This window comes from Engystomops pustulosus, chromosome 3 (genome assembly GCF_040894005.1).
Source record: "Engystomops pustulosus chromosome 3, aEngPut4.maternal, whole genome shotgun sequence".
Lineage (NCBI taxonomy): Eukaryota > Metazoa > Chordata > Amphibia > Anura > Leptodactylidae > Engystomops > Engystomops pustulosus.
In genome coordinates this window covers 191,173,696-191,317,874 of record NC_092413.1, presented here as the reverse complement: position 1 = coordinate 191,317,874, position 144,179 = coordinate 191,173,696, and the positions used below count along the sequence as shown (strand labels likewise).

Below are 144,179 nucleotides of genomic sequence, written 5' to 3'. Positions count from 1 at the left end.
TCTAAGGATACAACTAAATGGAGCAGCCAAGAGGTGGCCATGACACAGTTATGATTAGATGATAAGTGGATCCAAACTCTAAGTTGGGGTCCAGGGGTCACATGCAATGGCTGTTAATGGCCAGGGGGAGATCTCTGACCAATCATAGCCGTGGCAAGTTGGCCAGAGGCATCAACTTGCGGGTTGGCTGTTCAGCCATCAATCTGGCAATATGTTTGGTCATACAGGATGTACCCAGACCCGAACTTAGAGTTCACATCTGCTCATTTCTAGTTTTATTATTTAGCAACAATTTGATGTACTATTAACATAAACCTGTCACAAAATAAAAATTTTGTTTATGGTCATAACTAATGTGGCCAGTCTCATTACAATTGTATTACATTACATCCGTGTCTGGACTGTTTTGTCTATTCACGCCCTAAAAGTTGCAAGATTTTCATGCATATATTTTTTTGCTATAGACTTGTCTTTTTTTCATACAGATAACTTCAATTATTTTCTCTATTCTATTCACTGCCTCCAGCCCCTGGTCTCCAGTCATGATCTTCACAGCAGGGAAGCTGATAACCATTATAAACAAAACCTACTACCAACATCAAGTATGATTACACTTACTCAGAGATCCAGGTCCTGTGACTGTGGTAATCTTTTTATATTTGTTTTTTATGGTTTCCTACCTTTTAAACTAAACGCTACAATGTATGCTTATAAGCCTAAGGGGTTCTGGGGGTGTTTCCAGAGTCCCTTAGCACAGTCAGCGTCAAACAGATGAACAAGCTTCCTGCCCGACCCTAGACTTCTGATTTAGGTTCGGATCCTGGGGAAATCGAAATTATATACACCAGGACTGATAGAGACAGGTTGTACTTATATCTGTGAAATTCTGTATTTTTGTTAATAACAGTGAGTTAGAGAATGTGTTATTTTGTTATCCTGAGTATAACCACACATGGAGATTAGATATGAGCCCATGCAGACTCCATAGACACACTGTACAGGCTGGAATACACATCTCTATGGGATGTAGTAGCTTGATTTTTTTTTTTTACAAAAGCAGAATTTGTTAATGAAGTATATTAGAAAAATGTTCACCATATCCCCCCACAAACAATAGAAAAAAATTATCTCAAATAGCGGTTACACTTTAAAGCCAATGTCTACACTCTCCATGCTGCTGCCCAGAGCTATATAATACCTAGAACTTTCCCTACACTCAGAAACACAATCTTAATCTTTGTTTATACAGACTGCCAGCTCTGATCACACGTGTGATCTGCAGCGGACAGAGGGAGCCGGACAGTCAGTTATCAGCGGTCACTATGGGGCTTATTTACTAAGGGTCCCATGGATCGCACTTTAGTCGGATTTTGATCATTTTTGGGGACAGCTATTTAGAAGGGGATTGTGTCGCACACGTTCGGATTTTGGCGCATCGCGGCGGCTTTCATGCAACAGAAATTGAAGGTTGTGTTGTCGAACGATCTGACTGATTCAGACTGAGCGCGGGATTTACTATTCAAATTGGGGCACATTTACTTACCCGGTCCAGTCGCGATCCCGCGGCTCATTGTCCGATGAGGATTTGGGTCAGCCGGGATTCACTAAGGTTGTGCGCCTGATATCCAGCAGGTGTTGCTGCTGCGCCGAGGTCCACCGGAGTTCACCTTCTTCTTCCTGGTTCATGTAAGTGCGTGATCTTGCGACACAAATCGTTTTTTAAATTCCGCGGTTTTTCCTAATCTGTCGGGTTGTTCAACGGCCACGCCCCCGATTTCTGTTGGGTGAAAGCTGGCTCCGATGCCGATGAAGCCGGTTGTGTAATGTGATAGTTGCATCTCTATACACACTGAAAGACTTGAGGATGAGGAGATAAATAGGGATGAGCGGACCTGAAATACTGAACTTTTCTGGTTCCTGGACTTTGGGTCTGGCTCAACAATCCTGCCAGTAATGAGTGGGATTGAGGGCCTTGACTGTTCAATTGGAGTTGGCAAAGCCGCTGGCAACATTTCAATTGTGTGCGTCAGAATTTACATGCCGGCGACGCGGCACATGTTATCTTGGGGTGCTTCAGACCTCCCTATGATACAGCGTGCCAGCGCCACTTAACAGGCTGCTAGGGCATGCGCGAGCCAACTTCTCAGGACTGAAAGGGCCAGCGTTCTCTTGATTGGAGTCCGCTAAACTAGCCTCGCCCTTATAATCCGGCACCTCCCTTCCTTCCTTGCCGGATCTTCAGCATTCTAATGGAACTTCCAAGATTTCCACACCTCGCCTCCTGTTGAAGTAATTGCCCATTGGCTTTCCCAGACACTCTTGTCTTCCAGCATTTCCAGACACCTCCGTGTCATCTGTCTCCAGCGTTCCCATACGCTCCTGGTGTGTCCTGTCTTCCAGCGTTTCCAGACGCCTCCGCAGCGATACCTAACATGTTTATGAGTTTAACTGTTTATTTATAATTATATCAGTTCTAGGAAAAGGGAAGTGATTTGAATTTTTAGCTTTTTTAATTAATTTATTTTTACTATTTTTTTAGACCCCCTAGGGTACTTTAACCCAAGGTTGTTTGATTGATCCTACCATATACTGCCACACTACAGTGTAGCAGTATATAGGGATTTTTTACATCATCGATTGCAAATTGCACATTGTAATAGATAGACTAAAATCAGACAGCCTCAGGTCTTGGTATGACCTAAGGATTCATGTAACAGATTGCTGTTACATGATCTAAGCCAATATGGTGGTGCCCATGTGTAGACGGCTTTTTAATACCATTGGCAGGTTTGCTGGTGGAGATCAAAGGTTTAACACCTGCGAACGGTGCTAGCAGTTGACTTGTGACATACTAATACGTCACACATTGGTAAGTGATTAATATAAGTGTTATATACTTTACAAGGACATAAGGCATGGTAAACATCACTTTGCCACTGAATTCAAGTGTTTCCTTGTGTCTCATTGTCCCTGTTATATAAATTACAGATCTTTACCGTGAAGTCACCTTTAAAAGCATTTGTGCAGTAATGGCATATTATAAAGAGCTCATATAAGTGTAGTGCAGTGTAGTCAGCTTCTGTTCTGCTGCAATTTTACTACATAAATAACAAACAAGCTTTTTATGGTTATATTGTGTCTTTATGGAAAAATAACAGTTAACCCATGAAAATATTAAAATATTCAATGATCAACTGTGACCATATTCTGAGAAGTGAGGTGTACAGTTTGGGAAAGTTGACAATGCTCTGAAAATGGAGATCTATAACTTCATCTGATATTAGCACATATACTGTGTTTCCAAGAATATGACATGAGTTTTCATGGCTAAGCAGCTACATACCTGGCATTATGAGCACAATGCGAAGTTACAAACACCATAAAAACCTGCCTGCCTGACTGAATTGTGTAAGCTGTAATGTATAATGGGGGATAATGTTATTCGGTTGTATCGCTTAGTTTTACCTCTTGGTTCTAGTGAATTTACGTTTGTTTAAATTGCATGTTTCCAAACACTAAGGGTTAGGCTCTTTCAAAAGCATGACTACCCTACATTAAATAAAGTAACATCCAAGAAGGCAAGGTGAGGTGTAGTCCTGTGCCCAAGTGTTCTAGGGGGTCCATGGTTCTAATGTTCCTGCTCTAATGTACACAAGAGCCATTTCAGGTCCTCCAATTTGATTGCAGACAGAAGGGTTTCCACCTCCATTCCCCAAGAAGCTGATTCTAGGACCATATGTAGGAAGTGATTCCAGACTTGTAGGGACTATAATATTTATACAGCCCTGGGCAGATCACAGTCTTAATCCGCCCCTGGTCAGTTAAGATTGTTTTGGAAGATTGTAATTGGTCACGCAGAACCCTGATCAATCACATGCAATCTCTGGAACTGAGTTTGTGAAAAAGGTTCTCCCTCCTAAAATAGGTGTCTAACCTGAGAAATGCTTAAAGGGTAAAAATTAGAGATGAGCGAGCACTAAAATGCTCGGGTACTCGTTATTCGAGACGAACTTTTCCCGATGCTCGAGTGCTCGTTTCGAGTAACGAGCCCCATTGAAGTCAATGGGAGACTCGAGCATTTTTCAAGGGGACCAAGGCTCTGCACAGGGAAGCTTGGCCAAACACCTGGGAACCTCAGAAAAGGATGGAAACACCACGGAAATGGACAGGAAACAGCAGGGGCAGCATGCATGGATGCCTCTGAGGCTGCTTAATCGCACCATTATGCCAAAATTATGGGCAACAGCATGGCCATGACAGAGTGACCGAATGAGGCTAGATAGCATCTAAAACATCCAATAATTGACCCTGACACTATAGGGGATGGCATGCAGCGGCAGCGGCAGCGGCAGCAGCGGCAGGCTAGAGAGTGTCATGGCAACATACCCTAAATGGACTCAGGCTTCAAACCAATGGGTGGCAGAGAGGAACCAAAGGAGGTGAGCAAGAAGCGCTCAAATAATATCGGTACATGATAAAAGTTTGCCAGTATATTTTGTGGATTACACAGCAGGGTGGCGACAAAGTTAACATGGAAGCCATGAAAACAACCCAAAATTCTGCCTGACACAGCTCGTTTGATAAGGGGACCATGTATGGAGGCAGTGAACTAGTAGTAGATTAAAGGTGCTGCAGTTAAAACTATGTTAGTTGGACCTTGGCATGGAGCTGGCGCTCCGCTGCCAGGCAAGCTTTCGCCAATCCAAGCCCCTGTCTCTAGGCTACTCCCCAAACAGCACTTCTAAGAACCTTTTGTATAAGATCAAGTGTAGTAGCGTTCTTATAAGTTTGGGATATGGCGGGTGAGGGGAATGTAAACAGATGCGCAAGAAGCGCTGAAATAATATCGGTAAATGATAAAAGTTTGCCAGTATATTTTGTGGATTACACAGCAGGGTGGCGACAAAGTTAACAAGTTTGATGTGGAATGCCCTGTAATAGCTCTTGGGCGGTGTGCCTTTTATCGCCTAGGCTCAGCAGTTTGAGCACCGCCTGCTGTCGCTTAGCGACGGCACTGCTGCTGTGCCTAGAGCTACCGACTGATGGCGCCATGCCCACGGATGGTAATTCGGAGGAGGAGGAGGAGGTGGAGGAGGGGTGGGAGGAGGAAGAGGTATAGTAGGCCTTTTTTAGACCTGGACCGAGAAAGGCCCCGCAATCCTCTGCGTCGGCAGTATATGACCAGCCCCAGGGTCAGACTCGGTCCCAGCCTGCACCAAGTTAAGTGTAGTAGCGTTCTTATAAGTTTGGGATATGGCGGGTGAAGGGAATGTAAACAGATGCGCAAGAAGCGCATGATGCGCATGGAGCTGGTGCTCCGCTGCCAGGCGAGCTTTCGCCAATCCAAGCCCCTGTCTCTAGGCCACTCCCCAAACAGCACTTCTAAGAACCTTTTGTATAAGATCAAGTGTAGTAGCGTTCTTATAAGTTTGGGATATGGCGGGTGAGGGGAATGTAAACAGATGCGCAAGAAGCGCATGATGCGCATGGAGCTGGCGCTCCGCTGCCAGGCGAGCTTTCGCCAATCCAAGCCCCTGTCTCTAGGCCACTCCCCAAACAGCACTTCTAAGAACCTTTTGTATAAGATCAAGTGTAGTAGCGTTCTTATAAGTTTGGGATATGGCGGGTGAGGGGAATGTAAACAGATGCGCAAGAAGCGCATGATGCGCATGGAGCTGGCGCTCCGCTGCCAGGCGAGCTTTCGCCAATCCAAGCCCCTGTCTCTAGGCCACTCCCCAAACAGCACTTCTAAGAACCTTTTGTATAAGATCAAGTGTAGTAGCGTTCTTATAAGTTTGGGATATGGCGGGTGAGGGGAATGTAAACAGATGCGCAAGAAGCGCATGATGCGCATGGAGCTGGCGCTCCGCTGCCAGGCGAGCTTTCGCCAATCCAAGCCCCTGTCTCTAGGCTACTCCCCAAACAGCACTTCTAAGAACCTTTTGTATAAGATCAAGTGTAGTAGCGTTCTTATAAGTTTAGGATATGGCGGGTTAGGGGAATGTAAACAGATGCGCAAGAAGCGCATGATGCGCATGGAGCTGGCGCTCCGCTGCCAGGCGAGCTTTCGCCAATCCAAGCCCCTGTCTCTAGGCTACTCCCCAAACAGCACTTCTAAGAACCTTTTGTATAAGATCAAGTGTAGTAGCGTTCTTATAAGTTTAGGATATGGCGGGTGAGGGGAATGTAAACAGATGCGCAAGAAGCGCTGAAATAATATCCGTAAATGGTAAAAGTTTGCCAGTGTATTTTGTGGATAACACAGCAGGGTGGCGACAAGGTTAACAACTTTGATGTGGAATCCATGAAAACAACCCAAATTTCGGCCTGACACACCTCGTTTGATAAAGGGACGATGTATGGAGGCAGCTATATAAACGACTTTTGGAGGTAGCAATGGAGACAACGTGTGGAGGCTGCTATGGAGACAATTCAATTTGGATAGTGCCTGTATGTGGCAGTCCAAAAAAGTTTTCAAACCAGAGGAGCAGGTAGGTGGCCCTCCAGAAAAATGGAATAGATTGAGTGCCTGTATGTGGCAGTCCAAAAAAGTTTTCAAACCAGAGGAGCAGGTAGGTGGCCCTCCAGAAAAATGGAATAGATTGAGTGCCTGTATGTGGCAGTCCAAAAAAGTTTTCAAACCAGAGGAGCAGGTAGGTGGCCCTCCAGAAAAATGGAATAGATTGAGTGCCTGTATGTGGCAGTCCAAAAAAGTTTTCAAACCAGAGGAGCAGGTAGGTGGCCCTCCAGAAAAATGGAATAGATTGAGTGCCTGTATGTGGCAGTCCAAAAAAGTTTTCAAACCAGAGGAGCAGGTAGGTGGCCCTCCAGAAAAATGGAATAGATTGAGTGCCTGTATGTGGCAGTCCAAAAAAGTTTTCAAACCAGAGGAGCAGGTAGGTGGCCCTCCAGAAAAATGGAATAGATTGAGTGCCTGTATGTGGCAGTCCAAAAAAGTTTTCAAACCAGAGGAGCAGGTAGGTGGCCCTCCAGAAAAATGGAATAGATTGAGTGCCTGTATGTGGCAGTCCAAAAAAGTTTTCAAACCAGAGGAGCAGGTAGGTGGCCCTCCAGAAAAATGGAATAGATTGAGTGCCTGTATGTGGCAGTCCAAAAAATTGTTTAAAACAGAGGACCGGGTCGGTGGCCCTCCAGAAAAATTAAATGCATAACGTACTATAGGTAGAGCCAGTGGGCCCTGTCAAAAAATAGCCAGTTTCCTCTGCTTTACTGTACAAAGAGCAGGAGAAGGAGGAAAATGAGGAGGAGGAGGAGGAGTGGATAAATTATTCAGGTTGAGCTTCCTTCACCTGCTGGAGATTGGAAATTAGGAGAAATCCATGCTTTATTCATCTTGATAAGCGTCAGCCTGTCAGCGCTGTCAGTCGACAGGCGTGTACGCTTATCGGTGATGATGCCACCAGCTGCACTGAAAACCCGCTCGGACAAGACGCTAGCGGCAGGGCAGGCAAGAACCTCCAAGGCGTACAGCGCCAGTTCGTGCCACATGTCCAGCTTTGAAACCCAGTAGTTGTAGGGAGCTGTGTGATCATTTAGGACGATGGTATGGTCAGCTACGTACTCCCTCACCATCTTTCTGTAAAGATCAGCCCTACTCTGCCGAGACTGGGGACAGGTGACAGTGTCTTGCTGGGGTGACATAAAGCTGGCAAAAGCCTTGTAAAGCGTACCCTTGCCAGTGCTGGACAAGCTGCCTGCTCGCCTACTCTCCCTCGCTACTTGTCCCGCAGCACTACGCACTCTGCCGCTAGCGCTGTCAGAAGGGAAATACTGTTTCAGCTTGTGCACCAGGGCCTGCTGGTATTCATGCATTCTCACACTCCTTTCCTCTCCAGGGATGAGAGTGGAAAGATTTTGCTTGTACCGTGGGTCCAGGAGAGTGAACACCCAGTAATCGGTGCTGGAATAAATTCTTTGAACGCGAGGGTCACGGGATAGGCAGCCTAGCATGAAATCTGCCATATGCGCCAGAGTACCAACGCGTAAGAATTCGCTCCCCTCACTGGCCTGACTGTCCATTTCCTCCTCCTCCAACTCCTCCAATTCCTCTTCTTCTGCCCATACACGCTCAACAGTGAAGGACTCAACAATGGTCCCCTCTTGTGTCTCGCCAACATTCTCCTCCTCTTCCTCCTCCACCTCCACCTCCTCCGATATGCGCTGAGAAACAGACCTAAGGGTGCTTTGGCTATCAACAAGGGAATCTTCTTCCCCCGTCTCTTGTGAGGAGCGCAAAGCTTCCGACTTCATGCTGACCAGAGAGTTTTTCAACAGGCCAAGCAGCGGGATGGTGAGGCTGATGATGGCGGCATCGCCACTGACCATCTGTGTTGACTCCTCAAAGTTACTCAGCACCTGACAGATATCAGACATCCACGTCCACTCCTCATTGTAGACTTGAGGAAGCTGACTGACCTGACTACCAGTTCTGGTGGAAGTTGACATCTGGCAGTCTACAATCGCTCGGCGCTGCTGGTAAACTCTGGATAACATGGTCAGTGTTGAATTCCACCTTGTGGGCACGTCGCACAACAGTCGGTGAGCGGGCAGTTGGAGGCGGCGCTGCGCTGCCCTGAGAGTGGCAGCATCTGTGCTGGACTTCCTGAAATGCGCACAGATGCGGCGCACCTTCGTGAGCAAATCAGACAGATTGGGGTATGTCTTGAGGAAACGCTGAACTATCAGATTTAACACATGGGCCAGGCATGGCACATGTGTCAGTCTGCCGAGTTGCAGAGCCGCCACCAGGTTACGGCCGTTGTCACACACAACCATGCCTAGCTTCAGGTTCAGCGGTGCCAGCCACAGATCAGTCTGCGCCGTGATGCCCTGTAATAGTTCTTGGGCGGTGTGCCTTTTATCGCCTAGGCTCAGCAGTTTGAGCACCGCCTGCTGTCGCTTAGCGACGGCACTGCTGCTGTGCCTAGAGCTACCGACTGATGGCGCCATGCCCACGGATGGTCGTTCGGAGGAGGAGGTGGAGGAGGGGTGGGAGGAGGAGGAGGCATAGTAGGCCTCAAACACCTGGACCGAGGTAGGCCCCGCAATCCTCGGCGTCGGCAGTATATGACCAGCCGCAGGGTCACACTCGGTCCCAGCCTCCACCAAGTTAACCCAATGTGCCGTCAGAGATATATAGTGGCCCTGCCCGGCAGCACTCGTCCACGTGTCCGTGGTCAGGTGGACCTTGTCAGAAACGGCGTTGGTCAGGGCACGGATTATGTTGTCTGACACGTGCTGGTGCAGGGCTTAACTTTTTTTTTTTTTTTTTTTTTTGTGTTTTTTAGTTTTTAAAACCAAACGATGCTATCCTATTGCTATGGCTATTTTATAGCCAAGTATGAAAGCACACTGCTATGCCAGATGAGATGACGCTGAGTTATGAAAAAAATAAACGTAAAATAAAAAAGGAAATGGCAGACTGTGCCTAATTGAAATACAACCCCGGGCCCTAATAAATTTTCCCACTTCGGTCTTTGCGATGGATATGTGCGTCACTAAAACACAGTGGTCGCAAGTCTGACTCCAAATTGCTCACAATTTACTAGTAGATGCACTGCAACAACTACAGCCACCAGCAGATCAACCAGAAATCAAATATATATAACGCTACTGTAGGCGTAATTAAGCCGTTTGTATTCTCCTATGGCTATTTTCTAGCCAAGTATTACAGCACACTACTATGCCAGATGAGATGACGCTGAGTTATGAAAAAAATAAACGTAAAATAAAAAAGGAAATGGCAGACTGTGCCTAATTGAAATACAACCCCGGGCCCTAATAAATTTTCCCACTTCGGTCTTTGCGATGGATATGTGCGTCACTAAAACACAGTGGTCGCAAGTCTGACTCCAAATTGCTCACAATTTACTAGTAGATGCACTGCAACAACTACAGCCACCAGCAGATCAACCAGAAATCAAATATATATAACGCTACTGTAGGCGTAATTAAGCCGTTTGTATTCTCCTATGGCTATTTTCTAGCCAAGTATTACAGCACACTACTATGCCAGATGAGATGACGCTGAGTTATGAAAAAAATAAACGTAAAATAAAAAAGGAAATGGCAGACTGTGCCTAATTGAAATACAACCCCGGGCCCTAATAAATTTTCCCACTTCGGTCTTTGCGATGGATATGTGCGTCACTAAAACACAGTGGTCGCAAGTCTGACTCCAAATTGCTCACAATTTACTAGTAGATGCACTGCAACAACTACAGCCACCAGCAGATCAACCAGAAATCAAATATATATAACGCTACTGTAGGCGTAATTAAGCCGTTTGTATTCTCCTATGGCTATTTTCTAGCCAAGTATTACAGCACACTACTATGCCAGATGAGATGACGCTGAGTTATGAAAAAAATAAACGTAAAATAAAAAAGGAAATGGCAGACTGTGCCTAATTGAAATACAACCCCGGGCCCTAATAAATTTTCCCACTTCGGTCTTTGCGATGGATATGTGCGTCACTAAAACACAGTGGTCGCAAGTCTGACTCCAAATTGCTCACAATTTACTAGTAGATGCACTGCAACAACTACAGCCACCAGCAGATCAACCAGAAAACAAATATATATAACGCTACTGTAGGCGTAATTAAGCCGTTTGTATTCTCCTATGGCTATTTTCTAGCCAAGTATTACAGCACACTACTATGCCAGATGAGATGACACTGAGTTATTAAAACAATAAACGTAAAATAAAAAGAAACTGGCAGACTGTGCCTAATTCTACTCAAACCCCTAATAAATTTTCCCACTTTGGTGTTTGAGGTGGATATGTGTGTCACTAAGAGCTAAACACAACGGTAGCAAGTCCCCCTGCTAATTCCTCACAATATGGTACTAGCTGCAAATAAAAAAAAAAAAAATTATAACGTTATTGTAGCCCTAAGAAGGGCTGTTGGGTTCTTTTAGAATCACTCCTGCCTAACAGCAAGCTAATAGAACACCCTAACGCTTTCCCTGACCAGCAGCAGCTCTCTCCCTAGCGGCATCCAGACAGAGAATGATCCGAGCAGCGCGGGCAGCGGCTAGTCTATCCCAGGGTCACCTGATCTGGCCAGCCAACCACTGCTATCTACGTGTAAGGGTACCACGTCATGCTGGGTGGAGTGCAGAGTCTCCTGGCTTGTGATTGGCTCTGTTTCTGGCCGCCAAAAAGCAAAACGGCGGGAGCTGCCATTTTCTCGAGCGGGCGAAATACTCGTCCGAGCAACGAGCAGTTACGAGTACACTAATCCTCGATCGAGCATCAAGCTCGGACGAGTATGTTCGCTCATCTCTAGTAAAAATCCCAGACATGCTTCAATGTCTTGTATAGTAAGAATAATTTTGGATGCAAAGAGAGACCAATTCCATATTAATTCTTCTGAATTTAAAATGTGATGTCATGAACGCTCCTGCGTCTATACCTTGTAGGTATCCCAATACTTTTTGTACTTTTGTTCCCAATTTTTTTGTATTTTGCCAGAAATATAAAGCACAATGGTCAAACATTATAAATAGATATACTTACCTCTAGATAGTATGGATCTAAACAGAATGGTGCACAATCACAACCCTTCAAATCACAGAGGTTAAGTTTAGAAGAAGTTTAGGTGTAAATATATTATCTAGGCAATGTATACTGTGATGACCTCCCCACTCTCAGGTCACATTTCAGGGTGCACTCACACTAGAGAGCCGCACTATTTAGTACACAAAGCCCTGCCTACCTGAAATTATGTCATAGACTCTTATCTTTTGGACCTGATGAAGGGAGCAGAACGCACCCGAAATGCGTTGTCCATCCATGCACTTTACTAATAAAATGTTGTGCACCTGGAGCAGCGCTGAATTGGCCTATTTTTTTCCTACCCTCCTCTCCTTACCTGAGAAACATGGCATCTATACACTAAATTCTACTCTCTTAGCACTGGCACTTAAATCCTTCACTGCCACCACCGAAACTATTCTTATTCATGTAAATTAGGAAGGCAAATATGCACCTGTCTACATATATCCCTCAACAATTTAGAAACCCAAATTACATATTACCCAGATAGCTATAACATTTGTTAACCCCTTAAGGACGCAGGGTTTTTCCGCTCATTTCTCGCTCTCCAACTTCAAAAATCCATAACTTTTTCATTTTTACGTGTACAGACCTGTGTGAGGGCTTATTTTGTGCATTACAAATTTTACTTTCCCGTAATGTTATTTATTTTAACATGCCATGTACTGCGAAGCTGAAAAAAAATTCAAAATGTGGAAACATTTTTAAAAAACGCATGTGCGTCACGTTCTTGTGGGCTCAGTTTTTTCGACTTTGACTGTGCACTCAAAATAACACCTCAGCTTTATTCTTTGGCTTTGGTTTATACAGGTTTTATTGTGTGTTAACACATTTTCAAAAATTAAACGAATGTGTACAAAAAAGAAAAAAAAAATTGCCATCTTCTGACGCTAATAACTTTTTCATAATTTGGTGCATGGAGATGTCATTTTTTGCGAAATGAGCCAACGTTTTCATTGCTACCATTCTGAGGTCTGTGCGACATTTTGATCATTTTTTATTTCATTTTTTATGTGATGTAAAAAGGTGTAAAAGTCGCATTTCGGACATTTGGGCGCCATTTCCCGCTTTGGAGGTCACCGCCGGCCGTAACCGTTTTTATATTTTGATAGTTCGGGCATTTTGGGATGCGGCGATACCTAATATGTTTGTGATTTTTACTGTTTATTATGTTTTATATCAGTTCTAGGGAAAGGGGGGTGATTTAAATTTTTAATATTTTATATTTTTTTTTTATTTTTTAAACTTTTTTTTTTCTTTTTTTTCCCACTATTTCTTAGACCATCTAGGGTACATTAACCCGTCCTTTAAACGCCGCCGGAGACTTTGCCGGCGGCAATGAAAGGGTTAATAGTCGCGATCTGTGCAAGCACCGACCGCGGTTATTAGCGGTGGGGGTTTGCTGCAATATGCAAAAACCGCCACCCTTGTATGAAGAGGACTCAGCCCGTGAGCCCTCTTCATACACTCCTTATACCTCTGCGCCGTAGAGCTACGGCGCAGAGCGTTAAGGGGTTAAAATTGATATAGGTAATGCTATCTCTTAGGAATCTTAGGTTCTTAAAGGCAACAAGCAGAGACTTATTAAGTATTAAAAATTTAATACATAGATATGCAGTGGAAACATAAAGCGTATCCTGTTACAGCAACATATATACAAAACATAAACAGCTTTGAGACCCAGCATAACAATTTTCGGGCAGACTTCAAAATTACTGACAATTTTCATAGTCAAATCATTTATAGTTCATGGATTTTCCTCCTGACCATCCCAAGAGGGAGATGGCACTGAGAGAGGGATTTTTATATACTAATATGAGCTATAACGCCCCCTCAGTGAGACACATTTGTAAGAGAGTTGTTATAAAAACTCATATTTCTTCACACAAAGTGGTTACAATGAATTATCCATCTTTAATTTGCTGGGTACCCCATTTTCCATCACCCCATACCAAATTTTTGTTTGCTATTAGAGATGAGCGAGCACTAAAATGCTTGAGTGCTCGTTACTCGAGTCGAACTTTTCCCGATGCTCGAGTGCTCGTTTCGAATAACGAGCCCCATTGAAGTCAATGGGAGACTCAAGCATTTTTCAAGGGGACCAAGGCTCTGCACAGGGAAGCTTGGCCAAACACCTGGAAACCTCAGAAAAGGATGGAAACACCACGGAAATGGACAGGAAACAGCAGGGGCAGCATGCATGGATGCCTCTGAGGCTGCTTAATCGCATCATCATGCCAAAATTATGGGCAACAGCATGGCGATGACAGAGTGAACGAGTGAGGCGAGATAGCATCTAAAAAACCCAATAAGAAGAAATCAGACAGCAACCACAGAAGATGATTGCTATGGCTAGTTTCTAACCTACACTGACAGCACACAAAAGGATTTTGTGCTGTGACTGAATGTGTCACTTTAACTTGAAAAACGCTAATGTAGCCCTAACAAGGGCTGTTGGGTTCTTGGAGAATCTACTAGAACACCCTAACGCTATCCATGACCAGCAGCAGCTCTATCCCTAACGGCATCCAGACAGAGAATGATCCGAGCAGCGCGGGCAGGGGCTAGTCTATTCCAGGGTCACCTGATCAAGCCAGCCAACCACTGCTATCGACATGTAAGTGTACCACGTGATGCTGGGTGTACTGCAGATTCTCATGGCTTGTGATTGGCTCTGTTTCTGGGCGCCAAAAATCTAAACGCCGCGAGATGACATTTTCTCAAGCGGGTGAAATACTCGTCCGAGCATCAAGCTCGGACGAGTATGCTCGCTCATCTCTATTTGCTATATTTAAAACAAGTGATGTTATGGTGGCAATCTGACAATATTCCTGAGATTTAAAAGCATTTGAAGTATTCCCCCCTGACTTTTACCTTAGGGCCCATTACTACAGGTTATATCAGAGTTATTGAGATATATGTCATTTCCCTGTATTAGAGTAGTGGTTCTTTGTTCTGGTTTAGGTGGCAAATCCCCAGGACATCCTCCCCACATACGAATTATCATGGCTCTCATGGCAAGGGTGTCAAATGTGCACATACTCCTTGGATATTTAACCTTATCTAATTCTTCTGCTAGGACAATTTTTTGATGTAATTGAGGAGAGGAAGAATGCAGGAAGAGACACAGGCACACACAGGGTGCAACTGCCCCCACCCTCAGCGCCTTGGATTCAACACATGCTGCTAGCTGGGAGCCAGGTAAGCATTTTTAAAATCAGCATAACATAGGCTATTGGAACATAGCACCTGCTGCAAATGTGATTTCTGGTGATTGGTTCCTTTTAAAGTCAAGACCAAATAAATTTGGACCCAAATCAAATCCTAGGCAATAAATTGTCAAAGTTTATGCAAAGTAAATCTTGTAAAAGTGACCAAATAAATATTAATATATCACTACTAGTACAATTTTTTTCTTACAGCACTTTACCTTTGAGTACCATGAGTGAAGTGGTGAGGCAGTAAACAATTCCTGTAAATTCAGAGGGAAGAAGTAAATGTTACTCAGGGATGAGAGCGTTGGGAAACATCTCTTCACCAGTTCTTCGGTGTTGGTTTCATTCAATCCTTTCATGAAGAAGGCCACTGGTCGGTCTTTGTAGACTCGAGCTGCTGACTCTACAGCACATAAAACTAATGGAGGAAGTTGCAATCGATCTGTTGATTCCAGAAATATAATCCCATCACCTTGTTTTAATACTTCAGAAGGCGTCCTGAGAGCAGGGGTCACTGTTGTGCTTGAAGGAGTATTTATGGATTTAATGGACACATTTTCCTCCACTCTTGACACTTCTTTATTATTTAACCATTCTTCTATAAGGTTAGATGCTTTACTCTTTATTATAAATGAGGTAAATCCACAAAAAATTTTTTTTACTGATTTTGAAAATGTGTAAGGCACATTAAAAAATAAGCCAAGGGTTGTGATGAGAAGCAAGGAGGCCATCTTTGTTGATTTTAACATGACTGTCGCATATGTTGTCAGTAAAACAAAGAATAACAATTCTTTAAATAATATATAGTAGTTACAGATTTATCAACTAAAATAATTAATCATTATACAACCACTGACTTCAATTACCGTAGGTTTTCTAAGAACAGGATATGGATTGCCTATTCTTACTCAAGGAGAATATTAGTTGGGGGTCTATATCCTATATCAGGGTTCAGGAACCTTTTTGGCTGAGAGAGCCATGAATGCCACATATATTAAAGTGTAATTCCTTGTGAGCCATGCAATTTGAATATGCCTCCCCAGTAGATAGGTAGTCACAGCAAATAAAAATATTATACTAACCTAACTATACTCCCTGCAGCTGGCTCCTTGTCACTCCCTTGCTGTTTTCTATGATCCAGGTGCCGCCATCATTGCTTAGGCAAAGGCGTCTGGGTCATACAGAATGAACGCTCTCTCTATGACCCAGGCGCCGTCACCTGAGCAGCGGTGCTGGTAGCAACGGCACCTGGATCACTTGTATAGTGATCATAGCTGTGTGTGTCTTATACGCACACTGGGCCAATCACTATTTATTAGATTTGTCTGTGAGCCAGATGCAGCCATCAAAAGAGCCACATCTGGCTCCTGAGGAGATTGGAGGCATCATCCAGAAAATCTAATTTGGATGAGCAATAATAACTTCCTTACTTCCTTTTTTATTCATCTTCACATTTTTTAGCTATGAAACCCAAACGTAGATAATGCTCTGTCAATGCAAAATAATAATACTGCACACACAACGTAGATGGTGCTTAGTGATAGGATCCCAATAGCTGTCACCATAAACCATGGCTCAAGCTTGAGAAATACTGTTCAGTAAATATTTTGTCCTACTCAGCTCTTTGATTTGACCATTGATTTATTTTAAGTCTCTGCAGTGTTTTTTGAAATGCAGTGAGATGAAAACTTTTGTGGAAAAAATGCTGAAAAGTAGGAATGTTTTAAAAGGCTTTAAGTATTAAAAGGAACATGTCATTCCCACACAGTGCTTACTTCTTAATTCACTGTCCAGTGAGAGGGACAGGTTTCTGGTAAGAACAGGAAATTGACAGAGAGAGGACTTCCTGTCTGCTCAGGCTGAGATTTGTCTACTCATTTGCATATCATAAAAGCAGCTGTGATTAATGTACATTGCCTAAGTAGCAGATAATTTGAGATGATATGGGAGGTCTTTTAACCCTTTACCAGCAGGTGTTACTGGTGTGAAGGGTAAAATTCTGATAGCAGGTTGTCTTTAATGATTGCCTCAGCTGATGTGAAATATATTTTAGAAGTTCCAGCTTAAAAATTGAAATCTACGCCAGTTCTGAGCTTGCGTAGATTTCAGCAATGCCAGAATTTAGTGAATTTGGTTGAGCAGGATCTCCCTTCACTGCCCTGCCTTGTTCTCCACTAGAAATGAGCAGACACAAAGTTTCAGTTTCGGTGCGGGTGTTCCCCACATGACCCGGACATATTGATGTCACCAGCTACTAGCCATGCCTGTGACTAGCAAAGGAGATGCTCCCGGCCAATCATAGCCATGGCTAAGTGCTGCCACATGTCTTAGATTAATCTCTACCTCAATTTTAACTTCTCAATCATGTCTCCCGAGCTGCACCATTTCTCTGGAATGACCTTCCCAAGACTATCAAACTAACTTCCAAAGTTTCAAACATGCTTTTAAACTCATCTCTTTAGGGATGTTCCAGGCTTCTCTGCAGTCCCATTGACCTTGGAGTTTGTATATAAAAATGGTGGCTGATGGCTGATTCAAGCAGCAGCATTTTTATTTATTAAATTATTTTATTCTATTCCCTAACAAAGAATGGCTGGACCCCCTCATCCTCATAGACTGTAAGCTCTTGTGTCACCCCCTCATCCTCATAGACTGTAAGCACTTGTGTCACCTCTCATCCTCATAGACTGTAAGCTCTTGTGTCACCCCCTCATCCTCATAGACTGTAAGCTCTTGTGTCACCCCCTCATCCTCATAGACTGTAAGCTCTTGTGTCACCGCCTCATCCTCATAGACTGTAAGCTCTTGTGTCACCCCCTCATCCTCATAGACTGTAAGCTCTTGTGTCACCCCCTCATCCTCATAGACTGTAAGCTCTTGTGTCACCTCCTCATCCTCATAGACTGTAAGCTCTTGTGTCACCCCCTCATCCTCATAGACTGTAAGCTCTTATGAGCAGGGCCCTCACTCCTATTGTTCCATATGACTGTTTGTACTCTGTAATGTATTATTTTATTTTATTTGTCCCCATTTGATTTTGTAAAGGGCTATGGAATATGGTCTCAGTGGGCTCCTTTGCAGTAAGCTCACATAGCAGAATTAAAAATTCAAAAACTAAAACATTCTCCTTTACTCTTAAATATTCACCAACTTTATCACCAAACAGCCCCCTCATTCTTATTATATATACAGCCCCCTCACCACTATGGATTCCTTATGACCAGCCTTAAGTGGGCCTCCTCAGCAACTCTGGGCCCCGGCACTTGCCCAGGTGTGCCCAGTGCTGGTGCCGGTCCTGATGGCGCTATATAAATAATCATTATTATTCTTAATTTTCTGGATTGACTGTTCAACAGGCAATCCAACAATATGTCCAGGTCTGAACCTCATACCCAAACAGAAACTTCAGCTCCACACGTCTGGCTTACTCGGAATGATACATAGGACCCATTGGGGGATAAGTAATTAATTTTTTTGTATAATTGAGACATTTGAAAGGTCTTTTTTGCGCCTTATGTATGATCACGCTGATTTACTTGTGATACATATTCGTTTTTTTTCCTATCCTGGCAAGTGCAACTTTTGTCCTCCTGCATCTCCTGCATTTTTAAGCACTTCAGCTACACCCCAGTGACATGACATCATATGAGGGTGCGGTCACACGTGGTGTTTGTGATGCGTTTTTAAAAGCATCGCAGAAATGCATGTGTTTTACTTATTACCATGCATTTGGTTACTTTTAAAGTGTTTCTTTTCAATGTTGGAAGTGTAAGCACCTGTGTTATCATTTTCACAGCTGCTTATACTTCCAGGAATGAAGTAAAATGCTTTCTAAGCAGCCAAATACATGTTAAAGCGTATGTTTCTGCATTTCTCTTCAAAAACACTCAAATTCCATGTGTGACCGCATCCTTAGAAGTAACTAATACATTTCAATAAACAGTGAATGCTAAATTTTATAGCAGGTTAATGTGCAAATGTGGCTTAGTGGTTCGCATTACAGCCTTTCAGCCCCGGTGGCCTGAATTCAAGTCCCAGGGTCAACATCTGCAAAGAATTTGTATGTTCTCTCCGTATTTGCGTGGGTTTCCTCCAGGTCCTCCGGTTTCCTCCCACAATCCAAAACACACTGGTAGGTTGATTAGATTGTGAGCCTCATTGGGGACAGGGACTGATTTGGCAAACTCCGTGCAGCGCTGTATAATCTGTAGGTGCTATATAAATAAAGGAATTAAACAATAAAAGCCTGTGAATTAATTCCAATTCACATGTTAAAACAGGGTCCAAGAAAAAGAAAAACATGACATGTCCTGCCCTTGTGTGTCAAGTATCTCAGCAGTTGTACTACAATAGTGCACACAATCTTTCCTAAGCACCTGCCCTGGACATGGTGCAGATTTGAGTCTGAAGAGTCACAAAAATAGATACATAAGTTTCATGGAACATTTGTGAAATAAAGATACATAAGGCACCGCACCTTGTGATGTACTTGAAAAATGACAGCAAAAGTCTCAGTGAAAAGTCATTAAAAAAAAAAAAATGAAAATACATGTCCTCCAGTGACTCCAATTACACAGTCAATATCAATAAGAATGATGTTCAAGGTAAAATCAAACAAGGAGTCCTGGATGGGATATAATGGCCCCAAAGAGATCTGATCTCAACATCATGGAGTTTGTCATATTTACATGAAAACACAGAACTATTTCAGAAAGTCTCCATCAACAGGAGTTTCATTAAAAATTGTGTACAAGTGAACCTAGAAGAGTTCATGCTGTTTTAAAGTCACAAAACATAATGGGGCAGATTTACTTACCCGGTCCTGTCGCAATCACGTGGTGCGTTGTCCAACGAGGATTCGGGTCCGGCGTCATTCACTAACATCGTGCACCCGAGTTCCTGCATGTGTCACTGCTGCGCCGAGGTCTGCAAGAGTTCACCTGCTTCTTGTGGGGAATGTGAGTGCTTGATCTTGCGACACAAATCCTTTTTTAAATTGTGCGGTTTGTCCGAATCCGTCAGGTTGTCCGACGTCTCACCCCCCCCCCCATTTCTGTCGCATGCAAGCTGACCCCGATGCGCCAAAATCCCAGGGCAATTTGGCGCAAAACGTAAATATTCGGGAAACCTGACGAAAGTGCGGCGTTCGGACCCTTAGTAAATGAGCAGTCACAGCTCCCCTTTAAAATATTCACGAGCCCTGGTAAAATGAAAGCTGAGCTGTCATTGGTTGCCATGTGCAACTAGGAATTTTCTGACTTTCAAATAGCTTGATAAATCTGCCCCTATGTGTACATAATTACAAATCATATGATATCTCATATTTATTACCTATTCCACGAACCAGTGACTAGTTTCTTTCCCAGGTGCAATATATTTCTTATCTTCTTCTATTTCTCTTATCTTCTTCCTTTTGTACTACGGGAATTTCAACTCTGGATCTTCAGTTAATTTGTTTGTTTAAATATACATATCACTGTATGTTTATGCTTCACTAGGTGGCCTGTCCTGATTGGCTATGACATAGAAAATGTACACCATTATACAAAGTAGGGAATAACAGATCATGGTTATATCATTAAGATTTATTTCCCTACCATAACACTGAACTGAAAACTTTTTTTTCACAGCTGTCGACTTCCTGGAACTGTCTGCAGTCTTACAATTTGTTCTACAAGATTCCCATTTATATTTAAACCTTCATCTAAATATTATACATAGAACAGAATTTCTAATGAGGTCAATATTAAGTCTGATGTATACACATTGGGGAAGATTCATTATGCTTTCCCTAGTTTCCTGGTGAGGAAGGTACATGAATCTCCGCCTCCCAAACAGTTTTTGGCTTTCTCCGACCCCCACGCAACTATGGACGAAGAGCAGGCAAAGAGTGGGGCAGGCGTAGGGTCACATTTACTATACTTTTCACTGGAAAACTGGCGGAGACTATAGAAAAAAAAAAGCCAGCTCAGGTCTGGTCTACTGGTCTGCATTTACTAAAAGGCTGGTGCCTCTTAGTGGATTTGGATGCAGGATCGGCGGCAGTGTAAAATTAAGACTGGTGTTAAAAACGCGTAATAAATTCCCCCATTGTATTTGATTATTAGATTCTTATGTATTTTTTAAAATAACATAATAAAGTGCTTATGTGTACTATGTATACTGTATGCAAGGGTCGGATTCAAATCTTTAACATGAGGCTCTCCACTTTGGAAGCAAGAAGTCTGTCCCATCACGCGCCACTATGAAAAAATGCTAACTACTCTAATTAACAAATACATTATTTAATGAATCATTTTTTATCTAAGAGGGATTAAATTAACATGTTTCAACCTTGTAGTCTTCTAGCCTGGGTTTTAAAATACATATTTGGATAACTATAAGAAGAAGTGTTTGCATTCCTAAATTCCCTCACTATTTAGTTATATATATTTAGGCTCTCATATATAAAGACCAATACAGCCCCATTTACACCTGCTGAGTACAAATATGTTCTGATAAGTAGATAAATCCAGAAGGTGGAAGACATACAACACCAAAACCAAGATGATACCATAAAAAGAGCCCCAGGAGTAGGTCCTATGTATAAAAGCACCAAAACCCAACTTAGTAAATACAGCACCAAATCCAAGTTTGTACATCTTTACAGCACCAGAACTAAGCTCAATAAATAAATGTATCCCCAGAAGGTAGACTAAGTATGTCTGAGGATGTGCTCATAAATTTAATTATGTTTCGTTCTGTCCGTACTAGTCTGAACACTTACTCCTTTCCTAGCAGTCATAATTAATTTCCATCACACCATTGTGTCACCTGTGAACTTTATTCTGGTATGAAAACAGTTAATCAACTGTGATGGACATATTCCTCTTCCACTGACACGTTTGCTTTAACCGAATGTCAGAGAACTGTTACAATCATCTTCTGGACTAGGGGCGTGAAATCGCATAAAATGTTTGGATTCTTGACTGCATTGCCATTTTCTTTGTTGCCTGAATGAAAAGTTGTGACTCTGCAAGTGTTATATGATCATGGTCAAAATTTATGGACTCTAATGACTGAAAATAAAAAATAAAACTTTTCTAGCTGCTTTATCTAACTGCCTACCCCAACACAGGGCTGGCGCCAGCACCAGGCGTAACCGGGCAAGTGTCGGGGCCCTCAGCTGCTGGGGGGCACACTCAGCCACTGGAAAAAAATTGCTGGACATGAAACCTGCTGAAACCTTTAAGCCCACTGCTTAAAATGCCCTGCTTGCTGCAGCATTTTTATATATAACATGGGCCCATGGTTTTCAGCAGCCCTGTGCATAAATAACACATGACTGTTCTACCCCATAGTCCCATATTTAACATTGTCCTGCTGCAGCGTGATCCCCTTTTCTTTCCTTACACAGGGCTACTGACACTCCCTGTCTGATTTAAGGAAACAGTTCTAAATGTTTTTATTTTTTGCATTTTTAAAATTGACAAATGAGTTCACTACAAAGGGACCCTCTGAGGCTATGTTGCCCAAGGTCCTTCTAAAACCTGGGGCTGGCAATACCGAAGGAGGAAGGAAAATGAGCACCAATGGTAATAGTAAAACCACAATTTTATTCGGTATGATTAAAAGAGTAACATATAAAAAGACAAGGTGATTGCATAGCGAGCATATGTGGGTGCTGAGCAGCAGAAAGCGTTTAGTGAGCTATGAAATTATAAATATATAATAAGCAAAGTGCCAAAGTGCATAGAACTGAACATAAAATAAAGAAATATCATTGCATCACGAATACTAGTGGTACACAAACAGCCATAAAACCTAGTGGTAATACCTCAGATCCAGTGACAATAAAGTGCATAGAGGAGCCGCTGCCCAGCACCTCCCCGACACGTGTTTCGTCCTCTCAGGACTTTGTCAAGGGACTGGCCTTTCCTTAACCAGTAGAGGATAACTGATCAATGTTCCCTACCTATGCCAAAGTGCAAACATAGAAACAAATACAGGACAATGTGAACATCAAGCATCACATTTATTAATTATAATTATACATACATACATACATGCTATACAGCAGGAGCTACCTAGGCAAGCTGTAAGTTCTGAAGCAGAAGCCTCATGAGCCATCTGCATGTCCTATAGCAATTGTCACCTGGAGGACAAGAATATTCTACAGTAGTAGCTGTCTAGTCAACATGCACGTTCAATAGCAGTATCCATCTAGGCAACAAGCAAGTTCTGTAGCAGTAGCCATCTGAGCAACCTACATGTTCTGCAAGGAAAGGAATAAACCAGTGTTCGGACTAGTATGGACAGAATGAAACAAAATTACACTTATGAGCACACCTTAAACCTAAACAAGTAAAGATGTTAAAATACACACGTAAAACATGAAAACTGCAAAAATCAAAAGCCATGTATAACAAAGTATTTGGATACTTGAAGAGTAATTAGTGAAAAATGGGTGCCAAACTAATGTAAATTGACTCTGAAAACCTGACAAAATGGTAAATTTTTCACATCCAAGATTCAGCCCATTTTTATCACTGTTCTATAAAATCTGGCTAGCCTATGGTGCCTTTAATTACGAATTGAACACTTTTGGGTGGTAACAGACAAAATCTGTTAATATGAGTATCACATTACCCCCTGTTACCCCCTCCCAGCCCTACATTTTTGGAATTTTTAGTGTGGAAAGGAAGCAAGAAATAAAAAGTAAATGCCCTATGCGTGGCGCTCTTTTGTAGACAAGCATTTTTTACATCTAGAAATGAAAATCCCCATCTAAATAATCCCTCGGAAGGTGGTCATGGCAGGAACACGTAGTTGCTTTTAGAAAGGCATAACTGTAGGAAGGTACCATCAATGGGGGTTATTTATGATAGCCCCACCACTGATTCGGCGCAACTGGATACATCAAGAGGCTCTGGCGTCTTGATGTATCTGTCGGGGTCCTGCGCAGAGTTTATCACTACAACAGACAGTAAGAAGTTAGCGCACGTATGAAAATTCGCCGGCTGCAGCAACTGAGCTTATCTATCTATGTCAAGGTATAAAACATTCTTATGTGTTACAACTAGAGATGAGCGAACATACTCGTCCGAGCTTGATGCTCGATCGAGCATTAGCGTACTCGTAACTGCTCGTTGCTCGGACGAGTATTTCGCCCGCTCGAGAAAATGGCAGCTCCCGCCGTTTTGCTTTTTGGCGGCCAGAAACAGAGCCAATCACAAGCCAGGAGACTCTGCACTCCACCCAGCATGACGTGGTACCCTTACACGTAGATAGCAGTGGTTGGCTGGCCAGATCAGGTGACCCTGGGATAGACTAGCCGCTGCCCGCGCTGCTCGGATCATTCTCTGTCTGGATGCCGCTAGGGAGAGAGCTGCTGCTGCTCAGGGAAAGCGTTAGGGTGTTCTATTAGCTTACTGTTAGGCAGGAGTGATTCTTAAAGAACCCAACAGCCCTTCTTAGGGCTACAATAACGTTATAATTTTTTTTTTTTTTTATTTGCAGCTAGTACCATATTGTGAGGAATTAGCAGGGGGACTTGCTACCGTTGTGTTTAGCTCTTAGTGACACACATATCCACCTCAAACACCAAAGTGGGAAAATTTATTAGGGGTTTGAGTAGAATTAGGCACAGTCTGCCAGTTTCTTTTTATTTTACGTTTATTTTTTTCATAACTCAGCGTCATCTCATCTGGCATAGTAGTGTGCTGTAATACTTGGCTAGAAAATAGCCATAGGAGAATACAAACGTCTTAATTACGCCTGCAGTAGCGTTATATATATTTGATTTCTGGTTGATCTGCTGGTGGCTGTACTTGCTGCAGTGCATCTACTATCAAATTGGGAGCAATTTGGAGTCAGACTTGCGACCACTGTGTTTTAGTGACGCACATATCCTTCGCAAAGACCGAAGTGGGAAAATTTATTAGGGCCCAGGGTTGTATTTCAATTAGGCACAGTCTGCCAGTTTCTTTTTATTTTACGTTTATTTTTTTCATAACTCAGCATCATCTCATCTGGCATAGTAGTGTGCTGTTATACTTGGCTAGAAAATAGCCATAGGAGAATACAAACGTCTTAATTACGCCTACAGTAGCGTTATATATATTTGATTTCTGGTTGATCTGCTGGTGGCTGTACTTGCTGCAGTGCATCTACTATCAAATTGGGAGCAATTTGGAGTCAGACTTGCGACCACTGTGTTTTAGTGACGCACATATCCATCGCAAAGACCGAAGTGGGAAAATTTATTAGGGCCCGGGGTTGTATTTCAATTAGGCACAGTCTGCCAGTTTCTTTTTATTTTACGTTTATTTTTTTCATAACTCAGCGTCATCTCATCTGGCATAGTAGTGTGCTGTAATACTTGGCTAGAAAATAGCCATAGGAGAATACAAACGTCTTAATTACGCCTACAGTAGCGTTATATATATTTCATTTCTGGTTGATCTGCTGGTGGCTGTACTTGCTGCAGTGCATCTACTATCAAATTGGGAGCAATTTGGAGTCAGACTTGCGACCACTGTGTTTTAGTGACGCACATATCCATCGCAAAGACCGAAGTGGGAAAATTTATTAGGGCCCGGGGTTGTATTTCAACTAGGCACAGTCTGCCATTTCCTTTTTTATTTTACGTTTATTTTTTTCATAACTCAGCGTCATCTCATCTGGCATAGTAGTGTGCTGTAATACTTGGCTAGAAAATAGCCATAGCAATAGGATAGCATCGTTTGGTTTTAAAAACTAAAAAACACAAAAAAAAAAAAAAAAAAAAAGTAAAAAAAAAAATACAAGTTATAACTCTCATTTTCAAAATGTTTAACCCGAGGGCTAGGGGTAGAGGACGAGGGCGGGGACGTGGGCGTCCAACTACTGCAGGGGTCAGAGGCCGTGGTCCTGGGCGGGGTGAGACACCACCTGCTTATGAGGGAGCAGGGGAACGCCGCAGAGCTACACTCCCTAGGTTCATGTCTGAAGTTACTGGGACTCGTGGTAGAGCACTGTTGAGGCCAGAACAGTGCGAACAGGTGATGTCGTGGATTGCCGACAATGCTTCGAGCAATTTGTCCACCAGTCAGTCTTCCACGCAGTCCACCCATGTCACCGAAATCGGCACTCCTCCAGCTCCTGCACCTCAGCCTCCTCCCCCCCAGTCTGCCCCCTCCCAGCAAAATTTGCCATTTGAACCGGCATACTCTGAGGAACTGTTTTCTGGACCCTTCCCACAGTCACAAACCACTTGTCCGGTTGCTGATGAGCAATTTTCTGATGCCCAGGTTTTCCACCAGTCGCAGTCTGTGGGTGATGATGACCTTGTTGACGTAGTGGAAGAAGTGTGTAAAGAGGTGTCCGACGATGAGGAGACACGGTTGTCAGACAGTGGGGAAGTTGTTGTCAGGGCAGGAAGTCCGAGGGGGGAGCAGACTGAGGGATCGGAGGATGATGAGGTGACAGACCCAAGCTGGGTTGAGAGGCCGGGTGAACACAGTGCTTCTGAGACGGAGGAGAGTCCTCGACCAGAACAGGTTGGAAGAGGCAGTGGTGGGGCCAGACGGAGAGGCAGGGCCAGAGCTGGTGCATCAGCGCCAAATGTGTCAACTAGTGAAGCTCCCGTGGCGAGGGCTCCTGCGGCGAGGGCTAGATTTTCAGAAGTCTGGAGGTTCTTTAAGGAAACACCGGATGACCGACGGACTGTGGTGTGCCACATTTGCCAAACCAGGATCAGCAGGGGTTCCACCACTACTAGCTTAACTACCACCAGTATGCGCAGGCATATGAATGCTAAACACCCCACTCAGTGGCAACAAGCGCGTTCACCTCCGGCCGTGCACACCACTGCTCCTTCCCCTATTCCCCCTAGACGCTGGAGCGGAAACGCAAATATAGTGCAACCCACCCGCACGCCCAAGCCCTTAATGTGCACATTTCCAGATTGCTAAGCCTGGAGATGCTGCCCTATAGGCTAGTAGAGACCGAGGCCTTTCGCAGCCTCATGGCGGCGGCCGCCCCTCGGTATTCGGTCCCCAGCCGCCACTACTTTTCCCGATGTGCCGTCCCAGCCCTGCACCAGCACGTGTCAGACAACATAATCCGTGCCCTGACCAACGCCGTTTCTGACAAGGTCCACCTGACCACGGACACGTGGACGAGTGCTGCCGGGCAGGGCCACTATATATCTCTGACGGCACATTGGGTTAACTTGGTGGAGGCTGGGACCGAGTGTGACCCTGCGGCTGGTCATATACTGCCGACGCCGAGGATTGCGGGGCCTACCTCGGTCCAGGTGTTTGAGGCCTACTATGCCTCCTCCTCCTCCCACCCCTCCTCCACCTCCTCCTCCGAACGACCATCCGTGGGCATGGCGCCATCAGTCGGTAGCTCTAGGCACAGCAGCAGTGCCGTCGCTAAGCGACAGCAGGCGGTGCTCAAACTGCTGAGCCTAGGCGATAAAAGGCACACCGCCCAAGAACTATTACAGGGCATCACGGCGCAGACTGATCTGTGGCTGGCACCGCTGAACCTGAAGCCAGGCATGGTTGTGTGTGACAACGGCCGTAACCTGGTGGCGGCTCTGCAACTCGGCAGACTGACACATGTGCCATGCCTGGCCCATGTGTTAAATCTGATAGTTCAGCGTTTCCTCAAGACATACCCCAATCTGTCTGATTTGCTCACGAAGGTGCGCCGCATCTGTGCGCATTTCAGGAAGTCCAGCACAGATGCTGCCACTCTCAGGGCAGCGCAGCGCCGCCTCCAACTGCCCGCTCACCAACTGTTGTGCGACGTGCCCACGAGGTGGAATTCAACACTGACCATGTTATCCAGAGTTTACCAGCAGCGCCGAGCCATTGTAGACTGCCAGATGTCAACTTCCACCAGAACTGGTAGTCAGGTCAGTCAGCTTCCTCAAGTCTACAATGAGGAGTGGACGTGGATGTCTGATATCTGTCAGGTGCTGAGTAACTTTGAGGAGTCAACACAGATGGTCAGTGGCGATGCCGCCATCATCAGCCTCACCATCCCGCTGCTTGGCCTGTTGAAAAACTCTCTGGTCAGCATGAAGTCGGAAGCTTTGCGCTCCTCACAAGAGACAGGGGAAGAAGATTCCCTTGTTGATAGCCAAAGCACCCTTAGGTCTGTTTCTCAGCGCATATCGGAGGAGGTGGAGGTGGAGGAGGATGAGGAGGAAGAGGAGGAGAATGTTGGCGAGACACAAGAGGGGACCATTGTTGAGTCCTACACTGTTGAGCGTGTATGGGCAGAAGAAGAGGAGTTGGAGGAGTTGGAGGAGGAGGAAATGGACAGTCAGGCCAGTGAGGGGAGTGAATTCTTACGCGTTGGTACTCTGGCGCATATGGCAGATTTCATGCTAGGCTGCCTATCCCGTGACCCTCGCGTTCAAAGAATTTATTCCAGCACCGATTACTGGGTGTTCACTCTCCTGGACCCACGGTACAAGCAAAATCTTTCCACTCTCATCCCTGGAGAGGAAAGGAGTGTGAGAATGCATGAATACCAGCAGGCCCTGGTGCACAAGCTGAAACAGTATTTCCCTTCTGACAGCGCTAGCGGCAGAGTGCGTAGTTCTGCGGGACAAGTAGCGAGGGAGAGTAGGCGAGCAGGCAGCTTGTCCAGCACTGGCAAGGGTACGCTTTACAAGGCTTTTGCCAGCTTTATGTCGCCCCAGCAAGACACTGTCACCTGTCCCCAGTCTCGGCAGAGTAGGGCTGATCTTTACAGAAAGATGGTGAGGGAGTACGTAGCTGACCATACCATCGTCCTAAATGATCACACAGCTCCCTACAACTACTGGGTTTCAAAGCTGGACATGTGGCACGAACTGGCGCTCTACGCCTTGGAGGTTCTTGCCTGCCCTGCCGCTAGCGTCTTGTCAGAGCGGGTTTTCAGTGCAGCTGGTGGCATCATCACCGATAAGCGTACACGCCTGTCGACTGACAGCGCTGACAGGCTGACGCTTATCAAGATGAATAAAGCATGGATTTCTCCTAATTTCAAATCTCCAGCAGGTGAAGGAAGCTCAACCTGAATAATTTATCCACTCCTCCTCCTCCTCATTTTCCTCCTTCTCCTCCTCTTTCTACAGTAAAGCAGAGGAAACTGGCTGTTTTTTGACAGGGCCCACTGGCTCTAGGTATAGTACTTTATGCATTTAATTTTTCTGGAGGGCCACCGACACGGTCCTCTGTTTTAAACAATTTTTGGGAGTGCCACATACAGGCACTCAATCTATTCCATTTTTCTGGAGGGCCACCTACCTGCTCCTCTGGTTTGAAAAATTTTTTGGACTGCCACATACAGGCACTCAATCTATTCCATTTTTCTGGAGGGCCACCTACCTGCTCCTCTGGTTTGAAAAATTTTTTGGACTGCCACATACAGGCACTATCCAAATTGAATTGTCTCCATAGCAGCCTCCACACGTTGTCTCCATTGCTACCTCCAAAAGTCGTCCATATAGCTGCCTCCATACATCGTCCCTTTATCAAACGAGGTTTGTCAGGCCGAAATTTGGGTTGTTTTCATGGATTCCACATCAAAGTTGTTAACTTTGTCGCCACCCTGCTGTGTTATCCACAAAATACACTGGCAAACTTTTACCATTTACGGATATTATTTCAGCGCTTCTTGCGCATCTGTTTACATTCCCCTCACCCGCCATATCCTAAACTTATAAGAACGCTACTACACTTGATCTTATACAAAAGGTTCTTAGAAGTGCTGTTTGGGGAGTAGCCTAGAGACAGGGGCTTGGATTGGCGAAAGCTCGCCTAGCAGCGGAGCGCCAGCTCCATGCGCATCATGCGCTTCTTGCGCATCTGTTTACATTCCCCTCACCCGCCATATCCTAAACTTATAAGAACGCTACTACACTTGATCTTATACAAAAGGTTCTTAGAAGTGCTGTTTGGGGAGTAGCCTAGAGACAGGGGCTTGGATTGGCGAAAGCTCGCCTAGCAGCGGAGCGCCAGCTCCATGCGCATTATGCGCTTCTTGCGCATCTGTTTACATTCCCCTCACCCGCCATATCCCAAACTTATAAGAACGCTACTACACTTAACTTGGTGCAGGCTGGGACCGAGTCTGACCCTGGGGCTGGTCATATACTGCCGACGCAGAGGATTGCGGGGCCTACCTCGGTCCAGGTCTCAAAGGCCTACTATACCTCCAAATCCTCCCACCCCTCCTCCACCTCCTCCTCCTCCGAATTACCATCCGTGGGCATGGCGCCATCAGTCGGTAGCTCTAGGCACAGCAGCAGTGCCGTTGCTAAGCGACAGCAGGCGGTGCTCAAACTGCTGAGCCTAGGTGATAAAAGGCACACCGCCCAAGAGCTATTGCAGGGCATTCCACATCAAACTTGTTAACTTTGTCGCCACCCTGCTGTGTAAGCCACAAAATATACTGGAAAACTTTTTTCATTTACGGATATTATTTCAGCGCTTCTTGCGCAGATGTTTACATTCCCCTCACCCGCCATATCCCAAACTTATAAGAACGCTACTACACTTGATCTTATCCGAAAGGTTCTTAGAAGTGCTGTTTGGGGAGTAGCCTAGAGACAGGGGCTTGGATTGGCGAAAGCTCGCCTGGCAGCGGAGCGCCAGCTCCATGCCAAGAACCAACTAACATAGTTTTAACTGCAGTACCTTTAATCTACTACTAGTTCACTGCCTCCATACATCGTCCCCTTATCAAACGAGCTGTGTCAGGCAGAATTTTGGATTGTTTTCATGGCTTCCATGTTAACTTTGTCGCCACCCTGCTGTGTAATCCACAAAATATACTGGCAAACTTTTATCATGTACCAATATTATTTGAGCGCTTCTTGCTCACCTTCTTTGGTTCCTCTCTGCTACCCATTGGTTTGAAGCCTGAGTCCATTTAGGGTATGTCGCCATGCCACTCTCTAGCCTTCCGCTGCTGCCGCTGCCTCTGCATGCCGTCCCCTATAGTGTCAGGGTCAATTATTGGATGTTTTAGATGCTATCTAGCTTCATTCTGTCACTCTGTCATGGCCATGCTGTTGCCCATAATTTTGGCATAATGGTGCGATTAAGCAGCCTCAGAGGCATCCATGCATGCTGCCCCTGCTGTTTCCTGTCCATTTCCGTGGTGTTTCCATCCTTTTCTGAGGTTCCCAGGTGTTTGGCCAAGCTTCCCTGTGCAGAGCCTTGGTCCCCTTGAAAAATGCTCGAGTCTCCCATTGACTTCAATGGGGCTCGTTACTCGAAACGAGCACTCGAGCATCGGGAAAAGTTCGTCTCGAATAACGAGTACCCGAGCATTTTAGTGCTCGCTCATCTCTAGTTACAACCTTCACCTTTGTACCCATCGTTTAGTTACATTTTTATAACAAATATCTCTATCTCTCAAATATATATTTCTCCAATATCTCTATCTATCTAACCTTATCATTGAAAACTTCTCAGATTCTGATCTTGTGAATCTGCTGCACAAAGTCTGAATTCTTGATGACATTTCTAAGCTAATATATAACCCATTTGTACTTTTTGTATTTGTATATTATAGTATTCAACCAATTAAACCATAAAAATACTGTTAAAGCCATCCATAACTTGAAGCTGATAACACATTGTGACGATATATAACAGAAAAAAAACAAAACAAAATGAAAACATCAAACGAAGAATAGCACAAGAGTAAGTGGATTGTTATGTGGAACCATTTTCATACCGGGCACAATCTGTTATTTGTCCTTCTTGTCCGATTTTGGGTAGAGATGAGTATCTTAGTCCTTTTAGTCTACATTATTTGAATAACTGCAACCTTTATACTATAATTTTTTATATACTATATTACATATTCGATTCAGAGTAAGAAAGTATCATGTAGAGGTGCAAAACTGACATTTTGTTTGTTTTCCTTTCCTTTTTTGAATTATTATTTTCTTTCTTTTTTGAATTATTTGCTCTTTTTGAAAAACAATTAGAAAAATACATTTAAGAGTATAAATGTACAAACATATTGACACCAGTGGTTTAACAAAGTTCCAGTAGGCTCCTGTGCATGTTTTAGATGAGGGACCAATATGCATCACATATAAAGCCTGTAGAAAGAAGAAAACATACCAACAGTAATACCCATCATATGAATATATACCTGCAGTGAATAAAATGCAATCTACTGCCAATAAGTTTACTACACACATGCATATACCAGAAGCTAAAATACTGCACACATTAATAAATATTAGTATTGAATATAACGCACATAAATACAAAACATGAATAAATGTACCGGACCCAAGGGCTTCTACTAGGCAGAAACAGATAGTGTGGGTCCCGGTGAACTGTACAGTACTTAGAGGAGTGTGTATCCATGAGTATTTGTAAGGTCTTGATGTAGGCATCCTGGTGGCAGCTAGGAAGTGTGTGGAATAAGTGTGTGACTGTATCAGCGAGCAGAGTGGCTCTGTACAGTAGCATTCCATAGGCACATAAGTGGTAGGGGGCACATGATGTGGTTATTCCCAGAGTTTAAACCTGTAACGGAAAATAGCAGCCAAATGTCCAAATCACAACTTTTTTGCCTTTTTTGCAACAAATAAAAAAATTAATAATAAGTGATTGTAGAGTCATACAGTCCTAAAAATGGTAGCAATAAAAACATCAGCTTACCTTGCTAAAAATTACACACAGTCACACAGCTCTGAACACTGAAGTATGAAAAAGTTATATTGCAAAATATTTGCATCATATTGCAAAATGAATAATTTTTTTTGTACAGAATGTTTTCATTTTACTGATTGTATTAAAATATAATAAAACCTGTTGTCACAGTTCGTAGGGATCTACTGTCAGAGTCTCTTATGAAAGAGTCAGTGGACCCTCCGGGTCACCGCGGGAGGTGATGGTACTAGCCGACACTTGGGACTGGAGTCTAAGTGGCACCTGGTCTTCACCAAGCCGGCCGCAAAGCTGGATTGTCTTGCTGCGGAGGGGTGCCACTAGATCATTCCACAGGTGCGACTAGGCCCGCGGTGGTAGCCAAGGTAGTACGGAGATGCAGGACAGAGTCCGAGCCTGGGGTGACAGAAGGAGAACAGCTTGGGAGGAAACGCTGGAACACATGGCAGGAACACAGGAGCTGACACACAGTACAGGCAGGAACGGACTGGCACACGGAATTGGCAGGCAGGAACGGATGACGGGAACACAAAGGAACACTGATAACACAGGAACGCGATACTGTAATCACAGGAACACTGTAAACACAGGAAAACCTGGAGGGCTTTCACTAAGCAGGAAATGATGCTGAAAATCCGGCGAGGCAGGAAGGGAGGTGCCAGATTATAAGGCCGAACCGGATTAGCCTGCGCCAATCAGGAGGACGCTGAAACCTGTCACCATATTTTTAACATATACAGCTGCAGGCAGGTTCCCATACAGCCCTAGTATTGAACTGACACCCTTCTTTTAGCTAAAAATTGTTACCCTCAGATTCCCATACATTCAACTTTATAATTTTTCCTGGTATCTAAGGAAGTCTATAGCAAAGTCACCTTGCTTTCTCTTCACGCAGAAGTAATGTCATGTGACCAGAGTGCCAACATTGCAGGTCCTTTAGAGAACAATTCTAACATTAGCAAACTGTAGAACAAGCATATATCTCATGACATAATAGCATATCAAGTCACCTTGCTTTCTCTTCACGCAGAAGTAATGTCATGTGACCAGAGTGCCAACATTGCAGGTCCTTTAGAGAACAATTCTAACATTATCAAACTGTAGAACAAGCATATATCTCATGACATAATAGCATATCATATCACATGAATTCCGAGCAGCCTGCATGAAGAGGAGTAGAGGTCCATGGAAGCATGCTGAGAGTTAGGTAGTTTTAAGATTCTAAAGGACCTGTGATGATGTCACCCTGATCACATGACATTAGGTCAAGCCCCTCGACTCACTCTATAGATCTCAGATACCAGGCAAGTTTATAACTCTGATTTTATGTGGATATGAGGAAAACTATTTTTATCTAAAAGAAGGTGGTCAGATAGTTAATAGGGCTCTATAGGAACCTGTCACTATCTGTGTTCGTGAAAAATGTGGTGACGGATTCCCTTTAAACTGGGCCTAAAGTGAGTTATTTCCAATCTATACCCAGTTCTTCGTAGGAAGGTACTTGGTAAAGTCAAATCAAACCATTGTTTTGAGGTAGCCAAAGGTAAGAGCTAGGACAAACAGGTTTTGTTTACTGAAGTGGGGCTGATTTTTAGTTGTGGAGTTTTTCATAAAGCAAAGACAATTCCTGTCTCAGAATTTTTTCGGTTCCTGCCTGTTTGGGTTGCTGCCTGAACCTGACTTGACTATAGTACCTCTGATAATACCAATCCAACCCCATCACTTTACTAAAACCACCCAAACAAAGGCCTCAATAAACTATTCTCTGTCAAACTACACTATTCCACACCACTCAGTATGATAATTTATACGGTTGAAAAAAGACACATTTCCATCAAGTTCAATAAGGAAGGGATTGGATGAGGAAGGGATTTAGGGGAAACAATTCAATATAACATAACCGTCAATATTATTTAGGTGTTAAAAGGCATATGGACCCTTCTTGAAGCTCTCTGCTGTCCCTGCTGTGACCAGCGCCTGAGGCAGGCTATTCCACAGATTGACAGTTCTCATAGTAAAAAAAAACTGTCCTCACCATGTTCACCATTCCCTCCTGCTACAAATACAACTCTTTTCTGGACCTCCTGATCTTTCTCAACTGCCCCGCTTTCACACAAGCATTCTTCACATGGATGTTCTGTGTGAGTATGTGAAGTATGGGACTTTCATCAGATTCTGACACCCCATGCAAGGCTGTAGGGACACATCACAAAGTCATACATTGATCAACTGCTAGAGAAGACATAGGGGCACATTTACTTACCCGGCCCATTCGCGATCCAGCGGCGCGTTCTCTGCACAGGATTCGGGTCCGGCCGGGATCTATGAAGGTAGTTCCTCCGCCGTCCACCAGGTGGCGCTGCTGCGCTGAAAATCATGTCAACGGCCAGAATGCAACACCTCGGACCAGGTGAAGGTAAGCGCTTCCCAAGCGACACTTTTTCGGTTTTTAAATGCGGCGGTTTTTCCGAATACGTCGGGTTTTCGTTCAGCCACGCCCCCCGATTTCCGTCGAGCGCAAGCCGGCGCCGATGCGCCACAATCCGATCCCGTGCGCCAAAATCCCAGGGCAATTCAGGTACAATCGGCGCAAATCGGAAATATTCGGGTAACACGGCAGGGGAAACGCGAATCGGGTCCTTAGTAAATGACCCCCATAGACTCCGTTCGTCTGTTTTTTTTTCACACAGAACTAACTGTGATGTACAAGTGATTGAAATCTGATAGAAAATGGCAGCTTTTCAATGACCAAACTCTAAAAAAAATCTGATCAGCTCTGCAAAGGGACCTTAGTGTCTATGAATCACATGTCACCTCTTCAACTCTCCCACTCTTCAGGGTGTCACAAAACCTAAGTTGAAAAAAAGAACTGGCGTCATATATTTCATACAGCTGACACTTATCCTGTTCTGTACTATTAAATTGAGTAATATTCATTATGTCAAAGGTGTAAGTAATGGCCCATTCTAGTCATGCGGCTTATACTGTATATAGGTGCAGGTGTTTATTGTCTTTTCACTTCATTACATGAATAAGAACCACATGCACCCATGTGTGTTCCTAATTAAAGTGATGGATTGAAATTGCTTCATGCACCTGCATTACAGAGTTTAGAATGTGTAATAGACTCTAAAGAAGTGGATTATATTTAAAAGGAACCTACCACCACAAATCTACCTATAAAGGTAGATCGGGTGGTAGGTGGATCAATGGGGCGTGAGGATAGCCCTTTTAAGGGCTAATCCTCACGTCCCCGCACTTTTTTAGTAACTTTTATTAGCCTTGTATGCAAATTTTGTTATGCGGCTACTGGGACGTGGAGTAGCCACATCTGAGGTTACATGGCGCGACTACTCCATGCCCCGGTAGCCTCTTTTCCCCTCGTCCGACGATCCTGCCGTCTGCGCATGCGCAAAAAAGTAGGCCCGCGCCTGCGCGGTCACTGCTCTGAAGCCGGGGCTGCACAGGCGTGGGCCTGCTGTTCTGCGCATGCGCCATAGATGGTGAGTAAGAGGGGGAAAGAGGCTATCGGGGCGTGGAGTAGCCACGCCATGTAACCTCAGATGCGGCTACTCCACGTCCCAGTAGCCGCATAACAAAATTTGCATACAAGGCTAATAAAAGTTACTAAAAAAGTGCGGGGACATGAGGATTAGCCCTTAAAAGGGCTATCCTCACGTCCCATTGATCCACCTACCACCCGATCTACCTTTATAGGTAGATTTGTGGTGGTAGGTTCCCTTTAAAGCAATATTTTGCTTCAAATCAATAGCTCATGTGATGGACAACTTTGGCTATCGTCTTGATAACCTATATTCTGAACTTTCTTTGCTATCCTCTTTAGCTTAGTGTATACCTGCAATAGCTCTTTTCCCTGGCTGTGATTATCTCTATGAAGCCATAGATCTATCAGGATGGTTTCATGGATGGGAGGGGTTGCTGCTACCTGGAGGTGGAGGTCATGTGATGCTCTCTGGGAGAGCTGAGCGTCAGAAGAAATGTGGATGCAGACATCTACAACACAGAATAGTGAGGTACAAGTTCTATCCCACTTTGTATTAGTCCCTCCATCCCTTTCTGTGATTCTGCAGATCCTTCTCTGCTTCTCTCTTCACTTTAAGCGGTGTAATAGACTCCTCTACAGATTCCTCCTCCCTAGCCTCTGCTCTCCTGATACTTTCTGTACATCATGAAAGTTATTAACCCTTGATTCTCACACAGCACAGTCCATACTTAATATAACTGTTTCACTGCTGTTTCTACTACGCATTACAAGCTCCATGCTCCTCCATGTGAAGAAAGCTGCCAGGAAGTGTTCAGTAGGTGAATTTACCTGTAGATATCTCACAAAATCACTAAATTTACTATATTGAATTAGTTATTTTAAGAAAACACAAGGAATCATTGGAATTTGACTCAGCTTCTGGGTAGATAATGGTAGAGGTTAGATTTTGTCCACTTCATTGCTACTGAGAAAGATTTCTGACAAGTAGCTTCAGAACAGAAAGTGCCATTGTTCTGGATATAAAAGGGTGTTTTTAAAAGGGAAACTACTTATGACAAATTAGTAAAAATCATTATGAAATTGGAAATATGCTTTAAACCTTTTGAAAACATAATCTCTTCCTAGCCATCATCATCCTCTTGCTAAAATACCAATCCTCTTAGTACTGGAAGTTCACAGTGTCCTTCATATAAGTTTTTTTTCACTTCACAGCATACAGAAAGATTAGTACACACATTCACCACAGCATAACCCCTACAGAGAGAGTAGTGTGATGATGTGGTGTCTTCCTAGTCATCATCATCCTCTTCCTGAAATGCCCCATCCTCTTGGTCCTGGCAGTACACAGTGTCCTCATGATAATTGAAGTTCTGCTGTAGTACATGCTTTTCTAGTTTTCAAGGTTTTTTTTTTTACTTTGCAGCCTACAGAGAGGTTAGTGCACAGGTACACTATAGACAGTCAGGCTTACCTCCTGCTTATATAGCTGCTAGTAAAGGAAGGTTCACTGTGCAGAAAAACTTTAACCAATCACCACCCATGTTGTGATTGCTGCATACAGAGTTTCAGCAACCATGTGCTGCTACCTCTGCAGGCTATGTGTAGACAGTTTCAATGGTGAGCTAACATGAGGGGCAGTGAGGGGGCTGGAGCATCTCAAACCCAACTGGAACCAAAGTGAACAAATATAGCTAGACTACACTTAGATTTCTCTGGTCCAACAATTCACAATATATCTAACTGACATAGAAACTGTACAGACTTAGAGACAATCCCTAATACTTAAAGCATAACTAATCCTTTATAAGTAATTTTTTATATTTTAGAAAAAAATTGTGCAAATTACAGTAGCAATCTTTGTACTTCATCAAGCTGAATAGCTAAAGGGAATCTGTCACCATATTTTACCCCACTAGGGTGAAATTGCAGAGGCAAGGAGTGACACGGTTCAGTTACCGGGTTGGTCTGCTCAACCAGGTCTCTGCCCCAGCACTCAACATTGGCAATAGTGGTATGGGGGCACAGCACTATGAGTAAAGAAATTCCCTGTTGGTTCATCCTCTTGCTGATGGCTGATGGCAGGTAGGGGTGAGTGGACCTACTAAAAAGTGCATATTATAGTTCAAAAAATATGGTACAGTGATTTATCTAAAATTACTGCAAAAAGTAAATTGCGTATTTAACCACTTAACACATTGGGGCAGATTTATCAAGCAGTCTGAAAGTCAGAATATTTCCAATTGCCCATGGCAACCAATCACAGCTCCCCTTTAAAATATTCATGAGCACTGGTGAAATGAAAGCTGAGCTGTGATTGGTTGCCATGGGCAACTGGAAATATTCTGACTTTCAGACTGCTTGATAAATCTGCCCCAATATGACGTACATGTACGTCATAAAGCCATTAAGGATTTATGTAGAGGGCGCACCGGCTGTGCCCTTTTCATACATGATGGGTTTCGGCTGCAATATACATACTGCTCACCAAATGCGGCATTAACCAATTACCTGCTGCTGCCAAAGAGGTATACTGTTATAGATTCCAAGCAAATTCTCAACATACTGCAATACTGTATTATTTTAGTATATGGTGGGAAAGATCAGACCTCCAAAGAGTAAAGCACCCTTGGGGATCTTAAAAACAGTTAAAAAAAGGAAAACAGCCCCCAATATGGTAGCAATGAAGATATTATCACGTGCCTCAATAATGACATACGGAAGCGGCATGGAATATGAAAAAAAAGCCCTCATACAACTTTGTAACCGAAAAAGTTTAAAAAATTTAAGACAGGGAGTAAAAAATTGAAACGCAAAAAATTTTAAACTATATGGTCCTTAAAGGGTTTAAATAAGAAAGTCTATGAAAATGTAATTTATGTAGGATATGATAATTTAGTTACACCATGGGTGTCCCCATGTTTCTTTACATAATTTACACAAATTTACACAATATTAACAAAAAGACAACATACACAATGTTTAAAGTTCATTGCTTAGTTGGCCCAAGAATTTCTTCATATGTGGACGGACAGTAAGTTTTATAGAGATGTTCTGCTAACACATTGCTACCACGTACCACAGATATTTTTCCATTATTCATGTAGTTCCATAAATGCAATCCATAGGAGTTTTCAAAAGTAGGTAATTTATTCCAAACCTCGTAATACCTTCTCCATGCCGGGTAAGAGATAGGGTAAAACCGCTGAGGGTTTAAGATGTCGATTGTTCCACACATAGCATCTTCCTTATCATTAAATCTTGGTAGATCACAAAAAGTTTTTATCACACGGGTAAAAAGAATTGGACCTTGTTGTCCCCATATTTGGCTGTTATAATTTTGTACAAAGCCATCCATACATTTCTGGGTGAAAAGATGATGAGGAGAGAATCCAAAAACACCATTGCTGGAGGATTGAGAATTTTCTTCAGCGATGAAGTTCTGCTTAGGAATGGTTCTAATAGAGATGACATCTGTATCCAAATATATGCCACCATATTTCCAGATCAGAACTAATCTGCAGCCATCAGCACTGACATGAGTCCAGTAACTCTGCTGCTGCGGATTAATCTGAAAGTCAAAATGAAAACATATCACTGACCGCCAACTGAATTATATACTGAGGTGTATAGCGCAGAAACAGAAGAACTTCATAACATGAGTTTTCATGGCTAAGCAGCTACATCCCAGGTATCACATCTACAATGAGAACATACCTCACAACTTTTGCGCTAGAGAAAGAGGGACAAAAAGCCCCTGACCTTATTGGCCCCCAGATAGTATCATACCCCCTTCCTGTGGCCAACCCCCCCCCTCAACAACCCATATAATACCCCCTAATGCAACTTAGAAACATATAATACCCATCTTTAAATTGTATCCTCCCTTCACTTTGGTGGCCTCCTGTCTTCCTCCATCTTTCCTCATATAGTGGCCGCCTCTCCTCCTATATCTCCCCTCATATAGTGGCCTCCTCCATCTTCCCTTATATAGTGGCCTCCTGTCCTCCATCTCCCTTCATATTGTAGCCCACTCGCTAGAGGTGCACAGTAGGGACCAGGGGAGGCCGGTTCAGCTACTGCTACCTCCACTCATCTCTGCCGTTCCCCGGGCAGGGACTAGGAGATGGGACAAGCCAGGACATTCTCCCTACCACCCGAGATTTGCTATGTGCAAATTGTCCAATGTACTTCTTTATAAGACAGATTGATGGATGAATATGGGTTTGGAGAAAACTATTACAATCTTACCTGCCTGACAGAATTATGCAAACTGTAGAGTTTGGTGGGGAAAAGTGTTGTGAGTTTTTTTTCTCAGGGGTTGAACTCTTAGTTTTGGGAAAAATTTCAAATTTGTAGCAACCAAGCCTCTTGTAGACTTTTGGCCACATACTGTGCTGGCTATGGTCAGTGAAAATTGTGTGTGTTAGATTAGAGTTTGGTCAGAGTGTGTTCAGAGTTAATTCAGAGTTCAGTCCGAGTTCTATGAAACAATAAGTTTTTTTTTGTAGCCTTAAACAACTTTCAGCTGTGTCAGATTTTCTTTACTCTCGGCTAATTCCTGGAGATTGGTTAAGGAAAAACTGACCACACTCGTTTTTAGCCTAGTGAATTCAATTTTTTCTTGAAAACCCTGTATCCTCACCTGATCCACTAACCTAGCAACTCAGTGTGAACTGTGGCCTGTTTTTAACCTTTTGTACCCCCAAGTTGAGCCAGAGACCAGTATATCCCTGTGTACCCTTAGCCTGTCTGGAACCTTGGGTTCTAAGAAACCTACCTGGAACCTGTACCCTGAACCTGTCTGGAACTTGTGAACTCTGAACCTATTTGGATATCTGTGTACCCTGAACCTGCCTGGAACCCTGTGTACAGTGAACCTGTTCAGAATCCTGTTTATCTTGAATCTGTAGAGAACCATGTTTACCTCAAACCTTGTTTATCTGCTTTGACAGAAAAAAAATGTCTTTATTTAAAACCTTCACAGATATATAATACTATAGTAATAGTAATATCAAAGGTCACCACCTACATTAAAATTAGCTGATACATTCGTTTCCCCCTGCACATCACACACACTGCTAAGGCCATGGAAGTCTGATGTGTATATGTTCACATTTACTAAATGACTACTAGGACAAATATTGTTTTTGCTGTACTTTACCTTTGAGTACCATGACTGAAGTGGTGTGTCAGTAAATAATTCCTCAAACTTCAAGGGGAAGAAGTAAACATTACTCAGGGATGAGAGCGTTGGGAAAAGTCTCTTTAGTTCTTCAGTGTTGGTATCATTCAATCCTTTCATGAAGAAGGCCACTGGTCGGTCTTTGTAGACTCGAGCTGCTGACTCTACAGCACATAAAACTAATGGAGGAAGTTTCATTCGATCCGTTGATTCCAAAAATATGATCCCGTTACCTTCTTTTAATACTTCAGAAGGCGTCCTGAGAGGAGGAGTATTTGTGGTTTTCATTGACACATTTTCCTCTACACTTGACACTTCTGTATTATTTGACCACCCATTTATAAAGTTAAACACTTTTCCCTTTATTATAAATCCTTGTAATTGATTTCCTACTGAGGTTAAAAATGTACGTTGAGTAGAATAAAAGAAGCCGAGGGTGACCATCAGAAGCAAGAAGGCTGCTATCCTTATTGAGTTTAACATTTCTGCAGCATATGTTGTCCAACTGCAAAACAATAGGTAATATTCCTTAAAGAACTTTATAGTAGTCACAGATTGATCAACTTAAATAAACATAATACAACCAGTGACATTTTTATGTTTTAGGATCAGAATATGAATAGCCTAGTAATAGTTATGTCATCATTATAAGATTTAGTTTTGTCTGACTCCAGGGACCCCTGCTGATCATTTGTTTACAGGAGGTTCAGGCTTTGTCCAATTCACCTACCGGGGATTCAGTTGAAATGCCCCTACAAAGTAGGACCCTTAAGAAACCACACAATGGCCCCACCGACCCAGACCCAATCAGCAGGTGTTCTGAGAGCCTACAACCCAACTGATATCATTGACCTACAATATCTTAACTAGAGATGAGCGAACATACTCGTCCGAGCTTGATGCTCGTTCAAGCATTAGCGTACTCGAAACTGCTCGTTGCTCGGACGAATACTTCGCCCGCTCGAGAAAATGGCATCTCCCGCCGTTGTGATTTTTTGGGGCCAGAAACAGAGCCAATCACAAGAGAGGAGACTCTGCACTCCACCCAGCATGACGTGATACCCTTACACGTCGATAGCAGTGGTTGGCTGGCCAGATCAGGTGACCCTGGAATAGACTAGCCTCTGCCCGCGCTGCTCGGATCCTTCTCTGTCTGGATGCCGCTAGGGAGTGAGCTGCTGCTGGTCAGGGAAAGCGTTAGGGTGTTATATTAGAATAGTGTTAGGCAGGAGTGATTCTACAAGAACCCAACAGCCCTTCTTAGGGCTACAATAACGTTTTATTTTACTTTTTTTTTGTTTGCCTGTGGCTGGGCTTGCTGGCATTAGCAGTGCAGCTAGTACCATATTGTGAGTAATTTGCAGGGAGACTGTTGTGTTTAGCTCTTAGTGACACACATATCCACCTCAAACACCGAAAAAGGGACAATTTATTAGGGGTTTGATTAGAATTAGGCAGAGTCTGCTGATTTATTTTTTTTTACCTTTATTTCTTTTTATAGCTCAAATTCATCTTGCAAAGCAGTGTGCTTTCAGTGTAGGCTAGAAAATAGCCATAGGAGAGCCCCAACGGCTTACTTAGGCCTACAATAGCGTTATATTTTCCTTTTTTTTGTTTGCTTGTGGCTGGGCTTGTTGGCACTAGTAGTGCAGCTAGTACCATATTGTGAGTAATTTGCAGGGAGACTTGCTACCATTGTGTTTAGCTCTTAGTGACACACATATCCACCTCAAACACCGAAGTGGGACAATTTATTAGGGGTTTGATTAGAATTAGGCAGAGTCTGCTGATTTATTTTTTTTTACCTTTATTTCTTTTTATAGCTCAAAGTCATCTTGCAAAGCAGTGTGCTTTCAGTGTAGGCTAGAAAATAGCCATAGGAGAACCGCAACGGCTTACTTAGGCCTACAATGGCGTTATATTTTCCTTTTTTTTGTTTGCTTGTGGCTGGGCTTGCTGGCATTAGTAGTGCAGCTAGTACCATATTGTGAGTAATTTGCAGGGAGACTTGCTACCGTTGTGTTTAGCTCTTAGTGACACGCATATCCACCTTAAACACCGAAGTGGGACAATTTATTAGGGGTTTGATTAGTCTGCTGATTTAATTTTTTTACCTTTATTTCTTTTTATAACTCAAAGTCATCAGGCACAGCACAAAATCCAGTTGTGTGCTGTCAGTGTAGTTTAGAAACTAGCCATAGCAATAGGATAGCATCGTTTTGTTTAAAAAAAAAATTAAAATAAAAATAAATAAACACACAAATTTTTTTTTTAAAGTTTACACTTTAATTTGGAAAATGTTTAACCCGAGGGCTAGGGGTAGAGGACAAGGGTGTGGACGTGGGCGTCCAACTACTGCAGGGGTCGGAGGCCGTGGTCCTGGGCGGGGTGAGACACCACCTGCTGATGAAGGAGCAGGGGAACGCCGCAGAGCTACACTCCCTAGGTTCATGTCTCAAGTTACTGGGACTCGTGGTAGAGCACTGTTGAGGCCAGAACAGTGCGAAGAGGTGATGTCGTGGATTGCGGACAATGCTTCTAGCCATTTGTCCACCAGTCAGTCTTCCACGCAGTCCACCCATGTCACCGAAATCAGCACTCCTCCAGCTCCTCCACCTCAGCCTCCTTCCCCCAGTCTGCCCCCTCCCAGCAAAATTTGGCATTTGAACCGGCATACCCTGAGGAACTGTTTTCTGGACCCTTCCCACAGTCACAAACCACTTGTCCAGTTGCTGCTGAGCTATTTTCCGATGCCCAGGTTTTCCACCGGTCGCAGTCTGTGGGTGATGATGACATTATTGACGTAGTGGAAGAAGTGTGTAAAGAGGTGTCAGACGATGAGGAGACACGGTTGTCAGACAGTGGTGAAGTTGTTGTCAGGGCAGGAAGTCCGAGGGGGGAGCAGACTGAGGGATCGGAGGATGATGAGGTGACAGACCCAAGCTGGGTTGATAGGCCGGGTGAACACAGTGCTTCTGAGACGGAGGCGAGTCCTATAGCAGAACAGGTTGGAAGAGGCAGTGGTGGGGCAAGATGGAGAGGCAGGGCCAGAGCTGGTGCATCAGCGCCAAATGTTTCACGTAGTCAAGTTCCCGTGGTGAGGGCTAGATTTTCAGAAGTCTGGAGGTTCTTTAAAGAAACACCGGATGACCGACGGACTGTGGTGTGCAACCTGTGCCAAACCAGGATCAGCAGGGGTTCCACAACTACTAGCTTAACTACCACCAGTATGCGCAGGCATATGAATGCTAAACACCCCACTCAATGGCACCAAGCCCGTTCACCTCCGGCCGGGCACGCCACTGCTCCTTCCCCTGTGTCATCTGCTAGTCAGCCCCCTGCCCAGGACCCCGGCCTAAACACCTCCCGTGCGAAAACCCCATCTTAGCCTCCACGATCCTCCACAGCATCCACCAGCGTTCAGCTCTCCATACCCCAGACGCTGGAGCGCAAAAGGAAGTATAGCGCAACCCACCCACACGCCCAAGCCCTCAATGTCCACATCTCCAAGTTGCTTAGCCTGGAGATGCTGCCCTATAGGCTGGTAGAGACCGAGGCCTTTCGAAACCTCATGGCGGCGGCCGCCCCTCGGTATTCGGTCCGCAGCCGCCACTACTTTTCCCGATGTGCCGTCCCAGCCCTGCACAAGCACGTGTCAGAGAACATCATCTGTGCCCTGACCAACGCCGTTTCTGACAAGGTCCACCTGACCACGGACACGTGGACGAGTGCTGCCGGCAGGGCCACTATATATCGCCGACGGCACATTGGGTTAACTTGGTGGAGGCTGGGACCGAGTCTAACCCTGGGGCTGGTCATATATTGCCGACGCCGAGGATTGCGGGGCCTACGGCCGTAACCTGGTGGCGGCTCTGCAACTCGGCAGACTGACACGTGCCATGCCTGGCCCATGTGTTAAATCTCATAGTTCAGCGTTTCCTCAAGACATACCCCAATCCATCTGATTTGCTCAGAAAGGTGCGCCGCATCTTTGCGCATTTCAGGAAGTCCAGCACAGATGCTGCCACTCTCAGGGCAGCGCAGCGCCGCCTCCAACTGCCCGCTCACCGACTGTTGTGCGACGTGCCCACGAGGTGGAATTCAACATTAACCATGTTATCCAGAGTTTACCAGCAGCGCAGAGCGATTGTAGACTGCCAGATGTCAACTTCCACCAGAACTGGTAGTCAGGTCAGTCAGCTTCCTCAAGTCTACAATGAGGAGTGGACGTGGATGTCTGATATCTGTCAGGTGCTGAGTAACTTTGAGGAGTCAACACAGATGGTCAGTGGCGATGCCGCCATCATCAGCCTCACCATCCTGCTGCTTGGCCTGTTGAAAAACTCTCTGGTCAGCATGAAGTCGGAAGCTTTGCGCTCGTCACAAGAGACGTGGAAAGAAGATTCCCTTGTTGATAGCCAAAGCACCCTTAAGTCTGTTTCTTAGCGCATATCGGAGGAGGTGGAGGAGGATGAGGAGGAAGAGGAGTAGAATGTTATCGAGACAGAAGAGGGGACCATTGTTCAGTCCTTCACTGTTCAGCGTGTATGGGCAGAAGAAGAGGAGTTGGAGGAGTTGGAGGAGGAGGAAATGGGCAGTCTGGTCAGTGAGGGGAGTGAATTCTTGCGCGTTGGGACTCTGGCGCATATGGCAGATTTCATGCTAGGCTGCCTATCCCGTGACCCTCGCGTTCAAAGAATTTATTCCAGCACCGATTACTGGGTATTCACTCTCCTGGACCCACGGTACAAGCAAAATCTTTCCACTCTCATCCCTGGAGAGGAAAGGAGTGTGAGAATGCATGAATACCAGCAGGCCCTGGTGCACAAGCTGAAACAGTATTTCCCTTCTGACAGCGCTAGCGGCAGAGTGCGTAGTTCTGCGGGACAAGTAGCGAGGGAGAGTAGGCGAGCAGGCAGCTTGTCCAGCACTGGCAAGGGTACGCTTTACAAGGCTTTTGCCAGCTTTATGTCACCCCAGCAAGACACTGTCACCTGTCCCCAGTCTCGGCAGAGTAGGGCTGATCTTTACAGAAAGATGGTGAGGGAGTACGTAGCTGACCATACCATCGTCCTAAATGATCACACAGCTCCCTACAACTACTGGGTTTCAAAGCTGGACATGTGGCACGAACTGGCGCTGTACGCCTTGGAGGTTCTTGCCTGCCCTGCCGCTAGCATGTTGTCTGAGTGGGTTTTCAGTGCAGCTGGTGACATCATCACCGATAAGCGTACACGCCTGTCGACTGACAGCGCTGACAGGCTGACGCTTATCAAGATGAATAAAGCCTGGATTTCTCCGGATTTTTATTCTCCACCAGGTGAAAGAAGCTCAACCTGAATAATGTATGCACTCCTCCTCCTCATTGTCCTCCTTCTCCTCCTCTTTGTACACTAAAGCAGAGGAAACTGGTTGTTTTTTGCCAGGGCCAACTGGCTCTAGCTATAGTACTCTATGTATTTAATTTGTCTGGAGGGCCACCTACCCGGTCCTCTGTTTTAAGCAATTTTTGGGAGTGCCACATACAGGCACTCAATCTATTTTATTTTTCTGGAGGACCACCTACCTGCTCCTCTGGTTTGAAAACTTTTTTGGACTGCCACATACAGGCACTCAATTAATTTAATTTTTCTGGAGGACCACCTACCTGCTCCTCTGGTTTGAAAACTTTTTTGGACTGCCACATACAGGCACTATCCAAATTAAATTTTCTCCATAGCAGCCTCCACATGTCGTCTTCTTAGCTGGCTCCACACGTTGTCTCCATTGCTACCTCCACACGTCATCGCAATAGCTGTGTCAGGTTCGCTGGAGAGAATGCTGGTACTTCTGGTTCTTCTGGTGGTGCTAGCAGTGTTCTCCAACCTCCAGCGCGTGTCCGCACAAACTCCTCCTCTCGTCCCGGGCAGCGGCTGCTAAGATCTCGCGCTGTCTAGGAGTTGTGTTCTGAACTGCTGACTTGTGGTACCTCTGCATGGTGCCTGCTATTGTGCTTGGTTATTCTGCACCATGAGGGGTTACTTCTCAGTAGTTGTCCAGCTCCTATCAGGTTCTGGAAGTGGGGTTCTGGCTGCATAAATTGCAGCCTCACTAGTCACCTGTGCCAGTGTTTGAAATCCCTTCTCCACTCGCTCAGCATTAGGTTTGACTTGCTCTGTATCTGTATCTGTATCGTTGTTGACCTCGGCTCGTTTTTGACATTGACTCTTTGCCTACTGATTTTGCTATTGACGTACCCTCTCGTTGTGACTCCGGCTAGTTAACCATTCTTTTGTGTTTTATGTTTGTCAGTCTGTGTGTGTTTCCCTTCCCACACTTAGCAGTGTATTTCGAGTCTTCAAGTAGTCGCCCCACGGTTTAGCATGGGGGGGCTATAGGAAGGGACAGGGGTTGGGTCAAGCTCAGGGCACACTATCCCCTGTCTTTTGTGTTACCCAATCCTAACAGAAACACTGGCCACACATAGGTCTGCATCCTGTATCCGACCTGCTACATTCTCTCCTCCCATGGAGCCTTTGTCAGCTGTGGTCGCTCGGGTCCAGACCCTAACTCAGCTTGTTCAGGATCTAGCTTCCCGTCTCCAAATTCAGGAATCTATGCAGGTTCCACGGCAGACACCACCGCAGGATCCACTGCCACCCGAGCCTGAACCTAAGGTTCCTCTCCCTGACTTGTTTTTTGGTGACCGTAAGAAATTTTTTTCATTTCGGGAGGGCTGTAAACTTTATTTTTCTTTACGTCCTCGTTCTTCGGGCACAGAGACTCAAAGGGTGGGCGTGGTAATTTCCCTGTTGCGTGGAGATCCGCAAAATTGGGCCTTTTCTCTACCACCTGACTCTCCATCCCGTTCTTCTCTTGACGCTTTTTTTTCTGCTTTAGGCCAGATTTATGACGAACCTGACTGCCGAGCACTGGCAGTTTCCCACCTTAGATCTCTGTGTCAGGGAAAACGGACAGCAGAAGATTATTGTGCCCAGTTCAGACAGTATGTGACTGACTCGCAATGGAACGACTGTGCCCTAAAAGACCAATTTATGTCCGGACTGTCAGACCGAGTACAGGACTTAGTCTTAGCTTATGCCGAGCCTCAGACATTAGATGATGCTATGACTCTGGTCATCCGAGTTGATCGTCGCCTAAGATCCAGGCGATCACCTCGGGTGTCCTCTGACTGTCAGCCAGCGGCCAGTCTGTCTCCAGGTAATCCAGAATGGGAATCCATGGAGCTGGATAGCATCTCTCCTGCACAGCGGAAGCAACATCGAATAAGACGCCGTCTTTGTTTCTGCTGTGAAAGTCCTGATCATCAGATACACACCTGTTCCAAGAGGCAGCAGCAGGAAAACTTCCGCTCCTAAGCAGTAGTCGGGGGGACTGCTTAGGAGCTCAGGTACTCCCAATTGTGTCTAGAATGTATTTACCTTGTACGGTTAAGTTTTAGTCTGTTTCCTGCACTGGTTGCGCCTTTTTGTATTCAGGTGCTGCATCTAATTAATTGATTATAATTTTGTCTCTCAGTTTTGCATGTCATTGATTCCTTTGTCCACTCCTATCCAGATGTCGGGTGCGGATTTGACCCCTCTACAGGCAGGGTTGATTAAATTCCAAACCCCACAGATAAAACTTATGGTAGGAGCTATGCATGTAGAATGGCGTTCTTTCCTAGTTATGGAAAACTTGTCTGAAAATGTCATTCTGGGTCTACCCTGGCTCCGGATCCATAATCCGGTAATTAATTGGGAAACTCTGGAGCTGGTTCACTGGGGTCCTCACTGTAAGGATCACCTGACCAGAGTTTCATTATGTACAGTGGTGGCCGAAGATCAGAGTCTTCCAGGTTTTCTCTCTGATTACTCAGATGTGTTTTCAAAACCCTTGTCCCAAGTCCTTTCTCCTCACAGGGAGTTTGATTGTAAAATTGACCTTCTTCCTGATGCTAGATTACCTAAGGGTCGTATATATAACCTGTCGGTACCAGAACGGGAGGCACTGAAGAGTTATATTGATGAGAGTTTGACAATCGGACATATCCATCCCTCTGACTCGCCCACTGGGGCCGGGTTCTTTTTTGTTGAGAAAAAAGATGGTGGTTTACGGCCGTGAATTGATTTCCGAGAATTAAATAAGATAACGGTAAAAAACTCAGGTCCTCTCCCCTTGATCCCGGATCTCTTAAATCAGGTTTCTGGGGCCCAAGTTTTCTCTAAATTAGATCTCAGAGGGGCTTATAACCTGATTCGGATCCGAGAAGGGGATGAGTGGCAAACCGCATTTAATACACATTTGGGACACTTTGAATACCTGGTTATGCCCTTTGGTTTGAGTAATGCCCCAGCGGTTTTTCAAGGGTTTATGAACTCCATCTTTCATGATTACATCGGTGTGTTTATGGTGGTGTATCTAGACGATATCTTGATTTTCTCTCCTGATATGGTTTCTCACCAGCAACATCTCCGTCAAGTACTTACCAGGTTACGCAAAAACCATCTCTTCGCTAAACTGGAAAAGTGTGATCCTCTGTGATCCTCTGATGTACAGATGGATCCGAGTAAGGTTCAGGCGCTCACGGACTGGGTTCGGCCTACCAATCTTAAGGCCTTACAACGTTTTTTGGGTTTCGCTAACTATTATCGGAAATTTATTAAGAACTTTTCCGTGATCGCCAAACCCCTCACGGATCTAACTCGTAAGGGTGCTGATCCAAACAATTGGTCCCCTGCCGCTTGCTCTGCGTTTGAAACTTTAAAAGCGGCATTCTCGTCAGCCCCAGTTTTGGTTCAACCTGACCTCTCTCAGCCATTTGTTGTAGAGGTAGATGCCTCCGAGGTTGGAGTAGGTGCAGTGTTGTCTCAGGGGTCCTCCACTCTCACCAGACTCAGACCCTGTGCATATTTCTCTAGAAAGTTTTCTTCTTGTGAGAGGAATTATGATATTGGTAATCGAGAGCTCCTTGCCATTAAGTGGGCATTTGAAGTCTGGCGACACTTTTTGGAGGGAGCTCTTCATCCGATAACTGTGCTCACGGATCATAAGAACTTAGTATATTTGGATACTGCTAAGCGCTTGAACTCGCGTCAGGCTAGGTGGGCCTTGTTTTTCTCTCGCTTTAATTTTGTGGTCACCTACCGACCGGGGTCAAAAAATGTGAAGGCTGATGCCTTGTCCCACAGCTTCGGGACTCCTGAGCTTCCAGAGACTACGGACAGTAATATTTTGTCTCCAGGTGTTGTGTTGGCAGCTGTCTCCTCCCACCTCTCCTCTCAAATTTTAGCAGGACAAAAATCTGCACCTAAAGACCTTCCGGAAGGCAAATTATTTGTTCCTCTTTCTTGTCGTTTGAGAGTGTTGGAGGAGACGCATTGCTCAGTATTGGCAGGTCATCCGGGAATGTGGAGTACCTTGGATCTCTTAAAGAGAAGTTACTGGTGGCCTCACATGAATAATGATGTGCACGCATTTGTCCAAGCCTGTCACGTCTGTGCGCAAGGAAAGACTCCCAGGAGACGTCCTGAGGGGCCTCTTCTTCCGCTTCCAGTTCCCACCAGGCCATGGTCTAACGTGTCTATGGATTTTGTCACTGATCTGCCAGCATCTCAAGGGTATACTGTGATTTGGTTGGTAGTGGACCGTTTCTCTAAGATGGGACACTTTGTTCCATTAAAAAAGTTACCTTCAGCTGAGGAGTTGGCTGAATTGTTTATACAGAATATTGTACGCCTCCATGGTATACCAGATGATATTGTGTCAGATAGGGGCGTTCAATTTGTTTCCAAATTTTGGCGAGCATTTTGTTCTAAACTGGAAGTTAATTTGTCATTCTCGTCGGCATTTCACCCTGAGTCTAATGGTCAGTCCGAGAGAATGAATCAGGAGATGATTCAATATCTGCGACTCTTTGTCTCGGACAGTCAGGACCAGTGGGTGAAATTCCTTCCGTTGGCAGAATTTGCTATTAATAATCACTGTAGTTCTTCCACTCAGGTTTCTCCCTTTTTCTGTAATTATGGTTTTCATCCTCGTTTCTCCTTTTCATCTGTGCCTGTCTCTAATATTCCTCGGGCGGAAGCTATTACATCCAAGTTGCGCACGCTCTGGTCACAAGTTCAGCAAAATATTCAGAGGGCACAAAATTCTATGGTCCAATAGGCTCAGAGAAGGCGCACTAACTCCGATACGTTTGTGGTGGGGGATAAAGTATGGTTATCCACAAAAAATCTTAAATTTAAGGTCCCCTCTTTGAAGTTTGCGCCCAGGTTCGTTGGTCCTTTTGTTGTTACTCAAATTGTTAACCCGGTTTCCTTCAAGGTTATTCTTCCAGCAGGGTGGCGGGTTCATAACACCTTCCATAAGAGTCTCCCGAAGCGCTATGCTGAGCCTGTTTTGCCTCTTCCTGACCCTCCTCCTCCATCTAGTGTGGAGGGGAATCTGGAGTTTGAGGTGGAAAAGGTCTTGAATTCCAGATGGGTAGGTAACTCCCTGCAGTACCTGGTCCACTGGAAAGGTTTTGGTCCTGAGGATAGATCTTGGTTTCCGGTTAGAGATGTTCATGCTCCGCGGTTACTCAGGTTGTTTCATCAGGCCTATCCTCAGAAGCCATCTTTGAGATCTAGGGGTACTGTCAGGTTCGCTGGAGAGAATGCTGGTACTTCTGGTTCTTCTGGTGGTGCTAGCAGTGTTCTCCAACCTCCAGCGTGTGTCCGCACAAACTCCTCCTCTCGTCCCGGGCAGCGGCTGCTAAGATCTCGCGCTGTCTAGGAGTTGTGTTCTGAACTGCTGACTTGTGGTACCTCTGCATGGTGCCTGCTATTGTGCTTGGTTATTCTGCACCATGAGGGGTTAATTCTCAGTAGTTGTCCAGCTCCTATCAGGTTCTGGAGGTGGGGTTCTGGCTGCATAAATTGCAGCCTCATTAGTCACCTGTGCCAGTGTTTGAAATCCCTTCTCGCTCAGCATTAGGTTTGACTTGCTCTGTATCTGTATCTGCATCGTTGTTGACCTCGGCTTGTTTTTGACATTGACTCTTTGCCTACTGATTTTGCTATTGACGTACCCTCTCGTTGTGACTCCGGCTAGTTAACCATTCTTTTGTGTTTTATGTTTGTCAGTCTGTGTGTGTTTCCCTTCCCACACTTAGCAGTGTATTTCGAGTCTTCAAGTAGTCGCCCCACGGTTTAGCGTGGGGGGGCTATAGGAAGGGACAGGGGTTGGGTCAAGCTCAGGGCACACTATCCCCTGTCTTTTGTGTTACCCAATCCTAACAAGCTGCCTCCAAAAGTCGTCCATATAGCTGCCTCCATACATGCTCTCCTTATCAAACGAACTGTGTCAGGCAGAATTTTGGGTTGTTTTCATGGCTTCCACATCAAACTTGTTAACTTTGTCGCCACCCTGCTGTGTTATCCACAAAATATACTGGCAAACTTTTATAATTTACCGATATTATTTCAGCGCTTCTTGCGCATCTGTTTACATTCCCCTCACCCGCCATATCCCAAACTTATAAGAACGCTACTACACTTGATCTTATACAAAAGGTTCTTAGAAGTGTTGTTTGGGGAGTAGCCGAGAGACAGGGCTTGGATAGGCGAAAGCTCACCTGGCAGCAGAGTGCCAGCTCCATCCCAAGATCCAACTAACATAGTTTTAACTGCAGCACCTTTAATCTACTACTAGTTCACTGCCTCCATACATGGTCCCCTTATCAAACGAGCTGTGTCAGGCAGAATTATCAGGTGTTTCACCAGATACATAGTGGAACTCGGCCCATCTGTCACCGCCATGCTGCAACCTGAAGTTGCAATCATAGCAGCGCAATATGAATGCCCCATACTGTCACTCTTAATCATGGAAGTCGTCTCCATGGCTGCCTCCACATGTCGTCCCTTTATCAAAAGAGCTGTGTCAGGCTCATTTTTCGGGTGTTTCACCAGATACGTTATGAAACTTGGTCACTATGTCGCCACCATGCTGTGTTATCGACTAAATATATCGTCAACCTTTTGTTCACACAGGAAATCATTTCAGCGCTTCTTGCTCACCTCCTTTGTTGAAGCCTGAGTCCATTTAGGGTATGTCGCCATGGCACTCTCTAGCCTGCCGCTATTGCCGTTGCCTCTGCATGCCGTCCCCTATAGTGTCAGGGTCAATTATTGCATGTTTTAGATGCTATCTAGCCTCATTCGGTCACTCTGTCATGGCCATGCTGTTGCCCATAATTTTGGCATAATGGTGCGATTAAGCAGCCTCAGAGGCATCCATGCATGCTGCCCCTGCTGTTTCCTGTCCATTTCCGTGGTGTTTCCATCCTTTTCTGAGGTTCCCAGGTGTTTGGCCAAGCTTCCCTGTGCAGAGCCTTGGTCCCCTTGAAAAATGCTCGAGTCTCCCATTGACTTAAATGGGGCTCGTTATTCAAGACGAGCACTCGAGCATCGGGAAAAAGTTCGTCTCGAATAACGAGTACCCGAGCATTTTAGTGCTCGCTCATCTCTAATCTTAACCCCTTTTCTACTCACGTATTCTCCACATTAATGCCTAGGCTATTTCTTTCTTCTTTTTTTTTGCTGTAATGGTGATGTAGTGTAAAAAAAAGTATTAAAAAAGAAATAAATGTGAAATTTAAATCCACCCCTTTCCCTAGAGCTTATGTAAAAATAAATAAACAAATAAAATCAAAAGCATGTTACATATTGCCATGTCCCAAAAGTTCTTATCTATGTCCGAAATGCCACTTTTTTGCCATTTAGCAACACATAAGAAATGGAATAAAAAGTGATCAAAAGGTCATATGTCTTATTGAGTGCCTTACACCAAAATATGAAAAAGTGATTGGTGTCATAACACAATAAAAATCTTTGGACAAATGGTTTTAATTTTTTTAAATGATTTAATGTATAATAGATATACATTTGGTATCCCCTTCCCCTTTTGAGATTACAGAAATGGGCACAAATGTGTTTTTTTTTATACAATTTAATTGCATTTTACATTTTTTTCCCCTGCCTAGTAACCGAAAGGGAATATGAAATGCCATCACTGGGAAATAAAAATGTTTTGGCACACGTTTGTGTCACATTTATGATGTATTAGCATTTACGTGGCATTTGCTTGGTTTTCACTTTGCATTAGAATTTTCGTGGTATTTATGTTGCATTTCCATTTATGTCTTGCTAGTATCGCTTTTGCGTTTATGTCTGTGTGGTGTTTGCATTTGCATGGCGTTTGTCTTTACATTTACAGTACATGGTGTTTACACTGTTTCATTTACATGATGTATACAATGAGCTTATTTACTAAGGGTCTGCTGCCACACTTTCATCAGATTTTCTGATGTTTTCGGGATCACAATTCGATTTTGGCACAGCTGGGCTGGCTTTCATGCGACAGAAATCGGGGGCCGTACCATCGGACGATCCGACTGATTCGGACTGAGCGCGGGATTTAATTTTCAAATTGTGTCACAAGAGCAAGCACTTACATCCACCAGGAAGAAGAAGGTGAACTCTGTCAGACCTGAGCGGGGAAGCGACACTTGCAGGATATCAGGCCCACAATATTAGTGAATCGCGGCACAGTGCATTTCGGTCGGACAAGGCACTTTCAGGGAACGCATTGGGGGTCATTTACTAAGGGCTCGAATCGGGATTTTCCGACGTGGTTCCCGAATATTACCGTTTTTCCCTGAATTGACCCAGGTTTTTGGCGCACGCGATCAGATTGTGGCGCATCGGCGCCAACATGCACGTGACGAAAATCAGAGGCGTGGCCATCGGCTGTGTTTTTAAAAAAAAATGTGTCACTTTACACGCACTTACCTGCACCCAGCCTAGCTTGGTGAACTCCGGCGGACTTCAGCGCAGCAGCGACACCTGGTGGATATCGAGTGCACTACCTTAGTGAATCGCCGGAAGACACGAATCAGCATCGGAGAATCCGCCGCTGGATGGCGAATGGACCGGGTAAGTAAATCTGCCCCATTGTGTTTATATTGCACTTGCATCACATTTGCATTTACATTGAGTTTAAATTTACATGACATTTACTTTGCATCTGTGTTTACAGTGTATTTGTTATTAGACTGGGGGAGATTTATTAATCTTTCATTTTCACTTAAAATCTGTCTGCACCCCATTTATAAAGTGTTTTAGACAGTTGTTTGGCTTTCCTGCGACTAGGCGCATGGCCTAAGCAAAGGGGTGTGGCACACGCCAAAAAAGTCTGTGTGCCATAAATACTCCTGACCTTACAGAACTGTTTCCTAACTTTCTGGCGTATAGTCATCGAACTAATAGGAGGTGCAGAGTAGGACTAGACAGTCTTATACTAGGACAGATATATCATCCAGCATTAGACACTTTTATAAATATGGTGCTGAATAAGACTGTCTAGTCTGTCTCTGCACTGTCTAACCTTAGGCCACTGTGTTCATTCACGTTTCTATTGTGTAAACACAATGTTGACTAAATTTTAGCAGAATGTTAACACAATGTATAAACACAGCATCTACATGAGCATGGAGAGATCACACACTGTTTGCCACTGATTGGACAGTATGAGAGAAGATTAGCATAACACATGCCTCCACCTCTAGCCACAACTCTTCCTCTCTGACCAAACAATCACTGGGACTGATATCTCCGCAACCATGAGGACTAGGAAGAAAATTCAAAGTGCCTCCGAATCTGTGTAGCCACCCTACAGAATAGTATGCTAATCTCCACATGTGTGAAATGGTGAAAGCTCCTCTATAATGGCTGCCTCAAAACCTGAAAAACCGGTGATTAGATGTTAAGGCTGGTCTATCAATATCCCAATCTAATAGAACATTGAAAATAAGTAAAATAATAAATAAATACAAAACAGAGATATGACTTATAAGATATGAAAATGTAAAGCTTATAAGAGAAATCTGTTACCGTTGTCTCCAGTCCTTAGACAGTTTGTACATTTTTTGCTTGCTTTTGTTTTTTAAAGACTTTTTAACTTTAAAAAAGTTCACCTAGCTAACTTTGTGAATTTTGCCCCCTTTCTTATGAAGGGGGAATTATTTTAAGTGAAATATCCTTTGAAGTGAATGACAAAAACTGTAATTACTTCAGGACTAAATGTACTTGTTCGTGAGAAGGAATACTAGAGAAATGTCGTCAGACAAGCTGCAATATGGAATGCTGAAATGTTAATAAGGGACATAGAGGTGGAAGGAAAAGTTTTCTTCTCTACAAAAAGTACACGTAGTATTCATGTAAAATCATGAATAATTTCATAAAAACCAGAATGTTTCATCCTTTTACTGTTGGCCAATATTAATCTATAGAAATCTCATCTCCAGCTACGCAGATGTGAATAACAGTATTAAAAATCTAAAAAGGAAATCCTAAATATAATCTACTTGCTACAAATTCTAATTAGAAGAGTGTATAATATGTATTTTTATGGTAACATTGTAAAAAAAATGTGAAAGACCCCAATTTTTAACAGATGACTGCAGTATCTAATAACACCCTTGTAAGGTCGCAAACCACTGCACAGCTTTGCGTGGCCTCGGCTTCGCTTTTCATATGGTAAAGAGAGAAGGACTCTTGTATGTCATGTAAGGGGGTTAATAATTCATAATTGCAATAATTCATTAATAATTCCAACAATTTTATTTAGTGCATTTTTATAAAATATTTGCTCTCACTATAAATAATTTTAGACCTACATATAAGATGAATAATGACATATAGTTTGAAGAAAATACATATAATATTACAATACAAACTGACTAAAATATAGACAATACATAAAATACATATATTACAATACAAACTGACTAAAATATAGACAATACATAAAATATACATGCAGACAATAATAACAAATCATGTGATATCTTGTCTATCGTACCGACCAGTGACGTTCCCTGCACAGATGTGTTGCCTCTCGTCTACCCTTCGTACTATGTGTAGCTTCACATACTGGTAGTCATATTTTTCGGTGTTTGCATTCAGGTCATCAGTCACTATATAGGACCTGTCTCGATTGGCTATAACATACATACCATAGGGAAATGATGTGACCTAAAAGAATGTGCTTTGTTTACACAAATAAGGTAAAGGGAACTATTTTAAATAAAATCTTGCTGTTTTGGGTATTGGTGTGTAGACGTTGTCAGTAAAATGTCACATGAGGGTGTGTACAAGACGCTTGAACTGTGAATCTGTGAACTGTGAAACAGGTAATCTATAAACATAGAAACTAGTGGAACTAGTGAAGTGTGTAGACTCGCAGAATGTTCCCCACCCTGTGGGCGAGTATAGAAGAGCTTTTCCCATTGTCTTATTAATTATATGATTAAATTCTTTTCCTAAACTGTCTTTTTAAGATTATGACTAAATGTGACAGTGACCTCTGTCAGAGATGGGTATGGGGGAGGGGGAGGATAACAGGTATGACCAGGCGATGACTGACTGGGGTGTACACCTGAGTGTGAGTAGAAAAGCTGCCTACCACTACTAACTAAAATAAAACACCATACACAGCAGAAATCTTTGGAACGGTGATGGTCACAGTTTTATTGAAAACATCTTTAATACACTTCTGTAAAAGATAAAATAATTAATAACACATGAAATACAACAATTTTTAAGGCAAGGTCCATGGCAAACCAGATTCCCAGTGGCATCTTAAATATCAATTGTGAAATATAGTATATGACTCTCTTATACCATACACCGTTGGTCATGCCTATAGTTCCGCCAGCCGCCAACCACAGCAGGTCGTAGCATGCCCAGGGCATGCCGCACTGCATTAAAGATATCCCACTCAGTGTTGCACCGCACCTGTAGGGTAAAAAGCACAGAGGAGACTCTGTGTGCTTAATCCACCATGTCTCCCCCGATAGCAGGCCCCGGAACCTGCCCTACATTGCTAACTGGGGGCCCGAAAACAGCCTGCACCCTGCCAGCAACATCTAACCCGCCCCTCCACTGACCTGCTGATGCAGCAACCATCCTAGGGGGTAGTCCCTTTCCTGCCCCCTCCTCTGCATCATCATCCTGCTGGTCTGCCACCCGCCTGGCGCCCAGCGCCGTTCTCCTTTTCCCCTCACTCACCACAGGCCTGGTGATCGGGGCCTCTCGCTGCTCCTATTCAGATTCAGGCGCCTCTGGTGATGTCATCTGGCCCCTCTGAGGGGAAGTAGAGGGTCTGAGGCACTCAGATGGCCGCGACCTTCAAGCCCTCATCGAACTCCTAGGTGATTCCAGCTCCGCTCCCACACCCCTCATTGTGGCCATCTGAGCCTAGATCCATCCACAGCCTGCTGCCTCATCTAGCCTCCAGATCAACCATACTCTAAACACTACAACAATCTACACAGCTTACTTAACACAAAACATTACTACCGGCGTTCCCTCCTAAACCCCTTATATAACCCCCTTTAAAACTCCATCCCCACATTCAATTCCCCCTATCACCTCACACTAAGCTCCAACCACCCTCAAACTCCAACCCCCTTCCTCAACCCCTTCAGCCCCAGCCTGTCATGTCTGCACTTCTACCAGCTTCCAGCATGTTCTGTGCTCCCAGACCTTGTTATAGAAGTTATCAGAAGTTGCTGGTTTTGGAATTATGTAGGTGGAAACCAAAAGCATCTAAAAGTGACCCCATCTACTTTTTCTTAAAAGACCAGAATTGAATCGGACTCTGTAGGGATATTAATGTGTGCAGATATTAAGACCAAATATTGTAATTCATGCAATATTTATTATTCATTATGTTCATAAATATAATAAAATGTTTTACAAAAGAATCCTCCTACCTATAAAAAGGCAAACATTTTAAACAAGGTTTTGGAAATACGGACAGTCACCAAAAAGATGAAATTGGGTTAAAAAGGTTGTTCTCTTTTCTGTTATGTTCTACTGTTTAAAATCTTAATAAAATTTCATATAAAAAAAATGAGATTGTCCAACGTTTATAAAAATTTAGCAGCCAAGCTGGGTAGGTCTTTAAAAAAAAAAAAAAAAGTACTTACCAGCTCTGGGTCTCCTGGTGTCCCGTCTAATACAGCACTGGGGACGGATGGGCGTGCCAGGCTGGCCTGAAGTTGCCCCATGAGAGGTTTTATTACAATTGTACATCAGCCTAGTCCTGTGCCCTGTGACACTTAGGCTGTCAGATATATCAGGTGTGTCACGGGTGCCCCTGCGATCCATGTAGCCGATCGCGGGTACACCGGTGCTCTGCTATGTGGGGTGTTCCCCCGGCCCGTACTTACCTCTCCAGGCTCCAGGCTGTGGTCCCGTCCAGGCTGCACACCTCCTTTGACTATGTAGTGGTGGGAGGGTCATGGTTCAAATCAAGCACTGGAACACTAGGAAGTGTTTTTTGAAGGCAGAGTTACTGCATGATTGCAGAGTTGTAAAACATGCCATTTGCACCTTTTTGATCTTGTTTGAACAGTATTTTGTGACATTTTTCATGCACACTCCAGTTTTAAAGTGGATAGATGGATGAGCTTATACCCCTTTGTCTCTATTCTCTGTCTCTGCGCCGGCTATAAAGTTTAAAAAGTGTTTTAAACCGCAATACAGCGGTTTAAAACACTAACAAAAATAAGCCCCGGCACCAGCTCACCCTGAGCTGGTGCTCGGTATTTCCATCTGAAACCTGCCACTTCAAGTGGTAGGTTTCCTTTAACAAAGGGAGCGCAACACACCTCTGTCAGACTTTGCATGATAAATCTGACACACTGTCCGACTGAGCAACAGAATTTTGTGTTGCATGAAGAATAGTGCAGCAGCGACACAAATCTGGCTCAGACACTTCTTAAAGGGCACCTACCACCACAAATCTACCTATAAAGGTAGATTGGGTGGTAGGTGGATCAATAAGGGCTATCCTCACGTCCCCACACTTTTTTGATAACTTTTATTACATATATATTCAAATTTTACTTATGCGGCTACTGGGGCGTGGAGTAGCCGCATCTGAGGTTACACGAGGCGGCTACTCCATGCCCCGGTAGCCTCTTTTCCCCTCCTACTCACCCATCTTCGGCGCGCAGCTCCGCGTAGCTGCGCGCCCTCGCCCGGCGATCCTGCCGTCTGCACATGCGCAGAAGAGCAGGCCCGCGCCTGCGCGGTAACTGCTCCGAAACAGGCGCGGGCCTGCTCTTCTGCGCATGCGCAGATGACAGGATCGCCGGACGAGGGAGCGCAGCTACGCGGAGCTGCGCGCCGAAGATGGGTGAGTAGGAGGGGAAAAGAGGCTACCGGGGCATGGAGTAGCCGCCTCGTGTAACCTCAGATGCGGCTACTCCACGCCCCAGTAGCCGCATAAGTAAAATTTGAATATATATGTAATAAAAGTTATCAAAAAAGTGTGGGGACGTGAGGATTAGCCCTTAAAAGGGCTATCCTCACGTCCCATTGATCCACCTACCACCCAATCTACCTTTATAGGTAGATTTGTGGTGGTAGGTTCCCTTTAAATACCTGTGCAAGAAGTTTGCACATAAAAGAACAAGCAAAGTCTGGCAGAAAACTAGCACACGGTCCTTAGTAAATGTGTGCCCTACTATGTCAGTGTGCCATCCGCAAAAAAATCTATAGTGCAAAAACAAAAACAACTTTTTTGTGCATGTATCCATATTCTGCAAATCAATACACTGTATCATGTAAACTGCATGATGTGAGTCACTATTGATAAATGTATTTATCTTTTGGATTTTATGGTCATTTATCTCAAACTGCAATGGGTAATAGCAAAACAACAAACATTACATTACATTACATTGTATTTAGACTTGCACTTTGTGTGCCAGTTGTCAGGATTTGAAGTGGAGTCCTTTGGCCTTTCTGGTCAGCTCTCCACCACTGTGCTATGTGGCCTGATTGTTTATACCTGTCTTTTTTGTTGTTAGTGTTTTTACATTACCAGATGGTGTTTTAGGTCTCAGCTGTGCTAATTTGTGTAATCCTATCAGGAGTGGCCGGGCTCCATTTAATGCTGGTTTTGTCATTCAGTATTTGCTAGATATTGTTGTATCTCCAGCTTCTCCCTCGCTCTGTTCTGTAGAAATATCTATACTTCCTAGTATCTTGTTACTTTGTCTGTGGTGAGAGATTCTGATTCTGAGACTCTAGTATCCTTCAGTCCTTTCCCCTACTTTCTGGATAGGTCTTCGTGATCAGAGAGAGAGAGAGGTTGTCTAGTCCGGGGAAGCTGACCATCAAACGCAGGGAGGGACTATCTGAGTTATAGAGTAAGGCTACATTCACACTACAGTATGGGGGACGTATATACGGCCGACGTATATGCGGCCGATATACGTCCCCCATACACTTCTATGGGCTCACGGCGCCCTACGGGAGCGGTACGGTGCAGCACACGTGCAGCACCGTACCGCTCCGTAGCCCGGGAAAAGATAGGACACGTCCTATCTTTTCCTGTATTACGGCGCCGTGGCCATATATCGCTATGGAGAGGGGCGGGGGTGAGCTGCGCTCACCTCCTCCTCCTCTCCCCGCGCTGCCGTGTGCCCGCCGTGCTACGGTGCGGCGGGCTCACGGCAGTGTGCATGTAGCCTAAGGGATAGTTTCCCCTTCCCTGTTTCCCTAAATATTGCTGCTCTCTCTACATGGTTTCCTGCATCTGTGTAAACTATGACACCAATCTTAATAACTGGAACACTTTTCACAGGACTCGTGTACCAGAATTGAAATATGCACCAGGTCTGGACTGATGTAGACTTTAGATTTACTTATCTATCCCCTATATATAATCCATCTACTGTATCTATCTCTCATATTTATTTATCTCCCATCATCTAACTTTATATAATCTACTTTATATTTTTATATTTATCTTCTATCATCAATCTCCCTATCATTGTCATGTTCTCGCGACCCATATCTTAGGTCGCGGCCTCACCCGTACCCCTCTGTGTAAGCCGGCACGGCGGTCGCACTTCTTACTGCTCCCCGCTCCTTATTCCGGACCTCAGGTCGTGCGCGTGCGTCCTTGTTTCCTATGGCGCGCATGCGCCTGCTTCAGAAAATTCCCAAAATTCTATATAAACTTACCACTGATCCTGACAATCATCTGTCTATCCCCTATAACATTCTCCTACAGTCCCATATTACAGGTACTTACCTACTACTGTGTGTAATACAAAGTGTTATTAATGTGCAGGGCTAAAGGAGCCTCTTACTGACTTTGACTGTTCATAAAATAGTTTTATTTTGAGGCCCCACTTTTAGTTCTGCCCAGGGCTCCACTTTTTCTTAAACCAGCCCTGCATGTAGATATAGGCTATAACCTGTGCCAGTTTTTTGGTCCAGTTATAGTAACTTTGGCCACATTTCTTTAAAAGTCCTGAATGGTGCAAATTCATGGAGTGCTCCAAGAAATGAGACGTTTTCATAACTTCCATTTATTTATTTATGATCAATACTGTAAAAAGAGCAACAATTTTGTTGCATGTAAATTCATACTGGAGGGTATTTTCACATAAAGGGTAAATGTATATTTGTATATTTGTTCCTCTTGTTCTTACCTTTTTGAGCTGTTTTTGGATTTGCACTTTTTGTTGTCCCTTCTTCATGCGTTTTTCTGAAGCTACTGGTTTTCCTACTTTGAGCCTAATTCATCATTAACCCATTAACGCCACTGCCCTTTTTCATTTTTGTGTTTCCATTTTTTGCTCCCCACCCTCAAAAATCCCTAACTTTTTTATATTTCAGTATTGGAACTGTAAAGGAGCTTGTTTTCTACAAACAAACAAATTCCCATACCTATTGACAGAACGTAATATTCCATGCAGAAAAAAATTCCAAATGTGGTAAAATTGGTGAAAAAACACATTTGCATCATTTTCTTGTGGGCCTTCTTTTTACAACTTTAAGTATGCACTCCAAATGACAACACAAATTTATTCTTTCATTCTGTACGATCAGAGTGATACCCAAGTTGTGTAGTTTCAGCAAGCTTTTCATACATTTAAAAAATAACTCACAGACCGTTACAGATGCTGCCTAAAGACAGGCCGGGGAGATTGAGATAAACTCCTGGCTGTCTTGGCAATCGATTGTCGCACCCCGATGATTTCATAGGGCGCACAGATCGGATTGAAAATGGCAGCACCCAGGTGGTGCCTACATTTAAATGACCCAGGTACATTTGTCAGCGGCATTTAAATGGTTAACAACCACAAACAGTGCTAGCGGTGTTAGCGACGGGTGAGTATGAAGAGGGTTCAGCCTGTGAGCCCTCTTCATACTTCCCCTTCTGCAAGAGGACGTTCAGAAATGTCTAAAAGCAGGAAGGGGTTAACAGATGATGGTGCATGATGTGTCATTGATTTGAACCAATAAAAAATGTTCAAATACAATCCAGTCCCCACCAAGCGTAAGCAACAGTTTGGTATAGGTCGCACCAATAATTAAAACCAATTACAGAAATTGGGGCAAATTTATCAAGCTGTCTAAAAGTAATAATGTTCTTAGCTGCCCATGGCAACCAATTACAGCTCGGCTTTCATTTTAACAGTGTTCATGAATATTTTAAAGGGGAGCTGTAATTGGTTGCCATGGGCAACTAAGAACAGTCTTACTTTTAGACAGCTTGATAAATCTGCCCCATTGGGGGTCATTTACTAAGGGCCCGATTCGCGTTTTCCCAACGTGTTACACAAATATTTCCGATTTGCGCAGATTTTCCCTGTATTGCCCCGGGATTTGGAATGCATGCAACGGAAATCGGGGGGGTGTGGCCGAATGAAAACCCGACGGATTCGGAAAAACCGCCGCATTTAAAAAAAAAAAGTGTCCCGGAGCTTGCACTTACCTTCACTAGGAATCGGCCGGTGAACTTGGGTGCATTCCGATGAACTTCAGAGCAGCAACGCCACCTGGTGGACGCCGGAGGAACTGCCTTAATGAATCCCAGCCGGACCCGAATCCACCGCAGAGAACGCGCCGCTGGAATGGACCGGGTAAGTAAATCTGCCCCATTGTATCCAAAATTGTGCAAGAAAAGGATCATAATTTATCTTCTCTTCAATCAGGCTACAGATAAATCAAAGGCCATAAATGATCAGAAGAAAAAAAAAATATAAAAAACAAAGACACAAATTTCAAGACTTAAGTTACATTACTAAAACACTGAAAAACACAGCGAGGTGGCTATTTACAGTCACAGGGAAATTAAGAAAAATTAAGGATATATTGGAATAAATAGATGTGAGATTTATGTACATGTTGCCAACATTCACGCCAAAGTAAAGTAGAAAATATATACCATTTCTGACAAATATAAGACAGTTTAATGTCAGCTTATATAAATTAATTTACATGGGATCTGGCAATTTAAATAAATTCAGTGGTTCTGGAAATTTGAAGCATAAAATGTTCTCAAAATTGAAGATTCAGCCAAAATGCCAGTAACAGAGTCTGTACAGTTCAGTGATAAGTGATCTCTTTCCTAAGTATAGCTTCATATGTGGATGGGCAGTATTCTTTGAAGAGATGGTCTGCTAACACATTACTACCAGGCACCAAACTTATTTTCTCGCGGTTCATGGAGTTCCATAAATGCAATGCATAGGAGTTGTCAAACGTAGGCAATTTGTCCCATACCTGGTAATACTTTCTCCATTCCCCGCAAGGGACAGGGTAAAAACGGTCGGGATTGAAAACAGTAACATTTCCACACATGATATCTTCTTTCTCACTGAAATGTGGAACGGAGTAAAGCCTCTTAGCAACACGAGTAAGAAGAAGTGGCCCTTGCTGTCCCCATATTTTGCTGTTATAATTCTGAACAAAGTCCTCCATACATTTTTGGGTGAAATCATGCCCGCGAGTGAACCCAAAAACACCATTACTGGAGTAAGTGGCAGATTCAGCAGCAAGAAAGTCCTGTTTGGGAATGATTCTTATGGAGATGACATCTGTATCCATATACACACCACCATATTTCCAGACCAGGACTAACCGGCAACCATCAGAACTGACATGGGTCCAGAAACTCTGCTGTTGTGTATTAATCTGAAAGTAAAAAGAAGAACATGTGACAATATTATTATTTTTGTTAAATTAATGTTTTTTCTGTATAGTATTCCAACTTTACTTTACTAATTGTATTCCCTTCATTCAGGGAGCCCAGTATTCCATAAATTATGGGGGCCTTGCAGTATTATTCATTATTAGTGCTCTATAATATATTCCACCTGCGGTCCATTTTTATAATTGCATTTTTTTTAGTAAATATAATTATTATTAAAACAGAAATCTAATTTATGTTTTATATCTTTATCTTTATCTTTAGTTGTTACAAATTTATTGGATGTGATATTGTACATGGTACAGGTAGGAGGGTATAAAGCTAAAATCTTGCATCAGGACCCATGAGTCATTAGTTGCTCCCCAGAGTCAGTTAATAATTGAAAAAACCTAGAAATTATAGATATATATTATACTAATATCAGGCACTTCCAACTATGCATGCATTAAAATTGGCATGGTTTATAGTTATAGCTATGTAATGTCCCGCAGGATGGATCATCAATATATTTAGCTCTAATTAGTTTCCTTGTTGGCTGGAGAGCCATCTGGCCATCTCTCCCATGCTAGCTACAAGCGTCTAACACCGTTAAGGAGGGAGTTCCCTTGGTTTGGTTTGCATCCAGATAGCTGCCCAAGCAGCAGAGCCGACCTGGCTCCTACTGCCAGCATTCTGACCACTGTATCAAGGCTGAATTACTCCTAAAGTCATGCACTGCAACAAAATCATCATCACAGCCAACTAATCCACTGCCATGTCTGCCTGAAGGAAGAACCATTATCATCCTTTCACCTGCTACTGTGTGGACTGTGTCTGGGATTAAAGAGACTGTGAGTTATTTCAAGTTTTTCATTGTGTTCTCTGGCCTAACCCCATGGGCCTCCCTGTCACCATCTGCCCAGAGATCCATTATCAGACATACACACTAGGAGTACCCCAGGGGAATCCATTATCCACACTGTGGCCTCCCCATCTTCTTGCTTCTCCCATCTGCCCCTGACAGTCGTGGACAAGGCTTGTTTCTGTGGACTAAGTCCCCATGACACATTCTGCAAGTAGGGCGCAAATATAGCCAGCCACTCCGGTCCCTGGGAATCCAGCTGCCCTCACTGTGGTCTGGCCACAGTGAGGTAATGTTGCACCATACTAAAAGGAAGTTTCAGGATTAACTTATAAATCTACAGTTTAAGGGCTCATTCACATGGCCGTCTGCAGGGAGGTACATGTACGTCCCCTCAGACGGCAATAGTGGTACGGCGCAGATACGGTGCCACACATGTTCCGGGCCGCACACCACAAAAAGATAGAGCATGTTATTCTCTATGGAGGGAGGAGGGGTCACCTCCTCCTCCTCTCCAGCACACGGCGGTATGCCCGCATAGCGGGCGTACCGCGTGTGAATGTACCCTGAGGCTACATTCACACGGACGTATGAAAACGTCCGTATCCATACCTATTTTTTACAGGTTACATACGGCCACATTCATTTCAATGGACAATACGTCCAACCATTTATATTGACGTTTTTGACACTGTAGTGTACCGTACCGTATAATAGCCGTATAAAAATATAGAGCATGTCCTATTTTCTCCCGTATTTCAGTTCCGTATGCCCTAGAAGTCTATGGGGACGTATAAAATACGGGTTACATATGTGCTGCATGCGGATGAAAAACGTCATGTATATATGGGCGCATACGGCCTGTAAATACGGGACTGGAGAAATCATATGTCGTGTGAATGTAGCCTAAGAATGTGAATTTAAAGGGGTTTCATCATAAAATACATCACTCCACTATTTTCAAAAAAATACAGTAAGAACAATAATACATATTTATTCATAGTGGCTACAAGTCTTGGAAACCAGAGAATCTAAAGCACCAACTTCAGTAGAGTAGTACATTTGATCACGCTTACTATACCAATACAGTACCAGTACAAATTGGATTTTCCTACACTTTACCTTTGAGAACCATGAGTGAAGTGGTGTGTTATTAAACAATTCCCCAAACTTCAAGGGGAAGAAGTAAATGTTACTCTGGGGTGTGAGTGTTGGGAAATGTCTCTTCACCAGTTCTTCGGTGTTGGTATCACTTAGTCCTTTCAAGAAGAAGGCCACTGGTCGGTCTTTGTAGACTCGAGCCGCTGACTCTACAGCACATAACACTAATGCAGGAAGTTTCATTCGATCTGTTGATTCCACAAAAAAAATGCTATTGCCTCCTTTTAATACATCAAAAGGAGAATTGACGGTTGTGTTCACTGTTGGGGATGTGGACATATTCAGGGTCTTCAGTGACATAAAAGCTAAGATGTTCTCTCTTGGAATGATTCCATAAAAGAAGCCAAGGGTTGTCAACAGGAGCAAAAAAGATGCTATTTTTATTGATGTCAACATTTCTGCAGCATGTGTGGTGAGACTGCAAAACAAAAGAAAAGAATTCAGAAAGGGAAAATGATTAGACATTATGCAGCATTCGGTGTTACATGGTGTCCTAACTACAGGCAGCATATGATAGAGCAGGAGGAGCTGAGAAGAATGTAAATAGTGTCCTAATCGCTGGAAGCATGTAATAGAGCAGAAGACACTTTAGAGTTCGATCTGAAGAGCATGTTATAGAGCAGGAGGAGCTGAGCACATTGTACATCGTGTCCTATCTGCAGTCAGCATTTTATAGAGCAGGAGAAGCTTTGTAGATTGTATATAGTGTCCTATCTGCAGTCAGCATGTAACCGAGCAGGAGAAGCTTTGTAGATTGAACATAGTGTCCTATCTGCAGTCAGCATGTAACCGAGCAGGAAAAGCTTTGTAGATTGTACATCGGCAGGTTCTCCGACGCTGATTCGTGTCTTCCGTCGATTCACTAAGGTAGTGCGCCCGATGTCCACCAGGTGTCGCTGCTGCGCTGAAGTCCACCGAGGTCCGCCGGAGATCACCAAACTATGCTGGGTGCAGGTAAGTGCGTGTCAAGTGACAAATTAAAAAAATACAGCAGTTTTTCCGAATCCGTTGGGTTTTCCGACGGCCACGCCCCCCGATTTCCGACGCGTGCATGCGGGCGCATATGTGCCACAATCCGATCGCGTGCGACAAAAACCCGGGGCAATTCAGGGAAAAGCGGTAATATTCGGGAAACACGTTGGAAAATCGTGATTTGGGCCCTTAGTAAATGACCCCCAGTGTCCTATCTGAAGAGCATGTGGTACAGCAGGAGAAGCTGAGCACATTGTACATAGTGGGGCTTATTTACTAAAGGTCGCAGATTGCACTTTTGGCAGACTGTTCGCTGGTTTCGGGATTTGCACAGCTTTGACAGGTATTTAACAGGTGTCTGCGCTGGGATTGTGTCGCAGCTGCGCTGGGTGTCTTGTGACAGAAATCGGGGTTCGAGCCATCAGATGATCCGAATGATTCGGACTGAGCGCAGGATTTAAGATTCAAATTGTGTAGCAAGACAATGCACTTACATGCACCACAAAGAAGAAGGTGAACTCTGTCGCACCTGAGCAGAGAAGCGACACATGCAGGATATCGGGCGCACAATCTTAGTGAATCGCGGCACAGAGCATTATCGTCAGACAATGCACTTTCTGTGAACTCCAAGAAACGGGTAAGTAAATGTGCCCCAGTGTCTTATCTGCAGGCAGCATGTTATAGAGCATCTCTTGAATGAAAATCTACCATCAAATTCAAGTATGATAAACCAGGATATTTCCTGCCCAAGGGAAGTGCAAGTACTGAAGGAATGGCAAGACAGTGTAACAGCCTTTGAAGCCAGATCCAGATTCCAGCTATAGTGTCCGCCAGAATATACACATGGTTGTATTACTTTTTCCAACTACAGGCGGTTCCTTACTAAAGGAGACCTGACTTACAGTCATCCCCTAGTTAAAGACGGACCCCTCTGCCCACTGTGACCCCTGGTGAAGCTCTCTGGATGCTTTACTATAGTCCCAACCAGCAATGATCAGCTGTAAGGTATCTGTAATGAAGTTTTAGAGATAATCCTTGGTCGCATTACAGCAAAAAAAATTTCGAAACTCCAATTGTCACCAGGACAAAAATAAATTTTGTCTGGAACTACAATTGTAAACTATACAGTTCAATATACAAATTCAACTTAAGAACAAACCAAGAAGAAAACTGCCTGTATTCTATAAACACTACTTACTGGGGGATATTTATCATACGCTGGTGCCGCTGCAAATTCGCAGCCCGATACATGAAGAGGCTTCTGCCTCTTGATGTATCGGGCTGCCAGTTGCGCAGCGTTTTTCCGGCGTATGAAAAGTCGCCGGCCGCGCCCCCTTCACGCCCCTTCACGCCCCACTGGCGTGAAGGTGACGGATTGTGAAAAATAATCGCAAAAGCTAGCAATAAGCTAGCATTTGCGATTATTTCAGGGCCTCTGCGCCACTGGCGGTGCGCAGAGGTCCTGATAAATATCCCCACTATGTCTATCCACCTACCTACTCTGTTTTCCCAAAAATAAGATAGTGGCCCACATTTATTAAAGTGTTTTAAGAAAATTTAGGAGTCAATTAATTTAGGGACAATTTTATTTTCATAAAGGTTTTAAGATAATAGAACATCATAGCATCTTCCACCCCATTATAAAATCTTCCCCCCGCAACCACTATTCAAAACAGCGTCTAATTGACATTGTAATTGCTTTGTATATTTCTTCTATTAGGATAGGGGAATTAAATATGTATGTGAATCTGTATCAGTTTTACCCCCTTCGTGCTCTGCAATGTACATGTACGGATCAGAGGTGAGGGGGGTGTATGCAGAGGACACACGGGCTGAGCTCTCTTCATACACAAGTGGGGTTTGTTGCATACTGCAGCAAACTTCCACCGCTAATACCTGCGGTCAGTGTTTGCACCGATTGTGCATGTTAACTCTTCCGATGTCACCAGTAAAGCTGCTGGCTGCATTTAAAAAATGGCAACGTGTGGGCCCCACCATCTTGTATCAGATCGTCACTCCCCCGAACATCATAGGGGGGCGATCGGTTGCCATGACAGCATCGGGTCTTTGGCAGACCCGAGTCTATCTGGTTTCTACGGTTTCATTATACTGGCTCATTGTAATTTATACTGTGCAAAAATGGCATATACTGCAATACAGCAGTATTGCAGTGTATGGTAGGAATGAACAGACTATCTAGGTTATTCCAGAGGTTCTAAAAAAATTGTAAAAAAAAGTTTCAAAAATAATAAAAAAGTAAAAAAATCTAAAATCACCGCTTTCCCTAGAACTGATATAAAGACTAATAAACAGTAAAAATCACGAAATGCCGCGTCCCAAAATGCCTGATCTATCAAAATATAAAAACAGTTATTGCCAGCAGTGACCCCCATAACAGAAAATAGTGCCCAAATGTCCGAAAAAGCGACTTTTACACCATTTTACATCACATAAAAAATGGAATAAAGAGTGTAAAAATGTCACACAGACCTCAAAATGGAAGCAATTAAAATGTAGGCTCATTTAGCAAAAAATGACACCTAACACAGCTCTGTTGTTTAATTTTTGAAAATGTACTAAGACGCAATAAACCTATACAAATTTGGCATCACCGTGATTGTACCGAACCAAAGACTAAAGTAGACGTGTTATTTGGAGCGCAGAGGGAAAGTCGTAAAATCTGAGCCCACAAGAACATGACGCAAACATGTTTTTTTCCAATTCTTCCAGATTTGAATTTTTTTTCCAGCTTCCTAGTACACGGAATGGAATAATAAATAACACCCAGGAGAAGTAAAATTTCTTACGTACAAAATAAGAACTCACACAGCTCTGTACACAGAAAATTAAAAAAGCTATGGATTTTTGAAGGTGGAGAGTGAGAAATTAGTGTAAAAAACCCAGCGTCCTTAAGGGGTTAAAAAAACAGCGTCTAGGAAGCTTGTTAACACTTTTACAGAATATTTTACAAAAAATCATTCAAAATGGAGGTTCTACTTGTACTTTTTAATACCTAGATCATAAAGGTGCTCCTGTCAGTGAATAGTGCACATTAATACCTAGATCATAAAGGTGCTCCTGTCTGAATAGCGCACATTAATACCTAGATCATAAAGGTGCTCCTGTCAGTGAATAGCGCACATTAATACTTAGATCATAAAGGTGCTCCTGTCAGTGAATTGTGTGCAGTATAACCTAGATCAAATATTTCCATGCAATTTTTTGTGCCGTAATTTTATTCATTGGTGACCAATAATATGAATTAAGTTCTGCAGTGAGTTTATCATATGGATCGTTTTTGGTTACTATATGACAAAAAAATTGAGCTGCATTAACAATACAGAGAGGAAGTAGCATCATATACTGATTACTTTCTGGTGTGGCGGATATTCCACTATGAATATCCCATAAAAGGTTAATACGATGCTGATGAGGACAAGCAGTCCTCAACAGTTTTCAACATTTTGCAACATAGAATGGAAACTTCATCTCAACTCACAAAATGACACCACCCAAAGCTCTGTACACTGAAGTATAAAAAACTTATTATCACCAGAAGATGGCAATTGGAAGATTTATTTTGTATAGAATGTTTTAATTTTTTTTAAATGTATTAAATCACAATAAAACTAATACAAAAATTTGTTATGCCCATAATCATACGGACCCAGAGAATAAAGGAGACATGTCTTTTCGGGTGCCAAGTAAAACTTAAAAAGCTTAAAAACGAAGCCAACAAGAAAATGGTACAAATGTATTTCTTCACCAATTTCACTGCATTTGGTATTTTTTTCCCTCCTCCTTGTACATGGCATGGAACATTAAATAATGTTGCTATGAAATGCAATTTTTTTTACAGCTCTTTACATGGAAATATAAAAAAGTTATAGATCTTTGAAGTTGTGTGTGTGTGTGTGTGTGGGGGGGGGATGGAAACGTAAAAACAAAAAAGGGCCTGGTCATTAAGTGGTTAACAGGGTTGTCCAACTGTTATAAATATGGAGCAGGCGGGCTGGGTAGGGTTTTTTTAAAAAAAAACTAACTGTACTCACCTGCTTCATCAGAGCCGTCATGGAAGCTCTACTTGGCATGCCCATCCATCTCCTGTATCACTGATGGCACTATTCCGTCGGGTTTCCCGAATACTTCCATTTTGCGCCGAATTGCCCCGGGTTTTTGGCACACGCGATCGGAGGGTGTGCCGTCGGAAAACCCAACGGATTCGGACAAACCGCAGAATTTAAAAACGGAATTGTGTCGCAAGATCAAGCACTCACATGCACCAGGATGAAGAAGGTGAACTCCAGCGGATCTCAGTGCAGAAGCGACACATGCAGGAAATGCACGACCTTAGTGAATCGCGGCAGACATGAATCCTCGTCGGACAACGCACCGCGGGATCGCGACAGGACCGGGTAAGTAAATCTGCCCCAATGGGGGTCATTTACTAAGGGCCCGATTCGCGTTTTCCCGACGTGTTACCCGAATATTTCCAATTTGCGGCGATTGTACCTGAATTGCCCCGGGATTGTGGCGCACGCGATCGGATTGTGGCGCATCGGCGCCGGCATGCGCGCAACGGAAATCGGGGGGCGTGGCCGAACGAAAACCCGACGTATTCGGAAAAACCGCCGCATTTAAAAACCGAAAAAGTGTCGCTTGGGGAGCGCTTACCTTCACCTGGTCCGAGGTGGTGCATTCCGGCGCGATGAGATGACTTTCAGCGCAGCAGCGCCACCTGGTGGACGGCGGAAGAACTACATTCATAAATCCCGGCCGGACCCGAATGCAGAGCAGAGAACGCGCCGCTGGATCGCGACTGGGCCGGGTAAGTAAATGTGCCCCAATATGTCTACATAAGGAATGATGGGAAAATGGTGTCAATCTAAGGAGACTGAAGGGATATTCTATTCTACACCTGTAACAAAGTTAACAGAAATTTGACTTTATTGAGTCTTTCCACATGACAAAGCAACCAGAGTAAATGATGTGTAATTCTTCATTTGACAAAACAAGTAGATTTTGGTGGTCTTCTTTTATATAGTTTGAACTAATTTACAACTTCATAAAGGCTGTTGAACGTGTTTGTTGTTTGATATATTTCTACATGTTGGACTTTAGACTTTGAGATCAACAATCTCCAGCTTTTATATGACGCCAATAGGAATTTTATTGTTTTAGGTTGACCTCGTAGGAACTGGGTCTTTATTCAACGTAATCTTCTATAATACTATCTATCTACTTTCCCATGTCTGTCTATCTAAAAATCTCAGACTGTACAGTGAATATGTTGAAGGTTCAAGAATATTGCAGTAAAATAAGCAAGTGACTAAGCGATCTATATAGAAATGGAAAACCCAGCGCATCAATATGAACAAATGCCATGAATAGGCTGTGATATAAAATTTACAATGAGTTAGATTAGGATAGGAATAACCTTTTGAGATTTCCTGCACGTGTCACTTTCCCGCTGAGGTCCGCCGGAGTTCACGTTCTTCTTCCCGGTGTATGTGAGTGCTGATCTTGCAACACAATTTGCTTTTTAAATTCCATGGTTTGTCTGAATCAGTTGGGTTTGTTGGATGTTCACAGCCCCCCAATTTGTGTCGCATGCAAGCCAGCGCTGATGAGACACAATCCGATCGCATGCGCCAAAAACACATGCCAATTCAGGGCAAAACGGAAAAAAAGTTGCGAAACCCGACGAAAATTCTGTGTTCGGACCCTTGGTAAATGTGCCCCATGGTGTGTTGTGCTCTATCCAAAATAGTAGCCAGTACCATACTGCCATATGACTGTATACAGGCTGCTTGGAGAGGGCTCATGGGTGGAGCCCTCTCCACATGCGGCAGGTTTCAGCTGTATTAATGCCACGATCATGTATTGGCACATCACATGGGCTCATGGGTGCCATCATCTTTAAATGCTTGTTGGCGCCCTCTTTGATGTACCATAGAATAAAGCTAACATACTAATTATCCTACAGAATGAATGGCAAAAAAAATTGGGTGTTCCATGTGACAGAATTAAGAAAATTTCATCAATAAAAAAAAAATCATCTTATACTGCAAAATATAAGCCCTATATATAATTATATGAAGGGGAAATAAACAGTGAACAGCTTGTACATTGCACCAATGAAAAAAAATCCCCACATGCTTCAAGGTAGGAGAGGACTGTAAAGGTAATGTATGAGCTGGTAAAACATAAATTGTGGTAGCACCCGGACTAAGCATTAAAAAAAAAGACCCCAAAATAGGCCCCTAAAATTACACAAATACGGCAAGATCTGGTCCTCTGTGTACTTTGGGCAGCCAATATATTCTCTTCATCTGGAAATCTGGAAAGAAAATCATCTGTAGATTAAACACTCTCTTTACGCCTTGTTAAAATCCTTGAGGTTAGAAAATGGGGTTATTCAGGGGCACCTGAAATCTGTTTGAGTAAAATATATGCTAAAAAGCCATCGCTGGTACAGGAGACGGTGGATGCCAGGCTGATGTCGGAGCAGAGCTTCCATGTCCTAGTAAAGAAACAGAGGCGCGGCTCTGACGCAGAAGGAGAGTTTTTTTTTTTAATGCCTCCCCAGGACGCTGGCTTCATTTTTATTACAGTTGGACAACCCTATTAACCCCTTAATGACAAGGCCCTTTTTCATTTTTTATTTCCATTTTTTACTCACCACTTTCAAAAATCTATAACTTTTTTATTTTTCCATAGAAAGAGCTATGTGAGGACTTGTTTTTTGTGCAACAAATTGCACTTATAAGTAGCGTTATTTAATATTTAATGCTATTTACAAGGAAGCAGGAAAAAAGTTCCAAATGCAGTGAAGTTGGTGAATAAACACATTTGCACAATTTTCTTGTGGGCTTGATTTTTATGGCTCACACTTTTCACACCAACTGTCTCCTTTATTCTTTTTTTCTGTATGATTGTGACAAAACCAAATTTATATAGCTTTTATTGTGTTTTAATACATTTAAAAAAAACAAAAACATCCTGTACAAAGAAAAATTTTTCATTTCGCCATCTTCAGGTGCTAGTAACTTTTTCATTCTTCGGTGTGTGGACTTGTGTAATGTGTCATTGGGGGACATGTATCAAAGATATTTCTTTCTGTGGTGAATTTTTTAGTCTTTTTACTTGTGATACATGTTCAGTATTTCCTATCCTGGCAGGCACAAATTTTGGCTTCTTTTTGAGACTTTTTGTTGCAAATGTCTCAAATCCAAATAGACACAAGCCATGTGAGGGATTATATACAGGAGGGGATACAAGCCATGTGAAGGGGTTATATATAGGAGTGGATACAAGCCATGTGAGGGGGTTATATACAGGAGAGGACACAAGCCATGTGAGGGGTTATATACAGGAGAGGACACAAGCCATGTGAGGGGTTATATACAGGAGAGGATACAAGCCATGTAAGGGGTTATATACAGGAGAGGACACAAGCCATGTGAGGGGTTATATACAGGAGGGGATACAAGCCATGTGAAGGGGTTATATATAGGAGTGGATACAAGCCATGTGAGGGGGTTATATACAGGAGAGGACACAAGCCATGTGAGGGGTTATATACAGGAGAGGACACAAGCCATGTGAGGGGTTATATACAGGAGAGGATACAAGCCATGTGAGGGGTTATATACAGGAGAGGACACAAGCCATGTGAGGGTTATATACAGGAGAGGATACAAGCCATGTGAGGGGTTAAATACAGGAGAGGTTACAAGCCATGTGAGGGGTTATATACAGGAGAGGATACAAGCCATGTGAGGGGGTTATATACAGGAGAGGACACAAGCCATGGGAGGGGCTACATACAGGAGAGGACACAAGCCATGTGAGGGATTATATACAGGAGAGGACACAAGCCATGTGAGGGGTTATATACAGGAGAGGACACAAGCCATGGGAGGGGGTTATATACAGGTGAGGATACAAGCCATGTGAGGGGGTTATATACAGGAGAGGTTACAAGCGATGTGAGGGGTTATATACATGAGAGGACACAAGCCATGTGAGGGGTTATATACATGAGAGGACACAAGCCATGTGAGGGGCTACATACAGGAGAGGTCGCAAGCCATGTGAGGGGGTTATATACAGGAGAGGACACAAGCCATGTGAGGGGGTATATACAGGAGAGGACACAAGCCATGTGAGGGGGTTATATACAGGAGAATATACAAGCCATGTGAGGGGGTTATATACAGGAGAGGATAAAAGCCATGTGAGGGGGTTTAATATGCAGGAGTGGACACTACTGTCATTTTAGATTTGAGGCTGTGTCCTGCATTCTTAAGCTCTGTAGTCACACATGAGGCTGCAGTGCTCTGCCACGGCCCTGTTGTTAGTGGTCCGGGGACGCACTGCCGGATCGTGCCCCCAGGCTCCTCGGCCAGCACTCCATGTCTCAGCCAGCACTCTCCTAAACATGCCCACGTCTCTGCTGGGCCACCCACCTGCCACCTCTCTGTATATATACATATAGCTGGGCATATTTATCATAGGCTGTCCCTCGTGCGCCGGTGCCACCTTGTGCCCCAATGTGTATATGTGTATATATGCATATATTGTGTATATATGTATATACTGTGTATATATGTATATATGCTTATACTGTGTATACATGCATAAATGCAAATACTTTATTTATTAATGCATCTATTTATATAAGCATATGTATATATATATATATATATATATATATACACATATGCTTATATAAATAGATGCATTAATAAATAAAGTATATATATATATATATACATATATATATATATATATATATATATATATGTATGATGTATGTGTGTTTTTGTATATGCTGTGTATATAGTATGTATCTTTATGGTGTATATACTGAATGTCTGTGTATTTGCTGGGTGTGTGTATATTTTGTATGTATATGCAGCATGTGTGTATATGGTGTTTTTATACTGCTTATATGTGTATATATGTGTGTATACTGTATGTGTATATAAATATATATATATATATATATATATATGTGTGTGTGTAAACTATATGTGTGTATATTCGGTATGAGTTTGTATATACTATATACGAGTGTAGAACTTTATCTGTGTGTATATAGGTATATAAATGTGTGTAATTGTATAAACATGTCTGTATAAGGGTACATTCACAAGAACGTATGGGGGACGTATATATCTGGCCGCAAATTTGCTGCCGGATATACTTCCCTCATAAGCACCTATAGCACCTCGGCTCGTTACGGTGAGCGCAACGAGTTCTCGCTGTTTTGAGCCGTCGCCACAAATGAGAGTGTAAGAACGGCCATAAGAATGGCCATGCAGCTCTATTCTTTTTGGAGAAGTGATCACCTCTCCTCCTCTCCAGGGCGCAGACGTTTGCCTGCCAGGCAATAGCCGGGCGGCCACACGTTTAAGAGAATGCAGCCTAAATATGTATAAATTTTTTAAGGTGAAGGGGGGTCCCATGCAGAAATCTGCTATTGGGCCCAGACTCTCCTAGTTATGCCCCTGGACAGGAGCACCTTTATGATCTAGATATTAGTGTGTTCTATTCACTGAATTTGGGTTAATATACTACACATACCCCTGAAAAAATTAATTAAAAATATTATAATTTCCAAAAAGAAGACACTCTTGTTTTCTGTTTTACATTTTTGGTATCTCAGAGTCTCTGCAAATGCTACATAGGTCTTAAATCTAGAATCTGAGCGCCTAATGTGTATTTTATGTGTTTTTACTATTTATTTATATTTATATGACTTCTAGGGAAAAGGGGATGATTTGAATTTTTAGGTTTACTTTAATATAATTTGTTTTATTTTTATTTTTTTACTATTTTTCAGACCCCCTAGGGTACTTTAACCCTAGGTTGTCTGATTGATCCTACCATATACTGCTATACTACAGTGTGGCAGTATATGGGGATTTTCCTCGTCATTCATTACATAGTGCAAATCACAATGCTGTCATTGCAACTGATTGTCGATTACATCATGGGTGGGCGGGAACCTAATCCAAAATGGTGGTATTTAAAGGGTTAATATCTGCGATCATTGATAGCTCCAGTGATAGCTCTGGTGATATTGGTTTGCTCCAATATACAGGAAACGCCCACCTTGTATGGAGAGGGCTCACGGGCGCAGCCGCAATGTGGTATAGTAGTACGTCACATGTTGGTAAGGGGTTAAAGAAGACCAGTCACTGGAATTTTAACCACATCAGTATTATCTGCTAGTAAAGAGTAAAGAGTCCTCCCCGTACCCCCTAAAATTATCTGTCATTAAGGAATTGCAGCCATATTTCTGATATGCAAATGATAAGACAAAGTCAATTTCTGAGTCATGTTTCCCAGGCTGCCAGTAATCCCCACCCATTTGGTTGACAGCTCTTCATATCTTTGCCTGACCAATCAACGGTGGCCAGAGCCAACATAGACAAACGTTGAAAAAATGTTGGAAATGATTTTACAGGTGGGATTTGGCAGATTTAACCCTTTACCGACTTGGATAGAGCTGCCGCAGCAAGGAGAGGGCTCATGGACTGATACAAGGTGCATGTTTTTTCTTCATATTGTTAACCCCTCGATCGGCAGGATTAAAAGGCCAGAAGTGCATGTGCACCACCATTTTGGCTTAGATCATCGTTCCCTGTGACGTCATTGGGACCTGTTGCTATAACAGCCACGGGTCATATGAAGACCAGAGGCTGTCTCATTTAACACATTCATTACAATGTGCGATTTGCACATTGTAAACCTAAAAATTCAAATATACAGTAATAATCATAAGCATTTTAGGTATTGGTGCATCCCAAAATGTCTGATTATTACCGGCGTTTAACACTGTAACTGAAAATAGCGCCCAAATTCGAAAATGTGACTATTTGCTATTTTTCCAAATATAAAGAATTCTATAAAAAATGATCAAAAGCACGGACAGTCCTCAAAATGGTAGCATTGAAAATTTCATCTTATCTCTTAAAAAATGACACCACCCACAGCTCCGTACACTGAAGAATGAAAAAGTAATTAGCGTCCGAAGATGGCAAAGGGAAGAATTTTCTTTTTCGTACAACAGGTTTTAATTTTTGTGTATGTATGAAAACATTATAAAAACTAAATAAATTTGGTATCCCCCATGATTGCACTGACCCAAAGAATGAAGTAAACATGTCATTTGGGGCGCCCAGTGAAAGCCCTTAAATCCAAGCCCACAAGAAAATGGTGCAAATGCATTTTCACCCATGTTCACTTGGAAATTTGTACATGGAAAAATAAAAAAAGTTATCGATTTTTGAAGGTGGGGAGTGAAAAATGAAAAGCAAAAACAAAAAAGGGCCTCATTGTTAAGGGGTTAACTTTTCAACAAAGGCACAGTTTCGGGGGGGGGGGGGTATTGTGCCTGTTCTTGATGGCAGGTTCCCCTCAAAGAGAATAGTGATAGAACTACATTAATTTTTACCTGTTATGATAAGAGCATTGAGATTGCATGAGTACTAAAAAGTATAGCCCTTTATTTAGTAGGGAACTCATATGAGTCACTAAGTTTGGGAATCTGACTTTTATTTCATATAGGAAAGTTAAAAGTGTTTGGATTGTGAAATCACATGTTGGAACACTAAGAACCTGGTTCAAAACAGGTATGCAGCAATGTCGTACAGGAGTACAGGTATATTGGTGTACAGGTATACAGGGTTATAGGTATAAAGGTGTACAGGTATACAGGTATACTGGTGTACAGATAGACAAGTATACAGATGAACAGGTATACAGGTAGATTGATATACATGTATACAGATGTACAGGTGTGCATGTATACTGGTGTACAGGTGTACAGGTATGCTGGTGTATAGTTATACAGGTGTACAGGTATACTGGTGCACAGGTGTAAAGGTATACAGATGTACATGTATATTGGTACAGGTATACAGGTGTATAGGTAAACAGCTATACAGGTGTACAGGTCTACAGGTATACATGTATACAGGTGTACAGTTGTACAGGTATACAGGTGTACGGTTATACAGGTATACATGTGTACAAGTATACAGATATACAGACGTACAGGTTTACAGGAATACAGGTGTACAGGTATAAATGTGTACAGATGTACAGGTATACAGGTGTACATATTAACAGGTGTACAGGTATACTGGTGTACAGTTATACAGGTGTACAGATGTACAGGTGTACAGGTATACTGGTGTACAGGTATTCAGATGAACAGGTATATAAGTATACTGGTGTACATGTGTACAGAAATACAGGTGTGCTGGTGTAAGTTGTTCATAAAGGGACAGATGTGATCATTAACAAATGCTGATAAAGAATACAGGATTAATCATTACCTATATTACAAAAGCGATTTTTTCATTTACTTTTATTTAATTGTCCGTGTCATTTGGCATATGTCAGCGAAACAGCCCTAGACTTAAATTGTACTACATCAGGAGAAAACAGATGGATTTACCAGTCCCGAGATGTTTTGTAGAGACATACTGAGGGCAGACTGAAGATTACACCTTGCATTGGAATAGATAATTAGAATAGATCCATTAGTTAAACCCTCCTAAACCATTGAGACTGAATGCAGAATACAAACAGGAGTATCACATGGAGCCAGGGCCGCCGATAGGGCAGTACAACTGGTACTGCCCTATGGGGCCCGGACTCTAAGACACTAGGGGGGGGGGGGGCCCGGCCGGTGGGCCGCAGACTGTGCGGTCTGTGCTGCACAATATGTGTGGGGTGGAGGCGCCGGGGGCCGCTGGTTAACCCCTTCCCGACTAGTACGGCGCGCGCCGGGTCCCGGTACATGGAGAGGGCTCGCGGGCCGAGCCCTCTCCATAGCCGGTAAGTCTTTGCTGCATATTGCAGCAAAGGCTTACCGGTAACACCCGCGATCGGTGCTAGCACCGATCGTGGGTGCTTTCACGGAGATCGCCGCCGGCAATGCTGCCGGAGGCTCCAAAAAGATGGCGCCGCATGGGCCGCCGCCATCTTGCCGTGGATCGCCGCTCCCCGATGACGTCACGGGGAGCGGTGATCCGTTGCCATGACAGCTTCGGGTCTCACGAAGGCCCGAAGCAGTCTCGTTTTAACCCATTCATTACAATGTGCTATCAGCACATTGTAATGAATGAGGAGTAAAATCCCCATATACTGCCATATTGCAGTATGGCAGCATATGGTAGGATCGATCAGACAACTTAGGGTTAAAGTACCCTAGGGAGTCTGAAAAATAGTAAAAGTAAAAGTAAAAAAAAGTTTAAAAAAAAAAAATTATAATAAAAAAACCTAAAAATTCAAATCACCCCCCTTTCCCTAGAACTGATATTAATATTAATAAACAGTAAAAATCATAAACACATTAGGTATCGCCGCATCCGAAAATGTCCGATCTATCAAAATATAATTACGGTTTTTCACTGCGTTTAACCTCGTAACGGAAAATAGCGTCCAAAGTCAAAAATGACATTTTTTTGCCATTTTGGAAAATATAAAAAAATTAATACAGTCCTAAAAATGATAGCAATGAAAACGACATCAAAAGTCGCAAAAAATGACACCACCCACAGCTCCGTACACCAAAGTATGAAAAAGTTATTGCCGCCAGAAGTTGGCAAAATCAAAAAAAAAATTTTGTACAGGAGGTTTTAATTTTTTTAAATGTATGAAAACATTATAAAACCTATACAAATTTGGTATCCACGTGATCGTACCGACCCAAAGAATAAATTAGACATGTCATTTGTGGCACACAGTGAAAGCTGTAAAATCCAAGCCCACATGAAAGTGTTGCAAATGTGTTTTTTCACCATTTTCACTGCATTTGTAATTTTTTTCCCGCTTCCCAGTACGCGCCATGGAATATTGAATACCGTCACTGCAAAGTGCAATTTGTTACGCAGAAAATAAGCCATAACACAGCTCTTTATGTGGAAAAATAAAAAAGTTATAGATTTTTGAAGGTGGGGAGTGAAAAATGGAAGTGAAAAAACTAAAAAAGGCCAAGTCGTGAAGGGGATAAGTGCGCAGTGCGCTGCGTACAGTTCTTTCATGCTTACCCTGCCGCCAGCGTCGCGTCGGTCTCTGCGCGCTTCCTCCTGGGCTGGCTGTGTGATCCCGCGAGATCCAGTGCTGGGTCACAGGTCTCGCGGGATCACACACTGTCGGCAGGAGAAGAAGGCGGGCGCAAGAGAACGAGAAGAAGACCGGAGCAGCCTTTTCCTTTTTGTAAATATATTTTGTGGCTGGGGCCAGAAGAGTGTGCCTTGTCGTAGCAACAGGCCTCAAACCCTGTTTGTGAAAGGTCACTGCGGGGGGCAGGAGGCTTGTTCGGTTTTGGGGTGTGTTGGGGCCCAGACACTTTTGCTGTATGGGGCCCCGAATTTCCTGATGGCTGCCCTGCATGGAGCACAAATGTGATTTGTAAGTTAGGTAAATAGGAACAATCCTGTAACAGTTCGCATAGAAATATTAAACAGTAAGCCATATTTTAGCTACACATTACAATAATCATTGTTACTCTGAAGACATTCACCAGATAAAAAGAAACCACACAAGTCTCCATTATCTATAGTTTTATTACTATTATTGAAGATGTCTTATTTATTAAAGGAAATCTACCATCAAAATCCATCATGATAAACCAGGGACACTTAGGCTACATTCACACTGCCGTATGGGGAATATACGTCCCCCATAGACGGCAATGGACGCATGGCGCTGTACGGGAGCGGTATGGTGCAGTACACGCGTGGTACCGTACTGTTCCGCAGATGGGAGAAAAATAGGACATGTCTTATTTTCCCTGGAATATGCCGCCGGCTCCCCATTTTTCTCTATGAAGAGTGGCGGGGGTGAGCGGCGCTCATCCCCCCCTTCTCTCCCCAGTGCTGGCGTGTGCCTGCTGAACTACGGTACAGCGGGCACACGTTAGTGTGAATTTAGCCTTATTCATAGATCCAGCCACCGTGACTGTGCTAATCTTCTTATATTTGTTATCCATGGAAATCCTTCTAAAATCAACATTGTAACAACCTATAAAGACTAAACGGGGGGAGCGTTTCTGGCTTGTTAGCATAATTATTAAAGTTGATTTTAAAAGGAATAAGAGCAGAGATAACACATATAAGAAGATGACCACAGTTGGGAAACTTTTACTATTCATTCTGTATTAGACCAGGTCTTCTGCCATCTGTTGCTGTAGCGCGGTTGATGAAATGCATTGGTAGTGAAATAAATGCTTGTATCATGGCTGTAACTTGTACAGAAAATTTTACTCATTTTACCCTTTGCTCATTTATTTAAGCCTGTAACACGGACAATATCTCGACTTTGTGGCTAGGTGTACTGTCTTGATTGCTGCTTGTCTTGTGGACAGCTTTTGTAATTCTAGAATGAAGATGTCTCTTCTAATGTCCTGATTAGTGATACCGAACATTGTTGGATAAGGTCTGTAGAACCCAGACTTCAGTCAGAAGTTCAGATTCAATTCACCCCCCCTCCTACTGGTATCACCCGCGATCCATGCTGGCACCAATCGCTGGTGTTACATGCAGAAAGTAAGGTATAACACCCATGGTAAGGATAACACTGGCAATCAGGACAAGCACTGATCACGGGCATTATCGGTGGGTGACCCAACACATTAAAGAGTAGAGTCCAGCTCCTTGCCACATCTGAATACTGATGGGTTCACTCTCGGTAGTTCTGATCTATTTTTCTTAGCGTTGTTTTTGTTAATGTAAGAAATGAGATGTTATGCTGATGTGGTGTATTAGTGTCTTGGGCGTTGGTTGGTTGTAATTTTTCCCTTTCTTTAAATGGAGGTTATGCTTTTCCTTTTAGATCCATCTTCTGTTGGAGTTATTCATTTTATTACCTCTTGTATGGCCCTTGTAAAATGTGTGCTGTATTTCCTGCACAGCTGATGTACACTCACCGCCCACTTTATTAGGTACACCTGTCCAACTGCTCGTTAACAGTTAATTTCTAATCAGCCAATCACATGGCGGCAACTCAGTGCATTTAGGCATGTAGATATGGTCAAGACAATCTCCTGCAGTTCAAACCGAGCATCAGTATGGGGAAGAAAGGTGATTTGAGTGCCTTTGAACGTGGCATGGTTGTTGGTGCCAGAAGGGCTGGTCTGAGTATTTCAGAAACTGCTGATCTACTGGGATTTTTACGCACAACCATCTCTAGGGTTTACAGAGAATGGTCCAAAAAAGAAAAAACATCCAGTGAGCGGCAGTTCTGTGGGCGGAAATGCCTTGTTGATGCCAGAGGTTAGAGGAGAATGGGCAGACTGGTTTGAGCTGATAGAAAGGCAACAGTGACTCAAATCGCCACCCGTTACAACCAAGGTAGGCAGAAGAGCATCACTGAATGCACAGTACGTCGAACTTTGAGGCAGATGGGCTACAGCAGCAGAAGACCACACCGGGTGCCACTCCTTTCAGCTTAGAACAGGAAACTGAGGCTACAATTTGCACAAGCTCATCGAAATTGGACAGCAGAAGATTGGATAAACGTTGCCTGGTCTGATGAGTCTCGATTTCTGCTGCGACATTCGGATGGTAGGGTCAGAATTTGGCGTCAACAACATGAAAGCATGGATCCATCCTGCCTTGTATCAACGGTTCAGGCTGGTGGTGGTGGTGTCATGGTGTGAGGAATATTTTCTTGGCACTCTTTGGGCCCCTTGGTACCAATTGAGCATGGTTACAACGCCACAGCCTACCTGAGTATTGTTGCTGACCATGTTCATCCCTTTATGACAACAATGTACCCAACATCTGATGGCTACTTTCAGCAGGATAATGCGCCATGTCATAAAGCTGGAATCATCTCAGACTGGTTTCTTGAACATGACAATGAGGTCACTGTACTCAAATGGCCTCCACAGTCACCAGATCTCAATCCAATAGAGCATCTTTGGGATGTGGTGGAACGGGAGATTCGCATCCTGGATGTGCAGCCGACAAATTTGCGGCAACTGTGTGATGCCATCATGTCAATATGGACCAAAATCTCTGAGGAATGCTTCCAGCACCTTGTTGAATCTATGCCACGAAGAATTGAGGCAGTTCTGAAGGCAAAAGGGGGTCCAACCCGTTACTAGCATGGTGTACCTAATGGCCGGTGAGTGTATATGGACATCTCTGTATGATTATCTTTTTGCTCATTTGGCCGTTTTTTCACAAATATTTCTTTGGAGACCTTCTAAAAAAGTCTCTAATTGAGACAAACAGTCTCTGGTATTGGGTGAAGGACATACAGAAATGGTAGATGAAGTGAGATTTCAAGAAGTATTAATCTCTGAAGAGGTGAGGTCGTTACTGTTTGCTGAGGTTTATTCCTTTTTTATGTTTGGGCTTGGTCTTTATTGTTAGATGCTGATTCAGAATTTACAGTTAGCGTGTTAAAGGTTCACGGACATGACCATAACCATTAAAATTGTAAAGGGATACAACAAGGAGAACATTTCTGCACATGGCAAGGCTAGGGTTTGCAAAGTTCAATTTGAACAAAGTAAAAGCAAAAAAACGTCAGCTTTCCCGAAATGTAGGAAAAATAAGTATTAATTTCACCTCACACAGCAATATTTTAACAACGCAGCCTTTTTCAAGCTGTCATCTATTGTTACTCTTTTTAGATTGTGCTGCTTTACAGTATCTAACAAAATGAAAGTCCTGAGTAGCTCTGCCCAGTGTTAATACTCAACTAGGGTGTAAGCCTCGGCTACATTTACACGAAAGCATGAAGACCGCCATATATACAGGTAGCATACAGCCCCAATCATTTCAATGGGCAATACAGCCATCCATTTACATGGTGTATTGGCCACCGTACCGTAAGAGCCTTATAAAAATATAGAGCATGTCCTATTTTCTCCAGTATTTCTGTTCTGTATGCCCTAAAAGTCTATGGGGATGTATAAAATATGTGCTGCATACGGTTGTGCACCGTATACTGCTGTATATTCCTGCAGTATCCAGAACTAGTGGGAGGTGCATTCTGTCAGCCAGCCAATCATTTGCGAGCCCACCGTTTTTCATACGGGTACAGCTTGGATACAGACTTGCACATACAGGGGAAAATTGCTACATATTTATGGATTCATACAGCACAGAAATACAGGATTGGAGAAATCACAGTTTCGTATGAATGCAGTCCTAGAGTTCAACAAGAACATCAGCACTCCAAAATGGTAAAAAAAAAAGCAAGTGGTGTTTTCCAGTGCAACGTTTTAAATTCCAAGCAAGGATTTGCAATGGCTTCAGTAATGAAAGCTCAAACGTTGCATTGAAATAATGCAGTTATCAGAGGTGTCTGCAATTAAGCGTTAGTGTTAATCCTGCTTTTTATGACAATGCAACAGCTTTAAATTCTGGCTGGTTACAATGATAAAATATACAGTTCTGCCTTACATACAAATTCATCTTAAGAACAAACCTACAGTACGTAACCCAGGGACTGATTGTAGTGCAAATGACAGGACTCACCTTTTTCAGTTCAGGCCTAGAAGGAGTCAGGACTGAACTGCCCCATATGCATCCTCCTTAAGCATCACTTCCAAAAGTATTTTTTAGAGATAGGTCCTACCAGACAACTAACACAGGCTCAGATGCCAGATATATCGCCCTCTAAGATAAATCAAACATGTCCAAACACCATATTTTCAGGATAAATTATATCACCAGATACTTGGGGCTGCCATGGGGGCTGGGATTTTCCCAAGTTATGTAAATGTACTCATGGGCCAGTTTGAATCCCTGACAATTTACACACACAAAACCTGCCAAACCCACATAAAATACAATAGTTGTTACATAGGTGATTTATTCTTAGTATAGAAAAGTGATAATGCTAATGTTTAATCCCTGAATCAAAATAAGTGGGGTTTTAAATTTACAGCGAAACTGAATGCATGCAAAATATTATTTTAAGATCTAGAAATTTTACATGACTGCTAAAAGGTGGATAGTAATGGGTACGTTAGTTATAGGAGTAAACATCATAATAAATGTTTAAAAAACATGCAGATCAGTCACTTTTCCACGATCAGAATCGGGGCATTACCAGAACCGGCACGGCTTCTCTAGCTATTTTAAGAAGGAGCACTTCTACCCCATCTTCACTGCTCCTTCCTTATTCAAACTGTTACCCTATCACCCTCCCTCCACTTTGGAAGGCGAGGGAAAAGTCAATTTGGCCCCTAGTAGTGCTTGTTCTATATCAACTTAGGTATAGCGTTATACTAACGGGGCATCATCTACAGGTTAAGGAATATTCTCAAATGTGCAATGCTGCTATCCCGGGTACACTAGGAAATTAGAAATTATGTTAAATTAAGGCAAAAAATTGCAGTATGCACCATCTTGTTATATCCCAATAAGACTGTTCCCTCGATTTTAGATTCTATTATTGTTTTAATAAAATAATATAAAATAAAATAGTATCAAACACAATGAAATAAAGGAAGGTATCACAGGGTGGTATAACAATAATGTCACACTATAGTTACATATATAAAAATATATCAAATGGTAAAGTGCTGGGCCCAAGCACACACAAAAAAGCCTCTATAACATAGAATAATATCCCTAAAGGATGTCCCAAGAAATATCTTTAACAGGCTCTTGAAAAAAGTGTATCCATAAGAAAATCCACCAAGAAACCACAATTAACTCCACTTTCAGGAAGGTTATTTGGAGTGTCACTCTTCTGGGGTAGTGGACCCTCTAGACCACCATGTACGATGACATAAGCCGATACCGGGGGTCCGGAATCTAAGTGGCACAAAGCGGGTTGGACTTGCTGCGGTGTGGTACCACCAGGTCATTCCACAGGTCCGACTTCGTCCATGGTGGCAGCAAAAGCGAGGTACAAAGACATTGAGCAAAATCGTAGTTGGGGACAGGCAAGAGGTCAGGGCGGTCAGCACAAGCTCAGAGTCGGGGATATAGGAATAGGTCAAGGCAGGCAGCAGAGGAGCGTAGTCAGGAACGAAACCGGGGTCACAACGGGATATTACAATAACAGCAAGGGGCATGAAACATACTTTTCTCTAGGGCACAAGGCACGAAGATCCAGCAGGGGACACAGGAAGGGGCTGGAATTTAAGTAGAAAGGGCGACTGGCCAGCACCAATTATCGGTGCACTGGCCCTTTTAATCTCAGGAAGCCAGCGTGCAGACGCCCTAGAATGCGGGGAAGTGTGTGTCGGAGTTAGCGCTGGATCGAGGCAAGGTGAGTGATCCTAAGGGGCAGTGTCGCATAGGCAGCCGTGACAGTGAGTATACCAGCACGTTACCAGCACTTTAACATTTGATATATTTTAATATATGTGACTACAGTCCGACATTATTGTTTTGCTACACTGTGATACCTTGCTATATTTCATTGTATTTTATACTATTTTATTTTATATTATTTTATTAAAACAATAATAGAATTTAAAATTGGGGGAACAGTCGTATTGGGATATAACAAGATGGTGCATACTGCAATTTTTTGCCTTGTCTATCAACTTAGGACAGTATTCACCCTGCTGAGAGCTACCCAGCAGCATTAGTGGTTAACATAGCTATAATGGGATAATAGATTTCCTTTAAAATTAAGTAAAAAAAGTGAAAGAACCAGTATAATTATTCTCTCCACAAAATACGTTTCTCCATATGTGATCTCTTTTATAATACATTTTGCCGTCCACTTCTGTATCTGTAAACCCATTTGTATATAAAATAGTTTTTTCTTCTAGATGCTGTGTCATGTACAAAAGCCTCAGTAATCTGATAGAATAATACCTATTGCATGGTTGTTGCCTGATAGTATTAATTTATATTTACTTCTTCTATCACGCAAGTAGCGTTACTCCCAACCCGAGCTGATGTCCAATGTTGGCTGAAATCATACTGCCCCCTACAATGCCACATTGTTACCTGGCGACAGGCCGCTAAGATGCCTTCCAAATGCCTTCCAAATGCCTCCATTGACAAAATTTTGCCAAAAGTAACTTGTTTTTTTAAGCTTATTTTCTTCAAATAATAAATACTTGCAGTGTGACTATGTTTCTGTAGTTATTAATTGCACAGGATTATGGAATAAGTTCTTTACAGTCAATGACTAAGTTCCTTTTAGTTATAATCTTATTACAACATATTAATGTTTAACTTATAATTATCTTTGATGTGTGAGAGTAACATTTGTAATTTCTGGTTTTATGATATAATTTGGGCATTTTTAGACTATATATTGTGACTAATCCATTAAGGACCTTTGACCCCCTCACATATGTCATCATGAATAGATGAGTGGGTTGGCTGAAATATGGGGTCAACAGATTTGTCTGAATTTTGTGATAAAGCAATCTAGATGGCTGCTGCTATAGAACATAGAGGCTGTCTAGATGGCTGCTGCTATAGAACATAGAGGCTGTCTAGATGGCTGCTGCAGTAGAACATGGAGGCTTTCTAGATGGCTGCTGCTATTGAACATGGGAGCTATCTAGATGGCTGCTGCTGTAGAACATGGAGGCTTTCTAGATGGCTGCTGCTATAGAACATGGAGGCTATGTAGATGGCTGCTGCTGCTATAGAACATTGAGGCTGTCTAGATGGCTGCTGCAGTAGAACATGGAGGCTTTCTAGATGGCTGATGCTATAGAACATGAAGGATATCTAGATGGCTGCTGCTGTAGAACATTGAGGCTGTCTAGATGGCTGCTGCAGTAGAACATGGAGGCTATCTAGATGGCTGCTGCTATAGAACATGAAGGATATCTAGATGGCTGCTGCTATAGAACATGGGGGCTATGTAGATGGATGCTTCTATAGAACATGAAGGCTATCTAGATGGCTGCTGCTGTAGAACATGGAGGCTTTCTAGATGGCTGCTGCTGTAGAACATGGAGGCTGTCTAGATGGCTGCTGCTGTAGAACATGGGAGCTATCTAGATGGATGCTGCTATAGAACATGAAGGCTATCTAGATGGCTGCTGCTGTAGAACATGGAGGCTGTCTAGATGGCTGCTGCTGTAGAACATGGAGGCTATGTAGATGGCTGCTGCTGCTGTAGAACATGGAGGCTATCTAGATGGATGCTGCTATAGAACATGAAGGCTATCTAGATGGCTGCTGCTGTAGAACATGGAGGCTGTCTAGATGGCTGCTGCTGTAGAACATGAAGGCTATCTAGATGGCTGCTGCTATAGAACATGGAGGCTATCTAGATGGCTGCTTCTGTAGAACATGGAGGCTATTTAGATGGCTGCTTCTGTAGAACATGGAGGCTATCTAGATGGCTGCTGCTGTAGAACATGGAGGCTGTCTAGATGGCTGCTGCTGCTATAGAACATGGAGGCTATGTAGATGGGTGCTGCTGCTGTAGAACATGGGAGCTATCTAGATGGCTGCTGCTGTAGAACATGGAGGCTATCTAGATGGATGCTGCTATAGAACATGAAGGCTATCTAGATGGCTGCTGCTGCTGCTGAAGAACATGGGAGCTATCTAGATGGCTGCTGCTATAGAACATGAAGGCTATCTAGATGGCTGCTGCTGTAGAACATGGAGGCTGTCTAGATGGCTGCTGCTGTAGAACATGGAGGCTATGTAGATGGCTGCTGCTGCTGTAGAACATGGGAGCTATCTAGATGGCTGCTGCTATAGAACATGGGGGCTATCTAGATGGCTGCTGCTGTAGAACATGAAGGCTATGTAGATGGCTGCTGCTGCTGTAGAACATGGGAGCTATCTAGATGGATGCTGCTATAGAACATGAAGGCTATCTAGATGGCTGCTGCTGTAGAACATGGAGGCTGTCTAGATGGCTGCTGCTATAGAACATGAAGGCTATCTAGATGGCTGCTGCTATAGAACATGGAGGCTATCTAGATGGCTGCTTCTGTAGAACATGGAGGCTGTCTAGATGGCTGCTGCTGTAGAACATGGAGGCTGTCTAGATGGCTGCTGCTGTAGAACATGGAGGCTATCTAGATGGCTGCTGCTATAGAACATGGGGGCTATCTAGATGGCTGCTGCTGTAGAACATGGAGGCTATCTAGGTGGCTGCTGCTGTTGAACATGGAGGCTGTCTAGATGGCTGCTGCTGCTATAGAACATGGAGGCTATGTAGATGGGTGCTGCTGCTGTAGAACATGGGAGCTATCTAGATGGCTGCTGCTGTAGAACATGGAGGCTATCGAGATGGATGCTGCTATAGAACATGAAGGCTATCTAGATGGCTGCTGCTGCTGCTGAAGAACATGGGAGCTATCTAGATGGCTGCTGCTATAGAACATGAAGGCTATCTAGATGGCTGCTGCTGTAGAACATGGAGGCTGTCTAGATGGCTGCTGCTGTAGAACATGGAGGCTATGTAGATGGCTGCTGCTGCTGTAGAACATGGGAGCTATCTAGATGGCTGCTGCTATAGAACATGGGGGCTATCTAGATGGCTGCTGCTGTAGAACATGAAGGCTATGTAGATGGCTGCTGCTGCTGTAGAACATGGGAGCTATCTAGATGGCTGCTGCTGTAGAACATGGGAGCTATCTAGATGGATGCTGCTATAGAACATGGAGGCTATCTAGATGGCTGCTGCTATAGAACATGGAGGCTATATAGATGGCTGCTGCTGCTGTAGAACATGGGGGCTATCTAGATGGCTGCTGCTGTAGAATATGGAGGCTATCTAGATGGTTGCTGCTATAGAACATGTGAGTTATCTAGATGGCTGCTGCTATAGAACATGAAGGCTATCTAGATGGCTGCTGCTATAGAACATGGGAGCTATCTAGATGGCAGCTGCTGTAGAACATGGAGGCTGTTTAGATGGCTGCTGCAGTAGAACATGGAGGCTTTCTAGATGGCTGCTGCTATTGAACATGGGAGCTATCTAGATGGCTGCTGCTATAGAACATGGGAGCTATCTAGATGGCTGCTGCTGTAGAACATGGAGGCTTTCTAGATGGCTGCTGCTATAGAACATGGGAGCTATCTAGATGGCTGCTGCTATAGAACATGGGAGCTATCTAGATGGCTGCTGCTGTAGAACATGGAGGATGTCTAGATGGCTTCTGCTGTAGTACATGGAGGCTGTCTAGATGGTTGCTGCAGTAGAATTTGGAGGCTGTCTAGGTGGCTGCTGCTGTAGATCAAAAAAGTCTTCCTAAAAGTGCCCCATCTTAGATAGTCGTGGAGATCAGATGAAGCATTAACGAAGCTCTTCACCTAATCGCCTAAAGAGAAGAGCCTCTACCCTGCTCTCACAATCTCCCTGCCAGTCCTCAGAAAAGTTGTCAGAAAAATGTTACTGATCACATGCTTAATCGCTGTAAGATTATTGCGTCTTTTCATGCTGCAGGTCGGGACAGAGCAAGGGAATGAAAAAGTTACTGCCCTATGTATGTATAAGAGATGTGTGTGTATGATTGTATGTAGCAGAGCTGTGTGTGTGAATCAATGGATGGATGTAGCAGGTGTATGTGTGGATCGTTGAATCACAGTCGTCTGTGTGCATGGATAGATGTAGCAGAGATGTGTCAGTGAATGAATGGAGGTAGCAGAGCTGTCAGTGAATGGATGGATGTTGCAGAGATCTGTGTGTAAGAAAATGATTATACCAGAACTGTGTGATTGAATTAAATGGATTTAGCACAGCTGTGTGCATGAGTGAATGTTTGAAGAGCTGTGTGTGTGAATCGACTTGTGAAATTAAATTGATGGATGTGGCAGACCCGTGTGTATGTGTTTCAGTGACTGGATGGCTGTAGTAGATATGGGTCTATTGGAATGGATGGATGTAGCAGGGCTGTTTGTGTGAGTGAAACTAGTGTCAAATATATTTCCTAGACTAAATCTGGAGTGCACCTTAATAGTAAGAATCACCTTATACAGTACTTTCTTGCTGGTTTTAAACATACACATTTCAGGCAGATATTCTAAGGATTTTCCATTACATAAATATGGGATAGATCCAAGATGGTAGGTTTCCTTTAAAAAGCTAGTACCTGTGATAACCACTGGCGGGTCACTCCCCTAGAAGAAGCTAATCTGCAAAACACATGTCAGGGCTTAGTGTGCTACCTTTGGTCAGAAGTTTCAGTCCTCGTAGCTGTATTCAATTGCTCTATTTATACCTGTTTATCTCCAAGGACTTTCACTTCCTGTTATTTCCCTAACTAGCTGTTTTTTTTATTTATAGCATTTATTATGAGCACTGAGACATCTTCCACCAAGAACAAGGATTGTAAACCAAGCACATTGACATGCTGGTGTGTGGCCTGTCTGGCAGTTACTGTTCTCCTTTTAGTTTCTTATACCCTGATTTTTACCAGAAAAGGTTTTAAAAAATATGCAAATAAGACTGAGGGGCTCCGGGCACCATAGGTGTTTATCATTTGCAGCAGTTTTACACTGCTAGTGTTATCTGAACCCTCCAATAACGCTAGCATACACTGCTGCGGAGTACAATAGAAGCGCAAGAGCGTTCTCAAAGAGGTCCAGCATATTCATGAAGGGGCGGGGCCAGTGATGGTGACTGCCTCACAAAGCTCGCCAGTCATCGCCGGCCTATGGAGTGGGGTCTTTCAGACCCGTTGGACCCCTTGTCACTCCGTCAGATTAATGGAGCAGACGGCCGCGCATGACTGCTCTGCTCCATTAATCTCTATGGAGCTGACGGAAATTGTCGAGACCCCCACTGATCAGCAAGTCAGGCCCTATCCTGTGGATAGGGGCTAACTTTAGCTTGTGGGAAAGCCCATGTATGTTTTTTTGTATGTCTCAAGGGGCATAGTGATCATTTTGATCTCATAGGTGCTTTTGAATATTTTATGCACAAAAATGCTCCTGCAAGATTGTATTTAGTGTTGAGGCTGCCCTCAAGATGCTGAAGCAGGTGTAGGTCATCTGACTGCCCACAGCACTTCCTGTGATGACCAGTGTCCGGGAAATTTTTCCGGGAGATGATGAAGGCCTGGCTCTTGTTACTGTATCCCTACTGTGAACAGTACTCCCATGTCAGTGGTTGCATATATGTGGATGTCATTGGCACACCCCTCCTTCATCCACCATTAGTATGCAGCACAGTCCTGCTTCTGGCTGTCATGTGACCCGCCGCTTCTATGGACAAATATATTGTTGTCCCCCTTCTCCAGGACTCTGGTTCAGTATTGCCTGTCACCTCAGTTTTCTCTTCATACAAACAGAGAGCAGCATTGGTGGGCAGCACAGAGCTGAACTGGAGCCTGAGGTTTCAGTTTTTACCCCCTAGAACCTATATTTGGCACATATGGGCCTATTATATATACATATAATATTGATAAATAGGCAGCACATTTTAAATTTGCAAAAAAAGTGTATTGTTTTCCAGAGCTCCGCAAGTTTTTACCAATTGTCTGGAGTGCTGCCTATTCTTTAGTTTTTGTGGATTCATAGGATGGATTAGGTAGTGCTGTATTAGGTAGTCCTTCTTCCTCATCACATAGCCTGGATCCCAATATTCCCTCCTCCTCATCACAAAGACTGCCACATTTTTTCTTCCTTCTAAACCTTCTCTCTTCAGCAGCAGATGGCACCACTCAGTCTACACATTCCTCTCTCTTTTTTGTAAGTTTTGCAAAATGAGGGCTTAGTTTTTGCAGGATTAGAGGAGTTTTATAGTTACAATTTTTGGGCAGCTTTTATTAAATCTTTTTGAGAAGAGGATGCTAAAAGTATCAATTCTGTCCTTGAATTGTAATATTTTATTTATATACTTTTACTGTAAACAGTACAGCATAGGTAACATGTTACCTGTATTTTATGGGTCAGCAAGTGTACGATGTTATGTTACATTTTATATCATTTATAATTTTTTACTATTTTTGCAGAATAGAAACTAATTTAGGGATGTTCTTGCTGTTATGATACGAATTATGTTATGCTTGCGTGCTGATCTTAAGTTTTATTGGATGTATGTGCATGTGTGTCATTTACACTGTTTCTATAAAAAACATTTTTTACATTTTTATTACATTTTTTGTTTGTCCTCGTAACTTAAACAACCAATCTTTCATACTTTAGATACATTTTATGACACCCATATACAGTTGACAGCATTACAACCATGTGGGAGGATATATATATGTAAAAGAAATGCATGAGTCGATAGAAAAATTAACAGATGAAAAACCAGGAAACAAAGGAATCTGATAAAATCTGATTTATGGCTTAACCCAGTAGGATATCTTGTTAACATTTTGTAGATTTCTTAGGGTGTGTTCACATATTTAGCTTTTCAGATGAAGTTTTTGAAGCCAAAAGCATGTGTGGAACAAAATGTGTTCTCACATATCATTGAGAAAAGCTGTTTCTCCTATTTTTTCATTCCACTCCTGGTTTGGACATCAAAAACTGCATCTGAAAAACTGAACGTGTGAACGCACCCTTAACCAAAACTCATTAGGAGATATTGGCAGATTTACTTACCTGGTCCATTCGCGATCCAGCGGTGGATTCGGGTCCAGCCGGGATTCACTAAGGTAGTTCGTCCGACGTCCACCAGGTGGCGCTGCTGCGCTGAAGTTCCCCGAGGCCCGCCGAATGCATTGAAGTACACCGGCCTATCCCTGATGAAGGTAAGCACGAGTCCCGCGACACTTTTTTAAAAAAAATGCGGCGGTTTCTCCGAATCCGTCAGGTTTTCGTTCGGCCACGCGCCCGATTTCCGTCGCGTGCATGCCAGCGCCGATTCGCCACAATCCGATCGCGTGCGCCAAAATCCCGGGGCAATCCCGGCGCAAATCGAAAATATTCGGGTAACACGTCGGGAAAACGCGAATCGGGTACTTAGTAAATGACCCCCATTATGTTTTCCCTCTTTTATTAAGACTCAACATTTGGGCTGGGAGGGGTGGACTTACTTAAAAAAAAGGTTGAGTTTCTGGCTAAATAGTTTCCGTAGTGGTGTAGTCACATATTGCAGTTAAAACTGCATTGCAATTAGTTTTGAGGTGGTTTTAGGTGCAATTTTTTTCAATTTCACAGGTGAAAGACATAAACTGAATGGGTGAATTTGATTTTGTAGGAGAAAGCTGTTCCACAAATGTCATTCACCTGTTGATTTGATGTCTTTCACTTGTTAAAATAAGTAATACCACCTAAAACCAACCCAAAACTAATTGCGTTGCAGTTTTAGCTGCAATGTGTGACCGCACCCTCAGGGTGTGGTCACACGTTGCAGTTAAAACTGCATAGTAATCAGTTGTAAGGTGGTTTTTGGTGCTGTTTATTATTTTAACAGGTGAATGACATGAATTGAGCAAATGAATCCTTTTTATTGAACAGATTCCCCCTTTAAAATTAAAATTGAGTTCATGTCTTTCAGCTGTTACATTAACAAAACTGCACCTAAAACCACTGATAGGGGGTCATTTATTAAGGGCCCGATTCGCGTTTTCCCGACGTGTTACCCGAATATTTCCGATTTGCGCCGATTTCCCCTGAATTGCCCCGGGATTTTGGCGCACCCGATCGGATTGTGGCGCATTGGCGCAATGGAAATCAGGGGGGCGTGGCCGAACAAAAACCCGACGGATTCCGAAAAACCGCCGCATTTAAAAAAAAAAATGTGTCGCGGAGCTTGCACTTACTTTAACTCAGCCCGGCTCGGTGTATTCCAGTGCGTTTCAGGGAACTTCAGCGCAGCATCGCCACCTGGTGGACGTCGGAGGAACTGCCTTAATAAATCCCGGCCGGACCCGAATCCAGCGCAGAGAACGCGCCGCTGGATCACGAATGGACCGGGCAAGTAAATCTGCCCCATGCAGATTTAACTGCAACATGTGACTGCTCCCATAATCAGTATTCAATCCGGACTAATACTTGGATTTATTAAAGACACTGAGGTAGTTAGCATTTGGGTTATCGGAGGGTAATGTGTGATATTACGTCCTTACACTGATTACTGGACATTCTGGCTTTTTGCTTATCTTTTATGTGTTTTATAGCATTTATTCTAATGGACTTTGCTTCCTTGATTTATACCCTATATTTTTTTCTTTCAGAAGACTCATTGTGTTACATGTGCCCTCCTTCATCATTGGAGGGAAAATCAAATAAAATTTCGGGTTTCAGGTATTTCAGGTTTTCTTTCCTAAGTCTTCAGGTTTGCGTTCTCAGTCTTTATTTGCTTGCACAACCATAAATATATTTATCTGTCTACTCTCCAATCTGTGTTTGCCAAGGACAAGTTGTTTTCCAAAATTTCTCAGCTGCGCTTTTATTTCGTATATGTGGAGCAATATGATTGAAGTTTAACGTTTTTATTCTGTCTTTGTTGCTGGAATATTTCCTACTAAATTTCTGGATTGCTTTCGTGTGTTGGCCCACACCTGTTCTTTGTTTGCGTGCATGAATCTATTTTCAGACTGTGTTATGGAAAGCAGTGGATTTATTAACCCTTCTTTCTTTGTGTAAAAATGCTGCAGGGTAAGAATAATTTAATTTCAAAATAGAAGTGTACAACATCCAGCCAAAGTCATGAAGAACTATGGTTATGGTAAGAACAAGGATACTGGAAGTGGTAAGATTGCACTGAATCCTGATCTTCACATCTAGTCTGTCTGGGATTGTTTTAAGGGTGTGTTCACACTTTATGTTTTTTAGATGCAGTTTTTGTAGCCAAAACAGGGGTGGATCATAATGGTTAAGAATGTACTATTGAGGAAAGGTGTTCCTCCTCTTTTTTTCACTCCACTCCAGATTTGGGCTTCAAAAACTGAGTATTAAAAATGGTGAACGAAGAGGGTAGTGGCACACGTGGGGTTTTGAACCAATTGAGGCCGTTTTTTAAGCAGTATGTAAAAAAATGGATAATTAGGATAATTGGAAAACGACAAAAAATTGCCCAAAAACCAGATGTGTTTTCAAAAAAGCATACGCTTTTAAACTGCTTAAAAACGGCCTAAAAACGGGTTAAAAACGCCACGTGTGCCACCACCCTAAGAGTCAGAAGGTTCTGAACTGACTACATCCACAGAATATCTACAAATACCTCTTTCAAGTTGTTTGGACTAACTTGTGTGTCTTCAAAAACTATATGAGTGTATGCCTAGAAAAATGTATTCTGTTTTTTAGAGAAAAGGGGAATCGCATCGAATGTCAATATGATTTAGGTTTCTCTTTTGTTCTTTCACTATGTATTTTGCCAATTGATAAAAATGAAACTAGTATCTCACGCTTGTAAAATATTCTTATTTTTATGCAGTTTTCACATTTTTTTACAGCTCATTTTCCAAATGTTACTATAAGCACTTTCACTATTGGTTCATGAAATGAAAGAAATTTTCAGGCACGCAGTCACAGATGTCGTCCTTTACGATATAACAGGTTAATTATAGAAGCATGCCGGCTATACAAATAACAACACAAAATTGTACTAGGATCACCCAAAATATATGTTTTTAAGATACGTAGTCGGTGCCAACTATTTCAATGTGCTGTTGGTGTAATATTTTATCCGGTCAATAAAAAATAAAAGGCAAATAGAAGCATATGTCTTTATCATCTGCAGGTCTTTTGCCTTGTTTATTGTAACAGGCGGTCCCCTTCTTAAGAACACCCGACTTACAGGCGACCCCTAGTTACAAACGGACCTCTGGATGTTGGTAATTTACTGTACTTTAGCCCTAGACTACAATAATCAGCTATAACAGTGATCACAGGTGTCTGTAATGAAGCTTTGATGTTAATCCTGATTCTTATGACAACCCAACATTTTTAAAATCCAATTGTCACAGAGACCAAAAATAATTTGTCTGGAGTTACAATGATAAAATTTACAGTTCCGACTTACATACAACTTCAACTTAAGAACTAACCTATAGAACCTATTTTGTACGTAACCTGGGGACTGCCTGTACATATTGTCGGGGATAGTCTAGAATAAGCATCCATCACATGCTATGCTAAATGTAAAAGAAATAGTCCAGCACGTACTGTACAAGTCTGTGGTAACCACAAGTTTCATATAATGAATATCCATAGCAGTAAGTCCTAGTACGCTGTGGGTGTAATACATATAGTAACCCTTTACATGCTGGAAATTTAGCATTATGTCATCCGGGTGCTCTACATATTATATAATAACCCTCAATGTAAATTAAACTGATGAAAAAATATTTGCCAACCATAAAATAAAGTGCACATAATAATTACGAATCATACAATATCATATCTAGAGTACCAACCAGTGGGCTTGATGTATTTCTTATCTTCTAGCTTTTGTACTACGTATGGCTCCACTCCGAATCATCTTTTTGTTTTAATGTCTTGAGTCTATCACTGTATTCAAGCCGTGGTGGATGACCTGTCCTGATTGGCTAACCCATAAAAAGCATGCGTCATAATGGAGCTTAGATCCAAATCAGTAACATCAAATGAAGGTTAATAATTATCTCTAGTATTTCAGGTTTATTTCCTTGCAATGTCACTAGCTGGAACGTTTTATATCAGCTCTCCAGGACTACTACCAGGAACTGTCTGCAATGTTTGTTACAATTACTATTGAGCCTGAATCAAACACTGGGGGGACATTTATCATCCTGATGTATACGGCTGGCGGCTTGACCTGTCCCACAATTGAACCGTAACCTGCAAACTTTCACTCATGAATATTTGCAAGGCTTAGCCAGTAAGCAGGCATGGAGCAAGCACTCCACCTAAGTGTGGGCATGGTGGCCACTGCCTCTCCTGGTTACGCCCTTTGGGCTGTGTCCTGAAGGGATTAAATTGACCCCTTTTTCCTACAATCAATAAATAAATAAACAAACAAATATAATCCTAAACATCCTATAATCCCCCAACCCCAAAATTGGTATTAAGAAATAATATAACTTTATAAATTTGCTTTCTCTGACTGCACCGACCTCAAGAATAAATGTGCCATTTGGATCACATAGTATAACAAATCCTGCTGTATAAAACCATTTTTGAAACTGTTAAAAAAGAGCATAATAACAATCAATAATAACTCTTTATTTATAAAGCACCTACAGAGTATGCAGCGCTGCACAGAGCTTGCCTTATCAGTCCCTGTCCCCAATGGGACTCACAATCTAATCAATCTGCCAGTATTTTTTGGAGTGTGGGAGGAAATCAGAGGAAACCCATGCAAACATGGAGAGAACATACGAACTCTTTGCAAATGTTGACCTAGAAGTATAAGGGTTAACGTCTGAACGTTTAAAGGGGGGTCCCCTCAGTAATGGGACCCTCCACAGGGACCCCCACATATCAGGAGAGGATATTTTTTTTATTGTACTGCATTTTGAATTTTATTCTGTATTCACAGTAGATTGCACAGAATAGTGCCGCTTGGAAGTCCAATTGGTCCCAAAAATAACAAGTCATCATACACCCGTGTAAATGGGAACTGTAAAACAGAAATGCAAAAACTGAAAGGGCTCTGGTCCTGAAGGGGTTAATCAGAAGTCATATATAACCGAACAATGGTATAATTTATGCCAGCTGTACAATGCGAATTCTGCACACATCTCAAGAGAACAATAAAGCACAGTGCTGTAATGTGTAGAACTCTTTTTGGCCATATTACGAGTGTTAATAAATTGCAGTCTAATGGACCATAAAAGTCCCCAAGTTGTTTGTAAAGTGAAGTTCAAAGGAGATGAGTTACCTTTAGAGGCTGGGAGGGGGGGGGGACATGATTCTGCCGGGTATGAAACCAAAGATACAGGCAGTTTAAGGCATAGTTGGAAATGTAAGTTGCTTATAAAGGGCTGCAGGTTTAGTGGTGTAAAAGTTTTTGTAAAGGGAACCTGTCATCAGAAATTGGCCTAATAAACCACTGTCGAGCAGTTGAACAGCTTATAGATGATGTTTCTTTCAAGGCCCAGCTTGGTGTCATCATACAGAAAATCTATTTTGAAGTTAGATGTATAAATTCAGGAAGGCAGAGAGTTCAATACTGAAGTCAAGCTCTCCCTGCCTCTGAACACCTCCTCCCAAGTGATTGAAATAAAAGCTTCTGGAGATTTGATCAATGATCATCAATTACAGTGAAGGGGGCATTTTAAGGCAGGGAAAGCTTGACTTCAGAGTTAAACTCTCCACCTCCTTGACTTCATAAAACCAATTTTAAGTTGATTTTCTGGATGATGCCACCGCACCAGGTCATGGAAGAAACATGGATGCTGCTCAGCTGCTTAACTGCTTGCGGTTTATTAGGCCAATTTCTGATGACAGGTTCCCTTTAAAGGACACCTGTCATCAGGTCTCTGCCACTAGTCCTGTTACCTGTTGGAGCAGCTCACAAGGATCCCATCCCAGCCTTTATCTAGTTATTTCATACATTATTCATTGTAAAATCATCTATTCTTTATCATGTAAATGAGGCTGGTCACATGGTCAGAGGCAGTGATGTCACCCCTGTTACCCCTCCCCTCTCCTCCCCCTGCTCATGTCTGTGCGTAATGTATAGTAAAGCATGGCTAGTGTGTGTGCTGCATCTGCTGACATGCTGCCTCCTCCTAATACACATGTGAGAGACACAGACATCAGCTACACATGAATCTGACATGTTCTGCTGTAACATGGCTGCCTGGAGCTGCTGTATCTCTCCTATACACACATACATGCACACACAGGCTGCAGGGGGCGTGGCCACCAGCACCAGGAAGCACATCATTATACAGGCTGTCAGTCATGCACTGGGGGTGTGGCTGTACCTCCCACTCATGAATAGAGTGGACAGCTTGAATATGCTAATGCTTCATTGGACATTTCACAGGTCATTTGCATACAGCTTTAGGACCTCATTGCTTAGGTTTACAGGCATGTAGAGGGACAATGAAGGGATAGAGGCAATGCTCTCTAATGGCAGTTTATGAAAATATATTTAGTTTAGGAGGTTATTTTGCATGACGGGTTCTCTTTAAAAGAGAGGGCCAATATGACATGTATGCTCGCCCGGGTCAATCATACAGACAGGTGCTGAAGACAGGAAGGGTGAGCGCTCCACACCCCTCACCTCTCAATTGAAAGCCGAGTGGCCACAGCCATGATACAGTATAATAAATTACTTGTCCTATATTATGCACGGCTTCCACCTTGCTCGGTCACGGTCACTGTGCTCACCACCCTGTGAACCGGGTGACATAGTCATCTATGGGTGCTGAGATCCAGCAAACTGTGCAGCCCGATCACAGGCCCCCATACATTTGTGTGAATGAGGCCTTAGTGTTACACATTGGGGGAGTGCATCAATGTGTTACACATTAGACTAGCGCAGAGAACTCTGCATTCCCCACTTCACTTGTCCCCTTCAATTCACTATTCCACATACTGGATAAAGCCTTTACTATATCAATTACCGTATCATTGCACATTTTAGCTGATTGGTGTAATGCAAAGAATAAAATCTGCAGGGCAGTAGTGGATTATAATATAGGCGACTTCTAGGGGCCATTGGCCACTCAGAACACCAACCAAATTTTAGACTGAGAAGGACCGTCAGCCATGAAATCCTGATACATCTGTTCCTGCTCTCAATAAACATGTACACAAGATCCATTTGAAAGTGATCCAAAGGTAGATGTGGTGTGACCAGCAGTTCATGGAGTGAGGCACGCTTTGCTCAGCTCCATGAGACCTGATCTCAACAGCAGCACAAAGCAGCTAATCCTCGGTATAAAACCAGACCAGTTTACCTGGGAGACGTGCTAAGGTCTTCCGATCACTATGGGCAAGGCGAAAAGAAGAGCGGGACCCGCAAAATTAACAGAATTCTTCCCCTCCACAAGATCGCAAAATGGCGGCAGCAGCGCGGGAGATCCGTCCTCCTCCTCACAGCAAGCTGAGTCTCCAGTTCTGTCGCGGCAGTCATCAGCGCAGTCATCTCCAGCTCCGAATAGGCACACAACCCAAAACCTGAGCTTATTTCAAAGCCATACTCCAGGTGAGCTAACATCCCCAGTATGCAGCCCAGGAGGATACAGCGCTATGCAGATGGCACACACAGAGGTGAGTCAACAGCTCATAGGGCAACAGCCTGTCTCTGTAACAGTATCAGAAGACGTACTAAAAGCTTTATTGGGTGATTTGCGAACCTCCCTGCAAAGGGATATACAAGTAGCCTTGTACATTTCAAAATGAATGTAGTGCACTAGGGGATCTATCAGCATGGCTGTGAACTAAAACTTATATTTTTATTAGATATACCTTAAAATATACAAAGGTCACAGGTTGTGAATTCTAAAAACAACAACAACAATCCGTACTATAGACGCCGACCTAGGCGACTATACTGATCACCACAACCCCCAACGTTTGTGGATCAAACAATGGGGATACCACGTACCTGCAAATCACGGTGCCATGCACCATACCATCCAAAAAATACCTTGCAAAGAGGAAATAAAAGATGGTTCTTACCACAACTGGTATTGGTCTGTAGTTGTGTCCAGTGGTCAGCTGTGCTGTTTCCAAAGTACGTGTATTGACGGGAGCATTAAGATGGTAAAGGACATACCTGTATATGTTAGATCCAAAAACGTCACGAACTGTAACAAGGCTACAACTGTCCCTGTCCCCAGGTGTGATTAGCTCCCGCCCTGACAAGGGCAGTCCCAATAACTTGCCCTAGTTTAGAAAAAAAAAAAACAAAAAAAAAACACCCTGCATTCCCCTTCCCTGACACGTTTCTTCCTGCTGTAGGTTCTTCAGAGGGATTGCGGTGGAATCAATAAAACATGGGGTCTCAAATGTAGAGGAGCATCCCTTGGGGTGTAGTAAATAGTCTGATAAACCCAAGTGTAGGGTCATCTACTGGGTCCCTGGTGTGGAGCCCCAGGCGTTGATCCCTATCTGATGTTGATCCCTACACCATCAGATAGGGATCAACGCCTGGGGCTCCACACCAGGGACCCAGTAGATGACCCTACACTTGGGTTTATCAGACTATTTACTACACCCCAAGGGATGCTCCTCTACATTTGAGACCCCATGTTTTATTGATTCCACCGCAATCCCTCTGAAGAACCTACAGCAGGAAGAAACGCGTCAGGGAAGGGGAATGCAGGGTGTTTGTTTTTTTTTTTTTTTTTTTTCTAAACTAGGGCAAGTTATTGGGACTGCCCTTGTCAGGGCGGGAGCTAATCACACCTGGGGACAGGGACAGTTGTAGCCTTGTTACAGTTCGTGACGTTTTTGGATCTAACATATACAGGTATGTCCTTTACCATCTTAATGCTCCCGTCAATACACGTACTTTGGAAACAGCACAGCTGACCACTGGACACAACTACAGACCAATACCAGTTGTGGTAAGAACCATCTTTTATTTCCTCTTTGCAAGGTATTTTTTGGATGGTATGGTGCATGGCACCGTGATTTGCAGGTACGTGGTATCCCCATTGTTTGATCCACAACCGTTGGGGGTTGTGGTGATCAGTATAGTCGCCTAGGTCGGCGTCTATAGTACGGATTGTTGTTGTTGTTTTTAGAATTCACAACCTGTGACCTTTGTATATTTTAAGGTATATCTAATAAAAATATAAGTTTTAGTTCACAGCCATGCTGATAAATTTTGAATATTGAGTGAACCAGAGGCAAAAACGTCCTTGATTTTGGGCCATAATAATACATGCTTTGTGTTTTGCACTAGGGGATCGCACATCTCATGTGGAATCCAAGATGGCGGAATTCACTGCTGCCCACAGTGAGTTGGTTGATGTCAGCAATAATTTAGAAGAGGAGGTGAGAGAGCTCGGATTGAAACTGGCTGACATGGAGGATCGCTCTCGCAGGAACAATGTGCGATTTCGCGGGATCCCAGAATCCATTAAACAAGATATGCTTGCAGAGTTCCTGACGGACTTTTTTGTGACACTATTGCCCAAAACACCACAGGCAGATTTATTGATAGATAGAGTGCACAGGCTTCCCAAAGCCAAATCACTCCCAGCATCAACACCTAGGGATGTGATAGCTCGCTTGCACTTTTTCCATTTCAAGGAGAAACTTATGAAGGAAACCAGGAATAACATAGAGCTTCCAGAAAGGTTTAGAGGCATTTCTCTGTATGCAGATTTATCCGCCACAACTCTGGCAAGAAGGAAGGAGTTTCAGGATGCAGAAAAAATCTTGCGCTTCACAATATCCCCTATAAATGGGGGTTTCCAGTTAAAATGATCGTTACAAGAGAGGGTAAACAAATAGTGGCTTCATCTCCGAATCAACTACATCAGCTTCTAAAAGACTGGAATCTCATAGATGCAAACGAAAATCCCAGCGCTCAAGGATCCGAAACAGTTACTCGCTTGGAAGAAGAATGGCAAGTGGTGAAGAACAAATGAAAGGGACACATTACATACCTTCCCTTTAGTATGGAAATATGATGGATGAGGACATTTCCCACATGTCTTCAGAGGGGTCAGGTTACGGTAAAATGCTAGTCCACTATGTGTCTGGCATCCACGATAGTTCCCTCATGTAGATCCTCAAGAAGGATCGAAATCCTTGTAAAGTTGGTATTATTTGCTACCGTTGTTTATTTTTTATGTTTTGTTTTACATTGTTTTCAGGTTAAAACAGTAATCTCCAATGGTATGTGCAAAGATAATGATATCCTCTGGGCACTAAAGAAAACGCAAGTAACAAAAACATGTACTAAGCTAAATCTAATATTACAACATGGTAATTAGGGTTACTTCTATTATCGTAAAGGGCCTTAATAGCCCTTACAAAAGGTCTAGGATGTGGAAAGAGGCGATTAGCTCGAAAGCGGATATATTTTGAGCACAAGAGACCCACCTTAATCAAGGAGACATCCACCGCCTCCATCACAAACAATTCCCTGTTATAATTGCAGCTCCAGCTGTGGACAAGAAACGAGGTGTAATCATTGCCATAAAAAATTCACTTGCTTTCTCCTTTACACAGAGTATAGTCGATCCCATGGGGAAATATGTAATCATAATATGCGCAATTAATAATGTTAATTACACCTTAGTCTCAGTTTATGCCCCCAATAAAAAACAAACTTCATTCTTCAAAAAATTATTCTCATTGGTGGATAAACATAAGAATGGGTCGGTCCTTATGGCAGGCGATTATAATATGACAATGTGGCCTTCGGTTGATACCTCTAAGCCCAATTGCCCAGATAAATCTTCTGATCTTTTTAACCTATCCCATCACGAAGCTTACCTAGATGTATGGAGACTGCAACACCCCAATGAAAAGACTTCTCCTTTTACTCTCATCCACATAAAATGTACTCTAGGATTGATATGTTTCTAGCGGATCAAGCACTTTTTAGTAGGATCTCATCTTCCAAAATTGACATTATAAGTTGGTCAGACCATGCACCGATTAACTTAGAAATAGCAGAAAAATATCCGGCAATGAGATCTAACTCATGGAGGCTAAATAATTTTATAATACATCTACCAAAATATAAGAATTGGACACAAAGTGAATTGACCAATTTTTTCATAAACAACAGCTCACAACAGCACGCCTATGCTATGGTGTGCTCACAAAATGTATATGAGAGGGCATTTCAGGAATGTAGAAACAGCTAATAGGAAAGCAAATGATGAACTCCGAGTTCATTTAATGTCCAGTTTGGCAGTTTTAAGTACAGCTAATAAAAGCTCATTCTGTTCTCACAGAGCAGAAATGATAGAGATACTTCAAAATCAATTAAAGCAATTAGATACATACAAATATGAGCAGGCACTAAGGAAGCTAAAGGCGAAACAATATGATTTAGGCAATAAAGCAATCAAAATGCTAGCCAATACACTAAAAAAAAAGAGCCGCACATACTAGGTTACCATTTATCGTGAATGATAAAAACGAAAAAGTATTTGATCCCCAACAAGTAACAGAAGTCTTAGCATCTTACTACTCAGCATTATATAACCTCAAAAGGGATAGTAACACTATACAACCATCAGGAGAAGGCATCTCTGCTTTCTTAAAATCAGTAAATTTACCAAAGCTCTCCAAGGAGCAATCAGATACAATAGCTTCCCCCATAACAGCAGATGAGATAAAAATGGCCATTAAAGCACTAAAAAACAATAAAGCCCCTGGCCCTGATGGACTAACAAATGATTATTATAAAACTTTCTCATCACTATTAATTTCCCTAAAGAAATGTTAGCCGCCAATATTGTCACCCTACCTAAACCTGGCAAGACCCCAGACAGGCCTGCCAATTTCCGGCCAATATCGTTACTGAACACGGATTTAAAAATATACTCTAAAATTATAGCGGACAGGATGGCTCTGCTCCTGCCGGGGCTCATACACCAAGACCAGGTGGGCTTCGTCAGGGGCAGGGTCTCCTCAGATTGCACAAGGCGATTCATAAACCTCATAGAGGTAGCAGAGATTAATCGGACGCCTTCTCTGCTCCTATCACTGGACGCGGAGAAGGCGTTCGACCGTGTTCATTGGGGATACTTAAAGGCTGTACTAGAAAAAGTTGGCTTTACAACAGAAGCTATCAAATGTGTTGTCAGGATATTCTTCCCAACCATTCTTAATCACAAACGGTACAAGACAGGGATGTCCTTTATCCCCCCTGATTTTTACGCTAGTGATGGAACCGCTGGCAGAAGCAATTAGGGCGTCAAAAGCTGTATCAGGTGTAAGGGTAGGGAAAGTGACTCACAAAATTGGTTTATTCGCAGACAACGTATTAATTGCTCTCACCAAACCGTTACAATCGCTAGCAGCAGTCACATTGCTATTAGACCAATTTAGTAAAATCTCCTATTATAAATTAATGCTGGTAAGTCTCTTATTTTAGGCATGAATATCCCTATAGAAGATAAGACTCACCTTCAGTATAACTACCCATATGTTTGGTCAGAGGGACAAATCACATACTTAGGTATTCAATTGGTGTATCCCAGTAGTAGGTTATTCCATCTAAATTTTCCCCCGCTACTAAACCAAATAGAGACGGAACTGAAGGAATACTCTAAAATGTGGATATCCTGGATAGGCAGAATTTCTGCTTTAAAAATGATGATTCTTCCTAAAATAACTTATGCTTTTAGAAACGTACCTATAGCAATTCCAGCTCAATTCATAGTGAAGATGCAAAAATTGGTAAATAGATACGTCTGGCTTAATAAAAAGCCAAGAACGGCAGCTAAAATTCTATATAGACCCCAAAACAAAGGAGGGCTGGGTCTACCCAGTTATTATGAAGCTATCATTTTAGCGCAAACCAGACAATGGCTGGATCCAGGAGAGCCAAAGCACTGGGTTCAAATAGAAAATGATATCTCACCTCGTTATTTACTCTCAGTTAAATTATGGTCCATAGCCATTACGGGTCAAGCACTTTCTGCCCCTAAATTGTTAACGGCGAAGAATGGATATAACATATGGATAAAATACACAAAAAATAAAAAATTATTCTCTTTGAAAGTAACAGACTTACCTTGTGAACTGTTCTCACACTTGGTTGGAGACCTTGCTATTGCAAAGTGGGTAGAGTTAGGGATAATAACAGTTGCTGACATTTGGGAAAAAGACCATCTAATGGCATTCTCAGATATATCTGACAAATTTAAAATACCAAGACAGGACTTATATAAATATTTAAGAATTAGACATTTCCTAGGAGAGGTTCCCAAAAACCTACTGGGAAAGAAAAGCATGTTTGAATTAAAATTCTTTCACCCAGTGAAAAAAGCCAAAGCGACTTCTATAGCCTATCAAGAGATAGAAACGCTTTCCCAAGAGGGAGACTTATTATGTGTGAAACAGTGGGAGAAGGAATTAAATGTTCATTTAGAAAAAGAGGAGTGGGAATTCATATTTCGTGCTCCTAACAAATTATCTCGCTGTATAATGCACTTAGAAGCCAGACGTAAGATGCTATATAGATGGTATTATACTCCCGATCGCATAGCACGAATGTTTCCTAATGCATCTAGTGAATGTTGGAGGTGTCATAAAACCAAAGGACTGTTGCTACATGTTTTTTGGGAGTGCCCGACTCTAAAAGAATTTTGGCACCAGGTTGAGAATTTATTAAATATAATCTTAAAAATTCCAGTGGCTCTCACACCAGCGTTGACACTGTTAGTTGTGGGCCTGGAAGTGCTAGCAGCAAATGAAAGGCAAATTGTATTTCATATTACCGTCACAGCCGTCACATTAATTGCAACTCTATGGAAAACTGAAAAAATCCCAAGCTTTATTGAGCTAACTAGGAGGGTTAACAATAACTGTGTGTTGGAAAGATCAATAGCCTTCAATGAGGGCCTTCAACAAAAATTTTATAAAAACTGGGGCCTATGGCTGGATTCGATATATTACAAAGCATCTCTTCAATATATGTTTATAGACTCATAGGGGCAGATTTACTTACCCGGCCCATTCGCGATCCAGCGGCGTCTTCTCTGCGGTGGATTCGGGTCCGGGCGGGATTCACCAAGGCAGTTCCTCCACCGTCCACCAGGTGGCGCTGCTGCGCTGAAGAGCATCGGAACGCACTGGAATACACCGAGGCCGGCTGAGTGAAGGTAAGTGCAAGTTCCGCGACACATTTTCCGTTTTTAAATGCGGCGGTTTTTCCGAATCCGTCGGGTTTTCATTCGGCCACGCCCCCCGATTTCCGTCGCACGCATGCCGGCGACGATGCGCCACAATCCGATCGCGTGCGCCAAAATCCCGGGGCAATAAAATCGGCGCACATCGGAAATATTCGGGTAACACGTCGGGAAAACGCGAATCAGGCCCTTAGTAAATGACCCCCATAATGTCTAGATTAAAGCAAAGTATGGAATACAACACTTACCTTAGCGCAAACTCACGAAAATTGTACCCAGAGATTACTGGATAAGTTGTATGTTATTGTTTATTGTTTCTTTGTTTGTTAGTTAAAAGTAAAAAATCTGAGCTATTGGCTCTAATAAAAATATTTGAAAAAAAAAAAAAAAAAAGGAAGTGAGCCAAAGGTCCTGATACAGCAGATTGAAAGCAATCAGAAGGGACGTATCCCCCATTTTCCAAAAAGCTGATTCTAGCACCAGATGTAGGAAGTGATTTCCAGACTTGTAGGGGCTATAATATTCATACAGCCCAGGGCCCATGGCAGGCTTAACCTTGCCCTGCTTCAGAGGAACAGATTGGGGCACATTTACTAAGGGTCCAAACGCCGCATTTTCGTCGCGTTTTGCGATTTTTTTCAGTTTTGCACTGAATTGCCCCAGGTTTTTGGCGCACGTGATTGGATTGTGTTGCATCGGCGCCAGCTTGCATGCGAAACAAATCGGGGGCATGGACGTCGGACAACCTGACTGATTCGGACAAACCGCGGAATTTAAAAAGCAAATTGTGCTGCAAGATCAGCACTCACATATACCGGGAAGAAGAAGGTGAACTCCGGCGGACCTCAGCGGGGAAGTGACACGTGCAGGAAATTGGACGCACAATCTTAGTGAATCGCGGCAGACCCAAATCCTCATCGGACAATGCACGTCGGGGATCGCGACGGGACGGGTAAGTAAATGTGCCCCAATTTGTTGTCATTTGTTGACAAAAAATACTATTTTTTTCCTTTATAAAATAAATCTATTTCACATTGGAAAATGTATTCATTTATTTTTTTTAAAAAATTACTGTACGTTTTAGAATTTCATTTCCAAACATTTTGTCATGCATTTTTTTTCCCTAAAACTCTACAATTCTAATTGTCTATTAGGATATCTGCAGAAGTTGTGGATTTACATGCGCTTTTTCCAAATGCATGTTAACCTCTTGTTTTCACCTAAACTGATATAATTTAAAGCAAAAATCTACATCAGTTCCACATCATGATGTGGATTTGATACAGATTTCATGCAGTTTTTAACACTCCAACAATACCTTTTCAGGTATTTGGCAATTCATTAAACCCTTGGGCCAAAATCTTAGATCCAAGGCTAAATTATAATCTGTGCATCACTATTAATGAATGCCCCTAAATGAATTCCCTTCCATAAAAATTAATGAAAACAATACAAAAACTTGTCAGTAAGGGAAGCAAAGGAATACTTATGAGAACAGATTTACTTTACATTATTTTCATAAAATTGGGAAATAAATGCAATGTCTGGCAATCATTTCACTAAAGGAGTCTATGGGCTTTATGTACTCAATGGCACATGTATTGAAGTAGTGTCCGCGCCACATATGTGTTGCACGCAACCATTTTTCATTCCCGCTGCACAACATAAATGTGTCGCATGCCCCATGTTAAAGGTGCACCAAAAACAAGTTGGTGCACTCTGTCGGAGCAGTGCAGGGGACGCCAGATTAATAAAGAACGTGCACCAGAAATCCTGAATCTGGTGCCCCCTGCACACTACACAGACAATATAGTACAGACTGCACAGTTTTTAGTAAATGTGCCCCATTATTACAGTCACAGAGTGGGTAATGTTCAGTGGTGAGATTTTGTACTAATAAGCATTGCTTTATAGGTGGACGGACAGTAATCTTTGTAGAGATGTTCTGCTAACACATTACTACCAGGTACCACAGTTACATTCCCACGACTCATATAGTTCCATAGATGTAAAGCAAAGGAGTTATGAAAAGTAGGTAATATGTCCCACACCTGGTAATACCTTCTCCATGATGGATAAGAGATAGGATAAAATCTCTCAGGCTTGAATATAGTTATGTTTCCACACATGGCATCTTCAGTATCATTATATTTGGTTTCAGAACAAAACTTTTTCAATACTCGGGTGAAGAGATATGGACCCTGATGTCCCCATATTCCGCTATTATAATTCTGAACAAAGTCCTCCATACATTCCTGGGTGAAATCATGATGGGGAGAGAATCCAAAAACACCATTACTGGAGTATTGAGAAGATTGTGCGGCGATGAAGTTCTGCTTAGGAATTGTTCTCATAGAGATGATGTCCGTATCCATATACAAGCCACCATATTTCCAGATCAGAGCTATCCTGCAGCCATCAGCACTCACGTGGACCCAGTACTTCTCTACTTCTGGATTTATCTGAAAGTGAAAAGAGAATATTTTATCGACTGACAACGTGACATTATTGATAATCCACTTTTGTATAAGTTTTCAATTATATTATTTTTAGCTTTACTTTTGTTTTATTTCAAATAGAAATTTTACAGCGAACTAAAGCGCATTGGAAAAGCATGAGGACTTCATAGAGGCTTGTACACCTACACTGTATACTCTGGGTGACATAATAAAGTCCATTTATCTGGAATTAAAAAAAAGAATAAGAAATCTACAATTAATATGAAGCATGATAAACCAGGGACACTTAGCCCTCATTCACGGCCTCATTTACATCCCCATAGACAGCAATGGTGACTCGTCATACACAGGGAAAAGTTACGGCTGGCTGGGCATATGTGTGCGTGGTTGTACCCTTACTCATAGATCTCAGCACCATGAATGAGGTGATATTCTTATATTTCTTATATACATATGGTCACTGACACTTGTTTAATCCTCAAATCTTCTTTTTATTGTTTTTTTTTTCATTTTGAATGCACCTTAACCAACTTATATACAAGAGATCTTGGGTGTATTCACCATTTTGCACCAAGTCCGTATTCACAGTTCATAAACAGAATAACATAGAGTTCTTCTGGATTACATGTGTGTTGGCGTCCAGTTGAGCGGAGTGCAAGGCTTCCACATTTCGGAGGCGTGGCACTTAAAGTAAAGCTACCTTCAAACTTAGGCATGATTAATCAGGGACATCACTCATGGATCCAGGCCCCGTGACTGGGGTAATCTTCACATATTTGTCAACCATGGCCTCCTTCCTTCTAAAATCAACGTTTAAAGTTATTCTAAATTATGCTACCCTAGCCCCTCTGGCTTTACACATACTGTTGCTACACTGTCTCAGTGTTGCACTGTGCATTGGGGGAGGGTGAGATAGTGAAACAATTTATGAACTTACAGCACAGAGGGGCTCATGTAACGCCCCCATTGCACTTCTGGCTTCTTAGCTCATAATTCCAAGTTTAAAAAAGAGGAAAGAGGCCCCAGATAACACATATAAGACAATTACCACGGTCACGTTGCCTGGATCTATGGGTAATTGTCCCTGGTTTATCATGATGGATTTTGATGGTAGATTTCCTTAAAAAAGTTTCTGCATGGTAAATCTACCCCAATGCCGACATTTTTGTTTTGTGATTTAAAGTTGATTATGTGCCAGGATATCTGCTTTATATTGTTATCATATGTGTCTATCTGCACTGATTTGTTTGCCATACTGTATGTATGTCAATAAAAAATTAATTGTAAAAAACCTACCCTAAGCTAAATTTACAGGAAGATGACAACATGGAGTTAACTTTCCACAAAGGAACAACTCCTACTCCCACCCATAAGATAAATCAGTGTGGTATAGAGCCCTGTAAGGCGTCCTTAAATCTAAATAAATTAATGTCTGAGATATTTGAAGTTTAATATATTTAAGTAGGACAACATCATTATCCCATCTGTAAATAAATGTGACAATACTTGTTGCTACCATGTCCTGATGAACCTGTTTCCTGCATGTCTGCATGAGGAAGGAGGGGAAGAAGTAGTGGGGGGGAGAGCTATGATGGCATAGAGACTCACAGCAAAGTATTTGCTGTTTGGGAGCCATTTATACTTTTATAGCCTCTTAGGAGTGGAACTTGGAATGTTTATTATAAAAGAATATTGGTAAATAGCATTAAAAAGCCAGTGGGAACCCGTCATTAGGTCAAAATATGAAATCCTCATGACAGGTTCCCTCTGAATTAAATTTTCTGAAGTTTTGGTGAGTTATTTTACACTTTCTATGTAATGTATCATGGGTGGTATATAGAAATATAATATTGCACTACAAAGTTCAAAAACTCATATGGTACAGTAGGAGTGAGGGCTCTGCTTGCAAGAGCTTACAGTCTATGAGGATGAGGGGGTGACACAAGATCTTACAGAATATAATGATAAAGGGGGAGACACAAGAGCTTACAGTCTATGAGGATGAGGGGGTGACACAAGAGCTTACAGTCTATGAGGATGAGGGGGTGACACAAGACCTTACAGTCTATGAGGATGAGGAGGTGACACAAGAGCTTACAGTCTATGAGGATGAGGGGGTGACACAAGAGCTTACAGTCTATGAGGATGAGGAGGTGACACAAGAGCTTACAGACTATGAGGATGAAGGGGGAGCAGGGCCGGTTCTAGACAAAGTGGGGCCCTCGGCAAAACTAAAAGTGGGGCCCCAAAATAAAACTATTTTATGACCAGTCACAGTCAGAAGGAGGCTCCCTTTAGTATGGTAAAACAAACTGTAATATGGGAGAATTTTATAGGAGATAGATGATAGGGGGATTTATGGGCAGCATGGTGGCTCCGTGATTAGCACTACAGCCTTGCAGCGCTGGTCAACATCTGCAAAGATTTTGTATGTTCTCTCTGTGTCTGCGTGGGTTTCCTCCGGGTCCTCCGGTTTCCTCCCACACTTCAAAAAATTACTGGTAGGTTGATTAGACTGTGAGGCCCATTGGGGACAGGGACCGATATTTTCTGAAAGCAGACACTTGCCCCATTTTCAAAATTGCATCAAAGAGTTTATAGACATAGGCGCCTTCATGCAATTTTGATTCAAATTGAAACATTTTATTAAAAAAAATACTTAAAATTTGACTTTGATGGCAAAAAATTTGATCCAAACAGAAAATGTTTACCTTCACATCTCCTAAATGTAATGCATGGACATGTCTAGAGTTCACAAATGTGCCCTATTGATATGTTCACATGAATAAATCCACATAATATCACTAAAACTGTAATAACTAGATATCTGCTTTTCAGCTAGACATTTTTAGACAGTCTAAACCTCTCTAATTAGATAATAAGACACTTTTAGATGTGCGCCATTGTATTAGCTGCACAATAACAGAACCCTCCGCGCTTCATAAGAATGAGAGTGAAAACGTCAGGTGTAAATAATGGAGGATGGTGTGAAATAAAAACTTTATTCCAGGACATGTGAGTGTTTTTGGTGTTACATATAACTTTATGGACATGTTCTGGTCACGGTGTAGTCACATTAGGCGAAGAGGATCGAATGTTCATCGTATCAGTCAATTTTCCCAACAAGAAATAACTATCACAAAATAAAAGGGAGTAAGAGAGAAAGGGCCACATTTATCACTTTTGTGCGCCTAAGTGTAGTAGTTGCGCCTAAATTCTGGCGCACTGTTTTCCAGAATTATCACAAGCTACAACCATCTGTGATAAGGTAATTTCCTGACTCTTATTAATCACTTTACTTTAACACAGTTTTGGCGCAGTTTCGGCGCAGTTTCGGCGTAATGTTAGATTCGGGCACTTACATGTGATCCTGCTACAAGCTCCTCTCTTCTTCTCCCACATCCCAGAATGAAGATAACACTCACAGCAGCACCCAGGTGTGTGACACCCAGCACCCAGTGACCTCCTCAGCAGAGGCTTCTCCTGGAGGGGATCCCCCAGTGCTGATCTCCTGCTGCACCCCTGTAATTCTGCACAGTATCTCCCTCAGACAGACTGGTGATACTGTGCAGAATTACATGGGGGACACTTGTCAGTAGTATCGCAACATTCTGCAGCGTTCTCAGCTCTCTTGCTTTGAGCTCAGGATTCTGCAGAATGTTTTGTAAATAGAAGGTGATGAACTGTAAATAGAGTCTGCAGCTCCTGTCTGCAGAGCATCTAATGTCTGTATGATCTGTTCTAGTGTCTGCAGAGTATCTAATGTCTGTATGATCTGTTCTATTGTCTGCAGAGTATCTAATGTCTGTATGATCTGTTCTAGTGTCTGGCTGAGTTTTGCTGCTAGAAATGAGCTGTTCTGCAAAGGGGCTCAGTGCTTTCTTCTCAGTTGACGCCACCTTCGGGCTGGAGTGTTTTTGCGCCCATTTTTGCGCCTAAATGAAAAGTTGCAAGTGATGAATATCATAAGGCGCAGCAAAACATCTGGATTGCTAGGATAAATGAGGGAAAGCTGGTTATTTTTGCTGCGCAGCTAGTTTGGCAAAAATGGCGCAAAAACGGTGCGCCTGAATGAAAAGGCCCCCAAAAAAAACGATTGATACATGTGGCCCAAAGTGTGTTCTTCGATAGTTCTGCATAGAGAAGGGTTAAAAACATGAATATTAGTTGATATTATCCATTCTCAAAATGTAGTAACATATAGAGTGAATATTTCCATTATCTGTGAGGTGCAGCAGCTCCTGTGTGCAGTACATTCTCCCTGCAGCCTGATGGCTAAGAATCTGGAGGGGGGGGGACATTTCAGGGGGCTGTATCTCTGGCTCTGTGACACATAGAACCTCACTTCTTTTTTCCTATGAAAGAAGAGAGTCTCCTCTTTTGTATGAATTTAAATTTGTGTTTCTATGTTTTAGGAAAACGGAGATAATAACTGTTAAACTGCCGTTGGGAGTGATTTTTATATATAAAAATGGCACCTGATATTCTCACTTTAAACCTGAATATCTCTGGATCCATAGCACCTAGAAACAAAATTCAAGATTCATTTGAAAGAAGAGATTCTCCTCTTCCAGGGGGCAGGGGGCCCTGGGCAATTGCCACCTTTGCCTACCCATAGCGCCGGCCCTGAGGGGGAGACACAAGAGTTTACAGTCTATGAGGATGAGGGGGTGACACAAGAGCTTACAGTCTATGAGGATGAGGCTGACACAGGACGTATAAGAGCTTGTATAATGATCCAGCCATCCTTTATAAGGGAATAGTATACAATCATTTAATAAAAATTCTGCTGCTTGAATCAGCCATCAGCCCACATCTTTTATACATTTTCATGGTGAAAATGACTGCAGAGAAGCCTGGAGCCTGGTATATATCTGCCTGGAGCCTGGAGGAGGACATAGGAGGAATTAGTAAAGAGAGAGTTGACATTTCATGCAGTTAGCGAGTGTGGTAGATCTGCCTAAATTGATGGGTTTTAAAAGCATGTTTGAAACTTTAGAGGTTGTGTCAGAACCTGTCCAGCAACTGCACAATTACAACTAGGCTTGGTGCTAGCTGTCAGACGAGACAAGTGGTGGCAAACTCACCCTGCGACATTCCTGCAGCTAAGGCCCTGCCTAAAGCAGATAAACCGCCCTGGCAAGGGCAAACCTGCTATCAGGAACCTAAGTGATGGTCCTTGAGTAACAGTACAAGATAACAAGTTAGACTTACTTCGTCTAGCAGGTGTTGGATGGGGCAGCGGACAGGTAACAGGCATAGTGAGATAGACCAGTGTTCCTGTTACCTGTCCACTCCACTATCCATGTTATGTGCAGAAGTATACAGCTGGGTATCATCAACATACAGATGATTCTGGAACCAAAACTGCTGATGGACAGTATAAAGGGAAAAGAGAAGAGGACCCAGGACTGAGCCCTGAGAAACCCCAACAGTGAGAATAAGATAAGAAGATAAAGATACAGAGAAAGAGACACTGAAGGTGCGGTCAGAGACAGAAGAAGAAAACCACAGTGTCCTTAAGGCCAATAGAGCAAAGCATCCTGAGGAGGAGCTTGTAGTCCACAGTATCGAACGCTGCCGATAGATCCAGGAGAATGAGGAGAGAATAGTCATCTTTGGATTTTGCAGTGAGGAGATCATTGGAGACTTTAGAAAGAGAAGTTTCAGTGGAATACATAGAACAGAAACCAGATTGTAGGGGGTCATGGAGGGAGTTAGCTGAGAGATAGCGGGTTAGTCAAGAACAGACCAGGCGTTCCAGGAGTTTGGAGATAAAAGGGAGGTTAGAAACTGGTCTGTAGTTAGTAGCACTGGATGGGTCCACCGATGGTTTCTTTAGTAGTGGGGTAACAACAGCATTCTTGAAAGAAGAGGGGATGACTCCAGAAGATAGAGAGAGGTTGAAGATTTTAGTGAGGTGAGAAGTGACTGCTGGGAAGAGAGACTGTACCAGATGTGAGGGGTTGGGGTTACTGATGCAGGTAGTGGGGCGATCAGAGGAGAGGAGCCTGGACACTTCTTACTCTGTGACTGGCTCAAAGGAAGAGAGCAAACAGTGTAAGGTGCCGGAGGGAAGGGGATTAGTGGGGTGAGTTGGACCAACGGTACAAGCAAAATCTTTCCACTCTCATCCCTGGAGAGGAAAGGAGTGTGAGAATGCATGAATACCAGCAGGCCCTGGTGCACAAGCTGAAACAGTATTTCCCTTCTGACAGCGCTAGTGGCAGAGGGCGTACTTCTGCGGGACAAGTAGCGAGGGAGAGTAGGCGCGCAGGCAGCTTGTCCAGCACTATCAGGGGTACGCTTTACAAGGCCTTTGCTAGTTGTATGTCACCCCAGCAAGACACTGTCACCTGTCCCCAGTCTCGGCAGAGTAGGGCTGATCTTTACAGAAAGATGGTGAGGGAGTACATAGCTGACCATACCATCGTCCTAAATGATCACACAGCTCCCTACAACTACTGGGTTTCAAAGCTGGACATGTGGCATGAACTGGCGCTGTACGCCTTGGAGGTTCTTGCCTGCCCTGCCGCTAGCATGTTGTCTGAGCGGGTTTTCAGTGCAGCTGGTGGCACCATCACCGATAAGCGTACACGCCTGTCGACTGATAGCGCTGACAGGCTGACGCTTATCAAGATGAATAAAGCCTGGATTTCTCAGGATTTCCATTCTCCACCAGGTGAAAGAAGCTCAACCTGAATAATGTATGCACTCCTCCTCCTCATTTTCCGACTTCTCCTCCTCTTTGTACACTAAAGCAGAGGAAACTGACTATTTTTTGCCAGGGCCAACTGGCTCTAGCTATAGTACTCTATGTATTTAATTTTTCTGGAGGGCCACCTACCTGCTCCTCTGGTTTGAAAACTTTTTTGGACTGCCACATACAGGCACTATCCAAATTTAATTGTCTCCATCGCAGCCTCCACACGTCGTCTTTATAGCTGCCTCCACACATTGTCTCCATTGCTACCTCCACACATCATCTCCATAGCTGCCTCCATACATCGTCCCCTTAGCAAACGAGCTGTGTCAGGCAGAATTTTGGGTTGTTTTCATGGCTTCCACATCAAACTTGTTAACTTTGTCGCTACCCTGCTGTGTTATCCACAAAATATACTGCCAAAATTTTATCATTTACCGATATTATTTCAGCGCTTCTTGCGCATCTGTTTACATTCCCCTCACCCGCCATAACCAAGCCAATTACTTATAAGAACAGTACTACACTTGATCTTATGCAAAAGGTGCTTAGAAGTGCTGTTTGTAGCCCCGCTTGCTGTGAAAATTATAATTTTTTCAAAGTAAACGCTTCTGGCCCCTAGGCCCATTTTGGGTGGGGAGGAACCGAGAGACAGGGGCTTGGACAGGCGAAAGCTAGCCTAGCAGCGGACCGCCAGCTCCATCCCAAGATCCAACTAACAAAGTTTTAACTGCAGCACCTTTAATCTACTACTACTTTACTGCCTCCATACATCATCCCCTTATCAAACGAGCTTTGTAAGGCAGAATTTTCGGGTGTTTCACCAGATACATAGTGGAACTCGGCCCATCTGTCGCCGCCATGCTGGAGACCTGAAGTTGCAATCATAGCAGCGCAATACGGATGCCCCATACTGTCGCTCTTAATCATGGAACCATTTCCGAAAAAACTATTAAAAATAGAACCGCTATGCTATTCCATTATTCCTAGATGAAATATTCAAACGACCCCGCCTGCTTTGAAAATTATAATTTTTTCAAAGTAAACGCTTCTGGCCCCCAGGCCCATTTTGGTTGGGGAGGTGCCGAGAGACAGGGGCTTGGACAGGCGAAAGCTCGCCTGGCAGCGGACCGCCAGCTCCATCCCAAGATTAGGCAGCCTCAGAGGCATCCATGCATACTGCCCCTGCTGTTTTCTGTCCATTTCGCCTCCACGATCCTCCACAGCGTCCACCAATGTCTCCATGCGCAACTTTCGGTTTGAAGCCTGAGTCCATTTGGGGTATGTCGCCATGCCAGTCTCTAGCCTGCTGCTGCTGCCGCTGCCTCTGCATGCCGTCTTCTATAGTGTCAGGGTCAATTATTGGATGTTTTAGATGCTATCTAGCCTCATTCGGTCATGCTGTTGCCCATAATTTTGGCATAATGGTGCGATTAAGCAGCCTCAGAGGCATCCATGCATGCTGCCCCTGCTGTTTCCTGTCCATTTCCGTGGTGTTTCCATCATTTTCTGAGGTTTCCAGGTGTTTGGCCAAGCTTCCCTGTGCAGAGCCTTGGTCCCCTTGAAAAATGCTCGAGTCTCACATTGACTTCAATGGGGCTCGTTATTCGAGACGAGCACTCGAGCATCGGGAAAAGTTTGTCTCGAATAACGAGCACCCGAGCATTTTATTGCTCGCTCATCTCTCGTTTTGAGCATAAATTTGAAGTCTAGAAAGTCTGCAGATGTGCGCGATTTTCTCCACTGACGTTCAGCAATCCTGGAGCACTGCTGAAGGAAACAAGTTTTTTCAGTGTGCCAAGGTTGCCTGCGTCTGTGTTGAAAATTTTGGATATAGAGTATTAGCCATCAAATCTAGGGCGCTTCTGACATTATGATTATAATGGATAGTAGTCAGGTTTCGACAGGTGAAAGAGGAGGGTACAATGAAGACTGTAAGGTTTCTGTGGGTTCCGGTATGAATGATGGATGGAAGGATTCTGAGAAGGTGAGGGATTATTGAAAGTAAAAGAAAGGAGGTTATGGTCTGAAAGTGGAAAGGAAGAATTGGTAAAATTAGATATTGCAGAAAGTCGGGAGAAGACCAAGTTTAAGATGTTTCCCTCACTATGAGTGGGGGAATCGGAGAGTTGTGAGGGACCTAGAGAACTAGTTAGTGCTACGCGCTGAGAGGCAGGAGGGGAAATGTGAGTGTTAATAGGGATGTTAAAGTCTCCCATGATGATGGTTGGAATGTCACAGGATAGAAAGAGAGGGAGCCAAGAGGCAAAGTGGTCAAGGAACTAGTAGGGTGAGTCGAGAGGACAGTATACTACAGCCACTCGAAGAGAGAACGGGAGGAAAGGTCTGAGTGGTTGGACATCAAAAGATGGGAAATATGAAACAATCACTAAAACAAGACAAAAATTTTGCACTCTTTCTTACTGATAAAATGAGTTTCATTCTATATTCTCTGCTGAATCTACTTGAGCAAGATAGACAGAAGCGACAGAAGTGGCAGATTACATAGAGGGTTAGTGAACCGTCGCTAGGTCCCTATCATTCTGTTTGATCTCATAATGTATTTCTAACATGTTTTTTTACAGTGTTTGACTGTTGACTCTCCACTGTTAAGCACATTCTTTCTCCTTCTTTGAAGTGCTGATATTTTTACATATTTGCTGTTCTTCCCTTTATAAATTTCCAAAGCATTGTAGTGCATGTGGAATGAGCACTCCTGAGAAACAAAGCCTTAAATGTAAGTTTACATTTAGAACTTGCACTAACCATAGAAACTGACTGATTAAAATATGGAGGGGAGGGGGGAGGACTTAATGAAATATGGAGGGGAGGGGGGCCTTAATTATGGAGGGAAGGGGGGAAGCCTTTATAAAATATTGAGGGGGGGGGCCTTAATAAAATATGGAGGGGACGGGCCTTAATAAAATATGGAGGGGGGGGGGCCTTAATAAAATATGGAGGGTAGGGGTGGAGGCCTTAATAAAATATGGAGGGGGATGGGTGGAGGCCTTAATAAAATATGGAGGGGACGGGGGAGACCTTAATAAAATATGGAGGAGAGTTGGGAGGACTTAATGAAATATGGAGGGGAACTGACTGATTAAAATATGGAGGGAAGGGGGGAAGCCTTTATAAAATATTGAGGGGGGGGGCTTCATATAATATGGAGGGGAGGGTGGCCTTAATAAAATATGGAGGGGAGGGGGGCCATAAAATATGGAGGGTAGGGGTGGAGGCCTTAATAAATTATGGAGGGGAGGGGTGGAGGCCTTAATAAAACATGGAGGGGAGGCCTTTATAAAATATGGAGGGGGATCCCCCCTGCAGCCCCTGTACACAAACCAAGAGCCCAGCACTAGCAGAAAGGGAGGAAGAAAGGGATTAGTTTATCCTTTGTTTCACTGCCCCTGCTAGTGCTTAGAAATTTCCTTATCACAGAATATTTCTATGTAGTAGTAGGTGGGCCCCCAAAATCAATTTCATACACCATACACCAACAGATTGTGGACAAAATCAGGAGTGCACTGTGCAAATGCCATTAGTCCTGAGATGCCCCTCAAACCTGACATGTGGATGAGAGGGGCATGGGCAGGGGGATTACACCACCTTAAAGGGGTATTCCCACGAAGACAAGTTTCTTATACTTGAAGCAACTTATTGATATGACCAAGAAGTTTTCAACTGAGATGCAACACAAGGTCAACCTTCTTATCCCAGAGGATCCCAGGCCAGGCTGCTTCTATATGCTCCCCAAGATACATAAAGATGGTAATCCAGGAAGGCCTATTATTTCTGACATTGGTACCTTGACGGAAAGTATCTCAGGTTGGGTGGAAAATCTCCTTAAACCCCTGGTCAGAAGTACTCCTAGCTACATCCAGGACACTACTGACCTTTTAAACAAGCTCAAGACTGTAGGCCCACTTCCTGATGGTACAATTCTGGCCACCATGGATGTGGAATCCCTATACACTAACATTCCCCACAATGATGGAAAAGCAGCATGTCGTGCACACATGGAGAAGCACAACTTACCAACAGAACTGGTCTCAGATCTCATACAATTTGTGCTCACCCACAACTATTTTTCATTTGGAGAGGATCTGTACCTACAGTGTATGGGAACATCGATGGGGTCAAGGTGTGCACCACAGTATGCCAATCTTTTTATGGCTGAACTGGAAGGTGCTTGCTTATCCACATGCACCACAAAACCCATGATCTACCTCCGTTATATTGATGATATTCCGATCATCTGGACTGCAAGTGAGGAGGCCCTAATTCAATTCCATGAGGGCTACAACAACTTTCACCCCACCATCAATCTGAAACTAAGCTATTCAGACAAGGAGATACACTTTCTGGATACCACAATACAGATTAAAGACAGCCACTTAACCACAACAATATTCCATAAACCAACAGACAGAACGGCCTACTGGAGAAATAACAGCTTCCACCCCAAACATACCAGACAATCTATCATATACTTTGTATACTAGGTCTAGTGGCACTTATTGAACTCTGTTGAACCGATTTTGGGTGCAACCACAATAGGTCTTAACACCAAAAAGACCCAAAAGGAGAGTTTGACAATTTTTGTAGATGTGGGCACGCTCAAAAGACGGTTTCAGAAATGAATAATAATTTTAATAACAATTTCTGACAAAAATTAGATAAAATTTCTTTTAAAATTACAACATACACTTGATCTTAAATTGTAACCGACAATATAGCGTTTTTTACAGATGGATATTGTATACACTTTGATGTTTCAACCACGGGGCACAAGGACTCAATTGGTCCGTTACTTACATATATATAGAATACGTATATAAAATATCCCTTCTCATGAAGACAATCTGTGTGTAGGCTTATATACTATGATGTTACAAATTAGTTCTTTAAGTAAACAAATAGAGAGACTTAGTTGTTTCTTAATGTCTCTGGTGAGCATATAGCAAAAATATCAAAAATGCATGCATGAAAAAAATAAAAAAATAAAAATTGTAAAAATTTAAAATTTGCATCAAGGTTTTTAGCTCTTTATGGTAGATTAGTGTCCAGGAGGCTTTGCTATTAAACAGGATGTAGGGCCCTACACCTGTATAGATTCTTTTCTATATCGCTTTTAATTACCTTTTTGTAAGTAATATTAAATAGAGGTTTTATGCACTCACGATTAGTTGGCAGCAATTGGTATAGATGTCCCTAGGGTTGTATTGCTGCTTTTACTATGTAGAAGAGGTCAAACTCCAAGTGCTCTGTGGATTGCTTGGTAGCCGTTGTCCACATGTGCTGGAATCTGTGATTGTCCACGTGTGATGGATTTTGTGGACGCCGTTCAGGAACGCGGTCGGAAGGTGTTAAAGGATGTCTACTCACACGGTTCTACTTTATCGCATAACCTCTCCTCTCCCAGTTCAGATTAGGCGACTGCAATGTGCCGCAGATGATGTTGTGCTCATCAATGAGTGCAATCGTATCGGCCAGTGATCCAGATGGTAGGCTCAAGTTCACAAGCGCTTCACAGGTAAGTATCCTCTTATTATTTTTTGTAAGCGATAATATTGGTGGATCTGATGTTCAAGGGAATGTTCAAATCCTATAAGAGTCTTGCAGCTAGACGCGTTTCGAAGCACAATGCTTCTTCCTCAGTAGCTTTTTTTGAAATGAAAACCTCCTCGTTGATGCACTTTGTTAAATGCCTCTTCCGGGCTGAAAATTGTCTGGTCTGGATCTCCACGGGCTAGATCGGACTGCAAAAACCTGACCTGGACCAATCTACTTAAAGCCTACTTATATTCTTTTTCGGATAGTGTTTTACTATTTTACTTTTGCGATGCATGTATTGTAATAGATCGTGGTTATAAACAATGAAATATTAAACAAAAATAAAAATATACCCAGATAAAAAAAAGAAGAAATTTAGCAGTGGAATATAGATTCATATTGTTTTAACTGATAGACATATTTTGTTGTATAAAATGGCAGATATGTTACGAACATGTACACCGATACACAGATATACAGATAAATCAGTGCAGAGGATAGATATAAGGAATGAACTAACACATATATAAGACATCTTGTATTTATTTCTTTATTCTTATTTTTATGTTTATATGGATTCTGGGTGGGGGAAACCGGAAGGTGGCCACATGTGCTGGTATACAGCCGGACTAATGTGGTCCATATTACGGCTGCCTCCATCCAGTTTACAAAAAACCAAAAATCTCAAGTTCTGCATTAAGGCCCCTTGGTGACATGGTGTCGAAAGTAAAAATATATCTCGATTCCATTCTAGACATTTTAGCTATATAGTCTCCACCTCTCCAATCTTTTTTAACGGACTGTATTGCACAGAATTTTAATTGTGTTACATCCATATTGTGAGCTGTTTTAAAATGTTTCGACAAGGTATGAGTTTCTAGTCCTTTTTTGATGTTCCTCAGATGTTCAGAAATTCTCTCCCTTAGGGATCTGATCGTCCTCCCAATGTACTGTTTTTTACAGGGGCAAGTTATCATATAGATTACTCCACTACTATTGCAGGTAAGGAGTTCATTGATGTTATGTACTAATTTGTTGCTAGATGATGTAACTTTTTGAGTTCGTTTCGAAAAAGAAGTCTTTTTACAGCAAATACAGTCTCCACATCTAAAAAAGCCTTTTAGATTTAACCAAGTCTCATTTGAAGTTCTCGGTTTGGTTTTTATTGATGGAGCTATTTGGGAGTCCAAATTTGGGGCTTTAGTGTAAATGATGGGTGGTCTCTCAGGTAGAATGGTGTACAGTGTTTTATCATTCTTTAAGATATCCCATTGTTTGGTGATAATTTTCTGTAATTTTTTATATTGTGTGTTATATGGTAAAATAATTTTACTCCGATTTTCTTGTGTATCATCAGATGTTTGTGTGTTTTGTGAGAGTGGAATTTTTTCTTTTATTAAATCTTCTCTTTTTAAATGTCTCGCTTTTTGTAAGGCTGATGCTAAGGTTGTGGTTGTGTAGTTTTTTTCTTGAAATTGTGCTGTTAATCGATCTGCCTCTTCTTCGAACTTCTCAGTTGTTGTACAATTTCTCCTTAGGCGTCTATATTGTCCAAAGGGTACGTTTTCTAGCCATCTGGGAAGGTGGCAACTATATCTGGATATTTAACTGTTCCTAGATGTTGGTTTTGTATATGTACTACATTCCAGTTTGTTTTCTATTATATCTATTTGCAGATCTAGGAATTCTACCCCTGTTTTGCTTATGTTGGGTGAGAAATGTAAATTGAATGTATTCTTATTTATTATTGTAATGAAGTCGTGTAGCTCCATCTCACTTTTATCCCAAATTAAAATGACGTCATCTATATACCGGTGCCAGAGCACCAGGCCGTCGCCAAGCCTGCCATCTATAGTGAGTTCTTCCCAATATGCCATAAATAGATTGGCATAGCTTGGCGCGAACCTGGTGCCCATGGCAGTACCGGAAACCTGTAAATAAAATTCACCTTCAAAATAAAAATAATTATGTTCTAAAATAAACCGGATACAATCTAATAAAAAATTAATTTGTTCATTTTTTAAATCACCCGTTTTCCTTAAATAATGTTCTACCGCTTTAACGCCTAAATCATGTTTGATACATGTATAAAGGGAACTTACATCTAGTGTTGCAATGATCCAGTTCTGTTTCCAGTTTAGGTTTTCCAATATCCTTATGATTTGGGTGGTATCTTTCAGGTAACTTTTTGTTTTTTTCACATAGTCTTGGAGAAAATGGTCTATATACTGGGAAAGGTTGGCTGTTAAGGATCCTATACCTGAAACTATAGGTCTTCCAGGGGGTTTAGATGTGTCTTTATGGATTTTGGGCAAACAATAAAAAATTGGTACTCTGTATTGTTTGTGTAAAATATGATTATGTTCTTTTTCTGTTATAATTTGCGTTAACAAAGCTTCATCTACAAGGTTATTCAATTGTTTTATGTAAGAGTCAGTGGGGTCGTATGAAAGTTTGTGATATGTCTCGGTATCTCTTAATTGTCGTAAGCATTCGTTGTTATAGTCCGATGTATCTTGTATCACAATTCCCCCCCCTTTATCTGCTGGGCGTATGGTTATGTCATTGTTTTTCTGTAAAGTCTTTAATGCGTATTGTTCTGATTTAGTTAAATTGGAATATTTGTTCGTTTGTTTTAGCTTGTTTACATCCTTTTCTCATTTCTTGCCGTGGGAAGAATTTGGACTTAGGTTTTAAACTAGTATGTTTGTAAAGTCCTGAAGTTGTAGTAGTTTTTTCTAATGGATTTCTCAAAAAATATTTCTTTAGGCATAAGTTTCTCATGTGTTTCTCTATGCCTACATATATCTCAAATTTGTCTAAGGAATGACTTGGTGCAAATTTTAGTCCTTTATTTAACAAACTAACGTGATCTCTAGTGAGTGATGTTTCACTTAAATTGAAAATTCCTAATGTGTCCAGTTCAGTGCTTGTTACATCTTCCCTATTTTTGTCTTCGGAGTTGTGTCTGTTTCTACGTCCTCTTCTAATTCTCTTTTTCTTGTGTGTTGTCCCAGGTTCGATAGGGTTTGTGTCTGTATGACATGTGTTTTTTGTGTTAGGGTGGGTGAGCTCTGTGTTGCTTGTGCATATGTCTGTGGTCGGCTGCGTGTGTTGTCCTCGGTTGGTCGGTAATTCTTCGTTTCGTTGTGCTGTGTCCATGTTTTGTGTGTATACCGTTGTGAGTGTTGGTGAGGTTGTCTGTGATTTGATTGTTGGTGGTTGTGATAGTGATGTTGATTTGGATTGTGATATGGTCGTTGTTGTATGTGTGTGTCTTTGAATGGTGTTCTGTGTTTTTGTGAAGAGGGAACATTTTGTTGTGATCTGTAGTGAAGTGAGGTTTCCATGGGGAGAGTTCCTCCCTTTGTCTTTGAAAAGGGGAACTCGGGTTTTGTAATGGCAAATATCTATTTTGTGTTTCAATGGGTTGTGTGTTTATGTTATAGTGTTCTTGCTGTCTTGGTCTAATCGTTCTTTCTTGGTATTGGGTAGAACCTGATCTAGAAAAATTGTTGTATGTCTTATTTTGATTCCATTTAAATTTCTTTATTTTCTTTTCTATAATTTCTTTTTCTACTCTTTCCAATTTATTACAGATATATTTTTGTCTATTTGTGGATTCCTCGTTCTCTTCAAAAGATTCTATTTGTCTTTTTTTCTCTAATATAGTCATTTCTAATCCCTCTAGCATTTGTGTTCTACGTTTTATGATAAGTCCAATAATTTCTTTAGATTGACTTAATAGTAAAGTATCCCACTCTGTATTGAATGCATCTTCTTGTAAGTCTTCTGCTGGTGCTTTATAGATTCTCAGCCCTTGGGGGATTATGTTATGTTCAATATACTGTCGTAATGTTTTTATTTCCCATTGTTGTTTTAACTGTTTTATCAGAAGTTTTTCTAAATCATTAAACGTTTCCCTGACCTGCTGGTCATTTTGCGTGCGTTGTGTTTGTGTTCTGTGTATACCCTGATCATGTATGAACTCATATTCATTAATTGATTGCTTCTTATCATCTAAAAATTTCCATAGTGACATCCTAGTTTTGGATGAATTCAATTCAATTCAGGAAACAGAAATCGATAGTGCCCCTGCCCCTGGACGACCTATAGTTTCAGGTATAGGATCCTTAACAGCCAACCTTTCCCAGTATATAGACCATTTTCTCCAAGACTATGTGAAAAAAACAAAAAGTTACCTGAAAGATACCACCCAAATCATAAGGATATTGGAAAACCTAAATTGGAAACAGAACTGGATCATTGCAACACTAGATGTAAGTTCCCTTTATACATGTATCAAACATGATTTAGGCGTTAAAGCGGTAGAACATTATTTAAGGAAAACGGGTGATTTAAAAAATGAACAAATTAATTTTTTATTAGATTGTATCCGGTTTATTTTAGAACATAATTATTTTTATTTTGAAGGTGAATTTTATTTACAGGTTTCCGGTACTGCCATGGGCACCAGGTTCGCGCCAAGCTATGCCAATCTATTTATGGCATATTGGGAAGAACTCACTATAGATGGCAGGCTTGGCGACGGCCTGGTGCTCTGGCACCGGTATATAGATGACGTCATTTTAATTTGGGATAAAAGTGAGATGGAGCTACACGACTTCATTACAATAATAAATAAGAATACATTCAATTTACATTTCTCACCCAATATAAGCAAAACAGGGGTAGAATTCCTAGATCTGCAAATAGATATAATAGAAAACAAACTGGAATGTAGTACATATACAAAACCAACATCTAGGAACAGTTAAATATCCAGATATAGTTGCCACCTTCCCAGATGGCTAGAAAACGTACCCTTTGGACAATATAGACGCCTAAGGAGAAATTGTACAACAACTGAGAAGTTCGAAGAAGAGGCAGATCGATTAACAGCACAATTTCAAGAAAAAAACTACACAACCACAACCTTAGCATCAGCCTTACAAAAAGCGAGACATTTAAAAAGAGAAGATTTAATAAAAGAAAAAATTCCACTCTCACAAAACACACAAACATCTGATGATACACAAGAAAATCGGAGTAAAATTATTTTACCATATAACACACAATATAAAAAATTACAGAAAATTATCACCAAACAATGGGATATCTTAAAGAATGATAAAACACTGTACACCATTCTACCTGAGAGACCACCCATCATTTACACTAAAGCCGCAAATTTGGGCTCCCAAATAGCTCCATCAATAAAAACCAAACCGAGAACTTCAAATGAGACTTGGTTAAATCTAAAAGGCTTTTTTAGATGTGGAGACTGTATTTGCTGTAAAAAGACTTCTTTTTCGAAACGAACTCAAAAAGTTACATCATCTAGCAACAAATTAGTACATAACATCAATGAACTCCTTACCTGCAATAGTAGTGGAGTAATCTATATGATAACTTGCCCCTGTAAAAAACAGTACATTGGGAGGACGATCAGATCCCTAATGGAGAGAATTTCTGAACATCTGAGGAACATCAAAAAAGGACTAGAAACTCATACCTTGTCGAAACATTTTAAAACAGCTCACAATATGGATGTAACACAATTAAAATTCTGTGCAATACAGTCCGTTAAAAAAGATTGGAGAGGTGGAGACTATATAGCTAAAATGTCTAGAATGGAATCGAGATATATTTTTACTTTCGACACCATGTCACCAAGGGGCCTTAATGCAGAACTTGAGATTTTTGGTTTTTTGTAAACTGGATGGAGGCAGCCGTAATATGGACCACATTAGTCCGGCTGTATACCAGCACATGTGGCCACCTTCCGGTTTCCCCCACCCAGAATCCATATAAACATAAAAATAAGAATAAAGAAATAAATACAAGATGTCTTATATATGTGTTAGTTCATTCCTTATATCTATCCTCTGCACTGATTTATCTGTATATCTGTGTATCGGTGTACATGTTCGTAACATATCTGCCATTTTATACAACAAAATATGTCTATCAGTTAAAACAATATGAATCTATATTCCACTGCTAAATTTCTTCTTTTTTTTATCTGGGTATATTTTTATTTTTGTTTAATATTTCATTGTTTATAACCACGATCTATTACAATACATGCATCGCAAAAGTAAAATAGTAAAACACTATCCGAAAAAGAATATAAGTAGGCTTTAAGTAGATTGGTCCAGGTCAGGTTTTTGCAGTCCGATCTAGCCCGTGGAGATCCAGACCAGACAATTTTCAGCCCGGAAGAGGCATTTAACAAAGTGCATCAACGAGGAGGTTTTCATTTCAAAAAAAGCTACTGAGGAAGAAGCATTGTGCTTCGAAACGCGTCTAGCTGCAAGACTCTTATAGGATTTGAACATTCCCTTGAACATCAGATCCACCAATATTATCGCTTACAAAAAATAATAAGAGGATACTTACCTGTGAAGCGCTTGTGAACTTGAGCCTACCATCTGGATCACTGGCCGATACGATTGCACTCATTGATGAGCACAACATCATCTGCGGCACATTGCAGTCGCCTAATCTGAACTGGGAGAGGAGAGGTTATGCGATAAAGTAGAACCGTGTGAGTAGACATCCTTTAACACCTTCCGACCGCGTTCCTGAACGGCGTCCACAAAATCCATCACACGTGGACAATCACAGATTCCAGCACATGTGGACAACGGCTACCAAGCAATCCACAGAGCACTTGGAGTTTGACCTCTTCTACATAGTAAAAGCAGCAATACAACCCTAGGGACATCTATACCAATTGCTGCCAACTAATCGTGAGTGCATAAAACCTCTATTTGATATTACTTACAAAAAGGTAATTAAAAGCGATATATAAAAGAATCTATACAGGTGTAGGGCCCTACATCCTGTTTAATAGCAAAACCTCCTGGACACTAATCTACCATAAAGAGCTAAAAACCTTGATGCAAATTTTAAATTTTTACAATTTTTATTTTTTTATTTTTTTCATGCATGCATTTTTGATATTTTTGCTATATGCTCACCAGAGACATTAAGAAACAACTAAGTCTCTCTATTTGTTTACTTAAAGAACTAATTTGTAACATCATAGTATATAAGCCTACACACAGATTATCTTCATGAGAAGGGATATTTTATATACGTATTATATATATATGTGAGTAACGGACCAATTGAGTCCTTGTGCCCCGTGGTTGAAACATCAAAGTGTATACAATATCCATCTGTAAAAAACGCTATATTGTCGGTTACAATTTAAGATCAAGTGTATGTTGTAATTTTAAAAAAAATTTTATCTAATTTTTGTCAGAAATTGTTATTAAAATTATTATTCATTTCTGAAACCGTCTTTTGAGCGTGCCCACATCTACAAAAATTGTCAATCTATCATATACAGCCAGGCCATACGCTACAACCGTATCTGTTCAGACAAGAAAGACCTGGAAAAACACCTCCTGGAGCTCAGGTCTGAATTTCTACAGTTGGGCTACAGACCAAAAGTGACTGATAACCAAATAGGTAAAGCAGCAGCCATCAACAGAGATGATTTACTCAAATATAAGGAGACCCAACAGGAGGCCAGAGTACCCCTAGTAGTCACTTACAGCCCACAACTGGAGATCCTACGTCACATTGCCAAGGAACTCCAAACGATTCTGCATAAAGACACAAGACTAAAAGAAATATTTCCAGTCCCTCCTCTCCTGTCCTTCCGGCAACCACCAAACCTGAAACAACTGGTTGTCCGGAGTGCCCTGAGACCTCCATCAGAAAACGGTACCTCACCCTGCCTGCAAAGCAGATGTAAAATGTGCCAGCACATTCGCACAGGTGACCAGGTACCTGTACCTCAATCACAGCAGGTACATCAGATCAAGGGAACCTTTTCCTGCAGGTCCTCTAATGTGGTCTACCTTATTATGTGTCAACAGTGTCCAACCACAGGCCTTTATGTTGGGGAAACAGGTCAGAGACTCCATCAACATATGAACTCACACCGTTCTGACATTAAAAATGAAAGAAAAGATCTCCCAGTGGCTGCACATTTCTCCAGAGAGGACCACACTATGGAGGATTTGCAGATTACTATTTTAATGGGACATATTAAGACACAGAGGGAAAGGTAAGAATGGGAGTATAAATTAATGAGGAGATTCAACACCTTGCAAAGTGGTCTTAACATTCATGCCAGCTTCATGACCTCCTAGCTCTGACCTGGAGGCCACAAGCAGATAAGAGCCAGGGCTCATGTGTCTCGCCTCATAGGTTTTTAATGTTTTTATTGCCATCCTGTTGTAAATAAGATATCCCTGTTTTTATCAATCTGTTGTTTTAGAGGGTTTTTTTAATATCCTTTGATGATCACTGCTTAGTGTGTATAAAATGCTGTGAATTTTCTATTTCATGCATAACAGCATGTCTGACGAAGAGAACTAGTATTCTCGAAAGCTCACCATCACCATCAAATATACTCAGTTAGCCTCAAAAAGGTGTCGCCTGATTTCTTCACTCTTCTTCTGCTCTCCATGGCTAACACGGTACAAATCTACACTACTAGCTTCTTCATCCAGTCAGCGCAGGACCTGCACCAACGGTTTTAGCAAATCCATGGGGAAACAGCAGCAGGCCTTGCTGAACCTCATCTTTGTGGTCAACAGACCACATACTGCCTGGGAACTGTGGACTGGGATCCAGGAGCAGATGACGAGTCATTGCTACTATTAAGCCCCAAGCCCAGCAGGGTGGTGTGTGTCATTGGCCAAAACCTTGTTGAAGCTATGGGCCAAGCCAAGTTAAGGCATATCCCTTTGCCCTTATGCATAGATGAACCGGGTGGTGTAATGATTTCTGGTCAACTACCCCAAACATGGAGCTGCTGCCTAAAGGGGTATTCAACAAGAAATGGATATTGTTTAAATAATGAAAAGTTATAGAATTTTCTGTATCTATTCCTCATGGTTCTCTAGATCTCTGCTTGTTGTCCTTCTATATAAAGCATCATTGTTTATTTCCAGTGGACAGAAATCTGACAATAGTCACACAGGTTTGCGGCTCGTTATATCATAGAGCAGTGGTTCTCAACCTTTCTAATGCTGTGACCCCGCAATACAGTTCCTCATGTTGCGTTGACCCCAAACCATGTACAAGAATATAACTACTATTATAGTGCCCCCTATGTACAGGAATATAACTACTATAATACTGCCCCCTATGTACAAGAATATAACTACTATAATACTGCCCCCTATGTACAAGAATATAACTACTATAATACTGCCCCCTATATACAAGAATATAACTACTATAATACTGCCCCCTATGTACAAGAATATAACTACTATAATACTGCCCCCCACGTACAAGAATATAACTACTATAATACTGCCCCCCATGTACAGGAATATAACTACTATAATACTGCCCCTATGTACAAGAATATAACCACTATAATACTACCCCCTATGTACAGGAATATAACTACTATAACACTGCCCCTATGTACAAGAATATAACTACTATAAGACTGCCCCCTATGTACAGGAATATAACTACTATAATACTGCCCCCCTATGTACAGGAATATAACTACTATAATACTGCCCCCCATGTACAGGAATATAACTACTATAACACTGCCCCCCATGTATAAGAATATAACTACTATAATACTACCCCCCTATGTACAGGACTATAACTACTATAATACTGCCCCCCATGTACAGGAATATAACTACTATAATACTGCCCCTATGTACAAGACTATAACTACTATAATACTGCCCCCTATGTACAAGAATATAACTACTATAATACTGCCCCCTATGTACAGGGATATAACTACAATAATACTGCCCCCTATGTACAAGAATATAACTACTATAATACTGCTCCCTATGTACAAGAATATAACTACTAAAATACTGCCCCCTATGTACAAGAATATAACTACTATAATACTGCCCCCTATGTACAGGAATATAACTACTATAATACTGCCCCCCATGTACAGGAATATAACTACTATAACACTGCCCCCCATGTACAGGAATATAACTACTATAACACTGCCCCCTATGTGCAAGAATATAACTACTATAATACTGCCCCCCTATGTACAGGAATATAACTACTATAATACTGCCCCCTATGTACAAGACTAAAACTACTATAATACTACCCCCTATGTACAGGGATATAACTACTATAATACTGCCCCCTAGTTCTAGTTCTCCCTCCTCCCTGTCCCCAGTTTTAATCCTCCACTGCTGCCCCCAGTTCTAGTGCTCTGTCCTGCCCCCAGTTCTAGTTCCCCCTCCTACCCCTAGTTTAGTTCCCCCTCCTACCCCCAGTTTAGTTCCCCCTCCTGCCCCCAGTTTTGGTCCCCCCTCCTGCCCCCAGTTCTAGTTTACCCACCCCTTGCTGCTCCCAGTTCTATTCCCCCCCTGCTGTCCCCAGTTCTAGTTGTTCCCCCCCTGCTGCCCACACTTTTGCCCCCCCCCCCAGCCCCCAGTTTTAGTGCTTCCCCCTCCTGCTGCCCCCAGGTCTAGTGCCCCCTCCTCCTGCCCCCAGGTCTAGTTCCCCCTACTCCTGCCCCCAAGTCTAGTTCCCCCTCCTCCTGCCCCCAAGTCTAGTTCCCCCACCTCCTGCCCCCAAGTCTAGTTCCCCCTCCTCCTGCCCCCAGGTCTAGTTCCCCCTCCTCCTGCCCCCATGTCTAGTGCCCACCTTCCTGCCCCCAGGTCTAGTTCCCCCTCCTCCTGCCCCCAGGTCTAGTTCCCCCTCCTTCTGCCCCCAGGTCTAGTGCCCCCCTTTCTGCCTCCAGGTCTAGTGCCCCCTCCTCCTGCCCCCAGGTCTAGTTCCCCCTCCTCCCGCCCCCAGGTCTAGTTCCCACTCCTCCTGCCCCCAGGTCTAGTTCCCCCTCCTCCTGCCCCCAGGTCTAGTTCCCCCTCCTTCTGCCCCCAGGTCTAGTGCCCCCCTTTCTGCCTCCAGGTCTAGTACCCCCTCCTCCTGCCCCCAGGTCTAGTTCCCCCTCCTCCCGCCCCCAGGTCTAGTTCCCACTCCTCCTGCCCCCAGGTCTAGTTCCCCCTCCTCCTGCCCCCAGGTCTAGTTCCCCCTCCTCCTGCCCCCAGGTCTAGTGCCCCCCTTCCTGCCCCCAGTTTTGGTGTGTGTCCCCTGCTGCTTCAAGTTGTAGTTTCTCCTTACTGTGAGTAGAGCAGCCTGTTCCGCGGGAGTCTGTGTAGAGGAGAAGCCAGAGGGTCATGTGATGATGACATCACCGCAGGTCCTCGAGCTTCCCCTGTACACAGCAACCGCAGGTCTTCAGGAAGTAAGTGCTTATTGCACACATGTTTTATTCCGTTTTTGCCGCGAATCGCGGCGAAAACGTAGTAGAGTCGCGACCCCTGTGTTTTGGTCGTTCGACCCCCGCCGGGGTCGCAACTCACAGGTTGAGAACCGCTGTCATAGAGAGTAATCAGAGCTGTGTGATATAACGAGCCGTGCACCTGTGTGACCTGTCCACTGGAAATAAACAATGATGCTTTCTACATCAGGACAGCAAGTAGAGATCTAGAAAACTAAGTAGTAACCTGCAGAAGTAGTAATCTGTAAGAAGTAGCAACCTGCAGCACTTCACCACCAACTACTAATGAGGGACATTTGTCCAGTGTTGCACTGCTTCCAATATGCCACCAATATGGTCAGTGCTGATGACACCATCCTCAGCGCTACCATTCCCATCTTTTGCCTGCTTGAAAATGCTCTTCTGGCCATGATGGAGTACGTAATGGAGGTACATAAGGAAGAACAGGAGGAAAAGGTGTCAGGCCAGTCCACAAATGGCTCGCAGGGTGGGTTCGTGAAACAGTGGTACAGTGGTTAACACTGTAGAGACAGGAGACACTTTTGGAGAAGAAAATAGAGGAGGATGAGAAGGAACTTTCCTCAGAGCAAGGTAACACCCGGAGCAGCTCAGGGCATTAATGGAGCATGCCTGGGGAGGTGCAGAGGAGCAGACACCTCCCACTGAGGACAGCTTGTCCTTGCCTCTGGACAGGCAACTTGAAAATAGATACATTGGCACTAAATTGGCTGATCCATCTCTGTACAATTTGCCTGTTTAAAGAAGGAAAGTGAAGACATCCCCTCGTGATTGTGCACCTGGATGTGAGCGGTTCATTGCTTTATTTCATTGCATGCCTCTGGGCAGCCTGGCCCACATGAGCCACTATATACTCCAGTGTATGCACAATGACATTGAGTTGCTGGATAATCACCAGTTGAGATTACGAGTTGGCCACACTGCTGGATCCATGCTGCAATGATTGCTTAGCCCCCTAAAGCGTGTGGCAAAAATAACTGTGGAGGAACAACTGAAGTATGAGTCCTCACCATTCAATTTATAGGTGGGAAAATTGGGCGTATGGCCAGATCTTTCCTTGCAGGGGCTGTCTTTCCCTGCAGCAAGTATGCTGTCAGAGAGTGTATTCAGCGGCGCCAGTGGTGTCCTCACCAACAAGAGGATCTGGCTATCTAAAACCAATGTGGAAATTCTCACATTCATTAAGATTAGCCAGGCGTAGATCCCACATGACTTGGCTGTGCCACTATCTGAATAAGTGAAATTTAACTTGAAATGAACAAATTCTGCATTAGCTGGATTTTAACCACAGAGCTTTTGGTTTTACCATTGCTTATTTTAATTCAGAACTGGGTCTGCACAGAGTTCTATAAGTTTGCTATTGATAGCTATATTACCTCTTCTACCAGGCATCATGATTCTTTTGTAATTTGAGGCTTTTTCGAAAGCATCCCTCATTCTCTTCTATGAGCTCTTTCTCTAACCCGGGGGGAGAAATCAAAGCTTCGAACCTGGAAATGGTCCAATTCCTTCAAAAAAATGTCCTGAAATCAAAGGGAGGAGGTGTCTTCAGCTTAAGGCAATATAATGTTGCTGTTAGGGAATGGACAGACGTGGACTGTGAAGCCTAAAGATACACCCACTCAGCTGTATCTGCTTGTTTGTCTCTCCTATCTCAAATTCTAGGTGCCAATTGATTGACGTTCCCTTCCTGTGCTAAACAAAAACACAGAAACAAAAATGGAGGAATGGTTGTACAAATAGTGGTCAAAACCAGGAGGACAAAGCAGTACAGAATCAAGTGGCAGGTGATTGGTAAAAAGAATAGGCAAGGTTCAAAGATATAAGCATACGTAATTTCCAGAAAACACTAGCATGTTCCAAAGAAGACTTACAGCAAGCACTGGGAAGTGTGCAGACAATTCTCTTATGAGACATCAGAGGTACAAAAGGTGATTGTACAAGTCCCATGACATCCAGACAAATCAGACTAGCAGGGGAGACTATATGACCATGTGCTTTAGCCTGGTCATAGCCCATGCAGAATCTAAAAGGCACTCAGGGTGTAAGATAGAACGCCTTGTCATAGTTGTGGAAAGAAGAATGCTGGCCAAGGTGCAAATAATATTAATAACTCTTCTTGTATATTCTATGAAGTGTTCCTTTAGTCTAGTAATGAAGTCTAGTAAGATATGTGAGCGATTGTCCCTCCCGCAACTGGCAACAATGCTATATTAAAAAAAAAAATTCCCTTAAAATATCAAAAGTTTCAAATATTTTGGATGATGATAGTAGAGTTAACTCAATATAATTTATCTTACCTTTTAAAATGTCTTTATTCAATGAATATGTCAATGGGGAAATGAAATGTTTGCTTTTAGTTTATTTACTTATTCTTTGTATGGAAATATTGTCAGATCTCATCATGAATTATTGTTGGCTGCTGCACAAAAAATTTGCCTGTGGTATTATTAAAGTTTCTAGCTCTATCTATAAAAAAAGAAAAAGTATTTCTTATAAAATTTAAGCCTTGTTCACACATCAGTTTTTTCCTCAGTATGCTATCTGCGTTTTCCAAGGTCGGCACACCGACTCATTTTAATCAGACTAGTTTGAATCCGTTTTGTATTCGCATCTGTTTCTTTTTCACACTCTTGTGTCATCCATTGATCTTTTTTTTTTCTTGTGTTAGCAAAAAAAAATCAAAAGAAACACTGTTGGTTTACATTCACTGGAGGGTAAAACATCTGACTCACTTGGATGATTAGTGAAAAAAACTGACAACACACAAACATGATGAGTTTTTTTCTTGCGGAATCATTTTGGGGCAATGTATTAACATTTGCCGCAAGTTCTGATTTCTGGCACACAACTTTAGTGGGATTTTTCCGTATGACTTTATATAGTGGTGTATTAATAATTTGGCAAATGAGCATCAAAAATAAAACACCAAATACAGGAAGGCTTGCGGAAGATTCTAGAACTGCTTTTGATTGGTCTAAATAAGTGCCACAAAGTGCACCCAAAACAGGTCTAAGGCATAAACAGATAAGATGAACCTGTTGGGAAACCACAATCTGCACCAACATTAGGACCTTACCCAATGACAAGATGAGATAGTCCAATAGGGATATTGTGGCACCAACAGAAAATATATTGGACCACACAGGCACAAACATATTAAATACATTAAAAAAAACTGTGGTAAAGTCATTAAAACATTCACCCCATTCCCTTCTTTTGATCGGGAAATTTTTTTAAAAAATTGGACATGCTAAAAATTGTTTCATGGACCACTGATTTGTTAAAGAGAACCTGTCAGCAGAAACTAATAAACCACTACCAGTATGTAGTCAAGCAGCGTAACACCTTCTATATCAGGTTTCTTTCATGACCCAGTGTGGTGGCTTCATCCTGAAAATTAACTTTGAAGTGAGATGTAAATTGATTGTATAAAGGCAAGGAGGAGAAGATTTTGACACTGAGTTCATGCTCATGATCATGCACCCAGAGAAATCACTAACCAGATCTCCAGATCCTCCCCTGTGATGGATATCATACACAGGACGTGTATGATATCCATCACAGGGGAGGAGGTTTTCTAAGGCAGGGAGAGCTTGACTTCCGTGTTAAACTCTCTGACTGCTTGACTTTATATGATCAATTTACATTTCACTTCAAAGTTAATTTTGTGGATGAACCATGCAGAGCCATGAAAGGAAACATCATCTGGAAGGTGTAAAGATGCTAGACAACGTACTGGTGATTGTTTATTAGACCAATTTCTGATGACAGGTTCCTTTTAGAAAAAACAAACTGAAAAATGAATAAATAAATAGACTAAAAAGTGTCACTTTGCTCCTCTTGGAAATCATGGATAGAATACTGAGGAAAATAACATGTTTGAATAGGCCCTTATAGGGCAAAACTCAGACAACCTTTGGAAGAGGGGTCAAGCTCTACACAGATCCCCAGCATAATGCTCGGAAGAGAAACTATTTAGAAGTTTACATTCACTTATAGTATAATTCAAATTGTGCTGCACCTTACCTTCTTGTACCATGAGTGAAGTGGTGTGCCAATGAACAATTCCTTCAACTTCAAGGGGAAGAAGTAAACGTTCCTAAAAAATGAAAGCGTTGGGAAGTGTCTCTTCACCAGTTCTTCGGTGTTGGTATCATTCAATCCTTTCATGAAGAAGGCCACTGGTCGGTCTTTGTAGACTCGAGCTGCTGACTCTACAGCACATAAAACTAATGGAGGAAGTTGCAATCGATCTGAGGTTTCCAAAAATATGATCCCGTTACCTTGTTTTAATACTTCAGAGACAGACCTGATAGCAGGGGTCACTGTTGTGCTTGGAGGTGCGATCGTGGTCTCCAGTAACGGGTTGTCCTTAACACTTGATGCTTCTGTACTGTTTGACCAACCTTGTATTGGGTAGAACCCTTTATTCATTAGTATAAATCCATTGAATAATTTGCCTTCTGAGATATAAAAAATATAGGGAATGATATTTTGTCTGCAAGCGAATCCATAAAAGAAGCCGAGGGTTATAACCAGAAGTAAGAAGGCTACTATCTTCAAGGATTTTAACATTGCTGCAGCAAATTTTGTCAGACTGCAAAACAAAACATAATCAATCTAAAAGATATCAAGTATAAAAGAAATGTTGATGATAATCAGGTTTTCTGGGACCAGGATTTTGGTGGTCTATCTTTAGAAAAGGTAAGCAATATGAGGTGGTGTTTCCACCTTAGGTAGATGGATGAAGGGAGGTACAGGCTATTACTGCTGGTGTGAAGGTAGCGAGACTCAAATAAAAAACCCTCAGTATTTACACAAATCCTGAATCTGGTGCCCTCTGCACACTACACAGGCAACTGCCCATAGTACACACTGCACTGTTTTTGATAAATGTGGGCCACTTTTGTGCGCCTAAGTTTACAAAAGTGTACCTAAATTCTGGCGCACTGTTTTGCCAGAATTATCACAAGCTACAACCATCTGTAATAAGTATATTTTCTGCCTCTTATTAATCACTTTACTTTAACACAGTTTAGTCGCAATTTTGGCACAGTTTAGGCGCAATGTTAGATTCGGGCTCTTACATGTAATCCTGCTACAAGCTCCTATCTGCTTCTCCCACATCCCAGAATGAAGATAACACTCACATCAGCACCCAGATGTGTGACACCCAGCACCCAGTGACCTCCTCAGCAGTGGCTTCTCCTGGAGGGGATCCCCTAGTGCTGATCTCCTGCTGCACCCCTGTAATTATGCACAGTATCCCTCAGACACACTGGTGATACTGTGCAGAATTACATGGGGGACACTTGTCTGTAATATCTGCAACATTCTGCAAAGTTCTCAGCTCTTGCTCTGAGCTGAGGATTTTGCAGAATGTTTTGTAAATAGAAGGTGATGAACTGTAAATAGAGTCTGCAGCTCCTGTCTGCAGTGTATCTAATGTCTGTATTAGGGCACATTCACATGGCCGTCTGTGGGGACGGCAATAGCGGCGCGGCGCAGATGCGGTGCCACACATGTGTGGCACCGATCCGGCCCGCACACCGCAAAAAGATAGAGCATGCTCTATCTTTTGGCGTGTGTGCGGCCGTGCGCCGCTATTCTCTATGGAGGGAGGAGGGGCCTCCTCCTCCTCCTCTCCAGCACATGGCGGTATGCCCGCACGGTGGGCATACCGCTGTGTGAATGTACCCTTATCTGTTCTAGTGTCTGCAGTGCCTGGCTGAGCTTTGCTGCTGTGGATGAGCTGTTCTGCACAGGGGCTCAGTGCTTAATTCTCAGTTTACGCCACCTTCGGGCTGGAGTATTTTTGCACCCGTTTTTGCGCCTAAATGAAAAGTTGCAAGTGATGAATATTATTAGGCACAGCAAAACATCTGGATTGGTAAGATAGATGAGGGAAAGCTGGTTATTTTTGCTGCACAGCTAGTTTGGCGTTTAATCGCAAAAATGGCACAAAAACAGTGTGCCATTATGAAAAGGCACAAAAATAACAGAAAAAACGAGTGATACATGTGGCCGTTGTTCCTATGAACTACTGTACTTTTAATGTGTAGGGATAGAACATCTAAAATAGTTCCAACACCAATGGTCTGCAGCTGCAAGGCAGTTAGTTTAACCCCTTATATTGTACAGTCAAAGCAAACTATGATACTTTCTGGGACTTATTACTTGAAGTGAATGAAGAGCTAGATGAGTATTATCACAACCACTTTACACAATTCTGACATTCAATGCTCATCCTCTCCCATGGAAAAGGTTAAAGTGTCATAAGTGGTAAACCTACATTATTGCTTTAAAAGTTGGACAGAAAAAAATAGTAAAAAGTAAAAAAAAAATTGAAGATTTAGCAATATAAAAAAAAGAATTCATATTTGCTCCTGAAAAGATGATTCCATCATTTATAATGTTGAATGATCACATAATTCAGAGACATTTATATTCTGTGCACCTTGTAGTAGTAAGTATTAAAGCAAACAGTGTAGTCCATACCACATCACATATGATAACATGTAAGAACCCTCCATTCTTTCAGACATCATTCATTTAAAAATAATCAAGTAGTAAAATATAAAATGTTATAAAATCTAGAATTACCTAAAATATATGTTACAATTACATAATATGGGATAATATAGTATTGTACCTTAATGCTGGAGTCAGTACAGATGTTCCTGTATCATGCAGCAGGTGAGGCACTGGAGCATGAAGTCTGATGTCTCTACTGTCTCCTGCTTGTTCTACGTGGTGGATACTATTGACTTTACAGTAATGTAAAGAAGGCAGTTCCCATTCATTAATATCTATTGTTTGCTGTGACAAAATGTAACAAATCTTTGATTTGTTTGCCAAATATATTTTATCTGTCAAACACAAATGTTTGTCGGAGATAATAATACTACATCCCACATCAATCTCACAGTGCTGGAGGAATAAAGTCTTTGCAGGGTCTGGGAAAGGACAGGAGACACAGGCAGAGAAAGTTAGTCCTGAGACTAAACCCCATTGCCAGCTGTCCTTGCCTAATTGCCTTACCTACCCTAAGCAATAGGTAGACAACTGGGATATGTTTCCTACCTGCCCCAAAGTGCAGACATGGAGACAAAGAAAGAAAAGGGAAAAAGGTAAAATTGGTTCATGAAATGCAGGAGTAACGTTGCTTCCATTAGTGCTTTGAAACTGCATTTAGCTCATGATATTTTAATGGGTCCTAAGTGGATTGAAGAAAAAGGAAAGTTTTTAGAGTCAAAACTTTACGTTTGAACATCTGTTCTGATTATGGAGAAGTAAGAGTTCTCCTTACAGAGACTGCCTACTAAGGCTGCCATATAGGCGTGTGGATTCTTATAGCCATGGATGCTCCACTAGGGGATTCTGAGAAAATATGCAAAGTTTTCCAGGATAGGATAAGGAAAACCATGCCTCTTTTAGCTACCTTGTAAGGCAGACTCCTTGACATCAAGCTTGACAATCAGGAAGCCTTATGACATGTTGGATTACAACCAAACCAATATATCTATTCCAGAAGGAACAGACTCCCAACTGTTGATAGCACTGTTGCGACCTGATTGGGTCTCTTCAGTAAAATGTAGGGAACTGGTCTGGCTGAGTGAGAGGCTCGGGAAGTAAGACTTCTCCTTATGGAGAGTTTGCCAATTAAGGCCACCATGTAGGCATGTAGAGTCTTATAGCCATGAATGTTCCACAAGGGGATTCTGGGAAAATATGTTTTCCGCAATGGGATAAGGAAACCCTTGCCTCTTTTAGCTAACTTATAAGGCAGCTCCCTTGACATCAAGCATGACTTTCAGGAAGCCTTATGACATGATGTGGGATTAAAACCAAACCAGTAAATCTATCTATTAAGGTCATGCTTGATGTCAAGGGAGCTGCCTAATAAGTTAGCTAAAAGACGCTTGGTTTTCCTTATCCCATCCTGGAAAACTTTGCATATTTTCCCTGAATATGGAGACAAAGACAAGACAAACAAACAGAGTGGAATGGTTGTCAGAAATAGTTCAAAGCCAAGAGGGTGAAGACAGTAAAAAATGGCAAGACAAAGTGGTTAGTCAGAATACAGGATGAATAGGAGCTATAAACTATAGCAGGCAAAGAGTACTGATCAGGAAGAGTACTAATAAAGTGCGAATACATGAACCTTCATCATTTAATTTATTTTCATAGTTTTTTTTTTCATTTCTTCTTTTTAATGACCCGTTTATTTGAGGTCTGCATTACCAGGCATATCTTTTGCATTTTTCTTAGAGAGAGCATTGGCTTCTTTATTTTTCAGTCAATGGGGGACATGTATCAAACTTGTGGCTTGCCTTTTTCTTTAATGTTTGACA

At 42.6% G+C, this 144,179-nt stretch overlaps 3 protein-coding genes across 4 annotated transcripts; all 3 read right to left on the bottom strand.

Moving 5' to 3' along the window:
* Positions 1–38,716: 38,716 nt before the first annotated feature.
* Positions 38,717–57,139, bottom strand: LOC140120678 (alpha-1,4-N-acetylglucosaminyltransferase-like). 2 transcript variants are annotated; one of them, XM_072139637.1, is made up of 3 exons: positions 57,035–57,139; positions 41,128–41,653; positions 38,717–39,534 (listed from the first exon to the last, which is right to left on the bottom strand). In XM_072139637.1, the coding sequence occupies exons 2-3, from the start codon at positions 41,629–41,631 to the stop codon at positions 38,953–38,955; spliced, it is 1,086 nt and encodes a 361-aa protein (XP_071995738.1). In that variant the 5' UTR covers positions 41,632–41,653; positions 57,035–57,139; the 3' UTR covers positions 38,717–38,952. The 2 variants fall into 2 exon arrangements, with proteins under 2 accessions (XP_071995738.1, XP_071995739.1); XM_072139638.1 differs by having other exon boundaries at positions 57,031–57,132.
* A 7,291-nt stretch (positions 57,140–64,430) lies between these two features.
* On the bottom strand, positions 64,431–99,514 carry LOC140122504 (alpha-1,4-N-acetylglucosaminyltransferase-like). Its single transcript, XM_072143438.1, has 3 exons — positions 99,417–99,514; positions 67,157–67,613; positions 64,431–65,177 (listed from the first exon to the last, which is right to left on the bottom strand). The coding sequence occupies exons 2-3, from the start codon at positions 67,589–67,591 to the stop codon at positions 64,590–64,592; spliced, it is 1,023 nt and encodes a 340-aa protein (XP_071999539.1). The 5' UTR covers positions 67,592–67,613; positions 99,417–99,514; the 3' UTR covers positions 64,431–64,589.
* An 11,920-nt stretch (positions 99,515–111,434) lies between these two features.
* Positions 111,435–142,549, bottom strand: LOC140120677 (alpha-1,4-N-acetylglucosaminyltransferase-like). The gene is made up of 3 exons (XM_072139635.1): positions 142,478–142,549; positions 139,852–140,422; positions 111,435–112,228 (listed from the first exon to the last, which is right to left on the bottom strand). Exons 2-3 carry the CDS (start codon positions 140,398–140,400, stop codon positions 111,641–111,643), a joined length of 1,137 nt encoding a protein of 378 aa, XP_071995736.1. The 5' UTR covers positions 140,401–140,422; positions 142,478–142,549; the 3' UTR covers positions 111,435–111,640.
* Between the last annotated feature and the right edge of the window lie 1,630 nt (positions 142,550–144,179).

Excerpts from the sequence above, each read along its gene's own strand:
- LOC140120677 (XM_072139635.1), bottom strand. The coding sequence starts at position 140,400 with ATGTTAAAATCCTTGAAGATAGTAGCCTTCTTACTTCTGGTTATAACC. Across the intron at positions 112,229-139,851 it reads TTCACTCATGGTACAAGAAG|ATAAATCCAGAAGTAGAGAA; the intron begins GTAAGGTGCAGC and ends TTTCACTTTCAG.
- LOC140122504 (XM_072143438.1), bottom strand. The coding sequence starts at position 67,591 with ATGTTGACATCAATAAAAATAGCATCTTTTTTGCTCCTGTTGACAACC. Across the intron at positions 65,178-67,156 it reads TTCACTCATGGTTCTCAAAG|ATTAATACACAACAGCAGAG; the intron begins GTAAAGTGTAGG and ends TTTTACTTTCAG.
- LOC140120678 (XM_072139637.1), bottom strand. The coding sequence starts at position 41,631 with ATGTTAAACTCAATAAGGATAGCAGCCTTCTTGCTTCTGATGGTCACC. Across the intron at positions 39,535-41,127 it reads TTCAGTCATGGTACTCAAAG|ATTAATCCGCAGCAGCAGAG; the intron begins GTAAAGTACAGC and ends TTTGACTTTCAG.